Here is a 102,500-nt window from a genome sequence, read left to right on the forward strand (position 1 = left end):
TGTTTTGTTTTGATCATGACATCGGGTCAAATGTGGAACCACATCCGAGGACCTCCATACGCTCACAAGAACCCGAACACTGGCCAAGTGGTTGGTTACACTCTTTACCTCACGTTTGGTTTTATATTTTAACGACGCCGTGAAATGGCTTGACAATCCCAGCTTTCACTGCCGTGTTGGTGTGTGTCATTTAAAGTTTGTCACCTGTTTTAAATCATTCTAGAGAGCGTTTGATTGGACAAAAACTTCAATTTGTGCATCTTGCATAAAGCTAACATCCATAGACTAAAAGCCACAAATCTTCTTCGTGTTCCTAGAGGGCCACTTATGATATTAATAAAGTTTTTGCACACAAAAAAAACGGTTCTATATTTCCAAAACATGATAGTTTTCCACCCTCCGTCAGAAAGGCTTGTTTCTGGTGCTTGTCAGTAAACATGCACAGTTATGATTGATAACATCACAGCCCCCTCAGGTCACAAACTATCTCTAAGTTCTCTCATCTACAGGTTTTTATATCAAATGATAACCACAGTAATATGTCTCTCTTTGATTTCAGAGTTACATCCACGGCAGCAGTCAGGCTCAGTTTGTGGCGGAGACTCACATCGTTCTCCTCTTCAGTATCCTTCACAGCCACTGCGCTCAGATCAGTTACACTGGGACAGTGCAAACCCTCTTGGCATTTATAAACTGCTGTCAGGATTTACTGAAGTGTAAAATTAGCGCTGAACATGCGGCTGATGTTATTGCATATGCATTTGTAGGAGTTTCCCTTTAAGACGCAAAATTTATTGGAGGAGAGAATTTAAATGAATCACGCAAGGTGATTTACTAATGTTTGCACTCGTCAAGTTACTGGTGTTTGCACCATTATTTACCGCCCAAAATAAGCATGTCTTAAACCAGACACATTGGTATATTACGTTGGTCATTATGGAAATTATCTTTGTGTCTGGGGCCTTTAATGTGTGTGTCGTCAGTAGATCACGAGCAGAACTCTCCTCTCTCATCTGTGCTTTTATAGGATTGCGCTCTCACACTAATTTGCCCTGTTTAGTAAATTTGCCCCTATGTGTTAAAGGGATAGTTCACTTTGAAATTAATTTTTGGTATGTTTTAGCTTACCTCAAGGGCATCCAAGATGTAGGTGTCTTTGTTTCCGCAGTATTTTCAATTTTGATATTTTTAGGTCAAACCGTTCTTGTCTGTCAGTCATATAATGCAGGTCTATGGTCTCCACCTCAAAGAGCATGCACAGAGAAGTCCAAATTAAACATGATTTAATGACTCGTAAATGTAAGTACACATTGATGGCCTGAGACACGAAACGAGCGGTTTGTGTGAGAAAACGAACAGTATTTATATCGTTTTTACCTCTTGTAATCACAGTCACGTCCAAGTACTCTGATGGCGCGGGCGCCTCTGTCTGGCAAGCGCCGGAAAGCTCCGGAAGTGATCTCTCGCGCGTGTACGTCACTCATTGTTTACACAGAGATTTCGGAAGTTTTACCTTTCACTGTGAAGATCTAAACATATTTAGATATACAGGAAATCGCAATGGAAGACGATTTCGGAAAAAAAATTAGAAAAAAGAGAGATTTTACGTCCGAAATCTCTGTGTAAACAATGAGTGACGTACACGCGCGAGAGATCACTTCCGGAGCTTGCGCAGACAGAGGCGCCCGCGCCCTCAGATCACTTGGACGTGGCTGTGGTTACAAGAGGTAAAAACGATATAAATACTGTTCGTTTTCTCACACAAACCGCTCGTTTCGTGTCTTAGGCCATCAATGTGTACTTACATTTACGAGTCATTAAATCATGTTTAATTTGGACTTCTCTGTGCATGCTCTTTGAGGTGGAGACCATAGACCTGCATTATATGACTGACAGACAACAACGGTTTGACCTAAAAATATCAAAATTGAAACTACTGCGGAAACAAAGACACCTACATCTTGGATGCCCTTGAGGTAAGCTAAAACATATCAAAAATTAATTTCAAAGTGAACTATCCCTTTAAAGGTAGGGTATGGGATTGGCAAAACGGCCAGCAGATTTTGAAAATACACAACTCAAAAGGTCCTACCTTCTTTCCTCAAACGCTGGCCCTGACTCCACCCATTCGAAGGACATGGATGCACAATCATGCATCTGCAAAACTCAGATGCGCGAGATTGCACTTACTCTCTCTCTCTCTCTCTCTCTCTCTCTCTCTGTACCGGGGCGACTTGCGCTTACTGTGACTGGGTCACGAGCTTTGAATATGCGCACGAATGGGACACACACGAGGGGCGGGTATGGTACGACCGTTTGATTGACGCACTGACTGTCCAATGATTCTATGTGGTCTTGGAAATGATTGGCTGGAGTTTTTCGAGTCCTGCCCGTTCCACAGATGATTAAATTGCTTAATTTTCATTTCAGTGCTTCTGAAGGCCTGTTCACACCGGGACGAATTTCGTGCGCGATTTTCGCCGACGTTTAACGCCTCGTGACTAAACAAAGGGCGCCAGTGTGAGTGTGCACACCGACGCGATAAACGCCTCGTGTAAAAGTCATTTTTTTAAAACGCCTCGGGTTCGGTTTTTTGGTTTGACGCGCCGCGTCAAAAACTATCCGACCAATGAGATTGACGCTTTTGCTCACGTGTCTGGAGCTTCTGAAGTTACAGTAAAACACAACTTGGGGGCGCTCAAACACAAAACGGTCTTGCCGAGCACACATACCTAACGGCGAAGAAGAAGATATACGCCCAGTAGCGTCTACACTGCCGGGAAGACATAAGACGAGGAAGATTCAAGGCAAGATGAATGTAGAGCTGCTGGTCTCGTTGGTGTCGGAACATAGAGAACGATATGACAAGCGCGTAAATACCGTAAAAACTTGCTCTCTTCTTCTGAGTGACAAGCGAGTGTCAGAAGCGTAAAGTTACGCAGCGCCACCTTGTGTCCCGGGGTGTTTCTGTTTTACATTAAGCGCCATCTAATGTCAGGGAATGAATTTGCACGTTCACTCGGCTCATCGTCAGCGAAAATCGCTTGGGTGTGAACACAAAAAACACGTTAAAAACGCTGGCGAATAACGCGCGCCGATATTCGTCCCGGTGTGTACGGCTCAGTGGCTGTAAGTGGGTTAGGAATAGGATTTCAAGTGATTTTGAAAAAATGGTCAAAGAAAATCACACACCCCACCTTTAAATTAGTCCAGAATGAGGTTTATGATACCAAAATTTGACCGAAAATTTGTTAAATATCAATTTATTCATCTATTTGATGTCACAGTTTTTTTTTTTATCTCTACTACATGGCAAGCAACAAACAATTTGTTGGTCGCTCATACCCGTGACATCAGTGAGATTTAATGTATTTGGAAGGAGTCTCTTTTGCTCACCAAGGTGGCATTCATGTGATCAATAGTAAAAACAGTAATATTGTGAAACATTATAATTTACAATGTCTGTTTTCTATGTGAATATATAGTAAAGTTAGTGTAATTTATTCCTGTGATCAAAGCTGAATTTTCAGCATCATTACTCCAGTCTTCAGTGTCACATGATCCTTCAGAAATCACTCTAATATGAGGATTTGATGCTCAAGAAACATTTATGACTATTATCAATGTGGAAAACAGTTGTGCTGTTTCATATTTTTGTGGAAACATACTTTTTCAGGATTCTTTGAAGCATTTTTTTTAAAATGTAGCATAAAAAATGTCTTTACTGTCGCTTGATTTAATATGCCCTCGCTGAGTAAAAGTATAATCATAACCGACCCCAAACGTTTGAACAGTAGTGTAGCTCTACACACAGATCTGATTGGCTGTGGCTTTATTCGCACACATGAACGTGTTCCTGAACCCTGATTCAGATGCTGCGGTGACTCTAGGAATGGTTCTGCTTCATGAGGCTGCGACCTCTGACCTGGACGTCGGCAAGAGGAAAAGTATGCTGTCAATCAAGCAGTTCTGCATAGACTGCAGTGAGAACCGGTTTAATGTGTGTCCTGTTTCTCTGCAGTCATGTGTATGGCAGGAATCGGGCTGGTGGTGCTGTTCTTCAGCTGGCTCCTGTCCGTCTTCAGGGCCAAATATCACGGATATCCTTACAGGTGAGACCACTAGGCCATCATTAGTCCAATAATCCGACTGGAATAGCAATGCAAAGAGAGTCTGGGAGCACTAATTTAAATGCTTCTGTAATGCAGGTTGTTGTTTATAATGTAATAATTTGAGTAAAATGTTTAATTGAGAAATGATGGTGTCTCAGTATTTGCTCCGCTGCGGTTTGGCCTGAGCTGAATGCACTAAACCTGATGATCGTGTTTTGAGTTTTGAGATGTTCTCACGAAGAGAAGATCTGATGAGTGTCACATGATCAATGTCTCTAGTTCACTTGCATTTCATTAGTGGCCCAGAAATGGTGCAGAATCCTAAAATCGTGAAAACTACAGATTGTACTTCCGCATTTTTGTATCCCCGCCCACAGACCGTCGGATCGGAAGAGGGTTATTTAACAACAGAAATTATGGTAAAAATGGATGTCTATGCTAACAGCTTTCTCCCCGGTATGCTCCGGCGTTTTGCTTCGGTGGATTTGACAGAACGGCAGTTTCTTTCCGTTTTTCCCCTCTGTTTGTTTATGCTCATCTAGTTGGAAATGTTGACGACAAACACAGATGTTTTTCGATTGTCTGTCGCTGCGTTCTCTCCGTATTTACAATTCTTTGCATCCTTTAGCCACTGGCTACAACACGCTGGAAACCAAATCTAAATCGCTTCCGCTAAACGTTTACTCTTTGAATTCTTGCACTGGGAACAATACAAGTCGAGATCATTGTCTAAAAGTTTCTAAGAAGTATTTCCTACTAAAGAAAGGCGGTAATTTGCTGCGTCCCAATTCGCCTACTTATAACACTCCCTAAAAGTATGTACTCTTCTTGTGGGAAAAAAAAGTACATACTTTTGAGTAGTAGACAAGGTTTGTGACAAACCTGCCCTGTCAATCATCTTGTCACAGTTAAAATCCTCCACATTTCATATGATTTATTTCGCTACTGTATTGTAGAGAAAAGATTGCCAGTCGTGGGTCTGTCATGCAGAAACTCTCCTCGTGTGTTTGTATAATGATGCATTTAAAAGTTAATGGGCTAACAGAGCTTTATAAAAGTTCACAGTGTTGTTGCAGATGAAATATAATGTGGATAACATTTAAATAAATATTTTTTTTCTCAGGTTAAATGTTGATTATTAGTCACTGAAACCTTTATCTAAACCTGTCTATTCAACCGCCGACCACGCACATCCGCCATGTTTGTAGTTTATTAAAACCTTTTATTCGTGTTTGTAGTTCTGAACCAAATTCTCCTCCAAGTGCAATGGATTGTGGGCAATATTAGGCATTATAGTGAGCACGGATCCACACTTCGAAAATCTACTGGAAATAGTAGACCATCCGTCTTGTGGCATACTCTTCTTCAACATGCTATGCTGAGGAATAAACAGTTATCTCATGTATTGTGTGGGATGGATAGTATGTGCATTGGGACACAGGGCTTGACTCCATAGCAGACTGGTGGGAGTCATAGATATCCATAATAAAGGCTAGATGTCTTTCGGCGGAGTCTCTATCGTCATCACCGGCGGCCATCTTGTCACAGGCAAGCTTTCTGGCGGGCTCTGATGTAAGATGAGTGATCAGCACGAACACAAATACTCTTATCTCGTTGAAATCTTGACTGATTTACAAACGGTTTGGTTTCTTACAAACGTTATTAACGTGGCTATAATTCTGGATGATTATTTATTGATGCACTTATTTTTCATAAGTATGCAGTGTCATAACCACATCTCTGACGTTTATAACAAACCAAACCGTTTGAAAATCGGTAGAAAATTGAGCAAGTTATGGTTATTTAAAAAGTACATGCACCATTAAAACACAATGTTACGAGTGAGCGAGCTGCCTGTGACAAGATGGCCGCCAGGTGCGGACGTCGACCTCCATTGGCCAGCAGCGCAGACGAGACATCTAGCCTTTATTATGGATATCTATGGTGGGAGTGGCCTTGGATGGCAACATGCCCAGTGCATTATGGGTGTTGAAGTTTTCAATAACACTTTATTTTACAGTGTCCTTGTTACATATGTTTCATGAACTTACCATAGTAATAGCAGTAAATTATGCATAATTCCATGCAACTAACCCGCTACCAAACCCTATATATTAAGTACATGTAGTTGATTAATATTACTCAGTACTTATATAATGACACTGTAACAATGACAGTGTAACCATGTTTTCCTAACTATTTGACAAAAGGGAAGACAACAGCCTATTTCCTCTATCTTTCTACTGTATAAGCAGCCAAGTTTTATTGAATGCCTATTTGCCAGCGGTCAAGTACCACTTTAAATTGAGAGTAAAGACAATTCTAATGTTAAAAAAAATATATATATATTTAAAATAAATGTTGTTCTTTTGAACTTTCTATTCATCAAAGAATCCTGGGAATAAATCTATCACTGTATCCACAAAAACTGAAAATTCAGCTTTGCCATCACAGGAATAAATGACAGTTGTTACAAACAGGTCTTTTAATTTGTAATTGTTCAATATTAAACTAAATAATAATTCAATATTACTGTTTTTACGGTTTTAAGCACAGCCTTGGTGAACAAGACACTTCTTTCAAAAACATTTTATTTTTAATCTTACCGAGCCCAAACTTTTGAACTGTAGTGTTTATAATAAGAATTGTAATTCAGAAATGTATTCGACTTAATTTCCTTTCTAACGTAAATGCCCTTTTGTTTCTGTGCAGCTTCCTGTTCGGCTAAATGAGGACCGGTGGAGGAGCGCTGGGAAATATTAATGCGCAAAGTGCCTTAATGTTTAAGATGAGTGATTGATCTGGTAAAGTTCTGCTTGACCCTGTATGTGCCTTCTTGCTTTTTTTATATATATATTAAGGATTACATTTTAAAGTTTTTAATGACAGTTTGTTCACTTCATTGGATGTCTCTCCCTGATTGGTCTAGTCTTGGGTAACGTTGTGTGGGGTGTGTGTGTGTGTGTGAACGCGGAGGTTAAACTCGCTTGCGAATGAGGTTTTATTGCTAATCAAATGTACAGTTTTATATTGAATTTGGTTGGGTCAAAATGCGTAGATTTGGAAGTCGCACAAAGGCAAGCAAGGTGTTTTCAATTCTACCTCATTAACGTGCATATCAAGTGTCCAAAGTCGAATCCGCGTGATTCAGAGGCTTCTGAGGGAGTTGAGTGTGAGATGAGGAAACCTCAGGGTGAATGAAAGTGTCTTAAATGCGGAGAGTGTTTGCTCAGGTGATGATTTCTGCCATTAAAAGTGCCTTGATTGCTCGTTGCGTTGTATTTCTTTTGATTGGTTGCTCTTCCAGTTGTACATCAATGCTGACAGTTTTCTCATTCTGCTTTGAGTCACTCGGTTGGTCTCTTCAAAGTGAAATAATACAATAATATTAGTGCGTCAAGTAGGATTGATCAATGCAACGATTAATCACATCAAAATAAAAGTTTGTGTTTACATAATATATGTGTGTGTGTACTGTGTATAGTTATTTTGTATATATAAATACACACACATGCATGTATATATTTAAGAAAAATTTGTTATTTATACATAAAATATAAATATGGAACTATTTCTTAAATATATACATGTATGTGTGTGAATTTATATTTACGTACATATATTATGTGTAAACAAACTTTTATTTTGTATGCGATTAATCGTTGCGATTAATCATTAATTATTGTTTTTTTGGCTAAGTTTGAAACATTGTACCATCCTACCTACTTCAGTATTCGTATTACTATTCTACTATTTCTGTATTATGAATGTTGTGCACATGGTTCAGTATACAACAGAGCCCTCCGTGTTGAACTATATCCCACAATGCAATCTGCTCAACTTGGGCCTTCCATTTCCTGTGCGATAAATGATCCGAATGTGGACGCGTCGTTTGATCAGACTGCTGAAGTTTAAGATGCATATGTAAAAGATAACCGAAGCATGACTGTCTTGAGCTGATTTGACCAATGGTGGTAGTTTGGGGGCGGGGCTTCCTGTATAGCCAACCAATAGCAGATGAGGGGTGTGTTTGAAAAGTAATTATATGTAAATAAAAAAGTTTGAAAAAGTAATGATTCTTCTTGCACTTGTATATTGTGTATACACAAAATTTGTTTAATAAATACGCAAAATAACTGCTAAGATCTGAGAAGTCAATTGAAATATGCATGAATACTTCAGATTACTGTTTTTAATGGATGCTATTATGTAGTGTTTCACACAGTAGTGGCACTTGTTTTCTGGCACGTCTGCTGGTCGTCTCGGCTGTGGGGTTTTAAAATGCAGTTGCAAAAAAGCGATATTTGCACGGCTGATGTCTGGCCAGTAGAGAGCAGTCCTGTCTCTAGTCTGAACATCTCCAGACTGAATAACACTTCAGAAACCGTGAGTCATGGGAGAGAAAAAGACCTTATATTCACCAACCATAATTCTTGAAAATAATGTAAATAGGATGCTGAAATCGACAAGTCGTAACAACGAAGTATAAGCTGAACACTCCAGTCAAGAACACGAAGGGATAACACTAATGTTGAAATTAGTCATTATTAATATATATGTATATATATATATATATATATATATATATTATATATATATATATATTAAGCCTCCGCTCCAGCCTACTCCTTTTTTTTGTTTTTTCATTGTAAATTTACCAGAAAAATCAAATCAAATATACGGTCAAACCAAAAATTATTTTAATTTATAAAATATGACTTATTCTTACTAGTGTGTGCGGGACACTATAGTTCATTTATGTAAGTGAGGAGAGCAAAATAAAGTAAATGTGACATATTATACACAAAAATGCTTCATATAGTGGATTACCAGTAAAATGTATAAACTGGTATTATCTAATTGTGTAGTTAAATTGAACAGCTGACAGATATTCAACATAATTCATGTGTGAGAGTCTAACAGAAGGACGGACAAAACCAGTCAAATATCCACTGAGTTCTTCTCATATTTTATATTACCATTTTCTAAACTATAGCGAATAAACGTATAATGTGAGAAATGTTGAAGGTGTGTGAATAAATTTGGGTTTGACTGTATATACTAGTTAAATCAAACGGTTAGTGAAACTGTTTCATTGTTATTTTGCTTACATTCATAGACATCCCCAATCTTTCCCTGTTTTCTCCTTTTCTGGACTTTTATATTTGATATTTATCAGTGTGGATTACACAACTGGAGAAATGCTTTGTTAGTGTGTTGTCCTCTTAGATGTACATGTCTTAACAGGTGCGTGTGTGTTATAGCCACAGCAAATCCACATGTTCTGGTTTAGATGTCCGGGAGCCAATCACACCAGACGTCGTCTTTACCTCCATATAAGGAGAACCTCGAGTGTGTTTCCCGAGCTGAACGCACGCATTGTTCCACACGGGACGCTGGCCGGGATAAATGTGTGTAGCACGCAAAAACAAATAACCACTAATGCATTGTATATAATAATAGCATAGGCTTTCCACGGAAGCCCTGAGAGTCAGTGCTTTCTCTTTCTTGGCGTCTCGTGATTCACAACTTTAATATATTGTGATCTTGACTCAAATGTTCTGTGTACTTGACACAACCGCATGTTGGTATTATTGTATAATTGAGTGATTGACAACTCATACCATCCCACACTTGAGGAGGAGGCTGTCAGGTCTACAGGTTTATCATCAAAGATTATATAGAGACCTGCAATGTGTAGTCACAGCGTACAATGGGCAATTATTACATTTATGATGGCGATTTTCTCGTAATAAAATTAGCCTACTTTTTGGGAAAATGAAAGAGAAAGCTTTTTGTTATGTTAAGATCACATGAAAATTAAGTCAAGATTGCAAAAGAAACTAATTTTCTGGTTATCTCCACATAAAAAAAGTAAGTTGTAATCACGAGAAGAAGAAAAGCTAAAAGCATGGCCTCTCAGGGCTTCCGTAGCTTTCTCAGGTATTGAGGGTATAAGAATATTTTGCTTTAGTGCAGTTATAATCTATAATAATCCACTATAGACATTCCTCCAATATTCATAACAGTGATTAATATTAGGGATGCACCGATATGATCATTTTGACCAATACCGATAATTCTTTATAAAATGGCCGATAAATCTAAATTCAAATTTGTATATAATTTTTTTAAAGCCTGATTATGAAAACAAAAATCTCACCATTAAAAGCCATGACCCATGCACACAATTATAAAGTTCTCATAATTTTATGTAGCCTATATGACAGACCTGCATGTTGCATTAACTGTATTTTCCATTTCCAATCATTTCAAGCAGTTTAAAACCATCATGTTGAACAGTGCGCATCTGAAGTGTCTCAGCTGAAGGAAATAATACAGTATTTACCGGGTTTAATAAATCAGACCACATTTAATATTTAATATATCATCCAAAATGTCTTATTGGGCCGATAACATTAAAAATTTACATTTCGGCCGATACCGATATGGTGGTCGGTATATTGTGCATCCCTAATTAATATTGATATAGTTTGGGTTTTTTTGGACCACCTCATGTCAAAAACTTGGTGCAAAGTGATAAAAACTTTTACAGACTCTGCAATGCACCATTGTGTTGTTTTCCAGTAAAAGTTTTGTGGGGGAAAATCCCTACTCCGTTTTGAGTTTACTTGACTTGTGTTTAGAAAATTTATTTTTCTTACCCCATTCGTACCCCATATGTAATGTCTTGTTTTTTTAAGCATAAATTTACCAATAACAAAAATTATGACGATAAACTTAATTTTAAAGACAAAATCAATTGAAAACAAATCGTAATATATTGCAAAATTTTGCTTCTCAAGTAAAAGTCACCCTATTTTAAGGGTATTTCGATTCTGGCGTGTCCGAATGCCGAAAAATGCATATGGAGGTAGGAAGGCAACATCAGAATCCAATGATCGTGTCACTTCCTGTCTCCTGAGAGCTTTGCTGCCTAGATGATATCCCATAATCCTGTGCGTTTCATTCAGTGACCAAAATTAAGATAGCGTCTAAAAGTTGTGGTCAGTTTGTGTGTAAATGTAAGTTTTTGTAAATGTAAGTTTTAGAATGTTTTCTACTTTTTGTGTGAGAAATTACTACTGTAGTAATTTCATATTTGCATATGAATTATATATATACTTTAAAAAAAAAAAAATTTTTATATATATTTATGTTGTTTCTTTGTTTTTGTTGAGCTATTGGATTGATGGGGGAGATCATGTAAGGGATTAATAATGGACAATATCTTACTGTCTACTGTTTATGATGTCTTATTTTGTACTGTCACTGAAAACCAATAAAAAAACATTTTGAGTAAATATTTGGACTCCCTCGTGTCAAAAACTTGGTGCAAAGTGTTAACAACTTTTACAGACTCTGGAATGCACCAATGTGTTGTTTTCCAGTAAAAGTTTAGAAAACCGCAATTTGAACCGCACAAGTGAAATATAGCGGGGAACATAGTAACGCAACACTAAGGCACGTCCAGAGTAATTAAAAGCATCTGATATCCTGAAAATCAGGTCTTGATTTTCCGGACACCTGTCAAAAGAGGGAAGATGCACACGGGACTCTGGCTATAAAAGACACATGATTTACAGATAAAAACAAGTCTGGTTTAGTTTGAATGACTTGCAGTGTCACACCCTCATCTCCCTGTCTCTGTTCTGTGTTGTCTTGGTGTCTACAGACGGTCTCTCTCTGAGTATTATTGTTGTAAAACCCTGCCATGTGCCTCACTACGCTTTTAGCTTTGTGGCCAACAGAGATTTTTCTTATGATCTACAGCCTAACTGGGTGGGTCAAAGACATACAGCTTACCACAGTTTATAAGTCTGCCAAGACCACAAAGCCAAACCAGCTCCTTTTGATCCAGTTCTGGTTAGATTAGACACATTCAGCTTCATGTACAGTGTCAGAGTAAGCGAGATGTGACTGAATGAGGAACTACACCCTGATCAGGCCTGTCAGGTTTATAAGATATCATATCAGTCAAGCCTCGCCTCACAGAAGCGTTCACATCTCTCAGTCTCAGGTGAGAAGCCTCTAGCAAGGGCTGAGATGACAGTTGAACGTTTAGTAATTGCTTCTGGATTTAGTCTTTCTTCTTGAAGGAATCTTAGTGTTTGTGGGAAGATATGAAAATAAATATCAGTGCATGAGATATTGCTAGAGATCGCTGCGAAATGAAATTCTGAATAATTCGTAAAAAAGGTCTCCAGGTGATTACATACGCCAATATTGCTAAGAAGTTCTCACAAAATTACAAAGGCTACCCGTTTAATCCCACCGGTCACAATTGTGACCGCATCTTTTTTCTGATTTCTGGAAGCTCTCAAAAATGTTGTTATTGACTTTGGGCAAGAAATTCAACTTTTAAATGACAAAATAGATTGTCTTGATTAAAATCTATTAATGAAAGGTCACATGACCAGATCAGTTTAATTCCTGCTTGCACATCTAGAAGAAGATGTCTTCCTTAGACTACTACAAAACGTAGTATGTAAAACATCTTATAATTAACAGATAGAACTATCATATGTTGTACATATATTCTTTAAAGGGTCTACTACTGATATATTTTGAGAATTATACTCCTGCATATATATTTTGCTCGTAAGACTTGTAAATTTGTTAACGGTCACTATAACAGTATAATAGTGCTTCGATTGAAAACACAGGTATTGGCTGGTATTGGCAATCCTACTCTGAACATATGCCACACCTGCACTTTGGAGAGGTGTACTCTTCACTGCGTGAGGCAAATGGTGGTCACACCAGATACTGACTGGTTTTCGGACCCCCCAATACAGTAAAACTGCACATTTTAGAGTGGCCTTTTATTGTGGCCAGCCCTAAGGCACACCTGTGCAATAATCATGCTGTCTAATCAGCATCTTGATATGCCACACCTGTGAGGTGGATGGATTATCTCGGCAAAGGAGAAGTGCTCACTAACACAGATTTAGACAGATTTGTGAACAATATTTGAGAGAAATAGGCCATTTGTGTACATAGAAAAGGTCTTAGATCTTTGAGTTCAGCTCATGAAAAATGGGGGCAAAAACAAGTGTTGCGTTTATAAATTTGTTCAGTGTAGTTATCACTATCCCAGAAACTTGCAATGTGTTGGACCTTCTAGACGTACGTGACCCCTCTCTCCCCATAATTGAAAGTGACTGTGATAGTGATGGCTCAGATAGGGAGTACCAGGGTGAAACGTCCCATTTGCCAAGTAGACTATTGAATGGCGATGCAGAGGTGAATTATCTGGAGGATTGGGCAGATCTTCATGAGAACCAATTGGTGTGCCCCACACATGACCACAAACAACCCTTTCTACAACGTGCGGCCCATCTTCAGTGCACTGAATGAGTGCACACACATCTCCCTGAAACTGGCCTAGGACAGGGCCCAAGTGTAGTCATGGTCTAGCCCAGGGATGGGCAACTTCGGTCCTGGAGGGCCACTGTCCTACAGTTTAGCTCCAACCCTGAAAAAACCACCTGCCTGTAACTTTCTAGTAATCCTGAAGACCTTGATTAGCTTGTTCAGGTGTGTTTGATTAGGGTTGAAGCTAAACTCTGTAGGACAGTGGCCCTCCAGGACCAAAGTTGCCCATCCCTGGGCTAGACCATAGGGGTCTAGCCGAACAAGCAGAAGTTCCTCCAGGGTGTAACTTTGTACATGACAACCTTTTCACCTCACTAAGCCTCCTTCATGAAATGACAAAATGGATGTCTTGGAATGAATTTTGTCAATAGGTCTAATTGAAGAATTAGTATGAATTTTGACTATGGTGTTTCCCAATATTTCACTAACTTAACCAACATAAAATGAAAAAAGGCATAATGTTTGAGTGTTAGGGAGGTCTAAGGTGTAAAATGCATGTACTCAAGTTGCAAGAAAAAATTTGGGATTAAACAGGTTAAAGACCATTAAAGGGTTGCGAAAAATGGCTTTGGATCAGAGGTATCCAGTTCTGCTTCTGAAGGGTGGCTTTAAAGGAGTAGTTCACTCCACAATTAACATTTCCTGATAATTTACTCACTCCCACGCAATCCAAGATATTCATGTCTGTCTTTCTTCAGTCGAAAAGAAACGAAGGTTTTTAGGGAAAACACTCCAGGATGTTTCTCCATATAGAGACTTCAATGGGGTCCAACGGGTCGAAGGTCCAGATGTGAGTTTCAGTGCAGCTTCAAAGTCTCGACACGGCCGAGGAATAAGAGTCTTATCGACAAACCAGCGGACATTTAATAAACAAAATAAACATTTATATACATTTTAACTACAATTGCTCGTCTTGAACTAGCTCTGCGATGCGTCACGCATTACAAAATCACACCGAAAGGTTCCGGTTAACAAATAGGGTAAGGTGAAAAACTCATTTTCTCCCACTTCAAAATCGTCCGACATTGTTGTTTTCGCTATTTTTCGCATTGTAAACACTAGGTCGGCACTTCCGACTGACACGTGTGACCTTTTAACGTGATTACATAATGTGATTTTTCATTTTTAGAAGAGCTAACCCTTTAAATGCCCGCGATTAGATGCAGCACATCTCTTCCATTGCTGCGACCGAGTGTGACGAGAGAATGAGTTTAATGATTTAATGATATGTTTAATGATAATGAAGTTTACGCACAGGACCGTAAGCCTGGATGAGATGATTTACTGCTTAAGTATTACATATTGTGTATTACATGGTCAAGCATATATTTCACAGCCCCTAAAAATAAAAAAATAAAAGAGGTTTTATTCTATAGAAGTTCATTCACAGCATAATATACTTGTTGACACTACAGAAATAAGCTGTTCACACAAATACCAACTAACAACTGGAATGGTGGTAGTAGCTGTAAAGTGAGCAGTTTCATGAGTTTAGTCACCTGATGTCATTCAAGCTCTATTGTGTGTGTCAGATCTTCACCCTTGACCTATAGATGACAATAAACATCAGCACAAAGTACACACACATATTGTCACGGTGAGCAGGGAAGAGGAGAGGGTCTAATCACAGCAGTTTTATTAAACACACACACACATGCAACGATAATTCAAACCGGGAAAGCAGATGACAATAATCCAAACATGAAAACAGAAATCAATAACTGTAACGATAACTATATTAGCGTCCACACCAGTGGATATTTAGAACGATATATCTTTATCGTGATAGTTATCGTCCTTGGTGTGAATGGGTCTTAAAGTCGCCCTGTGGTGTAAATCCAGCTTTGAATGTGGTTTATATGTCTATGTGGTGTTTTTAATATGCTTTAAGTCAAACCATCTGTATATTCATAAGTCGACAGCATTGGTGAGTATTTTCTGCTTAAAACTGTGGAGGCGGGGCTCATTTGCATATTCATTTTATAACCAGGTTATATGTTGTAATTTCACTGTTTGTTCTATACACCACCAAAAAATGAGAAATCATAACTATTGTAATGATTAAACAAACAGCTAAGCATGTCAAGACCTCTTTTCCTGGATGAAGAGGACATCGAATATATAGCTAATGTGACAGACATATTTAAACCATTCTGCGCTGTCCAGTGAATCCTTAAAAATGGGAGGACTGTGTATAAACTTATTATCATTTGCACTGTAGGCATTATAATATTTTCTGTTATTTTCGGTGGTTTTGCAGTTTTTATAGCATTAAATAACAGAAAGTGTCCTTTTTTATTGTACGTATACCACTAAAACACAGAAAATGTCCTGTATTTTTACTGTCTAACACACTGTTAATTAACAGAAAACTTCAATGTCTTCAATGAAAACTGTTAATTAACAGTTTTTTAATTACAAAATCCGGCTAATGAGCCGCCAGTGCTCTTTCTGTTGCTGTGCGGATTTATTTCTCAGAGTATGTACTCTATATAACTTCATTTGCAGGCTTTAACCTCACAGTTTTGTGCGAAGTTCAATGTGCTTGAGCACAGAGTGTGAACTATAAAAACCCTGTTACTAAACAATCATGTACTGTATGTCATGTGCACACACACACACACACACACACACACACTCAGATCCAGCAGTGAAAAGTGTGCAGGTCATGCCAACAAAGCTTTCTGTTGATCATTTACACTTTAAACCCATATTTTGAGATGGACAGTTTATGTTGCGCTACAGGAAAAGAAATTTCTTCATCATCTTCAATGTGATTTTTTCAACTGTTTCCCAAAGCTGTTTATATCATTGTGCTCTGATTGAACCCTTTTTTAAAATAGTTTTATGAGATATTACGTCATCTTCAAACCACAATTTTTAACAGCTTAAAACCTCCAACTTTTAGTGATGTTCAATTATTTGCACTTTCCACAAACAGGGTAAGTTAAGCCACAGTTCTCTGCCAATAATTAAATATTAATATTTTTGTACATGAATTATAGTGTTGACAACACTCATCAACAACACTGTCCTTCATTTTAACGGTGACCAAAATGATTGAAAGAAAACGATCAGACTAAAGAATGTTATGCAAAATATAAGTACAAACCAACATTTTGTCCCAAATGAGCTTTTCGTTCCTGAATGTCAGCTTAATTTAGACGAAACCCTGTTGCAACTCTGTTACTCTTTCTGGTTTGTTTATTCATTTTTAATGTTTGAAGCTTGAAAATAACACACATCAGATGTGTGATAACACATTATAAAATAACACAAATCAATAACAAATCTGTATGCAGTATGTTCCAAATTTTTGTAAAAGGGTTTAAAAAAGGCAACAAAAAAATTGTTTAAACACTGCAAAAAATTTATTATGAAAAAATTCAAGATATTACATAAATAAATGTTTTTAAACAATATTTAATTTGATATATTTTGTAACCTATACACTGTAAAAAAAAAAAACGTAAAATTTACGTAAAAGGCTGGCAACTGTGGATGCCAGAAATTTACCGTAAAAAACATTTTAGGTTTTACAGATTTTAGTTAAATTTACAGTAATAAACACTTTTTATTTACTGATATGTTCATTTCCCAATCTTTTTAAAAACGAATATCTGTATTGTACCTTTGTAATACACTAAAAACCACCAATCACAGTGGTGATGGGAGTCACATGATGAAGCAAAGCTCATCACAAGCAGCTTTTCCACACGTTGAATAAAACACTAATGCACAGAAGCTGCACAGCTTAGTGTCTAAATTCACACAAACACTAAACACCATCAGGGTAACACATGAAATTAAAAAAATGCAAAAAACATTAATTTAACAACATTAGCCGTAAAGTAAAACTCTAATGTACAGAACTGATTAGGAAAAACTTAGAAGAAACATAGTTATTTCAGCGAAAATACATCAAATCTGAAGCGTCACACAGGGCATTCTGGGAATATGAATTTACGTTTTTTCACTGTAAAATACACAATGACTTGTTCTTTTTCACTTCCAAAAACTGTCAATTTAACGGTATTTTACTGTAAAATTACATTGAATGTTAACCAATTACATCAAATGTTATTTCTGTTAACCAATTAACTGTTTTTCACTGTAGCATTTTCTTTTACCGTTAAATTCATGATCATTTTTTTTTACAGTGGAAAGTGCCTATTAATTATGGACTATATATGAGTGCCCTGTAGAGTCTCATGTAGGAAGGTGTATTTAGCGTTTACTGCTCTCTCTGCTTTTGGTGCAATGTAAACACTGGTATATAACTGCACAGATATGAAGGTTGCTTCAAGTTTTGTGGATGTCAAAGTGACTTTTTTTGCTTGGTGGATGATTACAGGAGTCTTTTAGTCTGTACTCACTTAAAAATGTTGGGTTAAAAATAACCCAATGAATAACCCAACTTACAAGTAACCACCCAAATACAAAGTCTTAATATTCACACTAGGAAAAACCTCTCCCACTTTCTTCATAAGAGCTGATGAGGTTTGAGTATCTCACACACACACACACACACACACACACACACTGCTCAATATTGCATTACACGACTGCACTGTAGGTATGTATTTATTGTTGAGTCCAAACAAAAGACTTTGTTATTATAACCCTTCAACTTTTTATATGCCATTCATAAGCTCAACAGCTCGATGTTTTCTCACCCAGCTTGTCGGACTATGTTGTTTTTCCCTCCGCTTTATGATGCCATTCATGCATTTCCATAAGGAAACACCCTGCGTGATGATGAAAGACGTAAAATATATGATGAAATATGCAGCAATATGTTCTCTAAAATAGACCACTTTAAACAAAGGGCTGGAACATGACCCTTGTCCAGAGACCGGCTGTCCCGCAGAGCCATGGGTGCTGGAGAGACTAACATCTGTGATATTAACACTCATTTCAATGCTCCACTTTAGACATCATCCCACAGTAACTTTGCAACTACGTCAACTTACTAACCCGAACCCTAAACTATAGTCTGCTAATACTCTAATGAGAGTTGGTTGACATGTAGATGCAAAGTTACTTGTAGTTTGTACCAAAGTGTCACCGGCCCACCGGCGGGCCCAAAGCCATACATATTTAAAACAGTAATATCCTATACTAAACCTAAACTAATCTTGACTAACTATATATCATTTGAAAGCTTACAATCTCATATTTGGTGACTGATTTTCAAAATAAATTACAGAAGAGCCGTAATTTATCAATTTGCAACAAGAATATTTTTATATTCCTAAGGCGCGTTCAGACCTTTATTTTGAAATAGTGATGAACATGAAAAATCATGAAAGAAGGGTAGAAACCTCCGTTTGTTTTCATGCCAAGAGTTCAAAAGATAGCATCCATTCAATTATTTTAGAAAAAAAGGTCTGAAAATGTTTTAAATATAAAGAAAAAAAATAATTCACCATTTGTGATGTGGCAGCGAGCTATAACACACATGCGTGTTATTTTTATGTGATTATTGAGGTTGAATTCATATAAAAATCTGCCAAACTTCCCATACTACTTCTGAATAGGATGTCTACTTCATAAATTGTATGAAAATTGTGGAAATAATAGTTCAGATCACTCAAAACACATATGGAAGTGATATGGGCAGTAATGGAGTCTGGTTGTGACCCAGTGGAAGCGTTCGGTACTGCGCCCAAACACGCTCTCACTGAAAGCTCATTTTTTGAGATATCAACCTAAAATTTGAAACACAACTTGTTCAGATTTTTGGCTTTGATTTTTTATTTTTTTTTTGCAGTTTTAGAGTCACCCACGTTTTGAAAATATATATTTTATTTAAAATATGAATAATTAATTTTTTTACATTGTACATTTTCATAAACTCAAACTTCTATAACTTTTTTTCTGTTTAACTTTCTTGATTTATTTCACTTCTACAAAAAATCTGCCAAATATTTTATTTAAAACAAGACCAATCTTACGTCTATATTCCAAAGCATTCTTAAATTCCAACCATTTAAGTTCGTAATGTGCATTTTCACGTTTATTAAAAAAAAAAAAAAAAAAAAAAAAAAAATTGGGGTTAGGGGGATTGAGGGTAGGGATGACACTTAAAGGGTTAAAAGCTTATTTGAGTGTAACCCATATGATATATATTAAATTATGAATAAATGCCTGATTGGAACTGTTTAATGTTGCAGCAGCTTTGAGACTGAGCGTGCAGCATCAGGACACTCGTCTCCAGAATCCACAGCGCCTGCAGGAAACACAGCGGCTTTACTCACAGCAAGACAGTTATGATGCTAATAATAACTTTTGCTCCTCACCTTGGTATTTCCTCCTATTCTGGAATATGAGTCTGTAATTATGATGCAGAAAACCGCTGTGACCTGAACAACACGGAGGGAAAAGAAACACACTCCTGTCAGCAGCATGACTCAGAAAAATATCAATCATTTCACTTTTTATGATGATGATCATAATAATATCAAAATACAGCAATGAATTCATGAATGAATGAATGAAAAGGGATTCCACTGCATTCCATTCCTACACTAACACAAAGTATGTAATGGGTCTATACTCTAAACAAGTAATGAATTTACTAATTACATCTTCAACAGTGTAATAGATTAATGTACTAATTACTCTCTCTAAAAACTATTGGATTACTTATTACTAATTATACTTTCTAAATCCTGTATCAACCTCAACAGTTGAACAATATAAGAATCAGCTGGAAACTGCACTTTTGATTCGTTCAAATAAACAATATACAATTGCATAAATGATTCTTGAACTGAAATGTGTAAAGGGAGAAGGTTACATTTTGATGTTAAGTCCACTATTGTTTTATATAGAATTTTTATGCATCATTTAATGCAATTACATCAGAAATAACTGTGATTGAATTACAGAAATATTAGGTGGAATCCCTTACTTTACTTTTTCAAGGGAAATGTAATTAAATGACAGTAATTAGATTAGGCCTTAAGCAACACTGCATGTGATATTGTTTTGGACATACACCAGTTCCATATTCTTTGAAGTATTGTTTAGTGTGATCTAAAAACAATGGCACATGAATATGGTAATCAATATCATGGTGAAGATTTCATAGATATCATGGTAATACCAGCTCTGATACATCGCTGTATGAGCTGGACGTCAGTCAGTGTTATTTCTGTAGGCTATTATTGATATACTAACATATTTTTTGTCAATAGATTGAATTAGATTTTATTGTTATATTTTCTGTTTTCATTTTAGATTTATGTGTAGGCTAGTTGAAACGTTATTTTATAATAAAAATAGCCTAATCAAATCCTGAGTGTCATCTAAAAACTATGGCACACAAGTACAGTGATCAATACCATGGCATATATATATATATATATATATATATATATATATATATATATATCATATAGGTAATACTATCTGATACATCTACCATATTACTGCTAAACGGGTGACCAGTGAGCGGACGTCATGGGAGTGTTATCATACTGTCCCGTGAGTTATACTATTTTTGTATAATATATTTCAATTAGATTTTATTTGTATATTTTCTGTTTTAATTTTAGATTCATGTTTAGTTTAAATATAAGCCTATTTTATTATTATATATATATATATATATATATATATATATATATATATATATATATATATATATATATATATATATATATATATATATATATATATATATATATATATATATATATTTTTTTTTTAAAAGCCTTATCAAATCCCAATCACATTGGTAGAAAGTTCCTGTGTTTGCTAGTTCAGCTGTGTGTGTGTGTGTGTGTGTGTGTGTGTGTGTGTGTGTGTGTGTGTGGTTAGGCTGCTGTCGGTGTGTGAGGCTGTGCTGCCACAGAAGGCTGCTAGGTAGTCAGCACAGACTGTAGTGTGTGTAGTGTAGCATAGACGCTGTGTGTTGAGACACGGCCCAGTGAGTTCAGTGCTGCTGTGAGTGAGTGTGAGTGTGAGTGTGTGTGTGTGTGTGTGTGTGTATGCGCGCGAAACGCCAGCAGGGCAACAAACACACGGGCGGACGCAGTAAGTTATTGAACTTATTAAACTATGTAGAGCATATCTTTTGTTTCTTCAGATGTGTTGTTTTTCTTCCTACAAACACGGAGGCATTAGGTTTTAATCTTCATTTACAGCTGCATAATATTTATACGGAGAAGCAAACAGTCTCGCGAGCCTTATTGGAAGTTGAATATATTCTATGTCATCACTGCATTAGGAAGTATAGTCTACATTTTCATTTCGATATGCTGCTATGAAACGGGGTTTTTCCCCTCAGTGTTCATTATTTGGTTTTGAGAGACGGTTAATCATGTGATGTGATGTGAGTGTTTATTTGCAGCCGGAAGCCTGTATGGTGGTTGTTATAATATAGCTGTGATTTTATGGAATTATTTTTGTGCCAATAAAAATGTACGTAACTTTTCAAGAAATCAATGAAAATATAAATTGAAACTGAATAAAATATCTTTGAAACTGAAAAAGAATAACTCGCTGGCAAATTTATTGACTTCGTTTTTAGTACACTGCATGTTTTGCTAACTATTTCTCATATTTCTTTCGCTGATCTGAACTTACAAATGCGCTTCCAGAGTTTTCATTTACGCTTCTGACATTTTCGTTTACGCTTCTGAAGTTTTCGTTCGCAATTCTGGCACAGACCTACCGTGTGGGCGGGCTTAACAGCGGTTTGCTCTCATTGGCTAGTGAGATTTGGATTGACAGCTCCTTGAACCGGAAGGAGAGACTTCAGCGGCGCGAATTTTGGAATCTGTGTGACCATAGACATCATCGTGTGTGACAGTCTAACAACAGTAGCAGCTAGCACATCATCAATATTAATAAAACCGAGATGAGTAATCAGGAGCGGCACGGAGCATCATCAACATCCTCAACTGCAGGGCATTCGAGGCAGCCCGAGGTAAGTTTAATATCAAATCCATAGACAAATCTAGAAACAAGTTTTTTCTGCTCTCTATCCAAGTTATGTCTTTATTTAGATCGTTCATTAATGAACTGGGCTGCGTTTCTGAATCATTGCGAGGTAACGATCGTAAAGCACTTTGATGGCTGGTTGTAAGTTATGTTTCTTTTGTGAAACGCAGCCCTGGTACTTCTTAAAATATTTTTTCTTGAATCATCTAAATCATCTTCTTTTGTATTTAATAACAGTGTTGTTAACCGTTAAGTAAATTATTCTATCTTTGTGATTGTCCATAAAAAAATAGAATCTTATTTTCTTTTGATATTATTGTTTAGGGCCAAAGAGAAATGTCACTTCTCCAGGTAGGCATACATCCATTCATGTTATTCTAATGCATAAAAAAACGAACGTGGGTAACTTTTTAGCTGTTTTTTAATATGCAAGGGATTTTATTAGATTTTAAATGTCTAACGTTACCCTGCTAAACTTGGCAAGATCAGCATGGAATTATGTAATGTTAGTTACCTTGATATGTAAGCTAACCAGGCATTGTTTATACCTGCAGGAACAAGTGCAAGAAGATATCTTACAGCGTATGCTAACCAAATTTAACTTGATTTGTCGGAATGAAGCTATAGATTTGGAATACCTCCTGGATGTTGCTCAGCAAGAACTTGCTTTGGCTATTAATGCATCAAATCATGTTAACATCCCAGATAATTTAATTAGGGGTCTACAGGAGTTAATCAACGTAGTTAATATATCTCTGAATTCGGAAGACCCTTCAGGAAATCCGTCAGAAATTGTAACTTACATCTGGGGAAACGTGGGACGCCCACGTTTGGAAATCAGCAGGGATGACCTTAAAGAGCTTCTCACTACTGCTCTTCCTGTAGAAACTCTTGCACAGCTCTGTGGTGTTTCAAGAAGAACAATGAACAGAAGACTGAAGGAGCAGTCCCTCTCTGTCAGAGGCTGCTATTCCAGCATATCGGATAATGAACTTGATCGTGTAGTGAGATCAATAAAAATAAGAATGCCCCATGCTGGTTACAGGCTAGTAAAAGGGGAACTTTTGGCTAGAGGGCACCGCATACAATGGCACAGGTTGAAGGCCAGTATGCGACGGGTGGATGGAGCTGGAATTTTGGCCAGAATGCTCCAGCTTGGTTTTGTAGCTCGTAGAAGTTATTCTGTTCCTGCTCCATTGTCCCTAGTTCATGTGGATACCAACCATAAACTAATCACGTGAGTATTTGAACTCTAAATTTCACTTGCATACACACACATACAAAAAATATTGCTGTCTTCACACAGTGATGCATCCATATGTACACAAAACAAATGACTTACAATAAACAGCATAGTTGTGTCTGTATTTGTCTTTAGTTTCAACATTGTGATATTTGGGGGGATTGATGGATTCTCAAGGAAGGTACTGTTTGTCAAACTTTGTATATGGTCTGTTTTTAAACTCAAAAGGTTATAATAGTTGCCAGATTTGTCACTACAAATTGGTATCAAAAGTAAATGTTCTATTATAAAATATTAAAATCGTTTTAATTTTAGATCCTGTATCTTGATGCTGCTGCAAACAACAAAGCATCGACTGCTTTCTCATTTTTTTTGGAGGGTGTCCACAAACATGGGTGGCCGTCGAGGTAAAAATTATCTTTACTACATGACATGTTAGTCATGGTGATTTATCAGTGTTTGAACCTATGAATGAGACCTCTTCAAATCTTTTGTCAGATCGCCTCTTTGATAATTCGCACAGTGATTGTCGCTCACATGGGCGGGCACTGATATGCTTCAGATTTCAGGCTTTTGTCAGCAGTCTCCACAAAACTGAAAGTGATAATCAGGGCTAAAATCATCTGTGTGCTTGACAATAAATATACAATTACAGGAACTTGTAAAAAAGTTTGTAAATCAATAACACCATGCATGCATGCATGTTGTCTAAATCTTTTCCAGAGTACGTGGTGACCAGGGAGTTGAAAATGTGGACATCGCTCGTTGCATGTTTTCAGTACGAGGAACGGGCCGAGGCAGTTTCATTTCTGGAAAAAGTGTGCACAATCAAAGGTACAAATCAAATCATTAAGAGTTGCATCACATGCTCTTTATTTCTTGTGGGGCACAGTCACTTGCCTTACACATGATGCCACAAACAAACATCTCTAATTTAATCTCAGCAGAAACCACTCGAGTCTAATGTTGAAACTCACTAACAATGAGCAAATTTATTTTTCAAATCTCCCCTGATTAAAGGGGTGGTCGCACTACACCGTTTGTTATATTGACTTCCATTTATATACATTCAGTTGTGGGAGACTGAAAATGTAAGCACATGCAAAGAATTTTCTCAAATTGCTGCATGTGCAGCTTTAAAATTGGTGTTCTTTCAATTCAGTTTAGAGGTCACACCATGACGTATCTTCGAAACCTGAACTTTGTAATGCAGCAATATGATAATTATTTGCATTTTCTTTACTTTTTTGTAAGCTATGATTTGTGCATACTTATGTGTCTTTTTATTTTAGAATTGAGCGTCTGTGGTGTGATGTTTGGTCAGCCATCTCTTGTAAATATTATGAAGTCCTGCACACAATGGAAGAAGAGAGAGTGCTTGATCTATCCGATGAGCTGCACCTCTTTTGTGTGCACTATGCAATTCTTCCACGGTTGAAATCGGACCTGAAGGGCTTCACGGGGAGCTGGAACCACCATCCGATCAGAACAGAGGGAAATCTTTCACCAGAACAGCTTTGGTACATCGGAATGTTACAGACACCAGTGGATGAGCCAGATATAGAGGTATGCTTTAAGCATCTATGCAAAGTTAAAAAGATTACACATCCAAAAATGCTAATTCTGTTTTCATATGCTCAACCTTAAAAGGTATTTCAATTGAAAATGTTCATGTCGTTTCAAACCCGTAACTTTCATCCATCTTCAGAACACAAATTATCTTTTTAATAAAATCTGAGATATTTCTGTCCCTCCATTGACACTATACATATAACTACCACTTTCAAGCCCCGGAAATCATGTCCTTTAAGAAATATATGTGACTCCAGTGGTTTAACCTTAATTTAATGAAGCGACTCGACTGCTTAGTTTTTCAGTTCATTACTCTTCATTTGACTAATGTAAATGTATTCAATTGAAGACCCGATTTAGTTTTAGAGCTATCAAATATAAATGTAATGTAAATTGTAATGTAAATGTTTTTATTTTTTCAGATAGCTGAATAATTAATGCTTTTCCATTTTGGCACTATTATCTTGACATAGCAAGAGGGCTCTCAACTCCGGCCCTCGAGATCTACTTTCCTGCAGTTCAGCCACAACCTTGTGTATTTGATTAAGTTTAGAGCTAAACTCTGCAGGAAAGTGGATCTCGAGGACCAGAGTTGAGAACCCCTGCAATCGTGACTCATTTCAATGCCTGGTATAAATAGGGCCTAAAATACATTTAGGCAAATAAATGTCAGGATTTTCATTCTGGGTGAACTATTAATTTACTTAAATATAACTTCTTTGGGATAAGATAATTAACCAGTTTATCAAACTAAATAATTTAGGTCAGCCTTAAGTTTTTATAATTAAAAGCAGTTAACAGTAAAATAACAATGGTTTCTTTTTTCAGGTGGTGGAGCAACTTTTTCGAGAGGAAACTCCTGATACTGACTCAGAGGATGGTGTGGTGGTGCCAGAGATCCATTGCCCTTTTTCTGACCAAAAACTTGCTGTTCTGCATGGATTGATTAATCCCTTGACATCACCATTGAATGACAGGGAGCTTTATGTCCAGACACTTGCTATCATCCAAAGATTGTGCTCTATTTAACATTTAAATGTTTAAGTAAAACACTCACAAGTACAGATGCAGTTCTGTCGGAATTTTAATTAAAAAAGAAAATCAGTTAATTGCCATTAAAACATTTAATTAATTTTATACAATGCTGTAAAACATTTAACCATTCAGAAGCATGTAAAGTTATTAACACGTTGAACATTTTCTCTTTGAATTTTAAAGATGAAATTAAACCTATTGAGAGAAATTCTATGTGGACATTTCAGTTAATTTTTAAATCTACACCCTAAAAAAGCAACCTCCATGTTGCACAGCTGTTTTCATTATTTCTTTAAATTCATCACAATTTGACAGATGTGCAGTGGGAAATGTAATGGTTTGGGTGCATGCACTGATGATTGGATAGCAAAGTGTGTGGCTTGGCAGTCGTTGCATACAAGTGTGGTCAAACTGAACAGTGATTTTAAAGGCCTCTCTCTCTGACAGAAGCAGGTGCCTATGCGCTTGACCAGTCAGCCACTGCATCACCTGAGGGACAGAGAGTGCTGCCTCATCCTGAGCATCTCCATCTAGGGCAGTAAAATATACAATGTTTTAAATAACCATTGATAACATCACAACATTTGTAAATTGTACCATTTGTAATTTATTTATGTGATCAAAGCGGAATGTTCAGCATCATTACTTCAGTCTTCGGTGTCACATGATCCTTCACAAATCATTCTAATATGATGCTCAAAAACGTATCAATGTTGAAATCAGTTTTTGCTGCATTTGTGTGGAAACAATGATACCATTGAAACATTTTTGGTAAGATTATAAAAAGACAAATGAATAATTGTATTCATTAAGGATGTATTAAATTGACATAAGAAGACATTTATAATGTTACAAAAGATTTCTATGTAATAAATGCATAAATAAATAAACTTTCTATTCTTCAAAGAATTATGAAAAAGCATAACTACTTCCACAATAATGTTAAGCTATGTTAATGTTAACTTTTTCCAACAATAATAATCTGAATTGTTTTTTAAGCATCAAATCTGCATATTAGAATGATTTCTAAAGGGTCATGTGACACTGAAGACGTGTAATGATTGATCAATCAGTTATCAGCCATATTTTGACTAATAATGTTTTACCGGTGTAGAAATATAATAAACATCTGCATTAACACCTGAAATGAATACAAACTTACCTTCGAGCTCCATCAGAAAATCCTGGAAGTGATTCAGTATTTGAACCTCTTTGATATGTTTTAGAGTGCCACTCTCACTCATTTGTGGAACAAGATGGGATACAATGTAATGAGAGTCCACCTGAAACACAACAAAAATGACAAACATTATATAAACAGCATCATGCAATATACAAAGAAAACATAATTTAAGGATTACTGCTGTAACATCTTTTAAACCAGCTATGCAAAATAGAACTAGTACGTTTTGAAAATCCTATCACTTCACCTTATCATTACCACCTTGCATAACAAAGAGGCTGCGGCACACTTCCCTGTTCTTCTCCATAGTGTCAATTAAACAGTAAAGCTGTAAACCTTCACGGAGCTGCTGAAGCATGAGTGTTCTCCGAGCAGCAGCATGCATTACAATCGCTCTTTAAAGAAATAAAACAAAAATTTCAGTGTTAATGTTTAACCATTGTATTTTCTGTGGAAGATACATAAAATAAATACATTTAAAAAATACTGCAGAGTAAAACCTTGTTATATTCTCCTTGTTGTCCTCATTTATAGGCCCCGTGTAGCCACAGTTGACAATCTGTTCACTGTAAGATGACAAGTCTGAGGCCTCCTCGATCTTTAAGTAGAGGAAAATCTAAGTGTTACACTTCAAAAAAAAAAAAATACATGGCAATAGAAATAACCTAAGACAATTTGTTTTCTGATACCATTTTAATCAGTGGTGAAAACTCAGCATCGTAAACGTTATCCTTGGTAGCGTTTTCAAGGGTTCCACTCAACAGAAAATCATAACACCAGTCCTGAAGAAATCTTGGAGCTGGGCCACCCTGTGCAAGGCTAACAGCAAAGACCTCCCCAGCAACTCTGTTGCAATGACAAGTAAACAAGAAACACAGTATAGTAGGTTTTACAATTTACCAGTTAGTGTGTACCGGTATTTGAAATTTACATGTTTAAATTACATTTGCTTTTGAAAGGATTGTTCAGCCTAAAACAAATGCTTCCTATTTAGATCCAGAAAAGTTTAAATGTCATTGATTTTTGTACAGACAATAACAGCTGAGATTTTCTTATTTGTTTTCCACAGAAAAAGGCACACTTAAGTTTGGAATGACATGAGTGTGAATAAATGACAACATTCATTTTTGGGTGACCTATTTCTTTGAGGAGAAACACTTACCGAAACAGGCCATTGTCAAGATCATTCAATGAATATTTTGGCATTTTGCCTTTGCCCTCCTCTCCTTCGAAGAGTCTGGTCTCTATGCCACCAATCAGTTCTATATATATATATATATAAAAAAAATAGATATCTAACCATAACAAATTAACAAGAAATCAAATGTTTTTTTGGTGTAGCGTTTAAGATATGTTACCAAGTAAAAAAAATATAAAAATTCTGACCTGTCAGGAATTCTTTTCGTAGAGCACCTGTGTCAACTCCAGCCTCTCCTAAGAAAGTAATCTTTAAAGTGTTGACTGGGGAGCTGATCTTTTGTCGCCTCCAAAGTAACAGACCTCGTTCCACAAGGTTCATTCTGGACACACAGATGCTGAATCCCTTGGAGGTGTCAACTTGAGCAGCTAGCCATCGTAGGACATCCTCCTCACTGTAAATTGTTTTTATATTTAACTGTTAAATCTTTTAAATATTCAGCACGGAATGGTTTAGACCGCATGATACATAAGTTATACATTTTTACTTAACAATATTAATGTTACTTTTTTAAATGAAAGTACCATGACATCTCTTCATTTTGTGGCTTCATTATATCAGGGCTCCTTGTTTGAAGGGACTCTGAACTAGGAAAAAAAGGAACTGTGAAAATATAATACTGTTTATGTGAAGTAAAAATATTGAATTCAGTGCATTTATATGTAGCTAATTTCCATTAAAGTCTAATTTATCAAGAAATGTCAAAATATACATCACGCACCATAAAATTAGACTGCAGTTTCTAAACTGCTATGTGTATTGCATTACCTTTCCAAGTCACCACAAACACTTGCATGGAGCTCCAATTCCATCAGAGGAAACGTTTTCATGCACACAGGACACTTTGCATCTGTCGACTAAAAAGCAAGTAATTATGTAAAATACTAAAAGCAGTCAGAAGGATGTCATCCCATGCCAGAAGTAAATTACCTTTTCCTCGAAGGCTGGAGGTGAATCAGGTACCTGGTTATAGACAAAAAAATATATATGTAAAAAAACATTTCCATATGCAATAGGGGTGTCACAATATATCGCAATACAAAAATGCAACAATATGTATCGTGGATAGTGACAATATGTATTGTGTATAGTTAATCAGTGAAAGGGTGCAAGCATATTCGTTTAATTTAATTCTGTATTTTCAGCTGCAGAATCATGAATACTTTTATTCTGGTGTCACTTTTGTCCTGTTCATTGGGTTTCTAGCACCAAGTCCAAGATATTCATTCACACACAATGTAATACCAAATTTAGCATTTTAATCAACAGTTCATTTATTGTTAATCTTTTACCATACGTTTTGGAGTATCGCAATAATATCGTATTGTGATATGTATCGAGTCGTAACATGAGGGTATCGTTACAGCCCTAACAGCCTACATAAGTTACTTAAAAGGTAACCTTAAAAAAACAACAACAAGATTTTACCTCTGGTTCCGAATCTGAGAGTGTCTCATATTCCAGAGTATCGCATTCCCTCACATGCAGGGCAAGAATTTGAAGTGGCATCATTTTAAAACATTTCTTGCATTCTGCTTTTGGCATTAGCGAAAATTCCTGTGCATCGGAGGGAAGAGGAGAAAGATCGAACTCATCCTGTAAAGGTACAATATACAGCATGGTTTTCCCCCCTCCAGTTGCACATCTGATGGTACTGCCACTGTATCCTTCCGACTCCGGGGGAACAAGATTCAGACGCCGCCTTCCCTGTCCACCTGAATAAAAGTAACAACATATATATATACTCTATTATGTAAATATTTTATACATCATCATCAATATATATCATCCTTTAAAAGTCTTACAAACCGGTTTATGAAAAAAAATATGTATATACCCTCACAAACAGAAAATAAACTGTAAAAGAAATTAATCAAATTAATTAACCTGATAATCATACTAGTAATGCACTGATATTTGTCAATAATAAAGGCATTTTGATGATACTGGAGGTTAAAAACACGTATTTACTCCCTCGTAGACTTTTTGATAGTCAAATGCAAAATAAGATTTAGTTTTTGTCCAAATAGCAAAAGTGTGAGAGGAGTAATGTGTTTTTTTTGTTTTTAACAAAAAAAGTATTTCATTATATGGACATGATCAGCATTTTTGTAATATTTAATTATTTTGCTGTTCATTCTCAGGTATTCACTTTGAATTATGATGTTTAATTGCTGAAAACATGAATATTGACTATACCAACCTATTTAAACGTACATAAACAAATAAAATATACATGAAACTAGTTGCATTGTGTGATTCTCTGAATCTCTGTAACTTGCACTTAGAACTTGTAGTGGTGTCCAAATAGTACCAGATGCCTTGTAGAGAAGCCATCCTCCAGATGCTGACTTCATTTTGGGGTAGGTATCACAAAACAAGCTGGAAACCTAAAATCCACAATTACAACAAATTATTATTACAAATAAAGTTATGGTATCCATCAGCTATGAATGAATATTTTATGCATAACCTCTGAATGAGTCAAATCATCAGTCATTGACAGATTTCGTTTCCCCAGTCCAGCCTGCATGAGTTGCAGCTCCTCCGCTGATGAAGGGGTCATTTCTAAATTTTTATTTAAAAGAAACGCTGAAAACACAAATGGTTTCCAAGCTTTGATGAACTTGGCTGGTTTACTACAGCTGGGTAAACGCCTTTTGGACCCCCGCTTAAAAAATCCTGGGAAAGACCTTCAAGAGATGATTAAATAAAAAGTTAGTAACTCAATATTTAGAACAATATATATATATATATATATATACATTCTGTGACAGATTGCTTATGCTACTCTATGTAGGCTTATGTAAGTTGCTTTGTGCTTTGGATAAAAGCATCTGATAAATGCATAGGCTACATGTGAACAAAATTGCATTGAAAATAGTAACTGTCATTGTTTTCAGTCATGACTGCAAGCTGAAACCTGGCCATCTCTTGGTCCACAGTCTGACACTGTCCTGAGCGCTGCCCCTGATTCTGACTCTGCCTCGTGCTGGTTTTACCCAGCGACTGGTTGAGCACCTCTATGATGTTATGTATAGCTGATGCAGCATCTGCTGCACCGACATTTGAGCCTTGCTGCAGAATAAAGATCAGTCTGAGATCTTTGCTTAAATTACATCATGTAACATCCTTGAACGCATCACATATGTTGGGGTATAACAAAAATGTTGGGGGTAGCAATCAAAGTACTCAAACTACAAAAATTGCACTGCAGACATGTGAATAATAAGAATATAAACACGTCAAGATCGATCTACTAGACATAAAGACATAACTTGGATAGAGAGCAGAAAAAACTTGTTTCTAGATTTGTCTATGGATTTGATATTAAACTTACCTCGGGCTGCCTCGAATGCCCTGCAGTTGAGGATGTTGATGATGCTCCGTGCCGCTCCTGATTACTCATCTCGGTTTTATTAATATTGATGATGTGCTAGCTGCTACTGTTGTTAGACTGTCACACACGATGATGTCTATGGTCACACAGATTCCAAAATTCGCGCCGCTGAAGTCTCTCCTTCCGGTTCAAGGAGCTGTCAATCCAAATCTCACTAGCCAATGAGAGCAAACCGCTGTTAAGCCCGCCCACACGGTAGGTCTGTGCCAGAATTGCGAACGAAAACTTCAGAAGCGTAAACGAAAATGTCAGAAGCGTAAATGAAAACTCTGGAAGCGCATTTGTAAGTTCAGATCAGCGAAAGAAATATGAGAAATAGTTAGCAAAACATGCAGTGTACTAAAAACGAAGTCAATAAATTTGCCAGCGAGTTATTCTTTTTCAGTTTCAAAGATATTTTATTCAGTTTCAATTTATATTTTCATTGATTTCTTGAAAAGTTACGTACATTTTTATTGGCACAAAAATAATTCCATATGATTTGATGATGAATGAATGAATGGATGAAATAGGTGACGTGTTTCTAAATTAACCCGTTTCACACGAAACGCCCTTTACGATATTTGACATGCGATGGATGATCTGAACACAGCTGAAGACTTGAGTCTGTGTTGTGCTTCATAAATCTATTACCAGTCGTAATAAATCTTGAACGCTTGCGAACTTGTTTATGTTTTGAATAGCATGCTACTCATGTAGTATTTAGTAGCCTATATAATGCATGAAGAACTGCAGTGTGCTTGACCAGACCCTACTGTTGAGGATGAACCACTGATGTCGACTGCAGTCCTTATTTGTGCTCCAGGACTTACTTGATTGAACTACTGCAGTTTTAAAGGAAATTGTGAGATCACTTGAAAAGTGAATGTTTATCTTTGCATGCTGTTCATATATCAGGAGGCAGTATAGCCTATGTACAGTGTGCTGTGCAGTGTGCATTTTATTAAAACTTTCTTAAAAGTCTGCATTGAAATGGAAGTTGTGACAGTCTTTTCTTTTCTATAGTGACGTAGTGAAACGGCTTCTCAAACAAGAATAAATGTAGTGCGGGCTTGCTTCTGTGGGGAAATGATTGGATGGCTGTGGTTTGCTATTGGTGGATCTCATGTGAGTGACATCATCAGGTAAGATAAGAGAAGAGAAGAGAGATTGCTGCAAGAGGGAGGGGAAGTTATCTTGATTAAAGATTAAGACTCATTAAAAAATAATAATGATGTGGCACGCCTAAATAATTTATTATATACACTGCAATATTCTATAAAAAATAAGAATTGTTGATTTTGATTTCATGGTGACTTCCAATTGAGTAATAATTAGATGTCGAAGTTGTGGTTTAGATTAATTCCAGATCATTTACAAGTGTCAAAATGAAAGTCAAGTCGAACACATTGCATTATGGGATACAGTATTCCATTTGTAGTATATACTACATACTTTTGCATTTGTTTTTGACCTTTTAGGCGTCTCATTTGTGCAGAAAAGTTTTTCCTTTGTGTTTTTTATGTACAACTTTGTCCAAATGATTTCCGTTCACAAGGATCTGCGAAAACGACTAAAAACGCTGTATTGCCAGGCCAGTGGATGGCGATGTCACTTTGTAAAGAAACACTGCATTGCCTATGCATGACGTCACCGTTGTCACAAATTTGCGCTTTCGTAGTTTACACAGAGACGATAACGGTATCGTTTTCAAAAACTTGCACTTTGAAACCCATTTTCAAAAGCTTCCATTTTTAGGCCGCCAAAATGCCGTTGTCGTGTAAACGAACGGACAAAAAGCATAAAAAGTTTGTGTAAACGGCCCATTAGATGTGTATTTTATCTTATTTAACTGTAATCCTGATAGTTGCGCTGGTATAATCATTCCTGCACCACGCATTGTCGCATCTCGCACAGTTTATTCCCTGCATACAAAACTCTCCTGACTTATTTATGTATTCTTATGTATTTATGTATAACTTAAAGGTTCTCTAAGCGATGTCGGGTGACGTCACTTCTTGTTGACGTTTAAAGTATTGTCAAACAAAACGGAGGCTAGCTAGACCCTCCCTCCTCCTCATCCGCGCACTAACCCCCCAAACCCCGCCCCCAAGTCCTTCTTGTCGGTGATTGGCTGGAACTGTTTGTCATGTTTCGTGGAGCGGGTTGGCCCAGTTTGTTTTTGTTGCTGTGTGTGGAGCCTGGGCTGTCTACAGAGATCGCGTTTCTTTTCAGTGTGTTCAGGGGACAGGCAGCCAGCGGATAGTGAGGAGATGTTTGCTGTATGTGACAAAAAAATTTTTGGCCTAAAAAACGCGTGACATCGCTTAGAGCAGCTTTAAATGTATTAAAAACGCTGGAGCCCTCAAATCATTTTTATGATTAGTCATTAGTCAGTCTTCTTGCAATGACTGGTGGGTAATTTTCTCTCTCCACCTCCTGTAAGTGATGTATCGATGTTCCCTTATTCCCTATTCCTTTGAACTGAACATGTTCACTCCCTTCGGATCAGAATCTCATTTAGTTGAAATACACCGTGATGTTCACTTCATAGGGCATTTACTGTGTGATGGATGGAACACACTTCCAGACTTTGCTGAAGTAAACTGTGTGATGTGTACTGGATGTATTGCATGTCTCAGCAGCCAGTAGTGTGAGTTGAAGTGGTGCAAAGCCCTAGACGTGAGGCAATTCCCTGCCTGCATTGCTGGGCTAGATAGGAATGTGTGGTTTTGACTTTTTTTGCTCGTCAGACAACCTTTGAAAAGGCCATGCCAAAGACTGAGAACTTAGACTTCTTGCATTGCTTTCCCAAAGCTGTGATTGGTTCAGGAAGGGGAATCTGTCTGCATTCCTGATCATTACAGAGCCAGTGTTAAAGGAATAGTTCACTTAAAAATAAAAATTGTCTACATTTACTCACCCTCAAGTTGTTTCAAACCTGTATGAGTTTCTTTCTTCTGCTGAACACAAAGGAAGATATTTTGAAGAATGTCGGTAAGTTAACCAGACCGTTGTTGGACCCCATTGACTTCCATAGTATTTTTTTCCCCTACTATAGGGTCCAACAATTGTCTGGTTACCGACATTCTTTAAACTATCTTCTTCCTTTGTGTTCAACAGAAGAAAGAAAAAGGAGTAGGCTAATCAATGACAGAATTTTCAAGTGAATCTTTAAGTGAACTATTCCTTTAAGTACGTCTGCCTGTGTCCTCCTCGAAACACTGTTCATACTGGTTTCTGTGGTTATATTCTTCCTCCGTTCTCGAACCCTTCATTCTTCAGCTGTAAGTGTATGTTGCCGCCGGTTCACTGGAGCATGTTCTCGGTTAGAGCCGTTCCTGGACGACCGTGTGGTTTGGATGCCATTGTCAAGGCTGAGGTTAAAGTGATGTCGGGACTAAAATGCCTCAGCAATGTCTGTGGGAGGCTGTTTGCTCATGACCTCCAAGCATTTGCTAGATTGTGCTGAATGAATCTTGATTATTTTGAATGATATGCCATGACTCTCACTCAGGATAGATAGTGAGAGGAAGTAGTCAGTGCTGTTTTGAAGCCACCACAGATGGTTTCTATTGACACCACAGACTGAAGTGTCTCAAGGTTGGCTTCTGTTATGATTCCCTAACTAATATTCCTCTGGCCTGTTGTGTCTCTTCGTCTCCTCTAGTGGGCGTATAACTAATAGTCTTGAAAAACAATCTGTTGGGCTCTTAGTGTTTTGACTGTTTGGGAAGTCCAGATGGTTCCACCCCAGTTCTGCCACATTTTCCCCTCATAAAAGCCACCAAACTTTGAGCCTTGACATGCACCAGCACTCCAAGAAAAGCTTGTAAAAACGGGGACCAATGTACTGCGTTAATATGAAGGAATTTTCCGTATTAATTTTGTATGTGTGTATTTTGAATTACACGTTGCACTATGTTGTGTTTTAGGGTTAAAGGAAATGTCTGTAAACTTGGCAGAAAATTACTGGTAGGGCCTACCTTTTCTGTTTTTCAAAAAAAAAAAAAAATCTTACAGTGAATAAGACCTTTTTCCACTTGGAAAGAAGCATAAAATGCATTTTTACATGTTCGTAAGACATTGACTGCGTCTGAAATCGCATAATCTCTTGAGTAGTAGGGCTGGGGGAAAAAATCGATTTGATTTAAAAATCGAGTTGGTAGGTCAAATCGATTCATATTTTCAAAAAATCGATTTTTTTTCTCCCCCTCTTCAGTATAGCGTACATACATTTTGCATTCGCCAAATCTTCCTTCAGTGTTTCCGTAGCACGCTCCCTGCGGCGCAGATCGGGTACGACATGATTCAATGTTATTATTATACTTGATCTGTAAAGGTCTATGGTTTCGCATAAAACAACTTTTGCTGGACTTTATTGCTGTAACTAAATCATGTTACTTTCTACCGGGTGTCTGTTAGGTCACAGTAGTCAGAGCACTATAATTGTTCTTCACACACATGCAGTAACTGAAATTTAAAACTCTTAAAAGAAAAGGCTCAATAAACGATTGCATAGATAGATATTGTATAATACACTACGCATATGTATTTCCTTTGTGCTTTGAACTTTTCAATGCGGACTCGACGCGCTGCGACTCATGGTGTGTTCACACCGAACGCGAATAGAGCGTCAAATACGCGTCTATCGCGTCTAGTTAGACGCTTGAACATTCGCTCGAGTTCAAATTTTTCAACTTGCGCGGAAGACATTCGCGGCAAACGCGTCGCCCAATTCGCGTCATTCGCAACGCCCGGCGCGAATGATGCGTCTATTCGCGTCTTTGCATTGACTTTGTATGTAATCTACTCGCCCAAATAATTAAATTCGCGTTCGGTGTTGCTTCAAGCGCATCATTCTGCGCTCGGGATGCGCATAAGCGCTTTGTGCCGCAATGTATTGGAGCCTTTCATATCATAATACTTTTGCGCAATGAAAGCTTATTAATAGCCTTTCTTGTTCTGTCCTATCTATCATATGTTGCTGCGTCATTAAACAGCTGTGCTATACATTTAAAACACGTCTCAATTTTATAGTAGACTAGGCTATATAATAATTGATCTTTTTGATTTTTGTTATCTTGTTTTTCATGAATGTATTTTACTACAATACAAAGAGCAATGTGTAACATTTTACCAGATTTAGTGTTACACTTATTGTCTCTTATTTGTTCCCCACTAAATGTTTTTTTTTCCCACTAAATTTTATACAATTATTGTGCACTTGTGATTTTTCTAGACTAAATTTTACTGCTGAATTATCCACTAATCTAGTTTATAATAGCATTTTTGTCATAGATTATGATAATATATTTGTTGGATTTGTTGTTTTTCTTCATAATGAAGTTGTCTGTATTAAGTAGATTGTGTTAAAGACACAAAAGAGTGATTATCAGTTCAACACACAGAGTTATAGAAATTCTACTTGATTTAAAAAAAAAAACGAATCGAATCGTAAATCGAGTTTTTTATAAAAAAAATCGCCCAGCTCTATAAGTACTTTTTTTGAATAAGCATGTTGTATGCGCTAAAAAGGTATGTAATGGTTCTGCATTCTCCATGTTGTCATTATCATGTGACCTACCAGCGTCAGTTGCGTCGCTTCACTGCCATTCATAAAGATTAGCAACACATTATCAGCTGTTTGATAACGTAGTCAAGCCAAAGGCTAAGCATATCAATTACCGTTATGTGTCTGACGTTGTAGAGACTGAGCTATACATAAAACGCTTGACCATTCTGATACAAGGACTTGTAGACGAGCCTGTATGATTCACTCCTCCTCTTCTTCTTCTGAATCAGTTTCTGGGTTAAACATGGCTGAATTAAAACAAGTTTAGCGAGTGGATCGGGTAATTCAAGCTGCTTTGATTGAGTCGAGGCGGAGCTCATTTGCATATTTATGATATGCGTACATTCAAGCTATTTTAAGGCATGAAGAAATTTTCACAGGAAAAAACATTTAAACGTGTCATTTTGATTCTCAAAGATGAGTTTTAAGGGATAAAACTATTGACTTTAATGCGAAACCTGACGGATCCAGTGAGAACTACATGTAACAGAACGAACTAGACTAGATGTAAAAAAATTGTTTTTAAAAATGGGAAGTTTCACTTTAAGAGGCTTTTTTTTGTTTGTGGAACTTGACAGATGTGATCGCCATTCATTGTATGGAAAAGAGCAACGTGAACATTCTGCTAAACATCTCCTTTTGTGTTACATAAGAAAGAGAGTTGTACGTTTGGGACCACTTGTCGACAGCATTTTCAGACCGGTAGTCTGTCTTTTTAATGTGGTTTTGTAGTACTTCACTGGTTTATTCATGCTTTATGATCTATGATAAACCGGTGTAGGCCGTAGACTAAACATCCCTGCTCTACACAAACCTGCATTCACCTCTAAGCCGGCCGGACGCTTTGTGAATCTTAATGTTGTGAATATTGTTGCTCTTCTCTTGGCTGGACTTCATGTTCCTTTCTCTTCTTCGGTGTTTAAGTTCTTCCTCGATTGAGTGCTAGGAAGGGGTCATATCAAACATCAGCTATTCCTTCCTCTGATTTGTTGTGTGACTCTGAATCCCATTCGCATTGCTCTAAATATAATGCAAATTGCAGTATGTGTTTTGATATGTCTTCCCTTCCCTTCCCTTCCCTTCACTAGTACTGATTTTTTTTTTTGAGAGAATGTCCCGTTTCAACACATATTTTGCTTAAAGAATTGTGAGAGTTTTGACTTAAGAGGTGTGGTACTGTAGACTATAGTATCTCGCAGTGTGCAATGATTCAGTTTTTATCTCCATAATTGGGTAATCATTGGTATTGGCATTTTATTTTTGTATTTTGTTTTTAATGTATGGATATATGTTTACGTGTACTTGTACAGGCATTTATCATTATTTTTTTTTTTTTTTTGTGGATGTTTATTTTTTTATTTTTATTTTTTTACTGATTTGCTGGCATGGGGTGGGTGGTTGCTTTGGAAAATGTGAAAATCTTTAAATAAAATATATATATGAAAAGAAAGAATTGTGAGAGTTTTGACGAGTTAATGATAGTTAAGAACATTTCCCTCACAAATGAAATAGTTGTGTCAGGTTGAGTTTACTGAAGGACCTGTAAGTGAACACCTGTCTGCACCGTTTGCTCTGAAGTAGACCTTTGTTCTGCTCCTTCACCATTGTTTCTTCTGGCAACAAAATGCCAGCAAGTTTCAGCAACTGTTGAGAAGAACAGAGATGAGAGAGCTTTAAATCTTAGTTGTTGTTTTGTAATGGTGGAATCTGAAGATCCAACACAACTGTGTTCTCCAGCTGTTAGGGGGATTTTTTCACTACAACTCTGCCTCCTGATACCGAATGTTCCTGATCTTCAAGATCCGACTTGTTTAACAGGTGTTGTGTTGTGTTGTAACCTGAGCTTCAGGAATGCCAAAATCAGGAATTCCTCTGTGGTCTGCCAACACATTTACACATTCATAATGAAAGGAACCTTTCACTTGTGTCTAGAAATGTATGCAATGTGTGCAAAGCTCCTGTAAAACCTTTTATTTTTGAATAATGTTAGTCATGGTTTTTTGCTCCAACAAGGTTTTTTTGGTAACGTCTGTAATTTCTGTGCAACTAGTATCACCAAACGGCATTGCAAACATAATGATTGTTTTCAAAAGGGTTTTATAAACACGTCATCCATTGGTTATGGTTGGGCAAACGGATAGTCCCGCCCTCAGATCATGCCATTGGTGAGCAGTTGTTGTGTCAGGCTGATCTGGATGTTTTGTGCCTCGCTTTTCGGAAATCAACCGATGATTTGCTTGTCTCCTAAGCTGGGATATGAAAAAATATTTTCACAATCCTTAAAGGTGCAAAACGCAAGTCTCTGAGTTTTTGCAGAACTACGCCCCCTCTGGCGACAAGCGAAACTGCAACCAGAGTTGTGCACGCTCATGGACCACATGCATCTTTTATTGGATATGTTTTATGTTTCTTGTACTATTTCCGAACACAATTCCTAGTTTATGAAACTGTTCACTAACAATGGTAGTAAAACCAATTCTGATTGTACATGTATCTAGCTTACGCTAAAGCATTACACATTTTACGCATCGTCATTTGTTGTCATACATAGATTGGCCGTATCAAACATTAGAGACTGGGCTATATCTTACCGTTTTATCAAGAAAAAAGCCAACTGGGGATCCCGTTTGAGACCAAGAGCAGACCGGAGATCTCTCCATTTGTTGAATGCCTTCCCGAGGTTGACTCTCGTCTTCCTCCGACGCCTGTCTGACTCCAATTTGGACCTTTTGGTGGCACTAGACAAAATTTTTCTTTTCTTTACTTTACGTGGAGTTTGCGTTGGGTTTTGGAATGGACTACAAGCCGGTCTCTTTGAATCCATCTTCTACCTTTGACGCACGAGTTGTCTTCGCTGATGCGGAGAATGGCGGCGCCGGCGAATACACAAACCTGCGAGACATAGCCTGGTGAGCGTGAACGCGCATGACGTCACGCCCAGTCTCAAATTCGAGCCTGAATCCCTCTTATATATTTTACTGTACAGGATTATAGAGGCAACCTCAGTGCACAGAGAAGGGCTCATTCAGCCCATCAGGCAGTTCTTTAAGCATGCATAGGATAGAAAAACAGGTATTTTTAACATGAAAAGTTGCGCAATGCACCTTTAAAATTGCACACATATCTACATAGAATACAGGCTCATTAGAAAACATGCATGACGACATTTCTGCAAAATGATATAACATTGCTTCCTCCATGTTTTGTGACACTTTCAAAGTGAAATGCCCAGCATAATCAGTTTTATCTGTGTGAATCTGTGGGTTTTATTACGTTGGTTGTTGTACGTATCATGGCAGTTCAGAAATGAAGTGTTCAGTGAGTGAGTGGTGCTACAAGGTTAATGATCTCGTTTGAAAATAACGTAGCACCTAATCTAAACCCGACCCTAAACCTAACCGATAGTGTTAACAAAAGCCAACATGAGAGAAAATCACATTCGCTGAAGGAACAATGCCATTTTAGCTTGCCTCTACAAGTCTCTGAGCTCTTTTATCGTGACTCATGTTTCACAGGACTCGTACCCGTGTGTGATATTGTACTAGATGAGCTACCGAGCAAGTTTTCTATGGTAGACAAGATGCATATGGAACTGGTTATGTGATGCTAACATCAGAAACCATGCATGTGTTAAAAGGTAAAAGGCCATAACATAGTATTTTATAATGAATCGCATTTAAAAAGTCTTTATTTATCAATAATCTGCTTCTGTGATCATAGCTCCTGTGAAAATGAATAGAAGATGTTGGTGTTTTACTGTCTCTACTGTTCATTTCAGCTGGAAACTGCACTGAATAGTGTAGATAAGTTTTGTAAAAATGCATGTAAAGCCATGTTTTCCAATGAGCCTATTGTATCTCTATATGTAAATGAGATCCCGTATAGCTAACCTTGTATTGCGTGTGAAATGCAACCTTAGTCCACACTTTTTCAATCAGGGTGCGGCCAAGTTTCTGCTGTAAAGGCATTGGTATGTAAATGTGAGTGGTTATATGTTAATGAGCTTATGTTTCTGCTGTCATGCAACTTGTCCCAGATCATGAGAACTGTGCTTTTATTTTTCATAGAGACTTATGTTTTCATGAAATGGGCAAAAAAGGAGGCACTTGGGACATGCTGAGGGCCAAAACATGTGGAGGTGGGCTATTTTAACTTGGGGCCCTTGCAAATGCATAGCAGTTTGCTTAAACCCAGACCCATTTATAACCCACACGCAACCTGTGCTTTAGGCTATGAGAAATAAGATTATGATGCCGATGCCAAATTTGATTAATTTAATGCTGAACTGAAACAGTAAGAGTGTGTTTTGAGGTCATCATGCCCTCATTTAAGGTCTGTCTCTGGGAATGTTGTGTCATTTCTCATGTGGCCTGTTTCCTTAGCAAATGAATGAGTCTTTGTTACGTACCCGCTCAGCCGTCCTTGAAATTAGTTTACCATTGATAGACCGGGAGGATATTACATACAAAATGTTTTATTTATTTTCGCAGCATTTTTTGCGCTGACTGTATGTGATTTTGAACTAACATAGAAGCGCAATCTGTTTTGAACAGTCTTTCTGCTTAAACATGCAAAAGATATCACATGTTCAGCATGTGTTTCGGAGTGATTCAGCATATGTTATTTTTTCCCTCCGGTAGGGACTTTTTAAAGCAACAGGATGGTTTAAGGTGAGTGACGGTATGCGGATTTAAGAGATGCATTGAACTTTTCCCTGCACTTTTTCTCTCTCGTGACTTTATGGCATTGCTCGGTACATCTGGGATGGAAACGTCGGTAGTAAAGAAAAAAGCAAAGCATGTACTCTTTCCCCTCCCCCTCTCCTTCTCTCCTGCGCCTGCCCATCCCTCCTCCCTCTCCGGCGGGCGGACACGCCGACCGCGACTCCCATAGCCTGTCAGGAAGTGTTATGACTTGCTGCCTAGGTCTTTGTGAGGCAGGCAGGAATGCTGGTGTTTCAGATTAGCCTTGAAGGGTGTGGAGCGAGCACTGCCTCTTCTGCTGCGACCGCTGCTGCCTACAGACCCATTCTCTGCGACACATCCCAACGGTTTGGCTCTCTTTTTCTTTTTCTTACTGGTTCTTCTTCTCTCCTCTACATGCCACACTCTCTCATTAGCGTTATGCACTGGGGAAAAGCAGTCTCTGTCTGTCGGTCTGTCTGCCTCGTTTCCCAGCTCCTCGGCTAACGGCACAGCATCTGTGAAAGACGTCTGTTGTGTGAGTTCACATTTGTTGCATCTGTTTGCAGTTTGGAGTGAAGGAAGCAGGTTTGGGGTAACCGGTTGCATCTCGTCAGACTGGTAAATTCATTGGCACATGCTCAGCTTTCTGTTTTTCAATCAAAACCCCAAGAAAGCAATTCTGTGGCTGTTTTTCCTCTTTGCTTTTGCTTTGTAACTTAACACTGCATAATGGTTTTTGACTTTGTTCAGTCACTCGTGCAGTGTTGGCAGTCCTTAGAGACTGTGAAAATCGAGTGACTAGACAGGATTCTCTGGTTGCTTAGATTTGTGCATGACTCAATCCCATGAGGTCACACTACTCCTCACTCATTTGGGAAGTAAACAAACCTTAGTCAAATTAGACTTGCTCTATGCTTAAGTTTATTAAAGCATGAATTGTGGGAGAATCGATTGCAACTGATGATTCAATGAAGGTATGTAGCACACAGTACTGTGTCCGTGAAAGGGATGCCACAGGGGTGGACAATTGGCCCGTTTGTGTTTTTCTTAAAAATTCCAGCAAAGTTTCTGTGTTGGCCTTTGATGACATCAAATGTAGACCTTGAGACAAAATAGCCAAATAATCGTAGTCCAGCGCTGTCTTTAAGAGTTATTCAAACAATAAACAGTTGAACCGTTAGCGTTATGTAACATTTTAGAGCATTTTTAGAAGTCTCTAACTTTATGCTGTCCCACTGGGGTGTGGTTGGACAGCTGGCATCGCTAATGACATAACTCACAGATGAAAAGAAGCACAAGCTGGATTGACGACTATGGGAATGGAGATGTTGACATGCGCTGCGGGTGTGTCCTGAATCATCAGTTCCTTTAAGGTAGTGGCTAACAGGAAGATGTGTCTTGGGTTGCTTGTAGTGCTGCAGTGCTGCCTATAAGAGCAGATCTCAGGTCAGTTTGTGCGACGGAGGCTGGGACGCTGCATCTGTTCTCGGTTCAGCTGCTGTGGGTGGACTCTGCTCAACAGGTTTTATTTTGTTGTGGCCTCGATTCAAACGGTACGTCAACATGGTGTGGTCATTGCTGCTCCAATGCCATTATACAGCATTTAAATGGACTATTAATTATTGTTATATCCTGGACAAATATTTACCTTGGTTTTAGTATTGTGTTTAGTGTTTTACTGCTTATTGTGTGTTTGGATGATAAGGTTTATTCTGCACTTATGTTCTTTATTGGCATTGATGGTTCCATGAAGAACCTTTAAAGGGATGGAAATGTGTCATAATTTACTCACTCTCAAGTTGTTCCAAACCTGTATGAGTTTCTTTCTTCTGTTGAACACTATGGAAGTCAATGGGTGTCGTCTACTGTCTGATTACACACATTCTTTAAAATGTCGTCCTTTGTGTTCAACAGAAGAGAGAAACTCATACAGGTTTGGAACAACTTGAGGGTGAGGAAAAGCATTTTAGTGTTTAGGTTTTAGTGTATTGTGTTAAGTGTATCACTGCTTGTGTTTAGATGATAAGGTTTATATGCTACACTCTTATATGTAAAGCTTCTTTATTGGCATTAATGGTTCCATTAAAAAGAACCTTTTAACTTCCACACTCTAAACAATGCTGGGTTGTTTGAACCCAAATTTGGGTAAAATATGGACAAACCCAAATGTTGGGTTAAAAATGTAATTTCAAATTTTAACCCAACTTCAACTTTCACTTTCAAATTTTGTAATTGCATTTTAACCCAACATTTGGGTTTGTCCATATTTGACCCAAATTTGGGTTGAAACAACCCAGCATTTTTTAGAGTGAACCTTTTCATCACACAAAAGGTTCTTTATAGTGGAAAATGGTTCTTTAGATTAAGAAAATGATCTTCACACTAAGAAAAATGGCTCTTTTATCAACTGTTCACTGAAATGTTCTTTGGGGAACTCAATTGGTTCTTCTATGGCATGACTTCGGAGCCTTTATTTTTAAGAAGGTAGTTAGGTCCACTTTCACAATTAAACAAAAACAGACCGACTGTAGCACAGTTCAGTATCAGACTGCATCTGGTGTTCAGATATGAACTCATCTATCATAACTCAGAGATAAAATAACACACTGATGATCTTCCAAAGAAACACGTCCAGACTTTGACTGTTGGCTTTGGATTAGACTCTTTCCCTTTAGTTGATCTTTTTTTTTTGTTTACAACCATTTTCAATGTGCAATAATTGGATATGTGACTGTTTTTTGATAGCCTCTATTTCCAGTCGAAACCCAAAAACTAGTCATTTAAATAAATGAAGTAGTGTTTCAATCATTGTCTTTTGCAAAGAACCATGTGATTGCATTACAGTCAGGTTACATTCAAAAGGACTTGTCTTGACACGCCCTCTCAAACATATATTTTGCCCAAATATAGTCTGCTCTGTTTCATGCTTGATAGACGTTTGCATGTCGTTTGCATGTCTTATCATCATCTTACTGTACAATCCCACTTCCAGGTTTCTCTTTCGGAAGACGGGCGTCGTTGTGCATTTACCACAATTTGGAAGTCCACACAATAAAGTTTTTGTCTTCTCTCCATTGAAGGACACACTTTATTCGACTGAGAGAGCTTCAGGTTGTTCTTCGGGGAGATGGCAGGAAAGATATCTAAAGATGAGCTGGAGGAGTTGCGGGAGGCCTTCGGGAAAGTCGGTGAGTGTTTTTCCTGTCCAACCAGTTTTGTCTACTCTAATCACAACTTGGCATGCCGCCCGTAAAGGTGTCCTTTTTCTTTTACGTATCTTGTGATTTCTACTGATTTATCTTTGTTTTCTTTGCGTGGATGAAAACAGCTACATCGCTGTGCAAAGCCTAACATTAGGATCTATTTTGAAATGTCTCATTTGGCTTCTAGTTTTAAATGCCATTGATTAGGAAACTCTAGATGTTTGTTTTTGTGTGTGTGATGGGCTAATTGTTTTGTAATGTTGTTATCTCTCCGTCTGACTTCATGTGCAGTGTGTTTCTTTAAAGTCTGGATTGTTATTGCTCAGAAAAACATCTGGGTTTTTCATTTGATTTCATGAAGTTTTTTGGCATAACCTGTAGCCTGGCTTTTAAACTCTCCTCATGGACTTTTGTCTCCAAAACCAACAAGTGTTTACTGTCATATATGTGTGTGTGTGCGTTCCAAGTCCTATTCAAACTAAATATTTTGTTTAAATATTTGAATAGGACTTGGGTCTATTGACAAGTAATTGTTTTAATTTATTCTCTAGCATTAACTGTGCACTGAATATTTGCCATATTTTGCACACTGAGTGTCAGCTTCAAAATAAGTCTCTTTATAAGGTTATTTCACGCACAAATTCTGTCATCATTTAATCACCATCATAAGACTTTTGTTCATCGTCAAAACACAAATGAAGATATTGTAAATGATCTCTGAGATATATTTGTCCTTCCTATGAAAGTTCATTAACTCAAAACTTGAGATCGTAAACCCATTAGAATCAAGCGGCTTAAATCATGATCACTTTATTTGATTAATAGCAGATATAATTTCGGCTTTTATTCACATATAAACATTGATCAACACGCATACATAGAGCACAAGAAATATGGTCAACGGAAGCTCAAATGTGCGCACAAGAACAACGATTGTTCTCACGTGTCAAGCAAGTACAGTTGAGATTTTTAGAAATTATTAGTTTATTATTGGAATTCAACTATGGAAAAATAAGAATACCAATTTTTAAATTGCCAATATTTTACTGTACTGAGATATACTAATATACTCATGACACTTTAAATAACAATTATAATTACAATTATAAAAATGTTGCCTCTTTGGCTTGCAAAAGATCATGCAAAAATTGCTTTTTTTTTTCAGGCTGGTCCAACTATTGCTTTGTCAATAGTACAAAAAAAAAAAAAAAGCAGCCCAGCCAATGTCTCTAAAAAATGTGATTGGTTCTTTTAACTAAAAGATTTTACTATATATATAAATATTCACATGAGTATTCCCATATGATCTCTTTGTGTGCTTCAGAAGTAGAGTTTGTTGAATTGTTTTTAGAAGATTAATGTCAGCCACTACCTGAGTTTGAGTATTGCATAGTATGTGTACAGTATTAATATGGTATGCCATTATAATAATAATAAGTCATTAAAGGGGTCATGAACTGCATTTTTTATTTTATTTTTATTTTTCCAGTGGTGCACTTATTATGTTAGTATGATTTTTACATCAAAATGGTCATAATTTAGAAATAAAAGGCCATTTTCTGCCCTGATTTTAGCCTGTGATTTGAACGCTCTGTTTGAAGGGGCGTGTCTGCTGTGAGAATGTAAACGCCCACTGCTGTGATTGGCTAACAGCTTTGTATATGAAATGAGCATTACATGTGGTACTAATACATGTGGTACACGTTACTATTAGGCTACAGCTGTCGAGATTAGCTCATTTTGATAAGTGTTGATTACAGCATTATATTTAGATCTACTCCCCATGAAAGGTTGCAGCGATGAGCATTGTAGCCGATGACAGACATGTTTGCTGAACGCATGAATGCAGTGATATTGTCATTTCTGCACTCTCACGAATGTCTTCATCATAACTAACAGAGTAAACACGATGTAAATAAGAGATCTGTTGTGCAGTCTCTTGAATAGACCAGCTCCACCAAGCATCGACCCAGCCATCTCAGACTTACCCATCAACTGTAGCAAGCCAACGAGAGAGGAAATCAAGAAAGCCATCAGTCGGTTGAAGAAGTGTAGTCAGCATCATTGATTATAACGGGAGTTTTGGCGAGAGTCCTGATCTCAGACGCTGATAAACACGCGCTGTTTGATTGACAGCTAAAGAGAGAGTTCTTTGATTGCATTCTGTAGATTATTATTTAATCACAATTTAAATAACAGATTATTTTCATGCTACTAAGAGAAACAATGCAAAGTTGAACATGTAGTCGCTTGATTTACTGACGCATAAACAGCAATATACAATTTAAAGACAAAGAACGTCTAACTGTACATGAACCATTACATATCGGAAATAATTGGCATTAGAATTAACACAGTTACTTACATGTTGTGGCATTACTGTCGGGTCCTTTTCTTACAGTAAAAGTCTGTTTTTAAAGCCTGTGCCGAAATATACCAAAGAATCCACAGTGAAATGTAACGAATAAACAAATAATGCTCTACTGAGACATTCACATGGTTGAAAATGCATAACCACATTCATAGCATTAGGATCCTTTGTAAGGTAATGTTATTTTTAGCCCAGTGATCCTCTATCTTTCATCTCACTAACGCGCCAGTGGGCGGGGCCAAAGACGTGATGATGTAGAAGTAGGCGTTGATCATCTTCTGCTGATGCGGTCTTTCATCGTACTGTTACGCCATAATGTGACAAATCCCAAATGAGTCATTTGGAGAGCTTGGTTTCAATAAAAGCTGTTTTTGGACTAACGAGGAAGTTTTTGAGCTCTGAAACTTACAGGATGTTTTTATAGTACAACGACCCATATGTCGAAAGATCAAGGAAAATGTGTTTTTTCAATTCACGAGCCATTTAAAGAGTATACTGCGATTGGTGATCTGGGTTTTGGAGTTTGTGGAGTTTGTATTTTTTCTAATGGTCCTTGACAAGAATGTGGTTCAGACTGCATTTCCCCGTTTATCAGATTTCTCCCGCAGACTGGCAGAACATTGGAGCCTAAATTGTTGCCCATGTCCTGGTATTGTAATGCACATACTAGAAAACCCCAGTGGCTGACAATTCTTAATGGATATTTTTTTTATGTTGTTTATTCGGTTTTAGTTTTCACAACAGCTGTTTCAAACCCAGTGAGCTGCCCATCTACTGTAGCCAGCGTATAGTGGCTTCTTTCGCCTCTCTCTTGGAGTTTGATGCTAGAAGAAGATGGCTTTATTTCTTTGTAATAAAGTCTGAGTTCCTATAGCGCTCCCCCAAGGTGGGGTCAATACATCTTCTACATTTTCAAACTCTGCACCAATATTGTTTTCAATTCTTCCATTTTTGGTTGTGAATCCAGTCTATTTTTAAAAAGTGCAACGAAAGGGCCCAACCTATTTACATTAGAGGCCCCTGCTCGTCCTACAAATATTCTTTAATGGCAGAATGAGACGCACAGCTGACCATTTATACCATATATCTGATGGCAGAGCGAGAGACTCCAACATATGCAAACACATTCTAGTCTCTTACAGGCCTCTACACGGACTCACACACGTGGTTATAATTCACATATTTAGATACATGATCATAATACTAGAATAAAAATGGCTATATTATACTTAAATATTTATATTATGATTAATACAAATATTCTACAGTCTCTAATGTCATGTTGCGTGTCTCTTTTGTGGATAAAACGGTACCAGAATGCTCTGCTTGAAGCTCAGTGAACATGGCCTATGTTTTAGTCTTAAGCATAAATTCTATAAATATTAATATTTCCCTTACATTTTAGGAGTTTAATTTAAGTGTATTTGTTTTTGTGTTGAAATGTTACATTGACATTTTAGGCTGCTTAAAGCCTACTCGAGAGATGTTTTCACATTTCCTAAACATTTTATTTTACATATGCATGAAAATACAGTTTTTCTCAAAGTTGGAGTTTGCTGTTGATAATTTTGCCTAATCAAACTATTTCAATTGCATGTCCTCACTTTTTATTTTCCAATGTTGTTGTGGTTTCTTAATATTTTTTACGCTGTTGAATTGCAATGTTAACTAATTGCAACCTTAATGTTTCGTGCTTGTTGGGAAGAGGCAAGATGTTGACGCCAAAACCAATAATTTCCATTTCTCTCCATAGATTTGAATGGCAATGGCTTTATTTGTGACCATGAGCTCCATGAGCTGTTCAAAGAGGCCAATCTGCCCCTGCCAGGGTACAAAGTCCGAGAGATCATCCAGAAACTGATGGAAGATGGTGACAAAGACAAGGACAACAAGATCAGCTTTGAAGAATTCCTGTCTGTAAGTGTCTATGAACTGTTCCGTAAAATCCCAAAATAAGTCTAAACATCTACACACACATCCTAACTAGGCTTAAAACTTGCTACACATGTACATAACTTTACATTGTGGTGCTTTAAAAAAAAAAAAAAAGTATTCCAGTGAATCAATGCTTTGTTCAGTCCATAAACTTCATTTGCAAATCAAATGTTATTGTCGTGAGAAAACATTTACATGATCACATATGTTCTGTGCAAGCATGATTTTAATGGATGAACGCAAGGAGCAACATTTAGAGTGAAGTTAAAACAGTAAAAAGCCGTCTGCGTGATTACTAAATTAGACCGTTAAAGAGCGCTGTGTGAAGGGGTTTAGTTGGAACGCAATTAGAAACCCAACTACTTTTTAAAACTAAAGCTTAAAATCCCTGATTTGCATATTCAGCAGTAGCTTTCACCGTATTCGGACAACAGATAATACATCGTACTTTGAGATTAGAGTTGCAGTGCTGAATCCAGATGGCCTGTTCACCATTTCATCATTTTTATTAATTAGTGGTACAATAATAATGATGAAATAATTACTGTTTGTGGATCTCATCCCATGTGCTACAGACATCATACCCTAAACTGTGCAGGCTGGTTGAGGAGAGTTGTGAAATGGGTCAAAATTTTCCATAAACTCCCCACATTACAGTAGAGATTGTGCAAGCCTTAGCAGTTTTAAATTGTCCGTAAAGACTTGGCTGAAGGCGAATCAGATATGTGATCATTGACTTTTTTATATATTGTATATTTGTATTCTGGTTTTTATGTGAGTACTGTGTGTTTATGTTGTCTTTTTACTTTTCCTTGCCCAGGGACCACAGATGTAAATTAGCCGTATAGCTAACTCTGGTACAGGGCTTAAACTGTGCATGGTCCCTGATAAATAAACTAATAAAGAAATAAAATAAACGAATGGTGAAAAGTTTGGAATAACTAAGATTTGTAATATTTCTTATACTCACCAAGGCTGCATTGATCAGTAATCAGACATATTGTGAAATGAATGAGTAGAACCAGACATATTGTGAAATATTAGTACAATTTAAAGTAACTGTTTTTTTATTTGAATATATTTAAAAGTGTAATTTATTTCAGCATCATTACTCCAGTCTTCAGTGTCACATGATCCTTCAGAAATCACTCTAATATGCTGATTTGATGCTCAATTATTAGTGGTGCTCATTTATTAATAATGAGTCTTATTATTATAATAGAAAGTTCATAAGAACAGCATTTTTTTTTTTGAAATAGCATTTTTTTTTGTAACAATGTAAAAGTCCCTCTGTTATTTTTGATCAATTGAAAGTGTCCTTGCTGAATAATTCTGCAGTCCAGAATATCACAGAGACTCTTTTTCAGTCAAATGGTGCATCACCCGGTTGGACGGCCCTGTGTTTGTTTGCACTGCTGTGAGGAGGTTATGAGCAGCTGCTGGCAGCCGTGCCACTGACGATCATGCTTTAATTACCCACACATGCCACGCGCCGTTAAATATGTGCATCTGTTTAGTTTCGAGGACCTCTTGTGCGTTAGTGTATTTTTAAATGATGTGTGGATGAAAAGTCTCAGTAATATGGCGAACGGATGTTGTAGCAGTTTCTGTATAATGTATCGTCTATTTTATAATTAATTGTATGGTCCCATGCAGATCTTTCAGGAGCTGAAGAGCAGTGACATTGCAAAGAGCTTCCGGAAGGCCATCAACAGGAAAGAGGGAATCTTGGCTATTGGCGGCACGTCCGAGCTGTCCAGTGCCGGCACACAGCACTCCTTCTCAGGTAAAAACGCCTCGGATTACACCGGATCAGACAAACCACTGCTTCCTTTTGCTATAATTACTCCTGCACCACTTCCCCTTGGGTTAGAATGTAGTACCGTGGCAGAACCAAGATAAAGTAATGGCATCAGATGATAATAATATGTTTTTTGTATGGATTGCCATATTCATACCTTGAGATCTACATGCTACTCTAATGCCAGGTTCTAAAACCCATAACATTATAATATAGTACCATGTACTTTTTGGTATTTTTAGGTTGGTAGCACTTTATTTTTTACAGTCGTGTGCCTCATACATACTATGTACTTGTTATAATAATCGCTATAACTAGGTACTAACACTTAACCTACCCCTAAACTTAGCCTTAACCCATGTAGTTACCTTATATTACCCAGTACTTTCTTAGGTAAGTACACTGTAAGTGCAACCTTTATGTTTTTAGTGGTATGTGATCTTGTTGTCTGTGTCTTTGTCTTTGTCCAGAGGAGGAGAGGTTTGCTTTTGTGAACTGGATCAACACAGCGCTGGAACAGGACCCTGACTGTAAACATGTGCTGCCCATGAACCCCGATACAGATTCTCTCTTCAAGGCTGTCGGTGACGGTATTGTGCTGTGGTAAGTCGGACACGCTCCTCAACATCTTGCCTGTGAGTTTTAATTATCTTATATTATTTAAGAAACCTCCTCATTGCATATGTCATTGATTCCTTTTAGTAAAATGATCAACCTCTCAGTACCTGATACTATTGATGAGAGGACCATCAACAAGAAGAAACTGACACCATTCACAATACAGGTTTGGTTTTGATTTATTTTTGCAGCCGTCTCTGTTTGAAGATTATTCTTTAAAATATGACTCTTTCAGTGACTTCAGATCTATTAAAGCGCATATGTGTTAGAGAGAGAGAGAGATTTGGGTCTAATGAAGATCATTGCTTCTGTATTGCAGGAGAATCTTAACCTGGCTCTTAACTCGGCCTCTGCCATTGGCTGTCACGTGGTCAACATCGGAGCTCTGGACCTTCGGGAAGGCAAACCTCATCTGGTTTTGGGCCTTTTGTGGCAGATCATTAAGATCGGCCTGTTTGCTGACATTGAGCTGAGCAGAAACGAGGGTACGTGTCTCTGTTGCACAAATACGATCACACGTCTAGTCCAAACAGTGCCACAGCTGATGACAACATCCAGGAATCCTGACAAACAGATATAGCGTCTCTTTTCTAGTTAAATGTTAACCCGACTGACTGATTTGACTGTTATGGCGGACTTGAGCTCTTAGATCTGACTGTTTGTTTTCAGCTTAAGGCAGTTTAGGTCTGTCTCAAAGGCTCTGTACAGATCTATAGAGAGAGTTCTCTAGCCTAAGATTAACCTTCATAATGAATCAAAATCATGCTGACAGGATGAATAAACAAGTTCTTTTACATAAAATTGCTTTTCATGTGACACTGCCAGGAACGATTAGTCACAAAGCAGACTTGAGATGATACCTTATCAACAAATACAATAATGGCCTTGGCTTGACATCAATGGCTTGAACTACGGGCAACAACTAGCAGCCTGAAACTAGCAAGTGAGAAAGAAAAGTGTAGCATGCCCTGTCTTTTGGGTTCTCATTGAGTTACAGACAACAGACATACTGGATCGTTTACAGAGGTTTGTGTGCGTAAACAGAAAGGCCAGCCCACATCAGAGTTTGCCAGGCCGGCTGTGATCTGTGCAAGTACTTATTAGAACTTGTGTGTCCTTAGTGTATCAGGAAAATCAATGTGAATGTATGGTAGGTACCAGCAACATTGTTTAGATCAAGAAAGGAAACGGACCTAGCACCGAACCCTGGGGTGTGGTGGTTAGTTAATATGACTTACACATCTCTCCCTTCCGAGACGCCCTGAAGGATCTTACCTGTAAGGTAATACTCACACCAGTGGAATGTAGTTCCTGTAATGCACATTAAGAAGAGGCTTGATAAAAGGATTTGGTACATTTATGTGTCAAAATCTGCAGTAAAGTCCAGCAGAACGAGGACACGTGATCTGGAGTAGGGGTGGGACGATACAGGTACCTCACGATTCAATTCTGTGGCGATATGTGGTCCACGGTATGATAATATCATGATATTTACGATATTCAATATATTGGAAGAAATTTGATCAACGATATATCACGATATATGTGACTGAAAAGAAAAAGAAGGAATTTTATGCATTAATTAATGCCAACATTTGGTAACACTTTACTTGAAGGGGTGTGCACAAGACTAACATGACACCTTCATAATCATGACATGACACATGTTATGAATATGAAGGAAGATTTATGCATGTTTGTGACAAGTGTCATTCGCTCAATTATGACATTTTTAATGCAAATATGACATTGTTTGAGATGTCTTTGTTATGACAACTTGACATAAACCAATACATCATAGCCTGTCAGTGTCTTTGTCATGACATTACTAAGACAACACAACCTGTCATAAACATGACATAGCAGATTAATTATCAAACTTAAGAAACCACTTAGCTTTATTGGTTAACATTACATTGAACTGTCAGGTGGTTGGTTTTGACATTGGCTGTCATGAGGCCATTATAACATTTTAATGACAAATTCAATGTGTACCACTGTAGTTGAGGTCACGAAAAATATTCATGACACAGTTATAATGGCCTTATGACAGCCAATGTCAACACCAACCACATGACAGTTTAACTTAATTTAATGTCAAGTTGTCATGAGAAAGACACTGACAGGTTATGATGTTATGGTTTATGTCAAGGTGTCATAACAAAGACATCTCAAACAATGTCATATTTGCATTCAAAATGTCATTATTGAGCGAAAGACACTTAATGACAGTTGTCATAAACATGCATAAACCCTACTTCATATTCATGACATATGTCATGTCATGGTTATGAAGGTGTCATGTCAGTCTTATGTACACCCCTTCAAGTAAAGTGTTACCAACTGGCTTTTTAAAAGCACAACTCGCCCTGTCTGCCTGAAATGATCAGTGGTCACTCAGAGGATGCCTATGTCTCAGTGTGGCAAAGGAAATAGCCATTAAAATCAGCGCGTCCACATCATTCTCTGATTCAAAATCTAGGTTAAAACGCTGTGATTTAATGTCACTGTGTTCTTTTTTTCAGCTCTTGCGGCACTGTTGAGGGATGGAGAGACACTCGAGGATCTGATGAAACTGTCTCCAGAGGAACTGTTGCTCCGCTGGGCCAACTTCCACCTGGAAAATGCTGGCTGGAGCAAGATCAACAACTTCAGCCATGATATTAAGGTCAGCCTTGATGTGTCCATTCACTATACTCTGCTTGTGTGTGTGTGTGTGTGTGTGTGTGCTGATGAAGTATTAGATCTCTGTCCATGCTGTTTTCATGAGGATATTGAGCTTAAGAATTGTGGTTGTAGTCCTGTCTATTTATTTTTTATATGAATTTAGTTGTAAAATATGTAAGCTGCCCTGAGATCCTATGATAAAGGTGTAAACGCATAGTTTTAATGCATGACCACTATAATATCAGGGCTTGTATTCTCTATCAAGATCAAATTTCCTCCTTATTGAAATAGCCAGTCAGTGTAACAGAGGATAAACAGTCACAGATAAAGTTGTTGTCTTTAGTGGTGTTTATTTCGCTAGGACCACAGAGCTAATGTGCAACAGAATGGTTATGAATGATGCCTGAATTGTGGCTTATATAGAATATAGGCATGTTATTACTCATCTATGCAAATTCCGAGCTATATATAGATATTATAGGGACTTGGGAATGGGCTATTTTGACTTCATAACATCTGCATATTAACACCCTAGCATTATGGCTCTTCATCAAGAGACCATAACACTCAGAAATGTGAACATGTAATTATAGCTTTTAATTATATGCAGTTGAACTTAAATGATACATATTGTACTTTACACTAACATTAAATTACATGCACCTACAATAATTATTTGAATAACATGAAACCCCGTGTGGGTGAAATGGAAAGTTTTGCGTAGATATTTTGCATATTTTAAATGTCTTGAAGAACTTATGGGTAGATGTCCAATAGACAGCTTTACTTTAGCTTTAATGATGAAATACAAAATTATGTTGCCAAATTTATCCAAATTTGAATTTACATAACAGCTAGCTCCATTTTCTGTTCCATAAAGGCATTTCGCCAGAGCGAGAGTGCAGTTACTTTGACTTTCAAATGCTGTGGATGGCAAACCATGAAAAAACGTGAAAAAAAAAAAAAAATGTGTAAAACATGTGAGGGATCATTTAGTGTCTAATAAAGGATGTGTGACCCAAGCTGTTAGGTGATTGCCCTCTTGACTCATTATATGTCATTTATTTTCGTGAAAAAGTAATTTGGTGATGAAGATAAAGATGAAAAACAGTGAATGGTTTAACTAATATCTCTCTCTATCTTCCTCTGTGCTGCAGTTAACAGATTTTTCAAAGTGTGTAAAGGTACTTTCCTAAATGTACTGTGAGATCAGTTATGTCTATTTTGTTGTTTTGTTTACAAGTTCATTCATTTACATCTACCGCAGTCATGTTCTCAGGAACTCACGCATGATTGTCCGTTCCTCATATTTTCACACATTTCTCTGGATTGTGTCTCATGTAAATATAATTCACAGTGTAATTATCTTTTGATGCCTTCAAGTCCGTTTAGTCAGATTTTGTGATTTATGGACTGATGCGTTGGAGCATTATAGTATTGTAGTTGCACAAGTCTGTTGCCTCATAGTATTTTTGACAGGCTTTTTTTTATTATTCTTCACAAATGTACACAAAAATGTATTGAAACATTTAATTTTAAATGTCAATCTTAAATATCAAATATGATCATCGGTTTATTTCTTCATCTCTCAATCATGACTGTATTGCATTATATGTTTTAAAACTACAGAGCTTTGATCATAAAACTAAGTTTTTAAATATCATCTTACTAAGACTTATTATTGGAGATATTATAGTGACGACTGAGATTTATATGCATTTTATCTAAGTATCTGCTATACTGTTATAAAGAGCTCATTGATTTACTTTACAATCTTATTACTTTTTTGTCCATATAAATATCAGCATCTGCACCAAATTACAGTTTTGGTCCACAAGTGTGAGCTTCATATTCTCACTATATTAGACTTTATAAGCCGTATGAAATATGATACTCGACAAAAAAACACATATAGTATTTTATTTCAATTTAGAAAGGTTTAATAAACTATTCTATTTAAAAATACATATTTTTCAGAATATTTTTTCATATGTCAGGCTCAAAGTAAACCCTCCAGTACTCTGAAGAGAGAGTTTTTTTTAGGACTGATACTGATTATTTTTAATTTTTTAATTTATGTCGGCTTTTAATGCAAAAATAACTCCCGATTGTTTTCTGTTGAACGCAGTGACGTAATGGTGTTGAGTCTGAGAGTCTGTCTCTAGTAATGACACCATTATGATGTTCATATGCTCATAAACACAATCTTGCTGACGTGACTTGAAGGCAGCATTACTACGCTACACGTTTCACTGAAAGACTTTTGTTCTGTTGTCACTCTTGAATCTGCAGGACTCGAGGGCTTATTTCCACCTGCTCAACCAGATCGCACCCAAAGGACAGAAGGAGGGCGAGAAACACATCGACATTGACATGTCAGGCTTCAGCGTGAGTTCACATCTATCATTAAGCATTTCTGTAACATAAACCAGTACACAAATGGGAGACAGAACCATAAGTAGTTATTGAATCTCTCTTCTGATGCATCCGGTACGGTGCAGCTCTCAGTAGAAGAGTGTGTCTTATATAAAAATATCAAAGCTTCATTCACTGGAGAAGCTCATTGTGAGTCAGGAGGACAGCAGCAGTTCCTCTCAGATCCTCCTGGTTTATGAAGCGCAGTTATCAAGCATCAGCAGTTCAAACACTAGTTTCTCTGGGGGTCTAAACTTGGCACAGGAGGGTGAAAGTTGATCCAAACCTGGGATTGATTCTTATAATCATTGCCAAAATAAAGAACTGCAAATTCTGAGCAGCATGAGTGTTTTCAGAGTGACTTCCAGTAGGAAAATCCTTAAAAAGCCCGTGTTTATTGCACATTGTGTTCCAGTCTGTCGTGGCAGTCACAACACGAGCAGCCAGCGCAGAGGCCAGATCCTCCCCCAGCATGCCATGCTTCAAGTCATTCACTGCTTTGGTTTAGGACAGTAACAATGTTGGCCGTTTCCCAGCAGTGTGTAAACAGCCAGTGTGTTTAACCCCACGCACTGTTATTGACTGTGTGCTGAATGAGACGGCTGTGGCTGGGACGCGCTCAGGGTCGTCTCACCATCAACATCAGCCTTTGAGTCTCGGATAATAAATAATGTTTCCTTTCAGCGTCTGGCACTCTTTCCCAGCCCCAGTGAACTGCATCACGGTCTGTTCTGGTGACATATGCAGTTCCTTTCTATGAAAGACTGGGCAAGATAGCTAAAAATAATTGATATTTTTCATTAAGTGTATACGTTGAGTTATGTATTTTGGAGTCAGTGAGATTTGTTTTTGAAAGAAGTCTCTTATACTTGCCAAGGCTGCATTTATTTGATGAAAAATACAGTAAGTAATGTGAAATATTATTTCAATTTAAAATTAATATGTGAATATATAGCAAATTGTAATTTATTCCTGTGATCAAAGCTGGATTTTCAAGTCAAGTCAAGTCACCTTTATTTATATAGCGCTTTTTACAATACAGATTGTATCAAAGCAGCTTCACAGTGATAACATGAAAATAATGCAACAAAGTTTGTTTCTAGAAGAAAATTGCGTCAACGTCCACCTTAAAGGATTAGTTCACTTTAAAAAAAACTTTTGCTGAGAATTTACTCACCCCCATGTCATCCAAGATGTCCATGTCTTTCTTTCTTCAGTCGAAAAGAAATTAAGGTTTTTGATGAAAACATTCCAGGATTTTTCTCCATATAATGCACTTTGCTGGGCACCAAACGGTTCAAGGTCCAAAAGACAGTTTCAGTGCAAACTGTTCAAAGGGCTTTAAATTACACCAGACGATGAATAAGGGTCTTATCAAGCGAAACGATCGCTCATTTAAAAAAGAAATAACAAAGTTTAAGTTTAATAATGTCAAATGCTCGCCTTGCTCTGTTCTGTGTGACTCTCCTGTTCGAACTCGTTCATCAAAATGAACGGATCTTTTTCCGAGTCAATTCGTTCATTTCGTTCGTTAAATAAACCAAATGACTCGAAAAAAGATTTGTTCATTTTGATGAACGAGTTCGAACAGGAGAGTCACACAGAACAGAGCAAGGCGAGCATTTGACATTATTAAACTTAAACTTTGTTATTTATTTTTGAAATGAGCGATCGTTTCTCTTGATAAGACCATTATTCATCGTCTGGAATCGTTTAAAGCCATTTGAACAGTTTGCAGTTTGCACTGAAACTGTCTTTTGGACCTTGGACCGTTTGGTGCCCAGTAAAGTGCATTATATGGAGAAAAATCCTGGAATGTTTTCATCAAAAACCTTAATTTCTTTTCGACTGAAGAAAGAAAGACATGGACATCTTGGATGACATGGGGGTGAGTAAATTCTCAGCAAAAGTTTTTTTAAAAGTGAACTAATCCTTTAAGTAAGGCAGATCAATAATATAAATATTTCAGCATCATTACTCCAGTCTTCAGTGTCACATGATCCTTCAGAAATCACTCTAATATGATGATTTGATTAGTTATTATTTGTGATAATCTATCAATTATTAATAATTTTTATTATTATCAATAATGTGAACCTTATGGAACGTGAGAATGATACCTTAAATTTTGAAGCCCCAAAAAGCGCATCAATCATAACAGTAATCCACACGGCTCTAGGGGGTTAATAAAGGCCTTCTGAAGCGAAGCTGTGTTTCTGTAAGAAAAAATATCCATATTTATAACTTTATAAACTATAATCACTGGCTTCCGGTAACGGCCGTGCGCGAGTCGAAGAGAACTAACCCTTTATTCCAGTTTCTGTTTGATTTGAATTGTCTTATTTTCTCACTGACCCATGAAACAGTAGAGGAGAATGCTTTGCATCTGAGGGTTTAGCAAATCCGTCCCACTGAAGCGGAGAGGGAAACATGCGCTGAGTTGTGTTGAATTGTGTCCCGCAGGAGAAAGACGACCTGAAGAGAGCCGAGTGTATGTTGCAGCAGGCAGACAGGCTGGGCTGCAGACAGTTCGTCACGTCTACTGACGTCGTGTCTGGCAACCCTAAACTCAACTTGGCCTTCGTGGCCAATCTCTTCAACAAGTACCCAGCGCTGACCAAACCCGAGAACCAAGACATCAACTGGGGCCTTCTGGAGGGTGGGTAATCTGCTCCTGATTGTTGCTCTTTCCTGTCTCCAATACCATTTTAGCATTCACTAAACACACGCGCCACGTAATGACTCATGAAAATGGCTGACACTGCCCCCAAACACTTGCTTCTAAAAATACTCTCGATGGCATCACAAATGGGACATTCAGGATTTTTGTTTTGTTTTGTGGAAACTGGTGAAGCGCGTCAGCCAGAGATTCAAAGGGAGGGACTGTTTGGCTCATTTCCTGAGGCTGGAACAGTTTACGCCCGTCTGATGAAGACTGCGCCCTCTTGTGGTGGAAAACATCTGCTGTCAGACCTGATCCTCAGTTTATAGATGAACTCCCAGTATCACAGACCAGGCTTAAAGGATTAGTTCACTTTTAAAAAAACTTTTGCTGAGAATTTACTCACCCCCATGTCATCCAAGATGTCCATGTCTTTCTTTCTTCAGTCGAAAAGAAATTAAGGTTTTTGATGAAAACATTCCAGGATTTTTCTCCATATAATGCACTTTACTGGGTACCAAACTGTTCAAGGTCCAAAAGACAGTTTCAGTGCAAACTGCAAACTGTTCAAAGGGCTTTAAACGACACCAGACGATGAATAAGGGTCTTATCAAGCGAAACGATCGCTCATTTAAAAAATAAATAACAAAGTTTAAGTTTTATAAGCTCAAATGCCCGCCTTGCTCTGTTCTGTGTGACTCTCCTGTTCGAACTCGTTCATCAAAATGAACGAATCTTTTTTCGACTCATTTGATTCATTTAACGAACGAAATGAACGAATTGACTCGGAAAAAGATTTGTTCATTTTAATGAACGAGTTCGAACAGGAGAGTTACACAGAACAGAGCAAGGCGAGCATGTGAGCTTATAAAACTTAAACTTTGTTATTTATTTTTGCCCAGCAAAGTGCATTATATGGCGAAAAATCCTGGAATGTTTTCATCAAAAACCTTAATTTCTTTTCGACTGAAGAAAGAAAGACATGGACATCTTGGATGACATGGGGGTGAGTAAATTATCAGCAAAAGTTTTTTTAAAAGTGAACTACTCCTTTAAGATAGTCCCAGACTAAAATGCATGTTTGAGCTGTTTTAACTGAAATCAAATTGCACTGACATATCTTAAAATATATATATCAGTGCCATTGTTTTGTCTCAAGATGCACCAGTTTATTTTTTATAAGGCACATTTATAAAAGACACATAAATGATTTGAAATAAGGCTAAATCGTGGCTTAATCTAAGCCTTGGCTGTGAAACCGGGCCGTAGGATTACAAAAATCATCATGCGTAACTAATGTGGTCCATATAATTTGAATGCATGGTTATTTATATACAGATTATTAGTGGTATTTGCTTATAATTAACTTCATGCATACACTTAAGGTCGTCAAGAAATATTGGGAACACTTTACAATAAGATTACATTTGTAAACATTATTTAACCACAATTATTAACATGAAATAACAGTAAAAAAAAAAACTAAAGCATTTATTAATCGCAGTTAATTTCAACATTTACTAACACATTATTAAAATCAAAAGTTGCAGTGGTGTAAAGGCCAGGGTTCAGAAAGCAAAAGTCCTGCCGTATGTTTATTCCAGCCATGAACCCAGCCGGCTGATTACTGTACATTACATTTCACTGGAAACTAATTAGCAGATCCATGTGATTGGAACAAAATATTGAGGAGGACTTTTACTTTCTGAACCTCTGAGAAGTTGTATATGTTGTTAATATTTAACAGAAATGAGCTGACATGAATTAACAATACTCAGTTTTAATTGTATAAACTAACGTTATGCATTAACTAATGTTATATAATGGATTGTGGTTGAATAGCCTTATTATAAAGTGTTCTCTGTGGACTAAAAATGCAGTTTGTAATTCTTATGATATATACTCCTGATTTTGCTTGGTTTCTGTAGGAGAGACCCGAGAGGAGAGGACTTTCAGAAACTGGATGAATTCTCTGGGCGTCAACCCTCATGTCAATCACTTATACGGGTAAATCACAAATCAAGTTCTCAATTATTGGATGTGTATTTCACTTAATTCTCAAGACTTTATGGGATCAGTGATCAACTCAATCACACGAGTGACGTCTCATTTATATCGTTTATATAATGTTACACTTGAGTCAGTTTTGATCTTTTTCATGCCTTCTCAGTGACCTTCAGGACGCTCTGGTCATCCTGCAACTCTACGAGAAGATCAAGGTCCCTGTCGACTGGAACAACAAAGTCAACAAGCCTCCATATCCCAAACTAGGAGCCAACATGAAGAAGGTATTAATTCTACACGCATTTCCTTTTCTCCTCTGAGGAAGTCAGCCAATCCAAACCTGCACAATGAGGGACAGGTTTCTGATTGGATAAAGTGCTGTTTCAGTCTTTACATCTGTGTGTGTGTGTGTGTGTGTGTGTTTAGCTGGAGAACTGTAATTACGCTGTGGAACTGGGGAAGACCAAAGCCAATTTCTCACTGGTGGGCATCGGGGGACAGGACTTGAATGATGGGAACCCGACTCTCACTCTCGCCCTGGTCTGGCAGCTCATGAGGAGGTAAAACATGGACAGATGTGTCCTATACGCAAAAAAAAAGAAACATTCACAGTGTTATTACTAAACAAATAGAAAGTACACTGTAGTAAAGCATGTACAGTATAGTAAATCTTGCATAGTGGATATCCATATGTAATGAATAATAAATGTTGTAAACATCAGCAAGTAAATGCTGTGTAAATGCTGTTCTTTTGAACTTTCAAAGTCATTCAAGTCTATTCATCAACTGTTTTCAACATTGTTTTTTTTTGTGCATCAAATCATCATATTAGAGTGATTTCTGAAGGATCATGTGACAGTAATGATGCTGAAAATCCAGCTTTGATCACAGGAATAAATTACAGTTTAACATATATTCACATAGAAAACAGTTCATTTAAATTGTAATAATATTTCACAATATTACTGTTTGCAGTATTTTTGATCAGATAAATGTAGTCTTGGTGAGCAGAAGTCTTCTTTCAAAAATATAATTAAAAAAAACTTTTGATCGGTAGTTTATATGAGACTGAACAATGACCTTGATCAATAAATGCAAAAAATGATTTTAACTATAAGGTCTTGATGCCTAATGCATGAACTAATGTTAACCTTATTGTAAAACTATTATGCAAATACTGTTAAATTCATATTTGATTAACAAACACACCAGCATTAATATTTAAAAATGAGTTTTACAATAAACACCTAAAAGTCTATGAACAAAGATTGTATTTATTTTATTTTATTTGCTGATTAGAGCATATATATGTGTATAAAGCTTAGTAGTTTGGAGGAAATGTGATGTTGATGAGTGTTTGCGGTGTTCTCTTCCAGATACACTCTGAATGTACTGGAGAACCTGGGCGACGGGCAGAAGGTCAACGATGAAATCATCGTCAACTGGGTTAACAAGACTTTGTCGCAGGCAGGAAAATCAACCAAAATATCGAGTTTCAAGGTGCACAACCCTTCATTTATCCAACTAACACACACACACACACACATATATATTTATATATACTGTATATACTGTATTCTTCATGCAGCAGCCAGTATTCATGTTCCTACACGTGTGTGTGTTGAATATCAGAAGTAAGTGTTGTGTTCTGAACTACAGGATAAAGAGATCAGCTCCAGTCTGGCGGTCCTGGACCTGATTGATGCCATCCAGCCCGGCTGCGTCAACTACGACCTCGTGAAGAGAGGAAGTCTTAGCGACGGAGACAAACTGGACAATGCAAAGTAAGATTTCAAAAGGGTGTTCATTAGATAACGTGCATCAGGCATTAAAGGTAGGGTAGGCAATTTCAGAAAGGCTAGCAATAGTGAGCTAGTTTTGAAAGCATAAGATCCCAACCTCCCTTCAGAGCGTCTCCAAAGCCACGCCTCCTTCACACACACGAGAGATGGCGTTAAATTACCTCATGATTCAAAGCACATTAAATTACAATAATAACCACCTGACTACTGGAGATTAATTTCGTATTATTTCTAAGTCCAAGAACCTGAACAGCTCCAAGTACGAATGTCACATGTTGCCATCTCGTAGTTACGGTAATCAAGACATGTGAACGCTCATTGTTTTGGTTCAGCTGGAACTGTAAAAGGCGGCTTCTGTTTGTTTGTGGCTCTCGGTGACTGACTTCTGTCTGATGACGTGTGATGTCTGCGCGGAGGTATGGAAATACATATGTTGACAGGCAGGGAGGACATCCTATCATTGCATTCGGACCTAACGCAATGATTGGACGAACATTTTTTGGTCCTGAGACTTCCACAGAAGATATATGTACATTTTTAATATTTAGATCACTTCTATCATTTATTACTATCAGGATGTGAAGAGAGTTTCAGCCAGTATAACAAAAAGTGTTTATAAAATACATTAAAGGCGCAGTATGTAGAGTTCAGAGACTCTTGATATTAGCGACACCGGTGGCCGTTAAGTGAACTGCAGCAGAACTTATTTCTCACACTCATGCACACATAACACACAAGAGACTGAACGTGATTGAAGACCCCGATATACTCAAGTTATTTTCCATTCTTTGCTTAGAAGTCGAAAGAAGTTAGAAATACCTTTGCAGCGAAATACTGTTGACGGACATCCCGACACCGTCCACGATGTTTAGATGAATATGTAAATATGTGCTGAGCACTATGGATGTGGATGTGTTTGCTTTAGCTCTGAGATTCACCCGCGTCATGAGAACAGATGAGCTCATTCAAATTAGTAATAGTTTTATAATAGTTTGAATATAAAGTATATTTGAGACTATGGACTATATAGATCTGACTATGTGAGACTATAGTTTGAATGAATCCCTTTTCTCTCCATGGCACATTGACATTACAGTACAGAATGGCTCTTTCAGCATTATCCTGAACATTGTATAAGCATTCGTTTCACGTGTCTCTGAACGGAAGAGAGGCTCTCAGGAGCGCGTAAACATCACATGCTTTTCATTTTACCAGCAAAACCGTCCCGAGTCCTTCACTTAAAAATCAGTCTACAGACAACCTAGGAAGTCAGGGAATGTATTTATTTATTTTAGTTTAGCTGTTCACACATTGGCAATAAAAAAGCGATTAATATATGAAAAGGTACTCCAATATGGGTGTAAATGTATGAAGAAAATTATATACAGGTGAAACTCGAAAAATGAGAATATTGTGCAAAAGTTCATTTATTTCAGTAATTCAACTTAAAAGGTGAAACTAATTTATTATATAGACTCATTACATGCAAAGTAAGATATTTCAAGCCTTTATTTGTTATAATATATTCACAATATTCTAATTTTGAATGTGGGGTTTTCATAAGCTGTCAGCCATAATCATCACAATTATAACGAATAAAGGCTTGAAATATCTCACTTTGCATGTAATGAGTCTATATAATATATTAGTTTCACCTTTAAAGTTGAATTACTGAAATAAGTGAACTTTTGCACGATATTCTCATTTTTCGAGTTTCACCTGTATATGCTGTGAGAACTATTAATCAGGGATATTATAAATGACACACCCATGAAGAAGTCTTTAGGTCTGTGTAATGTTTCCCAGTATAGTGAGGGTCTGTGTGTGTGTCTCTTGCAGGTTTGCTGTGTCCATGGCCAGGAAGATTGGGGCTCGTGTCTACGCTCTGCCTGATGATCTAGTGGAGGTCAAACCCAAGATGGTCATGACCGTGTTCGCGTGTCTAATGGGCCGAGGGATGAAGAGGGCGTAACGCGGGACCCTGCGGACAATCAAGCGCCGATGTCCTACCCAAAAGCCATTTTGCTGGTTGAAAGGCTTCTGGTTCACTAAATTTATTACAACCACAATAAAAATGGCAACAGATGTTAAAGAATCATGCTTACGTTTGGCAGGACTACAAAGTTGAAATGGGTTTGAAGTTTATGGAAAGGGAGGGTCAGTTCTTTTAGACCAAAACAATTACGATTCCATCTGCGAAAGGGACAAATTAATACCAAATTTTATTGTCAATGAAATGCAACATGACTAAAGCATCGGATCGAAACCATGTCGGACTCTGCTTTGCAATACTCTATTTACATAATCGATAAAGGAAGAATGTACGAGTGCTAGCTGTAGGTCTCAATTGGACAGCTTTGGACGTTTAGAGTCACGACTGGCCTTACTAGATGCAGTATTGCCTCTATGCAGAGCATGATTGTGTTTGAACCATTGAATTGGACCGCTTATTTTCCTTATGTTTTACACGCGTTACGGAATTTGCCAGCAACTTTCCAGTGAGACACTTTAACGCATTACATAGTTGTGTACTATTTGTCTTATGTATATGTATACTCAAAATGGCTTTTTACATTCAAGATACATCCAAACAGAATGAACTATGCATGATCTATCTATATTTTTTATTTAAAACAATACACTCCTCAGAAAATGTCTTTAAAAGCTTTAAGCATTAACCAATCCATGCTGTACGTTAAATACAAAGATGACAAATGAACGCTGTCGCAGAGGAAGGTCATCACGTGTGCTACCGTGGGTTGATGGTGAGGGACTGTTTCCGGGAATGAAACTGGAAGTGTCTGGTCATACGGCAGCATGTTATCTGTGGACCGAAGCAGCTGACACCAAATGTCTGTAACTGAAAAACATCATTAAAATAAAGCAGAAAATGCAACTGTGCATAGCATTACTCTTCTGTATTCATTCCTTTTCTTTTTTCCATAAACAGAGTGTTTAGTGCTCTAGATGAAGTGTTGTGAAGCTTGTGAACACAGAGGGATCAAACAGTGATGTCACATTGAAAATCGCATAATTTGTTTGACATTTTAGCCTATTAAAAAATTAAACATTTTACAACTCTTCACCATAGAATGCAACAGCCCGCCTTATTTTTCCATTCCTTTCTCATAGGGATTTTTAAAAAGTCTTCATTAAAGCGTTACAGGCCATGAACAAAACCAAACATCTGCGAGGAGAAGCATAACATTACAAACTTTTAATTTGAAGCAAGAAAGTATTTAAAAATCAGACAAAGGTACAAGACTGTGTGTTTAACGGCTTAACGGAAAGAGCTACGATCCCATGAAGCATTGCGAACAGAATCGAGTTAAAAATGATGGAGAGATATAAAACTACTCACTTAAAAATGTTGATTATATAGACTATATAAAAGCAATATATTTAAAATTTATTGCAAAATATGCACATACTGTATATACAAATATTTAAGTATTTTGAGAGCGAAATTTACTCGATTATGTCATTCGCAGTGCTTCATGTAAGTGGGCGGGGTTTCGATTGTGGCAACTCTCTGATTGGTGGAATTTGCTGCAAAATCAAAATCATGGGGAATGTAGTTTTTACCACAAATTCTGCTGTTAAACCTGATTATTTAAAAAAATTAAGTTGAAATAGTGCAGACTAAAGGCTTCAACAGAAGCAAATACCATCAATTAACAACTTCGTAGCTCACCGTAGGGCTGTAAAGTTTTTTTACTTCCAGAACCCAAATGTTGCATTGTATTGCTAAGTTACTCATTACTTGAAAGGACGGCCAAAAATTAAGACTTTTACTTTTGTAGAACATACTTTACCTTCATAGGAACCCAATAGGGCCAAATGTCTCCTGAGGTAAAGGGGCATTTTGATTTTATCAGTGTGAATTTTTTTCTTGATTCATAATAATCCCATTATGATGACATCAACATAAACCTCTTTACTCTCTCGTTCTCTCTAAAACCAATGAAAAACTAAATGACATTAATGATATTAATTAATACACATTAATCTTAATAAAACATGAACATTATAATAAAAACATAACATTGGATTGGTTTAAACCAATAACCATATGATGTCCACCCCAAGGGTCTGAAGGGGTTAGAGGAATGTTAGGTCTGGGTTTTATTTTGGAAATGACTATAGCCTACTAACATTCAGGGCCCTATATTGCACCCAGCGCAATTGACTTTGTACACTGACGCAAGTATCATCCGTATTTTGCACCCGTGCAAAGCGGACTTTTCCCTCCACAGACGCACGCCGGTAAACTGAACTTGCGCTCCCTGGGCGGTTCAGCGCAGAAAAGGAGGTGTGTTCCGGCGCAAGCAATCCCTGGTGCTAGTTTGCAGTTCCAGAAAACAATTGCGCCACTGACCAGAAAAAAACTAGTCTAAAGTCAGTGGCGCGTTGCGTGTACATTCAGATGCTATTTTAAGCGCACATGCTTGGCCATAATACAGAGTCTGAACAATGCACATACACTGTAGATGATTCTCTCATCTACACAGATGCACTTTACTTTTCGCAAATGATACATTATTATAAGGAAAAATATTAAAACACGAGGGAAATCATTGTTGTTTCCATGACAATGGGAAAAATAGGCATAAAGCATACACACTTACCCAGATTATTATATGCATATAATACCGAATATACCGAATATATATTATATAATATATATTATGTAATATATACCGAAGCTAATTTGGGTGGGTTTGTCCCATCCCCAATGTCACTTCTCTTTCTTTTACGGCCCTGACGAGAACATCGATCTCCTCGGCTGTGAACCGATTCTGGTAAATGCGCCGTTATAATAGTATTGCGCCATGGAACAAGCGCACCTCGTTCATCATGCTCTTAAAGGGAATGTGAGATGACGCTCTGATTGGTTTGTTTCCCGTTACGCCCAAACCACACCTATGAACTGAAGCTACTTCAGAACAACCCCTTTTAGATTGTACACAAAATAACAAATATTAAACAAAAAGATCATGATTTAATATTCATGTTTTAAGGCGTAACTTGTGTAAAACGTAACGTTAAAGTTTAAAACCGAGAAAAAAATATAGCTAAAACGCGTCTCACGAAGCTAACTCGTCATTAAGAACATTAAACTTTTAAAATGTATAGAATTAAGTGATGACAACAACACAATAGTTGATCGTTCATTTACTGAATAAATTACATCTAAAAATCCGTAATATAGAGCTGGTAAATCCCGCCCATCCGTAAAACTCCAAGTGGACCTCTAGGTTGAAAAAGCGTCAATGCAAGTGAATGAGAGAAAATAATTATTTTCTGGCCATGAATGTGAACATATGTTGTCTGTGAATTTTTTATATAATTTCTCATGTAACGAGTTTGACAGTATATTGTATGATTCTTTGGCTAGCAGTTGTGGAATAGACATAACGAGAAAGACTACACGTCGCATATGACTGTTGCTTACCTGAGAGCAGTTGGAGTGGAGATTGGAAATCCCTCAATGGTCGCGGGTTTTCTTCTTTCCGCGGATGCGCAGATTCCTTTCTTCAAGGACGTAAATTTTACTTGATTTTTTAAAATTTGCTTCAAGTACTTAATTAATGCGTGTAAATATGCCAGAGAGTTAGAAGTCAAATTTTCTTGTCTTTTGGATGTCTAATATTTACAAGTAAATAAGTATATAATTAGGATTTACTTAATATGATAAAGTTTTCATTTTTACAAAATTATTCTTATCAAAAGATACATTATTTTGTCCTGTTTTATTTACTTTGCCATAAAATAATTTTTACAGTGCAGGCTATTAAAATGTTATTAAATGTTTATTTATTTTCGGTTTACCATAGTTTTACAATGAATTTTCACAGTTTTAGATTGAAAGTCTAGCTGGCACGGTAAATCAAAATCTCTATATAAAAGTAGTTTAAAACATTCACACGTGATAAAAAAGGTTAATCTTATCTAAATGTTTGAAGCATATGTTTGAACTGAAGCAACAAGAGCATAAATTCCATCAATAAATTCCATCCTCAGGAATGCTGGCGCGGTGACGTCGCCGTTGTGACGTCATAAGCACTCAGTTAACAGTTCGATGAGTGAATGCAGGAATGAAGAGAAGAGAAGAGAAGAGAAGAGAAGAGAAGAGAAGAGAAGAGAAGAGAAGAGAAGAGAAGAGGAGAAGAGGAGTGACTGCTGCATCGCGCTACATCAAAGGTAGGCAAAACTATATTTACATTATTTCGCCATTAGATGGCGGCAAAGACTGTCTTTATGAGACAGTCTGTCAGTAGTGAAGACTTTTTTGAACACGGAGAAGCAAGACGCAAATGACGGTCAAGATATCGCTGCGGACATTCAAACGGATTTTTTTATTACGAATATAGGACTGACCTGAAGGCAGATGATATATCTACTGTAAATACTCTCTCACAATATACGCTTCATTGAACAATATTAATGAGAGAACATATGTTTACGTTGCTAAGAGTGGTCGCTAGGGGTGCTGTGTAGTGATACATAGAACCGTTGGGTGAAGCGGTCATTGCCGTGTATTATCCTGGCTTTTACAGTCTATGGTTTTATCGTGAAAAAAACCCCCCACTAATCAGAATCAAGGACTGTAACTAACCGTTTTATAAAGATAAATATACTGCAGATAATAGCTTTATTGGTAAATGATGTTGTTTAGCATTTATAATTGCAGTGTGTTTAAAAAAAATATATTTTAGTCTTGATAATTTCTCTCGTTTTAATAGTTTTTTAATTTGCTTTGGTACTATTTTCACAATTTTCAAAACTCTTTGCTCAAAAGTCTAATATGATCACACTTGTAACACATTTAGGCTAGTCATTCTTTCAAAACCTGATCGCATGTGCTTTCATTACAGTTATGCACATTTTCAGTCCACATAATCATCATTTTAAAACACAAGATGATTGTAATATGTAATGAGAACATTTGGTTTAATCACCAAAACACAACAGTATGACCTTCTTTCAGTTTAGTACTTTTAAAGGAATAGTTCACCCAAACAAATAGTTGATGACTATCATTGACCTTCATAGTATTATTTACTCCTATACTATGGAGGGCAATGGGGTCCATCAACTGTTTGGTTACCGATACTCTTAAAAATATCTTCTTTTGCGTTCAGAGGAGAAAGAAACTCGTACAGGATTGGAACAACTTGAGGGTGAGTAAATGATGACAGGATTTTCATGTTTGGTTGAACTATCCCTTTAACGGTCAGCTAATTTAATAGAAAACAATGCAATATTCAAGTTTCAAATCACCCTATTGATAAAATAACACAGACTACAGATGCCACATAAAAAAATACATGTACATTACCTAAATTATGTTACATAAAATTCATAATGTTTGTAATAGTATCTGTGTGTTATCAAAAGAATGAAGTTATGAAACTGCCATGAAGTTTTGTGCTAGAACAGTTTGCTGCCAATACAGTAAACGTTCTCACTGTGCCATATGACTGAATCTGTACTGTAGTTGACCTTTATAAGGGTGAGTTACAGGAATGTCTTTACCATGGTAATCTGGTATGCTGTAATGTAAAATGCTGTGTTTGGTGACATCTGTCTCCCTTCTTCTGATGCATCTCAATCTGATGTTACACATTCATCGACTGTTTCCCTTAGTCTATCCTGCTCTTTTCACAAATTGCTCTGTCACACACACACACACACACACACACACACACACACACACACACACACACACACACACACACACACACACACACACACACACACACACAGACACACACACACACAGACACACACACACACACACACACACACACACACACACACACACACACACACACACACACACACACACACACACACACACACACACACACACACACACACACACACACACACACACACAATGTAAATAATAATTTTTAATTGCCCAATGATCATGTGTGAAAACACTTATACATAAATTGATAACATAGAATTCAAAACTTACATTTATTTATTATATATATTGAAATAATTTATTTTTATGCATAATTTATGCATTTCTGTTTATAGTGTAAATATACCTAAATTGATCACATAGGAATCAAGTCAATATTTTGAGGAACAAAAACATTTTGCACCGTTGCATTTGTTTATTGTGTATAAAATATTGAATGCATATACAAGTCAAGTCACCTCTATTTCTAAAGCGAGATTGTTTCAAAGCAGCTTCACAATATAACAATTTCAAATTCTCCTGAAAAGCGGCTCTAACAAGCCAATAGTGTCATTATTCAGCTCAAGACAGGCCAGTGTTGACTTGAAGTGTAAAGTGCATACTGTGACAAACTCCACTGCACACTGAACAAGCAAAAGTGTTTCACATTTTTCACATCCGTCTGTAGTTTGACGTGTGAACGGCTAATCATTAGATTGTTTGTGTGCTGAGTTGCATGTTTTGTGTAGTTTAGAGAAAAGGAGACCGTTTCAGAAATTGTGTGTAAGCTATTTAAAAAAAAAAATCTGTAGTAAAATAAGAGTTTTGAAAATGTAGCCAAAGCAATTAAAAAACTTTGCATGTTGGTTGTTTCCGGGGACTTTCCGGTCAGGCGATGCTGATTGTTGTTAATGCTTTTTCTGTTGTTTTGTTTAGCATTCACAATTGCAGATTGTTATGTGCTATAATATTTAGACAGATAGATAGAGTCATTCCAAGTGAAAGGGGTGGTGATGAGCATAGATAGATAGATGGATGGATAGACAGATTATTATAGACAGACAGCTTATTTTTGTTATACTTTATTTTTTGCCATCATGTTCAGTATAACAGTTGCAGATTGTCATTTCTAAAATTGTCAGATTGATTGATTGCTGTTATGCTTTTCTGTTTTTTCTTTTAGCACTCACAATTGCAGATTGTTATGCTATAATATTTACAGACAGATAGATAGACTGACAGCTTATTTTCGTTAGGCTATACTTCATTTTTTATCATTATATTTAGTATTTACAGTTATAGATTATGATTTCTTATATTCCCAGGTGAAAAAAAAGTTCACTAAAATACATTTTATTTAAATGCACTTAGTACACTTCCATAATGTACTTAAAGTGCCCTATTTTTGCGCACTTATTTTGTACTTAATATATTAAAAGCTTATCTTTAGTACTGCTTAAGATAAACTTAAGATCATCTTAGTGTACTCAACTGTGCTATTTTGAGACACACTGAAGATGAACTAAAGTGTATTTTAAATATACTATTTCAACTTTAAAAAAAAAAGTATTTTGTTACCACTTTTAGTAAAACTGAAACCATCTTTAATGCATTTTAAATACAATAATAAATTATTTAAAATATAATAATAATATATAATAAATGTATACAAATTATACTTATAATGTATTCCTAAGTTAAAAACGTGCACTAAAATACATTTTATTAAAGTATACATCCATAATGTACTTGAAGTGCTCCATTTCCGCACACTAATTTTGTACTCAATATACTAAAAGTTTTTCTTTAGTACTTCTTAAGATCTTAGTGTACTCAACTGTGCTATTTTTAAACACACTGAAGATGAACTAAAATACGCTTTTAACATACTATTTCAGCTTTAATTTTTTAATTTTGTTACCCCTTTTAGTACAATTGAACCCATCTTAAATGCATTTTTAAATACACTTATAAATTATTTAAAATATAAGAATATATAATATATACAAATCATATTTATGTATTGCTCACATATTTTTTATAAATCATTTTTTTCAAATATATTTTAACTATGTTAACAGTACCTTTATAAAACATAATTAACTATTTAATAGCACTTCTTTAGATTGTATATTTAATACACTTTTAAGCTGTTTTAGAACTACAACTGCAAGTATATTTTTAGCCTCACATTAATGTGTTCCCCGTATATTTTAAATATAATATAATATCAGCTTACTAATAATGTATAATAACACTAAGAGCCACTATTAGTATATTAAAAAGACATTTTTACAAAACCATTCAGTATGAAAATAATATATTTTAATGTACTAAAAATACAGTGAAAAATTATCATTCAGTAAAACACACAGTAAAAAATATTTGTATAAACACACACACACACACACACACACACACACACACACACACACACACACACACACACACACACACACACACACACACTTTGAAAGCTAGTAAACTTTAATTTAAGTGCTCGCTCTTGTGTTCGAGCACGCGCAAGAGCTTGAGCGCTCTTGTAAAAATCGGTTGCAAATCTGAAACATCACCGATAGAGGCCGCTAAAAAATACATATAGCACCTTTAACATTTTATTCTGTTCACCGTTTTACGTGTCCATGGAAAAATCGAAGCTTAATGTCGTGTAATCACCATTAATAACCATTTTGTTTTCTGCAAACACAGTGTGCAACGTTTTTATAGTTGTTTTATGTCATTGCCTAGATCAAGCATCTATAACAATTGACTAAGTTGATAGACGTAACTCGCATGTCAGTGTCAAGTTATAGCGGTTAACGTCATCCACATATAGAGCATCGGCATCAATGTGTGAAAATTATTTCTAAATGCAAAGTGAGATTAAAGTCACTTATACTAATCACTAACAATAATAAACTTACCACCAAGAAGTGATATTTTTGCTGGCAGTATCTTGCTCTGTCCATGTCGGGTGCGGCAGGCGATCCTCTACGTACGGTAGCCCTCTTCACTGACGAGTTGTTCGCGGGAGCTGACCTGGTATATGCTCGTCTGTGTTCTCTTAATATTATATCGTTGCTGTCAACCTTCACTAGGTCAGAGTCATGGAAAAATACAAAGCAAAGTTTGGAAACGACATGATTTCTGTTTAAATATCCGTAGAGTTGAAATACAGTATCCGTTGCCCCCCCCAACTTGTACTTTCAAATGGCAGTGTGTGATTGGACAATTACCTGCAAGGTTGTTTTGAAAAGCTTGGCTCTTATTGGTCAAAATGAATGCACTGTGAAATATATATTATAATATTTTTTTTAATTGAAGTATTACTAAATTGTTATTTCCAATACCGTTGACGTTGACAAATATATTAAAATTCATTTCAATACATGTTTAATTCCCTTCATGTTAGGACTTGAATTTCAAGCTTTGACAAAAAAAAAGTATAATACAATTACTTTAGGAATTCATTTGATAGCTGTAATGTATTTATTAATGTGTTTTATTAAAGTATAATTAAGCATATTTATTACCAGTGTACTAGTAAACTTTTTAAAAATATAATTTAAATATGCTTGTGTTTAGCATATTTTTTAAAAGTGTAATTAAGTATATATTTATTACCAATATATTTCTAGTACAATTTTTAGAAATATAATTAAAATATGCTTGTTTTAAGCATATTCCATAAAAGTATAATTCAGCATATATTTATTACCAGTGTACTTATAGTACATTTTTTATAAATATTTTAAAAGTATGCTTGTGTTTAGCACATTTCTTAAAAGTGTAATTATGCATATATTTATTACCAATGTACTTCAAGTAGGAATATACTAAAATGCAATTCAATATATTTTAAATTCACTTTAAATAAGCATGTTGGAAATACAAATGTATTATAAACATATTATTTGAATTTCAACTGAATTTCACCTGGGATTGCTGATTGTTATGCTTTTTTGTATTTTGTCATTTTAATTAGCATTCACAATTGCAGGTTGTTATTTGTTATAATATATTTACAAATAGATAGATATATTGTTAAACAGACAGACATACAGACAGACAGCTTATTTATGTTCTGCTTTATTTATATGTTTAGTATAACGGTTGCAGATGATCATTTATTGTCAGATTGATTGATTGCTGATTGTTATGTTTTTCTGTTATTTGTTTAGCATTCACAATTGCAGATTGTTATGTGCTATAATATTTACAGACAGACAAACAGACAGATAGCTTATTTGCATTATACTTTATTTTTTGTCATCATTTTTAGTTTAGTTGTAGATTGTTATTTCTAAAATTGTCAGATTTATTGATTGCTGATTCTTGTTATGTTTTTTGTTATCATTTTGTTTAGCATTCACAATGGCAGATTGTGTTATAATATATTTATAGATAGATAGACAGACAGTTTATTTTTGTTATACTTAATTTTTTGTCATCATGTTTAGTATTTACAGTTGCAGATGATCATTTCTTATATTGTCAGATTGATTGATTGCTGATTGTTATGTTTTTATGTTATTTGTTTAGCATTCACAATTGCAGATTGTTATGTGCTATAATATTTACAGACAGACAAACAGACAGATAGCTTATTTACATTATACTTTATTTTTTGTCATCATTTTTAGTTTAGTTGCAGATTGTTATTTCTAAAATTGTCAGATTTATTGATTGCTGATTGTTGTTATGTTTTTTTGTTATTTTGTTTAGCATTCACAATGGCAGATTTTGTTATGATATATTTATAGATAGATAGACAGACAGTTTATTTTTGTTATACTTAATTTTTTGTCATCATGTTTATTTACAGTTGCAGATGATCATTTCTTATATTGTCAGATTGATTGATTGCTGATTGTTGTTATGCTTGTTCTGTTTTTTGTTTAGCATTCACAATTGCAGATTGTTATGTGCTATACTATTTGGGTGATTCTCACGAAAGCTTGGTTTTAAAAATGAAAATTAAAAAATGCTTGAATTAACAACAACAACAAAAAAAAAAAAAAAAAAAATCAGACATTAGAAACAAAGTCTGGAGAATTTGTGAACATTAATTTAAAAACATGTACTTACAATTTAGGACCTTTTTGAGCATAATTTCCAAAACAAGTCCTAAAAAATATAATTACCGCAACAGTCTGAAAACATCAACACTGTTAGAAAATAAAATAAAATTTCACATTTTTAAAAATGGATTATTAACAATCATGCACAGTTACTTGGAAATCTGAAATAATATTTATTTTTAAATTAACATTATTTAAAGCTACAGTCCGTAGCTTTTTTGGGGTTAAAAATTATCCAAAATACATATTTGAGAAAATACATAACCAGCCAGTGTTCAAAACTCTCCGCTTGCCTTAGCTCGATTCAAAGCGGTAAGCTTGTAGTAATAATGTCTTTAATTCCAGTGGTACTGGCGGATTTCAGCGGGAGATTCGAGCATGTCTTTGTGTCATTACGTCACATCTGTACACACACACATCTGTACACACATCTGTACACACACATCTGCACACACACATCTGTACACATAAAGAAGGAGTCTCGGCTATAGTATAAGCTAGGCTATGTTGCGTGTGAGGATGCTGGAGGTGGAGATTTATAGCCTTTTCTTACAGCACTTGATATAATTAAACTTTTTGATGGTGTATCGTGAAAGGTTCAAACGACAATCACCAGTGACAACTAGAGACTCACCCGCTGTAAAATGCAAAAGACTTCGTTCGGACTTCGGAGTGGCTACAGAAAAAAAGAGACGCCAACCGGCCCATGCGAAAACAAGGATAATATCGGAAGGACATTACATGTAGTCACAAAATGCTTGCTTATGTTGTTAACATTAACAATCTGAGAACAAAGTATAATTTGCACAGTTTTACGTGATATGATAAGCGATTGTTAGATTAAATCAGCGCGATTTACTGCAATATCAGAAACAGAACAAAAATGGATGTTTCTTACTAGTTCAGAGGACATTTTCCAGTGAAAATTCTTAGTTAGTCATACTTCCAAAAAGAATAATCTGTGATTCTGAATGCCAGTATCCACATCGGCGCGGTGACTGACAGCCGCACACTCTCCTCAAACACTGTTCATCCGCGCTGTGCCGTGTCGAGGGTGTTGAACTACAACTCACGTAAAGTTGATAATTCCGCGAATGACTGCAATTGCAGATTTCGAACAGAGATGGCGACAAAGAGGAAAAACTGCAGACTGCAGCTTTACATTTTTTGTTTAATTTCTCTCACCTTCCACAATTTACAACCTTTTTTTATATATATATATTTTAATGAAACCTGACACATTTTCAAAATGATGTGACAAACCTGAAAGAACATATGTGTAGATACTGTACATGCATTTAAAAACATACTACAAATTTTATATTAATTAAATTAACATTTAATGATCATCTGTTGCGGTAATGAAACAGGTTTTGGAAATGAGGTTGATTATTTCGGTAATGATAAAAGTTTACTATGTCTAAATTTAATGTAGAAAAATGTATAATATTTGCAAAATCATGGATTCAATTTCAAATCTGTTTTATTTTGTAGTGCTTCAATACATAACATTAGTAACAACAACAAAAAATTCAAAAATAAATAACTTTAATATTCGTAAAACAATAACTTATAACTTTAATATTTGTCAAAGTGTTTCAGAGAGGGAAAAAACTCTTCATTCTTCACCTTCTTCATAACTAGGTAAATGCCTACTGTTGGAAACATTTGTCAATGTATAGGCCTACACCTGGGGCCCGTTTCAGAAAGGAGGTTAAGTGAAACTCTGAGTATGTTAACCCTTAAACGAGGGAAGCTCTGGGTTTTCCGTTTCAGAATGGGAGGAATGTCAAACCTGAGAAAGCAGAGTAAGTCAAGCCCGTTTCTGAAAGAGAGGTAACTTATACTCAGAGTCAGTTACCATGGCAACTTACTCTGTGAACCTAACCTGGTCGGGAGCAGGTTTTCTTCGGTAAACCAAGAGTTTATTTCCGTCTCTTCCCCTTTTTAAAAGAGGAAGTGGTGTTTAAACACCTCATTCATTCAGACAGATATTACCATCAGAATCTGTTGGGACCAACAAAAAACCCAACCCAAAGTAAAATAAATGGAAATATCAAAAATAGCCTATATAAAAAATAACACATATGTAGACCTCTTCAATCTTATGAAGGCCCTCGATCTCCATCTCCATCTCCTCTGCATTTGTGGAGGTGGTGGTGCAGGTTTGCGAGCCTCTGCCTTTTCTGTTGGCTGAGTAGAAGTCAAATGAGAATGAACATTTAATTGTGTGAAAACAGCATTAGACCTATGTCAAAAATGCTGCTGCACTTCTATATGCTGGATGCTTTTTAGTTATTTAATATGTCAAAAGTCAGGTAGCCTACACCCATGATGTGCTCAAGCCTTACCTGATTGAATTATGTTTTATATTTCATTTTCAGCTGCTGCCACGTTCTTTTAATGCCTGCAGGATTGCACCTACATGAAAATTTAAATTAGGTTGAATAACATAGGCTACGGTTCTTCCAGTTACTGTTCTTCCACTTCCTAGAAATGACATCTTCAACAGTGTAATTAGATTAATGTAATAATTTCTATCTCTAGAATGTATTGGTCTACTTATTACGAATTACTAAATCCCATATTAACCTCAACCACTTAACAATACAAGGAGAGACAAGAAACTGCACTTTTAATGCTTAAAAATTAACAATATACAATTGCATGAATTATTCTTGAATTGACCAAAGTGTGTAGAGGGAGAAGGTAACATTAAAAATGTACATTTTAAAAATGTATGTTAAATCCACTATTGTTTTAAACAGAATTGTTCTATAGTCTATGCAGTATTTAATGCAATTACATCAGATTTTACTTTAAATTACAGAAGAATTAAGAGTAATCCCTTTTACAGTATTTAGATTACTTGGTAATTAATTATACAAAACACTGTATAACAGTAATTAAAATGTAAACTTAAGCATTGACTCGAGCAACTATTTTCTCCCAACCTAAAACAGTTCTGCTGGTGAGAAATATGCAGACCTCTTTTTGTCTGGCGCTGTTGCCATGGTGACTCATAATATCTGCGCTCCATTGATAATGGCTTTTTATAGTTGTGGTGCACGCACTTACCGTAACTCAGAGTCAGTCAACTTAGAGTTGATTGAACTAACTCATTTCAGCTGTTCTGTAACCGAAAACTCAGTTTCCCATTTCAGGGTAAGTCAACTCAGAGTTCAAGTTTTAACTCAGAGTTGGTTGAACCTCCTTATTGAAACGGGCCCCTGGCTGCACAGAATAGATGATTAGGAGATGAATGAGAGGAAAATATTGCCAAAAAAGAAGAGGAGAAAGTATTTACAACATAAAAAGTTAGGTTTTACTTAATCTTTCTTTTTAACTAATGTAGAGGGAATAGTATACTGCCCTACAAAGGCAAAATACCTTAACTGAGAAAAATGTCTTTAAAGATTTTTAGTTGTCTCGCCAAATTAATTATAGGTAGGACACTGAAAATCTGGCAATTAGATGTTTAAGTAATGAAAATTATCTACATAACAAAATTTTGAGCTCAAACTTGACTTTTGACCACTATTTTAAAGTTACTACTCTGCCTTTGTATTGTCAGCAAAAAGTGAGAAGTCATGCCAAGGCAAAAGGCAGTAACTTACACATTATCAATATTTGGTTGCTGATCACCATTAACAAAATCATTATAGTAACACCTGTATAAAATCTAGTGATCATGGCATTTTTGTATAATTTACAATTACCTAGCCTTCTAGTTATTGTGCTTTGGTTGCATTCTGGTGGCCCTATTAATACATTAGACATGACAAAATACCTCCAGAGCGGTAAAGACTAAAGAGTATCTTCAAGTGGTACCGAGTGGCATAAGACTTGCTAAACACGCGTTATAATGTAATGTAATGATCACTATAAAACAGATCCTCGCGCACATTCGACCCGGAGACTGGTTTATAGCGGTGAATCTGAAAGACGCATACTTTCACAGGCGTTTACCGAGATTCATGTTCGAAGGTGTCACGCTCCGTTCACGAAAAGTAGCCTATGCAGTGCTTTACCCCTTAGGACTCAGTAGGGAGCGCGTTCTGGACTACTTAGACGACTAATGCATTTATAGCACAACCTTCTGTGTCTTTTCAGTATGCGTTGGTTTCAGCTGTCTGCCCTATTATTGTGCGTGCACTTCGCTCGCTGTGTTTTGTATGCATGCTTTTAACAGCTGTTCTGATGTTGTATGCACCAGCACTTCTTGCTTCATTATGTTGTATGCGCCAATATACCCTTGTTGCTTCATTATCACTCTGTGATATATATTAGTCCCGCGTCGGCTCGACCGTGTTCAGGGCGGAGCTGAAGGCGCCGGCGAAGTTTTGGCACTCTGCCAGCTAGATGCATGATTGTTTCAACTAGGTCCGGTACCCGAACTGGGTGAGGCGGGGCTTTAGTTCTTTGTTGTATTGACCTGCTTTAGCATGTGTAACATTTTTCTGTCAACTGTGCATATATCCTTCGCGATCTATATCGCACGTTTGTCGATGGAGCGGGTTAAGAGCATACTAAATGTTCTGACCGCATTAGTGCAGGACAAAGCTCTGAGGACATCAGAAGTTACAGGGACGGATGGTAGCTGTACAAAGTACACAGGCTACATCGTAATTAAAATTTTAATGGAGAGTAAAACAAAGGCAGAACACCGTATAATCTGATAGGTAGCATTATTTGATACAACACCGGCAGAGTAACTTCATATTGACGCGCGGCTAAACAAAGGCAGAGTGCCGTAACTCAATATGAGCGTTCCAAAACTAAGCCAGAGCCGTAACTGGTGTTACGGTGTTCTGCCTTGGTTTCTCATGAGCTTTTGGAAGTTACGGTTAAGACAAACCATTATTTTCTCGAAAAAACAACAGAATTGACTCAAGATACTTATCCACATGATAAAGGAGGTCTTGAATGTGCCAAAAATATCAATAACTCATTTTCGACCAAAAACGAAGTTACGGTCCTTTGCCTTTGCACGGCAGTATAGCTGTTCTTAAATATGGAGAAACATGAAATAACATACAAGCATCCACTACATTACATGAACTTGGCATTTACAATCACTTATTTTGGTTTGGTAGGCTAATTGGATAAATGGTCTAATTCTTAGGATAAGGAGAATAAGAAAAGCAAAATCATTCATTGCACAAATGTAATTGTGCCATGTGTTGCACTGTAAAACCTAACAGTAATATGTACTAAATAGAATGGAGTTCACTGCACTAAAATATTACTGAAACTTGAATGACTGAAACAGAACTCAAACTGAATGAGTTATAGAACATTTCTAGATACCAGAATGATAATTGTATAATTAAGTGATAATTGAGCATTAGTGATTAACACATGCTGTTAACAAGCAGAATCACTGAAGAAAAGAGAAAAACAAGAACTACAACTGACTTTCAGCCACAGCCTTAGATGAAATCAACTGAAGAGAAAAGATGTTAAATCTCTGAAGATCTCAGCAGAGGAGGATTAAACAACTCCACAAACAGCATTACCAGCTTCACTTATTATTAACCAGTTTGACTTTATTACTGCCATTCATCTACATAAGTTCTTATTAGAAATAACAGAGGTTTAGAAGTTGATGATTTGAGTTTCGTTTAAGGTCACCATGATGGAGATCAGCGTTTGCTTTAGTTGTGCTCTTGTCCCTTGACTTTTGCATACAAGTTTTTCTTTGGCTGTTGTAACTGAGTGTTTATAAAACAAATATGTTATGGCACAAAAGTCAAGGAAAAGTATGAATGGGTTGTTGATTGTTAAATATTCATGATGACAATCATCATTTAGTGACTTGATTCACTGATCTCTTTCAGAGACTAATCTCTGATTAAAAGGACAACATTACATTTGTTTTATTCAAAACTGTGATTCTACAAGTAAGTGTCAGCACTGTTGTGACCATCAGATATTATGAAAGACTTTACAAACAGTTTGTGCAGAATAAGTTTCACAGAAAATGTATTGAATTACCAAGACTCACACAGACATCAAGAATCAGCATATGAATCTCAACAATGGTGACCATTACAAAAACGACTCATGCTGCAATGCATGCTGGGTACTAGCATTATACAAAACTTATCCATGGGACCCAGCATGAATCATTTTTTAATGGTCACCATGTATGTAATGGTCAGTAATAAGTGCATCTGGTAATGCTGTTTGTGGAGTTGTTTAATCCTCTGCTGAGATCTTCAGAGATTTAATGTCGTCTTATATCTTAATTTGATTTCATCTAAGACTGTAGCTATGTTCCCTATCGGTCAGTCACTACAACGTAGGTCATGACTGACCAATAGGAATCTCGCTAGAGAGGCCAATCTACTTCGAGTGAAACTAAAACCAGCCAATGCACATTGGCGTCCAAGCATTTGCATCAGCTGTGCAGCCTCGCAGCGCGGGTATTTAACGAGCAGCTGTTGTGATTGCATACTAGCTTTTTGCTTCGGAGCCAAACGACTTCATGCTTGATCTTCAAGAGTGTGACTCTACGAGCCTCTTCTTTGGACCTCTCCTTCCCGGTGCGGGCGTCACAGCACGGCAGCGCGAGCAGTCTTCTTTTTCTCTCTCCTGTCTGTTGTGTGTTGAGCAAATCAAAAGCTGTTTTCACAGCTGGTAAGGTGCGCCGTATGAGCGCTCAAAAGCTGTTTTCACAGCTGGTAAGACAGCGAGAGAGAGAGAGAGATAGCACAGACAGGTGCACATTCCTGTCTGTGTTCGCAGTGACTGTTCCCCTGCGTGTTTCAGCACCAGTGAGAGCAGTCCCTAAAAGACCTTACACAGATAGAGAGCGTCTTTAAAAAAAAAAAAAAAGAAGATGACTTTCTATCTGTGTGTTTCTGGATGCGGTCGTTACCTGGGCTCACAGGATGGTCACAAACGCTGCCTCGTGTGTCTGGGCATTAAACACGCTGAGGCAGCGTTTGTGGATAAGTCATATACCCACTGTGGGAAGATGACCATCGCGGAGCTACGGTCGAGACTCTTGTTCCTGCAAAGGGGCGGAGTCCCCGTGCCTCTGCCTCGATCCAATCCTCCTCATAGGGTTGCTTCGGGCGGTGGCGCGGGTGACCTGAGGATTGCGGTGAGCGCGTCTCCTTCGGGGAACCAACCCCCTAGGAGCCCTCACCCCTCTCATGCTCCGCAGACAGTTGAGTCCCCATTTGAGAGAGCTGGACCATCCTCGAGGTGTGTACCGGTTGTCTCCTTTGGGGCTCCCAGTGAAGACCAGATGTCGATCGCTGCATCGGAGGGTGGGTCAGACCTCTCTGCGGATGACGACTCGGCACCGCTGCCTCCTCCGGGTGTGCCAGCGGTGCCTGAGACGGACCCGGAGATGATGGCCATGCTTTCCCGGGCCGCCAACGGGGTCGGGCTCGTGTGGAATCCTCCACCGTGTCCCGAACCCTCGAGGTTGGACGATTGGTATCTCGGGGTGGCGCGCGCTGGTTCTCAGCAACCCACCCCAGTGCCTTTCTTCCCGGAAGTGCATGAGGACCCTACGGGGACGTGGACGGCACCTTTTACCGCCAGAAACCGTTCCGGTGGCTCCTTCTCCCTCACCACCCTTGATGGCGGGGCGGCTAAGGGATACATGCGCATCCCGCCAGTGGAAAGGGCCGTTGCTATGCAACTGTGTCCTAACTCCACTTGGCGTGGAGAACCGTGTCTCCCTTCCCGGGCCTGTAAGTACTCGTCGGATTTAACCGGCAAGGCTTACAAGGCCTGTGGGGAAGCTGCCTCTGCCATGCACGCCATGGCGTTGCTGCAGGTCAATCAGGCCAAGGCACTGAAGGACCTGCACGAGGGTGGTCACGATCCCCAAGTTCTTCAGGAATTTCGTATTGCGACGGACCTCGCGCTTCGTGTGACGAAGGTGACCGCGCGGTCGGTGGGTCGTGCGATGTCCACCCTGGTGGTCCAGGAACGCCATCTCTGGCTGTGTCTGGCTGACATGAGGGAGTCTGACAAGCTCCGGTTTCTCAACTCCCCTGTGTCCCAGACCGGCCTCTTCGGCGACGCGGTCGAGAACTTCGCTCAGCAGTTCTCGGCTGTACAAAAGCAGACGGAGGCCATCAGACACATCCTGCCGCGGCGGCCAGCTGCTGCCTCTCAGTCTGCTCGTCACCGAGGGCGTCCTCCTGCGTCTGCACCTGCTCCCGCGCCGCAGCAGCAGCCTCCACCTAAGCGGCGCCGTGGAGCCAGTCGCAGGCAGGGCGCCCCGCCCGTCCAGGCCCCCGCCAAGAGGGGCGGCAAAGCCAGGGGTAATCGGCCCTAGGACGGGCGACCCGGAGATGGAAGGGACTGCTCTCCAGGAGACGATGACTGCATCGCGCCCTCCCCCGGAAGAGGGCCGGGTGGAAAATCTTTTGTTTCGTTCTGTTTGTGTTCCGCCGCCGGTACCCAAATTTTCAATAAAAGAGCAGTTTCTACCATCTCTGGGTCCGAAGAGGACCCGGAGAGCAGTGGGGGGACAGAATCCTCACCACTCTCATCCGCCTCCTCTGTCGCCAGTGAGCAGCTGTGTGCAGTTCGAGAACGCCACCGAGCCGCCTCCTGCACCTCCTGCCCCGTGGAACCAGGTAAGTGCTGCACAGCACACACAGACCCCGCTACGGGCCGCCTCCCAGAGAGAGCCTCCCGAGCCGCGTCCCTGTGTTCCACCTCGCTGCCCCACTCCGGGTATGCCTACGGTCCCTTTGGTCCCGCTTGCACGGTCTCTGAGAGCCTGGTTAGCGCTCCCCAGTCCGTCTCGCTGGCTCATTCGGACCATCAGGCTCGTCTATGCGATTCAGTTCGCCCGGCATCCCCCCAAGTTTCGGGCCATCCACTCCACTACAGTGAGAGCAGCCGATGCCCATGTCTTGCGTGCGGAGATCGCAATCCTGCTGGCGAAGGACGCGATAGAGCCGGTCCCTCCAGCCGATATGAGGTCAGGGCACTACAGTCCCTACTTCATTGTCCCCAAGAAAGGTGGTGGGTTACGACCGATCTTGGATCTGCGAGTTTTGAATCGGAGCCTCCACAAGCTACCATTCAAAATGCTCACGCAGACATGCTTTTTCGGATGCATCCGTCCCCAAGATTGGTTTGCAGCGATCGATCTGAAGGACGCGTACTTTCATGTCTCGATTCTTCCTCGACACAGGCCGTTTCTGCGCTTTGCGTTCAAGGGTCGAGCATATCAGTACAAGGTCCTGCCCTTCGGGCTGTCCCTGTCTCCTCGTGTCTTCACGAAAGTCACGGAGTGGGCCCTTGTTCCCATTGAGAGAACAGGGCATTCGCCTCCTCAACTATCTAGACGACTGGCTCATACTAGCACACTCTCGAGATCAGTTATGCGAACACAGGGACCTCGTGCTCACGCACCTCAGCCAGTTGGGCCTTCAGGTCAACTGGGAAAAGAGCAAACTCGCCCCTGTGCAGAGGATCTTTTCTCGGTATGGAGTTGGATTCGGTCGCACAGACAGTGCTCCTCACAGAGCAGCGCGCTCAGTCGGTGCTGAACTGCTTGAACACATTCAAAGGCAGGACGGCGGTCCCACTTAAATTTTCTCAGAGGCTCCTGGGGCATATGGCAGCGGCAGCAGCGGTAACTCCGCTCGGCTTGCTTCATATGAGACCGCTTCGGCACTGGCTTCAAGGCCGAGTCCCGAGACGGGGTGGCATCACGGCACTCACCGGGTGGCAATCACACCGGCCTGCCGCCAGACCTTCAGCCCGTGGTCAGACCTCTCGTTCCTTCGGGCAGGAGTCCCCTTGGAACAGGTCTCCAGGCATGCTGTGGTATTCACGGATGCCTCTGCCACCGGCTGGGGTGCCACGTACAACGGGCATGCATTGTCAGGGGTGTGGACGGCTCCCCAACTGCATTGGCACATCAATTGCCTCGAGTTGCTAGCAGTACATCTCGCTCTGAGCCGCTTGAAAAGGCCGCTACAGGGCAGGGACGTACTGGTCCGTACGGACAACACTCGGCACGGACGCACTGGCACACAGCTGGCCCCGGGGCCTCCGCAAATATGCATTTTCCCCAGTGAGCCTACTTGCACAGACACTGTGCAAAGTCAGGGAGGACGAGGAGCAGGTCCTTCTGGTGGCTCCCTATTGGCCCACCCGGACTTGGTTCCCAGAACTCATGCTCCTTGTGACAGTCCCTCCCTGGCCCATTCCTCTGAGGAAGGATCTTCTGACTCAGAGACGGGGCACCCTATGGCACCCGCGTCCAGACCTCTGGAAACTCCATGTCTGGTCCCTGGACGGGACGCGGAGGTTCTAAGTGACTTACCCCCTGAGGAACTTAACACCATCACTTCAGTACGGGCGCCGTCCACAAGACGTGTTTACGCCCTGAAGTGGAACCTGTTCGTCGAGTGGTGTTCTTCTCGCCGAGAAGACCCCCGAAGATGTTCGATAGGGTCTGTGCTTTCCTTCTTGCAGCAAGGGTTGGAGCGAAGGCTGTCTCCCTCCACCCTCAAAGTACATGCTGCCGCTTTTTCAGCTTATCATGACCACATAGATGGCAAAACAGTGGGGAAGCACGACCTGGTCGTCAGGTTTCTTAGGGAGGCGAGACGATTAAATCCTCCTCGACCCCCCTCCATACCCTCTTGGGACCTTTCCCTGGTGCTTCGAGCACTTCAGGATGTTCCGTTTGAGCCTCTGCAGTCAGTAGACTTAAAGCTTCTTTCCATGAAGACTTTGCTACTGGTTGCACTGGCCTCTGTCAAGAGGGTAGGAGACCTGCAAGCATTTTCGGTTGACGAATCGGGCCTAGAGTTCGGGCCGGGTGACAACCATGTGGTACTAAGACCCCGGCCTGGCTATGTGCCCAAGGTTCCTACCACTCCCTTCAAAGACCAGGTAGTGAACCTGCAAGCGCTGCCCTTGGAGGAGGCAGACCCAGCCCTGGCTTTGCTCTGTCCCGTTCGCGCTCTGCGTATTTACGTGGACAGAACTCAAAGCGTCAGGACCTCAGACCAGCTCTTTGTCTGTTATGGAGGCCAGCAGAGGGGAAAGGCTGTCTCCAAGCAGAGGATGGCCCACTGGATAGTGGATGCCATCGCCTTGGCTTACTAAGCACAAGGCGTGCCCTGCCCGCTCAGGTTGCATGCACACCCCACGAGAGGCGTTGCATCCTCCTGGGCGCTGGCACGTGGCTCCTCGCTAACAGATATCTGTAGAGCTGCGGGCTGGGCGACACCTAACACGTTCGCTAGATATTATAGCCTACGTGTAGAGCCGGTCTCCTCCCATGTTCTCACCCTAAACGGGTAGAAGCACCGAGAGGCCCGGCTCTGTCGGCTTGCTGCACCCTACTGTGCACCCTTATTGCTCCAGAGTGAAAAACCTGTCGAGTCCCCCAAAACCCCTCGGCCCGGACATGGCGGAGCGTCCGGTGCCAGGCCTTTATCCGCTGAATCCTTGAGAGCCGGATCTGGGCTGGGCTCCATATGTGTGACCCTACGGGGATCCCATATGTGTATATTCTCCACGGCTGCTCCTAAGACGGAAGCCTGTGTCTTTCCCTTGGGCTAAGTTCCCATTATTCAAATGCAGTACAACCTTCGGGTTAGTCCATATGTATTTTCTACATAACTCTTTGTAGAAGTGGCTTCCGCAGCGTTCTCCTTCCTAAATAGAAAGGGCATGCTTTCCCAGTGTTATCCAATAATCTCACTGTATGGGTTATTACGGAACAACAGTGACAGATACACTCTGTGTAAAGCCTCCTCCTATCGTCCTTCCAGGCAAGAAGGTGTAGAGGCTTGCACGGGGCGCTGGATGGGGTGCAGCAGCTGTGGCGCTTTGGTAGGGATTCCTATTGGTCAGTCATGACCTACGTTGTAGTGACTGACCGATAGGGAAGATCTCGGTTACATATGGTAACCCTCGTTCCCTGAGGGAGGGAACGGAGGCGTAGGTCCCGTCGCCACATCTGCTGCCGCCCGCCGGGGCGGCCAGCTTTTTCAGGTTTGGCTCCTCAGCAAAAAAATTGTATGCAATCACAACAGCTGCTCGTTAAATACCCGAGCTGCGAGGCTGCACAGCTGATGAAAATGATTGCACGCCAGTGTGCATTGGCTTGTTTTAGTTTCACTCGAAGTAGATTGGCCTCTCTAGCGAGATTCCTATTGGTCAGTCATGACCTACATCTCCGTTCCCTCCCTCAGGGAACGAGGGTTACCATATGTAACCGAGACGTTTCCATCCACACGTTTTTATCCAAATTAAGTTATATCGAATGAAAAATGCCTTATGGAAACAGTAAAATTCGATTCAATTTCATGAATATCGACTCAAATGAAATACGTTCGGTCTCATCGGATTTTATCTTGATCGATATACGGCTTATGTGATAAACGCTGATGGAAACGTTATTTGCCGAATAAATAATGAATTGCGATTTAAGTTTTAGGTCATTTTATGGTTGCAACACACCACAAAACAAAGAAGAAGAAATTTTAGTTCATTTACACCCAGTATTTCCGCTCCGTTTGCGCACACATGGCGGGTGTCAACAAAGACAGATGTAACTGGACAAAGCAAAAAAATGCTTCAACCAAAGGGTTTCCGTGAGGTGTCTCTGAACCACGATCTCCCAGAACTGTTTTTAGCGCTGTCATTCCCACACCACAGGTCGCCTCCGTTGTCGTCGGGCATTTACGGGCATCTGCATCATCATAGCAATGCATTGTTTTCTTATTATAGCTTGTTATTACATGGCTTGGTTAAATTCTAATGTAGAATGCGGTTTGTTATGTCTTGATAACAGACCGCTGCTAAGTATAACACACCGTTGTCATGAATAACAGAGCGTTACCATGGACGCAGTTCAGAGATGGAATGGACTATTTTCTTTAGCGTAAGCAATACAATAGTTTTTAAATCAATAAACTCCTTTTTAAATCAATATTTTGTGTCAAATTATTGATTTATTTGGTAGGTAGCAATGTAATAAGCGGGGTAATGTATAGCAAGGCGGTTGTTATAGCGAATACAACCCCTTCAGGCTAACAACCGCCTCGCTATACATTATCCCTTACATATGTCGCTATCAGCTCGCACATAAGCACTATTAGGCTACAACTTGTGCAATATTGATCATTTGTTGGTAGATGGCGCGATCCATTTTGTCTAGTAAAACTTTGTTTGCAAATGTTTGCTTGAATGTTGTGCGATTCAGTGCGAAAATGAATGAAAACACCCATCTCAAATCAATTCGATGGGGGGGCGTGAGATTTCTCCAACCCCTTAGGGGGAGGGGGTTGGGGCTTGACGGGGGGTTGCAAGCTCTTTCGCTCGCTTACCTCTCTGCCGTCGTGCGCGGTTAGGACTCAACACATCTGTCTCACATGCACGCTCGCTCTAGATTACAGGATATTTGAACTAGTTTGCGGTAAAACTAATCGATCACGAATGGCTCAACTGGTAGATCTATAGATAAACTTATCTTTCAGGCATTTGACCGACCGGGTTGACACTTCAGCGTGAGAAATCGGGGGGGTGGCGTGAGAGCGTGAGAATTGGCTCAATTGCGTGAGTCTCACGCTGAATGCGTGAGAGTTGGCAGCCCTGCTTTCACCAGCTTTATTCGCATGAGTTTTTTTTACCGAACTCCAAATAATTCGATTGACAAGTGGATGGAAACTTGGCTACTGTCTGAAGACAATTGTAGTTCTTGTGTTTTTCTTTCCTTCTGTGATTCTGCTTGTTAACAGCAGGTGTTCATCACTAATGCTCAATAATCACTTAATTCTTGACTGCAATGTATATCTACTTACTTAGTGAACTCAACTTAAATAATTTCAGAGTACTCATAACTATTGTTTTTATCAACTTAATTGAATTGAGGCAATCGGTTTCCTCAAATGAAATGAGTTAGCTTAACTTATTGTATTTTACTTTATGTGTGATATTGTGAGCTAGCAGTAACTGCAAGTTCATTTAAAGTTTGTCAATTCCCTGTTTTTACTCAATATAGTGAAGTTTCAGCTATATAAAGTATTTAAATGCAGTGAAAAGTTTAATTGTGTATTAAGAAATATCATTGTTCCCTTTCAAGGGAACTCAAGCTGCGTCGAGACGCGGTGGGAACGCCCTGCGTGATTGCGTTGTGAAGCAAGTGTATAATCAGTCCAATGGAAAGACGAGACATCATAGGCGGGTGATGTCATCGACCAGGAAGCTATAAAGCACCCCTGAAAACAGACCGCGTTAGCTTCTGCGCCTTCAGCAAGTGATCTGTGTATTCTTTCCTTGTCATATTTATTGTTGTCTGTCAAGTTGCAATATATTATGGCAAAAGAGAGCAAGCAAGCTTTGTGTTGTTCCCTGCCCACGTTATATCACGGGTGGGGACACACACATCAGCTTTGTGTTGCTGTTTGGGAGTGGAGCATGCCAACAGTCAGTTCTCGAGGGGGCTGACTGTGAGTATTGCGCTCCCGCCGGGCCTTCTTCGAGGAGGATGGTTCGGTTCGCGTTTCTGTTGCCGAGGCACGGCGGCGACTTGCATTTCGGGGTTCGCAAACGGATCTGACAGCGTGGGTTGGGACGGGCGCCGCCCTATCTCAGCTTTCACCTGCCAGATCCAGTGTGCTGTGATTTCAGTTCCGAGGAATTGGTATCGTTAGTGTTTTGTTAAGAAAAAGAGAACAAAACAAATAAAGATATTAAGAATAAGGCAGATGTTTGAGTTTTCAAATAATAAATTCAGCTCATAACTCTGCTGAATAAAGAGGAGCTTTTAAAAGGAGGTTTTATCTAATGCTGTTGCCAGTTAATATTTACTGGCCAGCTGAACATTATGAGAGTGAAAATAAAAAGAGTTTATTAGATGAAATGTATCTAAAAAAACAGGAAAACTCTGTATCTCAGCTTCCTCGTCGGGGACTGACGTTTTTTCCCTATCTCCACACTGAGGTGTCGAGATCGTGGAATAAACCGATTTCTATTTTATGTGTTTAATCCCCAAACATCTAACTATAGTAATGTTATGGGTATTAAGTATCATGGTATGACAGTGCCTCGGGTTAAAGAGACGCTTGCGAGCTTTCTCTCTCCCGAGTCGGCGTCATCATTATTAACCCCGACGTTACCCACCAGCCATCTTAAATAATAAATACATTTTATTAGGCAGCGCTGATGGGTGAAGTATATAGGACATGGATGAATGTGAGGATGTCAGCACTGACGCTATTCGAGAATTGCGTTGTGCAAAGACAGATAAACTAGCCTATACCGGGGAGGGACGGTTTTGAGAAATCGTTTCTCCTCTGCGTCCTCTGGGGGGCGACTCTCTGAGGAGGGTTTTCCTGCTGGTGGACACGGAGTGATATATATATTTATATATATATAAATTTTTCTGATATTAAAATAAAGGAAAATAAAGATAAAAATATGTCTTTTCTTCTGGACGCTCCGCTTTTCAAAAAACTAAGAAATAAACCATTCAGCGGCGTTCCAGAGGTTTCTTCCTCACCAATCTAATGTTCCTGAGACTGCTGGGCGGGAGCAGTCTCGGCCTACTAAGCTCCTCGCAGCACAGAGTGCAAAAGAGAGCGTCGCCATTTGGGCTCCTCCACAATCGAGGGGGACCTGGGTGGCGGTCGCAGTCTAGCCAGTTAGAGATATGCAAGATCTGAGGACTGTTTTATCTCTAAAATAGCTTGGACAAAGAAGAAGCCCTGACGCCGAGGCAATCGGGCTTCTTAGGGTGGTCCCCTCCGGGGTAGGGACTGTTTTGAGAAATCGTTTTTCCTCGGCGCCCTCTGGGGTGCGACTCTCTGAGGAGGATCGCAGCGCTGCCAGTTCGGTTGTTCCCTGCCGGTTCGCCGTTCAGGGCACCGAGGTGTCAGCGTCCCCATACGATCCTCCGAGGAGGGTTGTACAACGGTCAGTTTGGTTGTTCCCTGCCGGTTTGCCGCTTCAGGGCACCGTAGTGACTGTTCAACCAAATCCAGAGGCCAGTCTTGAGAGACTGGTTCCCCTAGTAGAATTTCTGGCAGCGTGGAAACTACTGCCACATATTTCTCAGTGGGTCCTGCACACTATAAAAAAGGGTTTCAGAATTCAGTTCGGTTCTCGTCCGCCCAGATTTCTAGGGGTCCTCCTCACAGTGGTGGACCCCGAGCAGGCTTTGGTTATGGAGCAGGAAGTACTGACACTTATGCAAAAGGAGCTGTAGAAGGGGTTCCTCCTCCCAGCAGACAGTCAGGGTTTTACAGCCATTACTTAACTGTTTCCGATAGAGGATGAGGGGTTGCGTCCTACTCTAGACCTGCGTCAATTAAACAGCAGGTTTCAGAATCTCAAGTTCAAAGTATGCTTACGCTAAATATGATTGTGTCACAGATTCAGTCCGAGGACTGGTTTGTCACAATAAACGTAAGGGACGCTTACTTATCTATCCATCCTCATCACAGGAGGTTCCTGAGGTTTGCTTTCGGGGGCGAAGCATATCATTATCGGGTTCTCCCATTCAGCCTAGGTTTATCACCCCACACCTTTACAATATGCGTGGATGCAGCTCTGGCTCCTCTGAGACTCCAGGGCATTCACGTATTATACTATATCAACGATTGGATGATTCTAGCTCAATCTGAGCATATGGCACTTCGGCATCGAGATGTCGTTCTGTCTCATTTAAAGATGTTGGGGTTGCCACTCAACGCCAAGAAGAGTGTGCTCCTCCCAGCTCAGAGGACCACTTTTCTAGGTGTAATATAGGATTCGACAACGATGCAGGTACGATTGTCTCCAGCACGTATTTCTGCGATTCTCACAGCCGTAAATGGGGTATATCTTGGCCAGTCACTCACTGTGAAACAGTTTCAGACTGGTGGGTCTCATGGCAGCTGCGTCCAACTTAATTACTTTTGGCCTTCTGTACATGAGACCCCTGCAGTGGTTGCTCAGGACCAAGGGGTTTTCTCCGAGGGGAAATCCGTTTTCGCATGATCAAGGTCACGCAGCTATGCCTTTGTGCCTCGGTCATGTGGAAGAACCTTGGTTCCTCGCCCAGGCCCAGTGTTGGGGGCTTCTTGTCAACGCATAATGCTATCGACGGATGCTTCCCCCACAAGTCGGGGGTGATCATGAGTGGTCGCTCGGCGAAGGGTGTTTGGCAGGACCATCTACCTTTTAGTACATAATTGGCTTAAAGTGATGGCGGTATTCCCGAGAATCTATACTTCCTGCCAGACCCGAGAGATTACCATGTGTTTGTCCCTCCGGACAACACACTGATGGCCTCGTATATCAGAGCAGATATCCTGTTGAGGCAGGGGCTGAGGCCCAGGGAATGGAGACTTCACCCCGAGGTGGTGGAGCTTCTTAGGGAGAACTTCGGTCAAACTCAAGTTGACCTTTCGCATCGTTTGTACAACGCATTGCCCCATGTGCTTCTCCCTCACGCATCCAGCTCCGCTTGGACTGGATGTGATGTATTAGGTGTGGTTGACGCTACACCTGTACGCATTTCCTGATATCTTTGCTCCCTGGAGTTTCATGGGATACAATATTTCACCCTCATCTGGAGTTATGGATACTGTCGGCTTGGCCTCTGAGGGGGCCCAGCTCATAGATTCAGGTCTCTCGACCGAGGTCGTGGAGACCATACTCCAGTCTAAACCTCCCTCCATGAGAAGACTAAATATGCATTGATGTGAAAACTGTTCTCTGCCTGGTGCAGAGAATGCCTTCTGAATCTTGTTTCTGCCCTGTTGGTACTAGGGGTGGAGCCGAACCCGAATACGGTATTCGGAAAGGTACAAATAACGTGTTTTTTTACGAACAGTTATTTCGAACAAATACTTAAAAAAATATTTGTATTCGGGAACAAGAAAAACTTTATATCAAAAAGCTGCGTTTCCTCACGAGACCGCAGTGCATGCACGGATGAGTGAGTTAGAGTGAGTGACATTCAGGAAGAGGTGACTGACACAGGCTGCTCCACACAGCAACAGAGAGGGCTCGGCTGAGCGAAAAAACACTTAACTGCATCACTATTTTTGTTGAATAGATTTTTGTACCTTAACTGGGTTCCGGAGGCAGTTTATAACTTTCGGGAAGCGGAGTTTGATCGGGAGATTATTCCATTACGCTGCATTATTGACATCTGCAGTCGCATGCTCTCATGTTCGCTCTGTTTACGTAGCTCTGTTAGCTCGGTAATTTAGACAGAGTAACGTTAACGTTCGGTTAAAAAATGCTTGTGTAGTTGTGTCGAATTGTATGCACTTGTGGGAGTTATATGGCACGCAGATCTCTATTGATAGCGGCTCCCTGAAATTAGTTCAAATCTCCCGGAATCTAACGCGCATGCGAGACAGAACATACTGTGCTCCAAACTGTGTTAGCACACGCACGGAAGAGAGCGAGAAACCTTGCGTGTGTGCGTTATGAAAGCTAGTCAACCCCCCCGCCCCGCCCCCCAATCCAGTCAACTCCAAACTAGATTTTTAGGCCTATTTTGAATTTTACTCGAATACGAATACAAATACAAATACTTTTCCCCCCTCAACAAATACAAATACAGATACAAATACCGGCTGCTTTGCACACCCCTAGTTGGTACAGTACTTGATTTCTGTAATAAATGTTTCTTTGCTGGGTTATCTCTGAGGAGAGATCCTTAAATTTGTCTTCTCCGTGGTACATGAGGCTGAGGCCTGCACATACTTGGATTTGCACCTGGTATGGTGATAGTATTTCTTCACCCCAGGTTGGGTTGTATTTCTAGGTCCCTACTAAATGTGTGGGTCATTTGTGCTGCAGGCCTTCTGTCCTCCACCTTTAATACCCCAGATCAGGAAAAACTTAATCTGTTATGCCCTGTCCGGGCTTTGGATGCGTATGTCCACAGAGCTGCTCTGTCTGTCACCTGTATTGTTACCTGAGTTTGCTTTACTAATTGAGGCACCATCTTGTGGTTACATAAAAACACAGAAATCCAACAGGACAAACCAAAATGCTTAAAGATAGGACCTTATTAAAAAAGTGTATCTGTAAAAGCAAAAGAAAAACTAAGCTTGTAAGAAAAAAACATACATATTTGTTGTTCTTTACATGCTTAGTATATGTTATTATTTAGCTTAGTTATAATTTGTTAGAGATACTGGAATTTGAATTTCTTAGTTTGTTCTTTGCCAGGTGTGTTTTTATTTAACCACAAGAGGGGACTTAAACTAGTAAAGCAAACATGGGTAACAATACAGGTAACACAGAGGATGGCCTGATGACTGAATAATATCATTAGGATGCCTTGTGATGTATGAAAATGTGCAAAAAGTGGTTTTCAACTAAGACAGTATTCATATCCAAGGCCCTGATAAAGGTATACATTTAAACATTGGCTTTGATTCAGCATACATTAATAAGTTAATTTAAGTGAAGATGAGCTAATTGATACAAACAAAAACAGCCCTTACATAACAGAGCAAATAAATAAGTCACAGCTTGTTCTTGTGTTATAACTTAAATCTAGACTGTCACACTATATTTCACACACGGGTTGGCAAAAATATAACATTAGCTCTATTGAACACACACATCTGCAAAAAACACCCTCAAGTCTTCAGTCCAGAAAATAGCATTCCATGGCGGTGTAACGAGTGGAAATAAGGTGTGGCCCCTTTAAGAGCTGCGCGCGCGCGCTCTCTTCAACTGTCTGCACTCTTAACTTGGTTTGCAGGCTGCTAAGCTAGCTAGTACAGTGTAGTTCGACTTTTTCAGTTTTCCTACTCATTCACAGGGAACTACGATATAACTAAACATTAAATTACCATACCTCTCAATCTACAGATTCCAGCGTTTTTATCGTTGTTGTATTGTTGCTGTTGTAACTGTGACCGACCGTCCTCCTGTTTCACGGAGCAGCAGCAGCCAGCGCGCGCTCATCTCATGGGTCACCTGACCTGCATGGTCAAACATCCGCTGAGCAGAAATCAGCTCTCACAGCCTCAGTACGACCATTACGGTGTTAGTTAAAAATGTAAAACTGGCCCTAAATCATTTGATCAGCTGTCATCATTGATTGACCGCATTTCTCTTGTTTCTTGTGTTGACGAACTTGACCAACTACCTATCAGATCTGGGGTGGCCACAGGGGTGGCCAATGTGCTTTCAGGGGTGGCCCTGGCCACCCCAGGCCACCCCCTAGAATCGCCACTGACCGCGTCTCGACGCAGCTCGAGTTCCCTTTAAAGGGAACGTCTCAGGTTGCGTATGTAACCCTGGTTCCCTGAGAGGGAACGAGACGCTGGGTCGCCTTGCCATACTCCCTGCATGCCTATGATCGGCTTGCTTCGGCTTTTCAGATGCTGACGCAGTCTGTTTTCAGGGGTGCTTTATAGCTTCCTGGTCGATGACGTCACCCGCCTATGATGTCTCGTCTTTTCATTGGACTGATTATACACTTGCTTCACGACGCAATCACGCAGGGCGTTCCCACCGCGTCTCGACACAGCGTCTCATTCCCTCTCAGGGAACCAGGGTTACATACGTAACCTGAGACGTTTTAGTCTGACTCGATTAAAATAAGTTCAGAGTACTCATAACTATTGGTTTTATAAACTTAATTGAATTGAGGCAATCGGTTTCCTCAAAGGAAATGAGTTAGCTTAACTTGTTGGGTTTTACAGTGAACAGAAAGAAGCACAAATAAATACAATAGAATGAAGATACAACTGAAATAAAGAGTGCTTCAAGTTTTTCAGGTAGATCTAACATAACTTTTCAGGAACAGGAATACTATCAACTATAATTATTACAATATTATTACACAATTAATTAAAACTATTGAAGTTTTTTTTTAAGTGTTTTATTAATATTAATGACATACTGCTGCAGATTTATTTATTTATAAATATATAAATGTTATAGTAGTGGCAAAAAGGCTGTGTGTGTGTCTGTGTGTGGGTGTGTGAAACACTCTACAGTGTTTCCTAACACTGTAGAGTGTTTATTACTGATTACACCTGCAACATCTCCTAACCTAACCCCCCTCTCTCTCTCTCTCTCTCTCTCTCTCTCTCTCTCTCTCTCTCTCTCTCTCTCTCTCTCTCTCTCTCTCTCCTTCCTTCTGTACTCCTCGAGCAGTTCTGGGTTGCTGTATAATTTTTCCCTGAACTTTGTCAACCTGGCCTTTGCTAAAACTTCTCACTTGCTGACTGCCTACAATGAAACAAATCATGAAGCAAAATATCAACAGTTAGAAAAAATATTTAAATTCATAAGGTATATTTAAAAGTAGTACACAATGATTAAATTCTCATTTCCGAAACAGAATTTCTCTCTACCGCAACTGGCCTTAAATGGTTGCAGTATTGAGAATGGTGTTTCGGAGGATGAGGTGCCTTGGTATGTTTTGCTAACAATAGAGAATCCATGATGACTTTGCTAATCTTTTACTCAGTGTATATAATTAGACATTAATGAAGTACAATTTTATAAAAAACTTGTACATCTAACAATTTTCTAAATGTAGAAAACTACTTGTTTCGGTAATGATAATCAATATGTCGGGTACACATTCTGACAAGTGAATATTTTACATTTAATTGGAGAAATATAAAGAGATCTTCTTACCTGGTAGCCATCTTGAAGGAACTGGCCCATGTGCTGCTTTATTCAAAATCAAACTTTATATTAATTCTGAATAGTCTTAACAGTCCTCAAAAAAAGTTGCGGAGGATGAGAACCGCAGGCATGGACACATAATTTTCCTACTTTTTTACATTATTATTATACATGAATATTCAGTAAATATTTTTTTCTGCCATCTGAAATAATCTAGTAGAACATCCATTTATTTATTTTCTGATTTTTTTTTATTTTTTTTTAATTTGTTTAATTTACAACATAACGTACATTCAGTTAAATTGGACACATTACGGTAATGAGAAATTTCGCAGAAAATACAGTAAAATAGAAAATAAAGTTATTCCCATGTTGAAATTACACATTGTGCAAGGTAGAGATCAGTATTGTCTTTATTGTGATGCTTTTTTATATTACTAAATAACATGTTTAATATTTAAAATCATTAGTGCCTTGGTGTTTTAATGGTTTCGTGAGAATCACCCATTTACAGACAGACAGATATATAGATAGATGCACTATATTGCCAAAAGTATTGGGACACACCTCCAAATCATTGAATTCATGTGTTCCAATCAATTCCATGGCCACAGTTGTATAAAATCAAGCACCTAGGCATGCAGATGCGTCTACAAACATTTGTGAAAGAATGGATCTCTCTCAGGAGCTCAGTGAATTCAAGCGTGGTACCGTGATAGGTTGCCACCTGTGCAATAAGTCCATTTGTGGAATAACCAGTCCATTTTAGTCCACTACTAAATATTCCACAATCAACTGTTAGTGGTATTATAACAAAGTGGAAGCAGTTGGGAACAACAGCAACTCAGCCACAAAGTGGTACTGTAGGCCACATAAAATCACAGAGCGGGGGCAACGCATGCTGAGGCGCACAGTGTGCAGAAGTTGCCAACTTTCTGCAGAGTTAATATCTACAGACCTCCAAACTTCGTGTGGCCTTCAGATTAGCTCAAGAACAGTGCGTAGAGCTTCATGGAATGGGTTTCCATGGCCGAGCAGCTTCATCCAAGCCTTACATCACCAAGTGCAATGCAAAGCGTCGGATGCAGCGGTGTAAGGCACACCGTCACTGGAGTCTAGAGCAGTGGAGACGTGTTCTCTGAAGCGACGAATCACGCTTCTCTGTCTGGCAATCCGATGGACGAGTCTGGGTTTGGCGGTTGCCAGGAGAACGGTACTTGCCTGACTGCATTGTGCCAAGTGTAAAGTTTGGTGGAGGGGGGATTATGGTGTGGGGTTGTTTTTCAGGGGTTGGGCTTCCTGTTCCAACATGACTGCGCACCAGTGCACAAAGCAAGGTCCATAAAGACATGGATGAGCGAGTTTGGTGTGGAGGAACTTGACTGGCCTGCACAGAATCCTGACCTCAACCTGATAGAACACCTTTGGAATTAATTAGAACGGAGACTGCGAGCCAGACCTTCTCGTCCAACATCAGTGCCTGACCTCACAAATGCGCTTCTTGAAGAATGGTCAAAAATTTCCTTAAACACACTCCTAAACCTTGTGGAAAGCCTTCCCAGGAGCCGGTTGCAACAACAGGGCTTTACTAAGCCTGGTCCTAACTGCTAAGTAGGTCTTAGTTAAGACCAGTCTTTAGAGTTGACCTAACGTCGGTTGCACCAACCAAACTTAAAGTCCCCATGAATTCAAAATTGACCATACTTACTTTGTTTGCCTAAATTGATCGTTTTGTGGTGAACAATTCATCCATGCAAGTCAATCCACACAAACAAATTTTTTGGCTTCGTAATCTTTAATCAAAATCTGACATTTCCCCTCCCCTCTGCATTGGAGGACCTTCCCTGATGACGTAGGTTTGACGGTTTAGGTGTCTGCTTAACATCCGTAACCACGCCCCTCCAACTGACAGTAGACAGGCTGCCTGGGTTTGCGAGCATTGACAGCGTGTGAAAGGAGAGATGGCGAGGAGGTGCATTTTTGGTTGTGGCACTCACGGGTTAGTGAGTTACACGCAGGTTACTATCATAACGGTTAAGGTTGCAGCAGTAATAGCAAATAAAAATAGTTTTATAAGTCCAATTAGTGTTACCATTGGGACACTTCGAGATGCTCGCGAGTGTGAACTTGCTCCTGAGCCGCCACGTCCAGGAGACCATTAGAACCCTCCGCATGTAACGGCTCAAACATGTAAGGTGTGATTCCCCCCGTGAAGAAATGATGCTCCGTGTGCTCCTGTTCTTCTTCATCTTCCTCCTCCTCCTGCTGCAGGAAGGGGACTGCTGGCGGTGTTTCAGGCGGCGAGTAATCCTCAACAACCGATTGTAAACTTGCGTTAAGATCTTTTCTAGATCCAATCAGGTGTGGAAAAAAAGCCACGCCCACTATTTTGCCTCATTTAGTATTCTGTTTCTCTCGGAAATACGTCACAACACTGGAGAAAAGTCGTTTGCAACTTCCGGTTCACGGGGACTTTAAGCCTAGGCTTTACTACGCCTGGTCTTAGCGTTGCGCGTTCATGTAAAAGGCCACGGAACTATAGCGGTTGCCTAACAGCGTGCGTTGCTGGGTGTACGCTGTAAACTATCTTCTGAAGTTTTGTTAACTTGTAGCCGTATTAATGGAGGATCAAAGAAAAAGGAAAAGAAATTTCACCTACATCGAGATACTTAAGTTAATAGAGCTGTACAGTCAGCACAGGCACACATTGACTGCCAATGGCCTGACATTCGGTGGATTTGTGGACATTAATCATGTCTCCAACAGTGTTTTGAAACACACTATTTGCATAAAAACATAAAAACAAAACATAAAAACATTAACATAAACGCGGTTTGGAGCGTCTCTGTCTCGCATGCACGCTCACTCTAGATTCCGGGAGATTTCAACTAATTTGCGGTATAACTAGTCGATCACGAGTGGCTCAACAGGTAGATCTATAGATAAACTCATCTTTCAGGCATTTAACCGACCAGGTTGACACTTCAGCGTGAGAAATAGGGGGTGTGAGCGTGTGAAACAACGGCCAATGCGTGAGAGTTGGCAGCTGAAGAGCTGAAGCTGTTATAGCTGCAGGGGGTTGGCCAACTCCTGATTAAACACTACGGATTAAGAATGAGATGTCATTATAGTTCATGTGCATGTAAAGGCAGACATCCCGAAACTTTTGGCAATATAGTGTAGATAGACAGACAGATTTTTATTTCTAAAATTGTCAGATTGATTGATTGCTGATTGTTATTTTGCTTTTTTGCTATTTTGTTTAGCATTCACAATCACAGATTATATGTGTTATAATATATTTATAGACATACAGAAAACTTATTTTGTTATACTTTATTTTTTTGTCATCATGTTTATGATTTAGCTACAGTTGTAGATTGTTATTTCATATATTGTCAGATTGATTGGTTGCTGATTGTTGTTATGCTTTTTCTGTTATTTGTTTAGCATTCACAATTGCAGGTTGTTATTTGTTATAATATATTTTCAAATAGATAGGTAGATATATTGTCAATCAAACAGATATACAGCTTATTTTTGTTCTGCTTTATTTTGTGTAATCATGTTTAGTATTTACAGTTGCAGATTGTCATTTCTAAAATTGTCAGATTGATTGATTGCTGATTGTTGTTATGCTTTTTCTGTTATTTGTTCTGTTAAGTGCAGATAGTTATGTGCTATAATATTTACAGACAGATGGACATATATATATATATATATATATATATATGCACTCACCTAAAGGATTATTAGGAACACCTGTTCAATTTCTCATTAATGCAATTATCTAATCAACCAATCACATGGCAGTTGCTTCAATGCATTTAGGGGTGTGGTCCTGGTCAAGCCAATCTCCTGAACTCCAAACTGAATGTCAGAATGGGAAAGAAAGGTGATTTAAGCAATTTTGAGCGTGTCATGGTTGTTGGTGCCAGACGGGCCGGAGTATTTCCCAATCTGCTCAGTTACTGGGATTTTCACGCACAACCATTTCTAGGGTTTACAAAGAATGGTGTGAAAAGGGAAAAACATCCAGTATGCGGCAGTCCTGTGAGCGAAAATGCCTTGTTGATGCTAGAGGTCAGAGGAGGATTGGCCGACTGATTCAAGCTGATTGAAGAGCATAGGTATAAGAGCTTTGACTGAAATAACCACTCGTTACAACCGAGGTATGCAGCAAAGCATTTGTGAAGCCACAACACGCACAACCTTGAGGCGGATGGGCTACAACAGCAGAAGACCCCACCGGGTACCACTCATCTCCACTACAAATAGGAAAAAGAGGCTACAATTTGCAAGAGCTCACCAAAATTGGACAGTT

At 38.7% G+C, this 102,500-nt stretch overlaps 4 protein-coding genes across 6 annotated transcripts; 3 read left to right on the forward strand and 1 right to left on the reverse strand.

Moving 5' to 3' along the window:
• Positions 1–6: 6 nt before the first annotated feature.
• LOC130076779 (magnesium transporter protein 1-like) lies at positions 7–6,937 on the forward strand. The gene is made up of 5 exons (XM_056242008.1): positions 7–90; positions 560–623; positions 3,873–3,947; positions 4,022–4,112; positions 6,825–6,937. Exons 1-5 carry the CDS (start codon positions 16–18, stop codon positions 6,838–6,840), a joined length of 321 nt encoding a protein of 106 aa, XP_056097983.1. The 5' UTR covers positions 7–15; the 3' UTR covers positions 6,841–6,937.
• A 14,514-nt stretch (positions 6,938–21,451) lies between these two features.
• On the forward strand, positions 21,452–66,691 carry pls3 (plastin 3 (T isoform)). Of its 3 annotated transcripts, none has more exons than XM_056241972.1 (16): positions 21,452–21,533; positions 45,393–45,500; positions 49,640–49,803; positions 51,478–51,607; positions 52,093–52,225; positions 52,325–52,406; positions 52,560–52,725; positions 54,766–54,908; positions 57,200–57,295; positions 59,786–59,981; positions 61,913–61,991; positions 62,155–62,272; positions 62,415–62,548; positions 63,365–63,488; positions 63,648–63,772; positions 65,630–66,691. In XM_056241972.1, exons 2-16 carry the CDS (start codon positions 45,440–45,442, stop codon positions 65,760–65,762), a joined length of 1,884 nt encoding a protein of 627 aa, XP_056097947.1. In that variant the 5' UTR covers positions 21,452–21,533; positions 45,393–45,439; the 3' UTR covers positions 65,763–66,691. The 3 variants fall into 3 exon arrangements, with proteins under 3 accessions (XP_056097947.1, XP_056097946.1, XP_056097948.1); XM_056241971.1 differs by lacking the exon at positions 21,452–21,533 and adding an exon at positions 42,528–42,677; XM_056241973.1 differs by lacking the exon at positions 21,452–21,533 and adding an exon at positions 43,800–43,865.
• On the forward strand, positions 22,345–26,368 carry zgc:174680 (uncharacterized protein LOC100136843 homolog). Its single transcript, XM_056241975.1, has 8 exons — positions 22,345–22,428; positions 22,767–22,793; positions 22,997–23,679; positions 23,821–23,866; positions 24,001–24,092; positions 24,409–24,519; positions 24,978–25,251; positions 26,086–26,368. The coding sequence occupies exons 1-8, from the start codon at positions 22,360–22,362 to the stop codon at positions 26,284–26,286; spliced, it is 1,503 nt and encodes a 500-aa protein (XP_056097950.1). The 5' UTR covers positions 22,345–22,359; the 3' UTR covers positions 26,287–26,368.
• Positions 26,521–31,362, reverse strand: zgc:112970 (uncharacterized protein LOC541543 homolog). The gene is made up of 13 exons (XM_056241974.1): positions 31,147–31,362; positions 30,988–31,063; positions 30,102–30,388; positions 29,604–29,636; positions 29,442–29,530; positions 29,198–29,260; positions 28,862–29,067; positions 28,638–28,737; positions 28,165–28,321; positions 27,976–28,073; positions 27,723–27,870; positions 27,455–27,575; positions 26,521–26,822 (listed from the first exon to the last, which is right to left on the reverse strand). Exons 1-13 carry the CDS (start codon positions 31,237–31,239, stop codon positions 26,533–26,535), a joined length of 1,761 nt encoding a protein of 586 aa, XP_056097949.1. The 5' UTR covers positions 31,240–31,362; the 3' UTR covers positions 26,521–26,532.
• Positions 66,692–102,500: the final 35,809 nt, after the last annotated feature.

The sequence above is a fragment of the Rhinichthys klamathensis genome, unplaced genomic scaffold (genome assembly GCF_029890125.1).
Source record: "Rhinichthys klamathensis goyatoka isolate OS25496 unplaced genomic scaffold, OSU_Roscu_1.1 h1tg000687l_1, whole genome shotgun sequence".
Classification (NCBI taxonomy): Eukaryota; Metazoa; Chordata; class Actinopteri; order Cypriniformes; family Leuciscidae; genus Rhinichthys; species Rhinichthys klamathensis.

Bases quoted from the DNA above. Each gene is read 5' to 3' on its own strand.
- zgc:112970 (XM_056241974.1), bottom strand. From the start codon at position 31,239: ATGACCCCTTCATCAGCGGAGGAGCTGCAACTCATGCAGGCTGGACTG. The intron at 29,531-29,603 runs GTAATTTACTTC...CTTGCTTTTTAG, and splicing joins CTCCAGCCTTCGAGGAAAAG to TCGACAGATGCAAAGTGTCC. The intron at 27,871-27,975 runs GTTTTACTCTGC...ATTTCTTTAAAG, and splicing joins AACAAGGAGAATATAACAAG to AGCGATTGTAATGCATGCTG.
- zgc:174680 (XM_056241975.1), top strand. From the start codon at position 22,360: ATGAGTAATCAGGAGCGGCACGGAGCATCATCAACATCCTCAACTGCA. The intron at 22,429-22,766 runs GTAAGTTTAATA...ATTATTGTTTAG, and splicing joins GGCATTCGAGGCAGCCCGAG to GGCCAAAGAGAAATGTCACT. The intron at 24,520-24,977 runs GTACAAATCAAA...TTTTTATTTTAG, and splicing joins AAAAGTGTGCACAATCAAAG to AATTGAGCGTCTGTGGTGTG.
- pls3 (XM_056241972.1), top strand. From the start codon at position 45,440: ATGGCAGGAAAGATATCTAAAGATGAGCTGGAGGAGTTGCGGGAGGCC. The intron at 61,992-62,154 runs GTAAATCACAAA...ATGCCTTCTCAG, and splicing joins CATGTCAATCACTTATACGG to TGACCTTCAGGACGCTCTGG. The intron at 62,549-63,364 runs GTAAAACATGGA...GTTCTCTTCCAG, and splicing joins GTCTGGCAGCTCATGAGGAG to ATACACTCTGAATGTACTGG.
- LOC130076779 (XM_056242008.1), top strand. From the start codon at position 16: ATGACATCGGGTCAAATGTGGAACCACATCCGAGGACCTCCATACGCT. The intron at 91-559 runs GTTGGTTACACT...CTTTGATTTCAG, and splicing joins ACCCGAACACTGGCCAAGTG to AGTTACATCCACGGCAGCAG. The intron at 624-3,872 runs GTATCCTTCACA...ACCCTGATTCAG, and splicing joins TCACATCGTTCTCCTCTTCA to ATGCTGCGGTGACTCTAGGA.